This window comes from Coturnix japonica, chromosome 2, assembly GCF_001577835.2.
Source record: "Coturnix japonica isolate 7356 chromosome 2, Coturnix japonica 2.1, whole genome shotgun sequence".
Taxonomy (NCBI): Eukaryota; Metazoa; Chordata; class Aves; order Galliformes; family Phasianidae; genus Coturnix; species Coturnix japonica.
The window spans coordinates 105,921,024-106,065,202 of NC_029517.1; the positions used below are offsets into that span (position 1 = coordinate 105,921,024).

The 144,179-nt window shown below is 38.3% G+C and overlaps 1 protein-coding gene across 11 annotated transcripts; it reads right to left on the reverse strand.

Annotated features, from left to right (window-relative positions):
* Nucleotides 1–10,962: 10,962 nt before the first annotated feature.
* EYA1 (EYA transcriptional coactivator and phosphatase 1) lies at nucleotides 10,963–96,206 on the reverse strand. Of its 11 annotated transcripts, XM_015855755.2 has the most exons (19): nucleotides 96,094–96,204; nucleotides 90,772–90,821; nucleotides 89,250–89,377; nucleotides 87,393–87,455; nucleotides 76,679–76,762; nucleotides 74,698–74,767; nucleotides 74,170–74,315; nucleotides 69,863–70,000; nucleotides 63,388–63,470; nucleotides 62,765–62,951; nucleotides 53,402–53,544; nucleotides 52,092–52,175; nucleotides 45,767–45,856; nucleotides 24,056–24,114; nucleotides 23,701–23,861; nucleotides 23,412–23,526; nucleotides 22,994–23,115; nucleotides 21,013–21,113; nucleotides 10,963–12,939 (listed from the first exon to the last, which is right to left on the reverse strand). In XM_015855755.2, the coding sequence occupies exons 3-19, from the start codon at nucleotides 89,371–89,373 to the stop codon at nucleotides 12,859–12,861; spliced, it is 1,851 nt and encodes a 616-aa protein (XP_015711241.1). In that variant the 5' UTR covers nucleotides 89,374–89,377; nucleotides 90,772–90,821; nucleotides 96,094–96,204; the 3' UTR covers nucleotides 10,963–12,858. The 11 variants fall into 11 exon arrangements, with proteins under 11 accessions (XP_015711241.1, XP_015711251.1, XP_032298646.1 ...); XM_015855765.2 differs by lacking the exon at nucleotides 87,393–87,455 and having other exon boundaries at nucleotides 53,402–53,541; nucleotides 69,863–69,985; nucleotides 74,170–74,312; nucleotides 96,094–96,206; XM_032442755.1 differs by lacking the exon at nucleotides 87,393–87,455 and having other exon boundaries at nucleotides 53,402–53,541; nucleotides 69,863–69,985; nucleotides 96,094–96,205.
* Nucleotides 96,207–144,179: the final 47,973 nt, after the last annotated feature.

Sequence of the window (144,179 nt, forward strand, 5' to 3'; positions counted from 1 at the left end):
AGTATGTTGTGATATCAGTTTGGAGTTGTTCCAGCTTCCAAGAACCCCAGAAAATGGCCCAGGACTTGGTTATCTCAGGAATTAGACATGGAGGCGATGCAATCCCTGCCATGGAGATGGACTGGAAAGTCTTCCTGTAGTAGGGAAAGCTGTGTTAACTCTCCAGCTACTGAACTGGGACTGCTTAACTAAACAAGCAACAATGACATTTATTCCACACTTAGCTGTGGTTGGGCACAATGGACAAATACTGGGAGAAATTCACTATAGTACGTGGGACTATACAAGAATATTAATCTCCACTATCTCTGCTGCTAAAGAATGAGCCTACATCATTCAGGTGCATTTGAAAATGTTTGAATTTAAGAATTCTCTTTCACTAAACCTATTATCAATTTAGGATTATTTCAACATTAGTCAGTAACATTCTTTGAATAATGGACTAGTGTCCAGCTCCCTGGCAAAACTCACCTTGATCTGTGTTATCATTTAGACTCCATCTGAAAACACCATTAATTTAAATAAGCAATAGAGACTGAAATAAAATTCCATTCATGCTTAACTCTCCAGTGTGGTTTTGAAAAACCTTTCTTCTTTAGCCAGTCTTATGTTACATGCTGGATGGTCTTTGCTTTGACCACCTCATAAAAAAAGGCTCATAAATACTTTTCATGTGTTACTTAAACTAGCGGTACTCCCTGAGGCACCGTGCTTTTATTTTTAAAAAATCCTTTGTGTATTCCGAAAGCATTTCTCAACCAGTAGCAGAGGTAAATGTATCTTTTAACCCAGGAAAGCCATGTTCTGTCCGTATCAGGCCACAAATTTTCTTCTTCCACACTGATAAGAACGAAACATTTCCAGCAACTTCCACCTGATTTATGTGCTTTCCTTCTAAAAATCATCAATTTTTGAGCATACGTGAAAATAACTGGAATGGTTCTGCTTAACTCAATGCTTTCCAAAATGAAAGGTGCATTCTGAGTTCCATACCTGAGGCACAAGGAACAGGAGCCCCCCCCCACTGCAGCTGCCTGGCAGCTCTGGGGGAAGGAGTGAGAGCAGCACCTGGGCTGGCTGGGTGGGAGCCTGCCTGGAGGAGAGTGGTGCTGGTACAGGTGTGGTGGGCACTGAGCAGGAAGCAGGTGGGTAAGTGGGAATGCAAAGTCACACCTGGCATAAGGGATGTTTTGTTCTCCTCACCTGACAAGCATAGATATGAGTGGAATTAAGAACTATTGCAAGCAGAAGGGCCTGTTCATAATAAGTATGGGAAACAAAAAATACGCAGCAATACTGATGGGATATTACATTTAGCCAAACCAAAGGTGAAGGAGGATTCAAACCAGAATGGTTAGAAACCAGACAGCCCATGGCAGGGGGTTGGGCTAGATGACCCTAAAAGTCTCTTTCAACCACTCTGTGAATTGTTATTAAACAAATGGATAAACACAGATATCCCAGAAACTCAAGAGTGATTCTTCCACATTCTGGTTTCACTCACCATTGACTTCCTGGCAATGTAAAAAAACCCAGCCGCTCTTTCTGGATGAGTTTTCTCATCCCAAGAGTTTTCTTCTCAGCAGTTTACAACCTGTGAGTTTCTTTGTATTACGGTGAACTGGGGAAGAAATGACATCACTGAAGTGAGACAGGTGTTCTCATCCCAGCCTCCTTGAATGATGCAGGCTGTTGTGCTTTCAGAATAGGGCAGGTGATAAAACCAGAAGAGGCAGGACAGGACTTCTAAGCTAAATCTTATGCTCAGACACTGCTGCTGTCACAGCATCTCCTTCAAGACATGGAGATCAGCTGGCAGAAAGTAATACCTTCCTAGTGGCTCGTGGAGTTTATAACCTCTGTCCAGACCTGACAAGCCTCTAAATGTTCACATTTGTTTGATAGATAAATGCCTATGTAACAACTTTGTAACCTTCAGAAGAACCTGCAAGAGCGCTAATTCTTGCTGAGACAAATCACTAAGGTCCATTTACAGCTGACTTGGTAGATATTTTGGAATAAGTTTTAAGAAAACTGTTTACATATTAGTTTTAACACTTGCTCAGTCACTTGCTCTTATTGCCGAGGCTTCCTCTCCATTTCTCTTCGCAGTTTTGTAAAAACAAATACAGAGGGAAAGGAAATATCAACTCCCCACCTTCTTCCTCAGCAAATCAGATACTAAAAACTATGAGGAAGTTTATGATTATATTTGGTGAAAGAGAGAGAAAAATGGCTTCAGAGCTGGCCTAATAACACTGGAACTGGAAGAGCCCTTTCTGTGTAATGATTTCTTTGTTTCTCTCTCTCTCTCTCATATTCGGATTGTACCCTTCAGACAAAAGCAAACCTTTCCCAACACCAGAACCATTCTGCAGACACGGTAGCTCTAGGATTCATTTCCAGCTCAAATTTCATGAAGTGTGAAAGGCTGCTGGGCTGTAATCATCTGGCACACACCCTGAGGATAGCCAGTGAAGGAGCCATGGCCGAGGCAGAAGTGGAGGTACAAGCATTGCTTGTAGGAGAACTTCTCCAAAAATCCTACCAAACTGAGCAGGAGACAAGGTTCCTCTCTGATGAGCTGCCAACCTTAACCTTAGAGAAGCAGGAAAGTAGGAAGTATTATTGCCATATGCTTTTGCTGTGTGATCACCAAGCAAAGCTGTTTTCTCTGTTCTGTACAGCATTCTACATGGGACAAGGAGCAAGAGCTGGGAAATAATGACATTCTCAAGGGATACAGAAGTTCAGCAGCAGCAGAACTATCACAAAAAGAAGAAAAAATAAATAAAGGCATGTGGCTGACCTACGGAGATCTTGCAGAGTGCATGCTGTTCAGCTCTACACAGTGTTTGGTAGTCTAGCTCTAGCACTGAAGATGCCCAGGTGCCCCTGTAAGCATAGCAGAAGTGGAGCAAAGATCCGGTGTTCAGGAGTGGCTGTGCTGCAATCAGATCAGCCCAGCTGCTCTGGCCATGGAGTGCAGCTTGCACTCCTTCCAGCTCTGGAGACAGATGGGTTAAGCCCCAGACAAGCTATTACAAGATTTTTCAGCTAACATGGACGTTAAAATTAACCACAGGTGCTGGCATGGCACACAACATGCTCTCTAAGCCAAGTCTTTTCTCCTAGCCTGGCCAATCCTTTCTCCCAGGCTGCTGCCCACTGTTTAGTTTAAGGGAGATAAGTAATAATTGCTGTCTTTCCAGAAGCTGTGTTATTCATCAAAAAACATTTATTTTGCTGCTTTTTATTCTTTCCTATCCTTTTATTTTATTTTATTTTATTTTATTTTATTTTATTTTATTTTATTTTATTTTATTTTATTTTATTTTATTTTATTTTATTTTATTTTTAAAGATCCGAAATTGTTGCTCTCTTCCCAGCAACCTCAACAATGCTTACATGAAGGAATAGTAGAATGTTCACAGACTGAAGCAGTCAGCATCTGGCAAGCTGGAGTGTCATGGCAAAGTTGTGAAGACCACAAGCTAGGTCTGTGGGCAGAGACTTTTACCATTATCCTATTTGTTTTTCTGGGGTCTTTGGTCTTTTTCAGCAGCTATGCCAATTAGTGGTACTAAAACATGGTTCCTTAGAATTTACAGTCTGTGCTACAGAACTGAGCATTTGGGGAGCTCTGGCAGAACAAAATATCAGTGCTGATGAATAAATATGATGACAGTTGCATAGGTTCAACTTTAGGCCGAATTTCAAGTCACAGCAGTGCCTTTCAATTATTTGTTTACCTTCTTCTGTGCAGCTAAGAAAACTACAAACCACTGTAGGTTTACAGAAAAATATAAGATGTCAGAGTTGGATATAGTCTTACCAATAGGACTCTGTAGCTTATTTTTCATGGGCTATATCGCTAACAGCATGCATCGTAAATGTTTATAGAGAACCAGTGATTAATTTTATTCATAAAACTAATGCAACTGCTTCCTCCTGTCATTGTTTAGAGAGGCTTAAATTTTGCACGCAGCTGCTAATGAGTGTTGCCATGAGTTTAAAATATGGACTTTCTTCTGGCCGTAAACATAAACACATGTTATTTTGTTTATTTTATCTCAGGCCACCTTTGGTACACACTGTATATGTTTGAGCACCAGCTTGGATCTTCATCATCCTTCATTGTTCATTAATTTTCTTTCCAATAGTGATATATTCAGAAAAAATGCCTGTGTTTACTATCCCTGCAATAATCCATCTTCTGTGAATTGGAGAAATTTTCTAAAGCTTAGAGAGACACATTTGCCTGTTCTGGTTTGGATGCAATACAAATTGGTGGCAATTTCTATGTCAGGCTTGCTTTTTACACCAAGTGCTCATATCACAGCAGGTTGTTTGCTCACACTTTCCTGTGCAACCTACTCTATGGGACTTGCTTTAGCAAGAAGCTGGACAAGACGATCTCCAAAGGTTCCTTCCAACCCCTGTGATTTTATGGTTCTATGTAGTACTGTAAACAGAGAAGTTGTGGGTGCCCCAACCCTAGCATTGTTCCAGATCACATTGGACAGGGCTTTGGGCAACTTTTCCTACTGGGAAGTGTCCTGCCCATGGCAGGGGAGTTGGAACTAAGTGGTCTTTAATGATCTTTCCAACCTAAACCTTTCTAAGATCTGTGATTGTATGAATACTAACAGATCAGAACCAGTGGATCTGAGAAATGTACTCTGGAGGTATATTGAACAGGGCTGTACATGAAATAGCTTGAATTCAGCTGTTACAGAGCGCTCTGTTAATACTGCATTGAGGTAGTTAATGAGTAAGATGAGCATGGATCCACAGACTACTGCTTCCCAGTACATCATGCCACACACTGGATAGAACAGAAGATAACTGATGGCTAAAATACTGATTTCTGCATAAACATCGATTCACTTTATCAGAAAATGGGTGTGAAGGACACATGGTAACTCCAGCCCCTTTGGGAACTTATCCCCCCTCACAGTGATATTACCTGTACAACTGATGCTGGAAGTGAAATCTAAGTGACTGATTGGAGAACTAGGTTATGCTTGTTAAGTATGTGTAAGCATGTTTGTATACTAGCTCAGCCGTGAACTTACTTCATCAGGGTTAACTTATCTCACTTCGTTATCCTCTTGTAGCTTAAAAACAAAACCATTTGGTTATTTAGGGGGATTAGTAAAGCAAAGGGCCAAAATCCAAATCTCAGTCTTTCTACTGAAGAAAACTGTGGGAATAGTTGGGTTGAACATCAGACTGCAGCTGCCCCTCATTTTTGTTTCCACGTATGACTGAAGGGGGTCTACTTTCCATTTCCTGTTAGAAAAGAGTGGATTAAAGTACTTTTTCCATCTAGGAGAGACAAAATCTTCCTACATTTTCTGCTGCTAAATTAGAAACCCTGAATCTCACCTACAAGTCTAATAAAACCCAATCCATTGGTTTGGAATGCACTGCCCAGGGAGGTGGTGGAGTCGCCGACCATGGGAGTGTTCAGGAAACATTTGGATGGTGTGTTGATGAATATGGTTTAGCTGGGAAGTATTGGTAATGGTTGGACTAGATGATCTTCTAGGTCTTTTCCAACCTTGATAATTCTGTGATTCTGTGATTCTGGTTGATTTGAAAGCAGCATTCATAGTTCATCTTTAGACTTAAGATACATTATCAACCATTTACAGTAGTTTATCCCTCTTTTACAAAATAATTAGGCCATTTAAAATAAGATGTTTATTTCCATAAAATTATTGGCAATTTGTTTGTCATCTGGATAGTAAAATCATCTGTCCAGAACCATTCCTGCCAGGAAACTGAGGGTTTAGAAATCCCATGTACTTCCATGCTTTTCAGAGATACCACAAATATTCAGCAGAAGGCCACTGTCTAAGAATTAAACCGGTGTCCTGCGGAACAGACTCCTTTTGCCAGCATGTTTTCGAAATTACTAGAATGGTTTTAGAAACCTGACCAGAGACAACATAAGCATTCAAAATCCTGCCAGCGACCTACACAAGGTTTGAACATCAGTCTATATTTGGTACAGATGAAAGAGTAATTAGAAGCCTGTGGAAAATATTAGTATCTGAGCTGTAACTTTTTTTGCACATTTCAGGTACAGCACTCTCCATCTCAGAACAGAAGGAAATATATTATATACACTGTTATGGAAGTATTAAAGAGATTCTGTCTCAGATGTCAATGTTTAAAACATCGGGGTGTCATAGAATATGGAGAAGGATATTGTACCCAGCAGGGAGACATTAAAATGGCACAAACAGTATCAGAGAAGATCAGTTCTTCATAGGAAAAATGTAGGAGAAAAGATGGTTTAAAAAAAAAAAAAAAAAAAAGGCTGCATGAAGTCTGTATCTTCTCTCATCACCCGGTGGCCCAGCTCAGGACTTGGACTGCTCAACAGGAAGGAGGAAATAACATCAAACCACGTTCTCAAGAAAAACAAGGTTCAGGAACCAAATAAAAGTCTTCAGAAATATCTCAGGCTCAGGAATGCCACAGCAATGATCAGCCTTGTCTAGCTTCTATTTCTAGCGGTTAAAAAAGGCAATTATTAAGGAAAAATGCCAATCAGCTTGCACTGTCTGGGACAGTTAAAGATCTACCCAGATGCCCATAACTTTTATGGACAATAGTGGATGTCCTAATGTTTAGGTTGTGTAGTAAGCAATTTATATTTAAGTTTTGGTGAAAATTTAGTCCTTGGATTTAACGGAAGTAAATTTTAGCTACCATAAATGAATTCCAGCCCTGCACATCTGCAAGAAAGAAAATTATCAAAAAATATTTCAAGAAGTTTGATGACTGTCAAAACTTCTCAGTTGTCATTTAACAAGCAAATAATATGTTAGCCCATTTCCTACATTAAGCAAGGACAGCCAATGGCAGCAAGCTCCTTTCCTCCTAAGACGATGCTAATGTCTCTGTCGCCTGTTATTTGCATCCACCTCCTGTCTGGGGTCTACTGAAAGAGAAAACCCAAAGTTCCACAGCAAAACCCTCAGAGCCTCTGGTTCACACAGCAGCTGGTGCAATGGGGAAAAGCAAATATTTGAGAAGAGTCAGACCAAAGAATGAAAGAAGGTTGGGTTTCAGATGGATTGTAACAGCGCAAAGAACACTGCAAACATTCAGAAGAATGTAGAAGAAGCCTTGAGTACTTCTGTTTTCATTTTATTTTGCTGACTTTTCCTCATCTTCTGGACAACTAAGCATACCATTTAGCAGTTTTTTTGTTTTTTTTTTCTCTAACTGATGTTAAAATTTTTCCTGTTTTAAAATGAATGAGATCTATGAAGTTTATTGCTGGGGTTGAATCTGGGCAATTTTAATAGAATTGCAAATTCTCATTTCATAAGAATATAGCAGAAGCAGTCCTAGAGAACTTACCCACTGTGTAGCAGAGATATCTCTGCACTAATCCCTCACGACCCCAAATTAATGACCAGCACCAAATGGCATGGAAATAGATCTCCGATAACTATGACATAGATGTTCTACTGAATGATTAACGAGAAACATATAGATAATGAATACATAGATAGATTTAAGAACTGGAACACAAATTTAGAGCAAAGTTAGTAATCCCTTCTGGAATTATAGCATTTACTGAAGTAAAAGGAATTTGTTTCTGTTCAGTTGCTCATCTTTGTACATAGAACTACATTTGTTTATTCTGGAGAGGACAGAAATTATTGTTGCATCTGTTTTAGTTCATCCAATGAATTTTGCTGAGAGCAATGGGCACATCTGTAATTCAGCAGCATGAGTGCATGTTGCAGAGGCAGGAGCCCGGAATTTAATACCAGCTTCCAGGATCTTCTGAATTTTGCATTAAGCAGCTGTACAGAGAAAGAGCACTTGTGGTCTACAAACACTGCATTATTCCCTCTCCCCTTTCTTCTCTCACTTTGGGTTTACATGGCTTCCACATCTCTCCATGGAGAACACACATGCCCAGCTGAAAGTCAGGATGCTGCCATGTACAACACTTAGCTTTGCTGAGCATGAGGCTTTTTTGGGACAGAGCCCAAGTGATGGTTGGACTGGATGATCTTGAAGGTCTTTTCCAGCATTGGTGATTCTATAATTCTCTGATTCTATGTGCCTGGGTCATCCTGTGGCAGTTCTTAAACTGGACTCCATGCTGGGCAGCTCTTCATTCTTTCCTGTCCCTTGCTTTGAATTATTTTTCCACATATTCATTATGTAACATTTTAAAGACAAATCCATTCTCTTTCCATTGCTGCACACCTCTCCTGTACTGCATTGTCTGTCTCTGCATTCTCAGCCGCCCAGTCGAGCACCATTTGTAGCTTTCATTCATTTCCACATTAGATCTGACATGAGTTGGCAGTGAAGAAAATGAAGCAGTCAGGTTGATCCCTTTGGAAATGCTTCGATTCCTACTTTGGAAAAATAATGCTGGATCTATACAAAAGACTGGAAAAAGCACAGTGTCAAAGACCAGACCAGACCAGCCCCTCAGGGAGCAGCTGTCAGCAGCCCATGCAGGGATTTAAAAGAGCGGGTGAAAAATACAGACCAAGCTGTGAATAACATCTTCCCAGCAAACAACTGCCAGCAGTGGTGAAGTAAAGGAAAGGGCAGATAGCATATAACATACTCGTGCACTGGGCAGAATTCCACAAGGTGTTAGCTGGCAAAATCAGGTGGCTTCCGTGGGAGCTGGCAGCCACATATTTTCCCTTCGGATAAATCCCAATTTTTATTTTCCTTCTGCTATTATTTTAACACCATTAACAAGAACTAATAGCTGCCTAAAAAAAAAAAAAAACCACAAAAATGGCAATGTGGAATATTGGTACAAACTAAAAAGTGTATTTTTTTCTGCGTATGAGAATGCGAAAGCTTTTTTTTTTTTTTTTTTTTTTTCCACTAACGTGAAATGAAACAATGATACACAGTTATAAAGATGGATGATTTGGCTGGGCAAATGTAGGAGTTTTATTAATATCTCATGGCTTCATTGGAAAATGAGAGTAAGGGGCTTTTTCTTTTGCAAACCATTTGTTATGAAGTTGGTGGGACAGTAGGCTCAGTTACACACTATTCTAATTTCATAGGCATAACCCAGCTTGGAAACGTGTATTTGTTAGGGAGAGCTCCATACAATTTTATATACATCACAAAAGGTTCACACAGTAGATTGGCTTTGAAGGGGCTCTAGGACATAAATGCACATTTCCACATCCTGTTTGGGACCTCCTGGTGAGATTGCACAGGACCTGCATGGTGGTGATAGGGACATTGCAAGAGAGAAGTCAAGAGAGGAGCAGAAGTGGCAGCTGTGCAGCCTCCCCATCTACAAAGAACATGGGAAGACTGGTGCAGGACCACACCTGTCCCCTGTGCTATACAGAGCAACATTTCTCTTCACACCCATTCACTGCTCACACTGCAGGGCAGAATTCAAGACCCACATGACACAGAGAAGCAGGAATCTGAAGGAAAATGCAAAGGAGAATTTCTAGCAATAATTTATTGGCTTGCATTTTTGGGTCCTAAGCATGCTTTCCAGACATAAGACATCCATCACAATTGCTATTACTCACTGTTACATAGCTCTAATGATTTTGAAGTGTTTTATTCTTAGAACTAAAGCAATTGCAGCTGAACATTTTTATCAGTGAGCATCTAAGAAATGGAAACCTCAAGAGGTAATGACATTCCAAAAAGCAGACTCTGATCTTACACGTTAACTACATAAATGCAATGCTTTTAGAAGTCTGGAATGACATAGGCTTTCCTCCAGTCTTCAGGCACCTTTCCCATTCTCCACGACCTTTCAAAGATAACACCAGTTTCCCATGCACTTCTGCCATTTCTCTCAGCACTTGTGGATGCATCCTGTTAGGGCCTACAGATTACTGTGTCTTGAATTTGCCTGGACAATCTCTGACCACATCCTCATCTACCAGGAGTAAGTCTTCCTTTCCTCATATGCTCACTCTTAACTCCAGGGACTGGAATTCCTGAAGGTTAGTGTTAGTAGGAAGGAGTGAAGCAAAGGTGGCATTCAGTAACTCCACCTTTTCAGTGTCCTTCATGTCTAGGGTACCCACCTCATTCAGCAGTGGGCCCACATTTTTCCTAGTGTCCCAGATAACATGGTGGACATCAGTTAATTCTGCAGAACACTGGGAAATGGTGCAAGGCACTCTGGTCACTGCTGTTGTAAGCAGACAATCAGTTCAAAAAGGAAGTTTTGTAGACATAATCCCCCAAGAAAGTGGGCACCACTGTCCACCAGCTTCCTTTCAAATCTCAAATCTTGAATTTCCAGAGATGTTCAGGCCTGTTTCAGATTCTCAGAGAGTAGGAGGCTTGCTATAGTCCTGACTGCAATATCTGAATGATCAGGCTAATCCATTAGCCATATGTGTGCTTCGAATGACCTTCTCAGGTATCACAGCACCTAACATTTAGGTACTTGCTTTTAGCCAGTCACTTGGGCACATGTTTCCAGGACAGCATGCACCAAGTTTCCAGGACAGCATGCACCAAGTCAGAGTCCTACTACATGTTTCTGACCTCCTTTAGCTCCTCCTCCTGCTGCCCATCAAAATTAGCCTTTTGTAAACTAGAAGTAAATATTTTTTACCCTATTTAACATCTCAGGTGGGCATAAAGAGGCGAACAACTTGTGTCTTAGGACAGTGAAAAGATGAGAGCTATCTCCTCATTCCAGACCTAGAGAGGAGAAATGTCACAGACTTGCATACAAGAGAGTTGTTTAATATGTTCACAAATCAATTTTATTAATTTAAAACAAAATTAATGAAGAAAAATTCTGTACACAACTGTGGACACAACACACTTTTTGTACAATAAGGCCCAGATAAGCTGTTTTTTTTGTTTTTTCAGTCTGCAAGTGACTAAAGATAGAAAAGAGACCAAAAAAAAAAAAAAAAAAAAAGAAAGAAGGAAGGGAGAAGAAAGAAAGATTAACCAACCTTCCATTTTTGTCTACTTCATTTGAAGAAATATAAAGGGCTAATATATTTTTAGAAGCTATCCACAATGTGCTTCATGTATGTTTGTGAGTACTCTGTGAATTCCAGTTACTCATAAACTGGGTAAAGTAAAGCACATGGTAGGATAAAAACCTCTTTGTTGATAATAAAGCAATCCACAAACATTTAATTCTAGCAGCAACGTGATTCTCCAATAAAGAACAGCATTGCTTTGCAGCTACATTGGTGCTTCATAGCTTTGCAGGTAGTTGTTTCAAGGCTGGTGTTTTTACAAAAAAAAAAAAAAAAAGAAAAGAAAAGCTGGAGAATGAAACAACAAATCCAATCCAACGCTTCTTTTTAATGAAGAGATTTGAGACAAGCAATGGGAATTGGTACAATTCACGTCAAATAGTAAGACTAACAGTTTATCTGATCAAGTAGCTCATGGCCTTCAAGATTAGAAAAGTCACAAGTCACAGACAGACACGGTCTAGGTTTGTCCTGTAAATGGATATAGACAAAAGCACATTTAAACTCCTTGGCGATAAGTATTTCTGTATTTCCATTGCCGGCAATGGATGTTATATCTTAGGAAAATCTGACTCCTGGTGGAAGAGGATTAAAAAACTTAAATGTATATGAGTATCTCACTCAACTTCTCCAAAATATTACCATTTCTAATTTCTAAAAATAACAATCGCAATAATTTCCTTTATTTTTGGATGAGTCGGTACCTAGATTCCAGTTTATGTCATGTCTTAAAATATATCTGCGCTCTCTATTTCTTTATGGAATCTGCTAATTCATTTGTCAATACTCTAAAAAAAGAGTTAAGAGCGAACAGAAGACAGCAAAGTACTCCTCTTCAGTTGTGTTTTATCTATATTTCCTTAATAGGGGAAAGAAAACCTTTTCATAATCAGAATAGATGAGAGAAAAAAGGTAGAGAAATAGCTGAAAAGAACAAAACCCAATTCATATTGACACTTGACATCCATGCTTTTGGTCTTGACAAATTTATCTAAAAAAATCCATTATCTACATATTTATATCCAACGTGTTGACAAGGCACTGCACAACATTTTGTGCACACGTAGCCTCATTCTTCACCAACAAGGCATTACTATCTTTCAATAGCATTTACCTTAACGATATGTAAAAGAATCATTCATTATTACAAATTTACACAAAAATTCTTCCTGTACATGATTGTCTCAGTGATGTACCTATTAGTTTAAATTAGACATATTTTAAACTACTCTGTAATGTGCTAAAATCAAAAGTAGTTGCTGTATCGTAAGGCCAAGGCTTATAATAGCCTTTATTCCTATTACACATATCCTCAGTTATATGATGTTAAAACACAGTCTGTTCATAAATAAGTAAAGATGTACAGAGTACCCTGGGTATGAGAAACCAAAAAGTAAACCTTCTTTAGAAGAAAATTACTCCACTGGTATTTTGAAAAATTTCAGTCTTCATTGTGCAATCAAGTTTGCTGTGTTGAAGAAACGGCGTGTGTCACATTGAAGAGTTTAAAAACTACAAAGCACTTGCAGGTCCTTTTTATTTTCACAGGTATGAACCTTTGTTTCCTTTTTCTTCCTTCTCCATTTCTTTTTTTGGTAGCAAATATAGTAAAGATGATCTGTTAAAACATTTGCATGGCTTATTTTTGTTGGACTCGCAGTACCAGAGTCAACAGCTGTTCTGAAGAAAAAGACATGCTCCTCCGTTTACTGAAAGGGCAAGGGTTAAGACCAATTGCAGCTGTACGTCAACATGTTGAAATCACAAAGTTCTGTAGTCCAATGCTGACACAAGACACAGGCATACCGTCCATGGGCAGAAGGAGGCTCTGGGGTTTCAAAGTGCTGCTGAGCTGCTACAAGTACTCCAGTTCCAAGGCATGGTGAAGGGCCATAAGGTCAGAGTGGCTTGAGATCCTCCAAAATGGCATAGCATGCTGTGAACAGCACAGACAACATGTAAAAATAACCCCAAGCATTTTGGTATTTAGACCCACCCATTGTCATTTGCAAGAAGGTAACAGTGTGAGCAGGGAGCAATTCAGAGCTCTTAAAACCTCAATCCCTTCACATTTATTTCTGATTTCTCTGATGCTTGAGCACAAATTATCGATAATATCACCAACAGCAAACCCACCCACCAACAGGAAAGACAGCGGATCTTAAGGATCTTAAGAAAAACAATGCAACTGTTTGAGGAAGAAACTGCTTTTTTTCCTAGGAAAAGAAGAATTAAGAAAACTGTTCCATACATGAAGTAGGTGGGTAGTTTGAGGAAGAGAACTTACTTAAAAATATATTAAAAAAGACAAAATGGAGGTGATAGTAATATTTACCATCAAAACGTATTTATTATCTGGAAAACTTTCCCTGGCAGGTGAGTTACAAACACAGGAAAGACAATTCAGAATAGCTCATGTGTTGCTCACATCACTCTGAAAGGAATTTTATCCTGGTGGTTTGCGTAACATCGCTCATTGTTAGCACTGATCTTAAAACATATTTTCCATATGGGACAATTTTAAAATAAATACGTATTTTTTTCCTATTAACTGTAATAAGATCTCAGTCTGCAGCACAACTATGCATGCAAAAAACTTGAAGGAACCAAAACCACAAGTACCAGGAAAAAGTACTCATTAACCTCATCCATGAAGGGTAAAAATCTGATTAAGAATACTTGCTAGCTTTATACTGTAAAACAGGGATTATACTGTCAACAAGACCTTTCACATAAATACAAATAGATAACCATCAGCTTTCTTCAGGAAGATTTCTGTTAATTCCATGGGAAAATAGTTTCAATGCAACAATATTTTGAAGGCTAAACATGACCTTGTTCACCATCTCATAGGGCCAGCTTGTGTTTGACATCTTTAGGAGGCAAACCGCAAACTATTTACTATCGCCATAGCTTCTGGGGTCCCAAAGAATTTTATTAGCAGCTTCTCAGGAACTGTTTTATTAATTGTACCTCAGCATTTCCTGCACAAATTCCTAATTCTATTTAAATCAGCAGCAAAACTACATCTCTTCTGATAATCGTTGCTATGCTGAACTCCCTTTTTCATTCTCAAGGAATTAGAGAGCAATTCTGAAAGAAATGCAAAAGCACAATGAGAAACCCTCTGTTTCCAGGTACACATTTACTGTAAACTCTGCACAGCTGCTCTATACCTATTCCATCCACCCAACACCTTAGCACAAAGCTTGCAATAAATTCAGCAGAGATGAGGCTGGAATGGTATTAATCAGCTAGATTTTGCTAATAAGTGGTGCAGGACATGCAAAGTAGCACAGCCGGGAATCTGGAAAATGCACACCAAATAAAGGACAGGTGTTAGCAAGAAGAGCTGCACAGTAAGAGCGACTACAGAGCGATGGAGGTGTCTGTATTTCAGGGTTTTCATTTCAGAACAACTCTAGTCCACTGCTATGGAAAATACGCCTACTAGCAGTTGGAGAGCATTTGGTAAGCACTTCTGGTTTAGTTCTGTCCAAAAGAAATCAGTTTTTTGCCCTAAAACAAATGTTAGCCAAAGCAGAGTAAGGGAGACAGTCTCCTTCCGTATGACACTCCTGATCTGGATTAAAATGTAATATAGATGTGTCAACAGCTGCCCCCATGCTTTTAGAACCATGGAATTATTCAGGAAGCAAATAAAATGATTCACAAGGAAGCACCACTGGATTAGTTTTTGCTTTGCTTTGTTTTACTCTAGATTGTCACAAAGACTTCAGATACAGCTGACTAAGATAAGGTAAATAAGTGAGCCACGTCACTGCTGGGGAAAATATAATAATTCAGAGACAAGTGAAACATAGCTGGAATAAATGCTTATAGTATTTACAAATACATGCTTTACACAGTACTCCTCTCCTTAAGAAGGAAACATTAAACATGACTTCTACTATTTATACATATTCAGTACTGACTTCCGTGCCGCAGTAGCAGCAGAAACTAGATGCAATCAGCTCACTGAGCTTCTGCTCCATGTCCCAGCTCCTCCCGTTACACTATACAGACTGCCCTCTCTGCTCCATCAGGTCGTTTATTACTACCTTCCAGCTCAAACCTTTCCTAAAAAATTAATTTCTTGCATCACATTCAGTATGAACAATACCAAATAGAAATAAAATTTCCTAATCACGCTGTTTTCTGGGCTCTCCTATAGCTTCTGTGTTCCTGTCTCTTCTTTAGGCTGCGAGATCAGAACTTAACATCTGACAGGGATCTTACATCAAGGACAAACAGGCATGCTTTTCTGCTTGTAGCCAGTCCAATCTGTGCTTGCCAACTGAGTGTACAAAGTGGTGCTGTCTCCATTTTTGCAAGGCTGCAGCTTCCCACTCCTTGCCCAGTTGCAAGGCAGCACCTATCTGCTCTCTCTGTCAGTTTGGAATCAGCTCTGCCTGAACCACTAGCTCAGAGAGGTATAAATAACATACCTAAGTGTAGTGCAGGGTGTGGTGGACACCTGCCCTTGAGTAGTGTCCCTGCAGAAGCCAAGAGTCAATGACATGGAAGCCCTCCAAGGACATACAGCAAACTAATGAATAGGGAGAACTGTAGTAATAAATTCTTGGCTTCCAGCTCCCACCTCATGCAGCTCCAGCATTATACTGCTTCCCTAGTAACAACCTCAGCACTACAGAGTGTACACACACCAGGCGTCGGGGGTAGTTAAAGACCCTGATTGTTTTAACAGAAGGTTGAGCTTCTGCTAAATCAAATCACAGTGATTCTTGCTATGATGCCCATATGCAATATCAAGTTTTGGATTACTCTCAGCTGTTTATGGTCAGAGTTTAAAACCAAAACTTTAAGTGATCATTGTTTTGGCTGTATATTTGTGAATCTGAAATTCACATAAGTGTCCTCTGCTTTATTTATATCTGTTAAAGGAATATGCCTCCATTTACTCTATTCACTTATAGCAGCGAGACATGGAATGAGAGCCTGGAGAGTCCTGTGAAAACAAAGAGGTTGTGTAAATCTCAGGATTGTAATTATTTTAAGTTCTCGTGCGTATAGGTCAAAGGACCAGCCGTACACTCCCCAGAAATGAAACACGCCAGGAACGTAGTGGCTGCATGGTCACTGGAATCTGCATGGGCACTCTGTGCATGGGGCCCATGTGGCTGATTCCGATCTCTATCAGTCTGACCCTACGGCACAGACTTCATAGCTAAGAGGAGGGGAAACGAACCTGATACAGATCTATATATAGCTACATGCATGCATCTGTGTGTGTATATGCAGCCTCACACACATATGTGCCCATATATACTCATGTGTGTTTACTGGGCATATACAATAATTTTTACCTTATCTAATCTACTAAATGACTGTACAAAATGATCAAGTAAAACCTTATACATTATTTCTGTGTTAGCACACCCTGCTCATCCACAAGAACTGCCAACAGTGAGATGGAGGCTCATTTCTTCTTACAATATGATCAGACATACTTGTGTGGATATGTATTTACCAAAAATTACCTTTAGAAAGCTCTCATTGCTAACACTTATCACACACATCGTGCCTAATGTATTCAATTCTGAGCACACAAAAAAATGCTAATATATATGCCACATATACTGAAGCTCAAGAATGGGTGATCAACATGAACCACTAACGAACAGCAGCCTAGCTGGATGCATTATGAACTGAAGAAACTGTGAGAAAGCTTTTCTTATTGCTTTTAGGGGGGGACAAATGGCTAGGCTGGTAGTAAAGGAAGGGTTTTGTGCACTATTTCACTATCTTCCAGGTGAATATGAAACTTCTGTCTATTAAGAAGCATGAATCGTGTTGCAAATGTTTAATAATGTGACACTTGACAATAAGTAAAGCTGTGAACATTTCAGTTCTATTCTTAAATGAAATATGGTGGCACCAGGTTCACTTTGTGCTTGTTTGGCTTAAGTAAGAAAAGTTAAATTATTAATTTAGTAAAGCTAGCAATTATAAAATTATTCCATAACCTAAAATATTAAGGTATCTAAATTTTGAACTAGAGGCAGTATTATTTTCAGTGTGTATTCACTAAAAGAACAAAGCTCCAAGTATTCACCAAAATAAACAAAAGCACTTCAATATATGCACAAAACAAAAGCGTTTTCTGACTGAGTAACACTGGAAACTGCAGGCTATCCTTCTTCCCTTAAATGAATTCATATTTCTACAGAAATCTCACTCCTGAGATTTGTGACACATCTGAATTGAAAACTCATAAGTTTCTGTCATCTTTCACTGTATTTTTGTTGTGTTTCTGCCAGATTTCACTAAGTGGTCGCCTTTACTTCCTACCCAAACCTAAGGAGCACAGTGTGACTGCAAGCTTTAAAGCAGCTGCAGACTGGATAGCCTTTTATATTCTATTTATTGCTCTGTGAAGATTTATGATTTTTCCTCACAATTTTCCTCCAAAGCCAAGCGACCATTTTGAAGACAAAAGGAGAAACTGATTTGCCCAGGCTCTCCTGAATCACCTGATTTAAAATCCAGCTCTTCCATGAAGAGATGCTCCTCCTGTTGTCTCATCTTGCAAATCAGAAATGCTTTGCAAGATTCTCCCGAGTAGGAAACCTCAGGGTTTTATCTTTTTTTTTTTCTTTTTCTGCCTTATGAATATTTCCCAACGACAACAACAACAACAAAAAAAAACAACCTCAAGACAATGGAGTTTCTGGCAGAGCAACCCAGGAACTGATTCTGTGTATGTCACCGCAGTGGCATGCAGACACACAGGGAAGGAGGCAGCCCCATGCCTGGGCATGCTACAGGCACGTGCCCCCACAGCAGCCCTGAGCGCTCCTCACCTCTCCCCGCTTTTCTCTCTCCCCTCCTCTTTTCCAAAGGTAGCAACCTCCCCGTGAACCCTGCTGCTGCGGCTGCCCTACCTCCTGAACCCATCCAGAAGGGTACGATTTCTCCTCAGCCTGTAACGTGAACGGCCTAAGGATTTTAATTGTCTTATATTCTGCAGGAAGTGACAGCTAAGGCAAGGTGTTGATACCACGGCTTCTCCTGTGTGACACCAAACGTAAGAGTATGCCGTTTCCTCAGTGCGTTGTATTTATTTTCATCGATCAGGAGAGGCATTTCACAAAATACCAATCTCTCCTGAACACATTTCTGTAAAGAGCAATGACCTTTTAACCTCTACAGAAAAAAATGCATAATTGAATTTTTACTATAAAGGTTTTAAATGCATCTTTTTTCTTCTGTTGTATCGACTCAGGCTTTTCAAAAGATTAAGGACAACTGTGAAAAACCTTGTCTCATGATGAAGCAACTGGCTAAATTAATAGTAAGTTATTTTAATAACAAAACTTAACATTATGAACTCCTAGGCTTGGAGTTCAGCTCTTTTCACTGAGGGACTGGAAAAAAAATGAAATAGATTTGAATTTATGTGCTCATTTAAATATGCCTGTTACAAACTACACGTAAGCAGTGAAGAGCTATTTAAATTTTAAAGAAGGGTATACTGTCCATGCTCTAAGTAAAAAAAAATAAGGTACATAAGCTAAAGGCTTCTCCACAGGTCAACCTCCTTCAGCAAAGTGCAGTACAAAGGAATGACATAAACACTGTCCATGCTATGAGAATATCACAAAAATCAATATCAGAGCCACAGAAGTTGGAAAGATCACTAAGATAACCTAATCCAACTGTTAGGCTGTTACCACCATGCCAGTAAACCATGCCCCTCAGTGCCACATCTACACATTTCCTGAACACCTTCAGAGATGATGACTCCACCGCCACCCTAGCAGCCTGTTCCAATGCCTCACCACTCTTTCTGAGAAAAAAAATTTGCTAATATCCAACCTGAACCTCCCCTGGTGCAACCTGAGGTCATTACCTCTTGTCCTGTCACCAGTTACCTGGAAGGAGAGTTTGACCCTGACTGCATTTCAGCCTTCTTTCAGGCAGCTGTAGAGAGTGATAAGGTGTCCCTGAGCCTCTTCTTCTCCACACCTTAGCCACTGCCCTTAAGACCTGAATTGCAGACCCTTCACCAACTTTGTTGCCCTTCCTTGGGCACACTCCAGGGTCTCAATATCTTTCCTGTCGTGAGGGGCCCAAAACTGAATATGCTGATAGGAAGGAAGCTGGAATGTGAGAGGATAAGCAAGGTCAGTTTTGGCTGACGGGCTTCACATTTTCTGTGGGAGTAGTCCCAGTTTTGCTTGCAGACGCTCTACAGAAGGTACATTCTAATACAGCAGTACTAATCCTTCATTAAACAGGGCGTATGTCTTTGAACTGAAGCACAGCATACTCTATGGCACAATCCTGTGCCTACTCCTTCTTTTAACACTAAAAAATAACCTGAGGAGCAGTCAAAAAACAAGGCACCATCTGAGATGAGATTAGCTCCGAGTACTCTGTGATTCTTGCTCTGGCACTTTGGCAAGGGCCAAAATCAAGGATCAACTCCTGCTTTCACAACTTGCAACGGGGAGTTCATTTTAGGAGGAGCAAGAAACAGGACAAGAATCACAGAAACATTTCCTTTAATCAAATTAATAGTTTCTGCAGAAAGGCGAGGTTGCTGATGTACTTAACTGACTTGTCTGGCATTGTTTTAAAACATAATTTAATCCAGAACCTAATCTAACATGCTTTAAATCTACATTTCTTCAAATAAGGAAGAATATACAGAACCAATGGCACAAAGAAACTTTCTGTGCTGCTACACCTCTTAGTAACTGGAAGGGTTTTCTCCTATGCTTCTCTGAATTGTGTTTCCTGTTGAAAAAATGAAGTGAATTAGATAATATTACCAAAAGGACTACTCCTTCCATTATCATATATAGCACTATTTCACCAAGCAACAGAAAAGGAACAAAGAAGATTTTTTTGTTTCCCTCCCCCCGATCTTAAATGCGGCTTTTAAAACGTAATCATTTACAGCGGGAAAACATTTCTCTGCAAAGATGAAAGGCATTTCTGAAGGAAAAAGAAGCAAACTGTTCCCGTCCGCCCGCCAAAGGGATATATGAAACTGATGCTCTGCAAAGTGCTGGGACGAGCCGGGAACCTGCCTGAAGTGCTCCAGGGGCACAAACCCCTGATTTCAGAAGCAAAACCAGTCAGCAGTGCATCTGGTAAAATGTCATCTGAACTAATTAGTTTTACTCTGCCAATCTAGCAACAGTGGAAACAGATACAGAAGTACCACAGAGATATTTCTGTGCTAAAAGAGAACTTGTGTCAAAGCAATTTATCCTTAAAGGGAAGAAGTAAGTGAAATGCTCATTTTCCTTCTCTTATTGCTCAAATAGCCAAAACTGTGCCTTTTTCTTTAAAGTAAGGACTCCATATCTGCCTCTCTTTTGGTAGATGAGGAAGGCAATTATTTATCAGAGGGAAGTTTTGCTTTCTATGGAGCTTACTCCACACTGGGAAAAAAAATGTAATTTTCCCCCTCTCTCCCAGAGGAAGGGAAAAAAATAATAAATAGACATGCAAATTGCATCCTCGGCTCAATTTACTGAGGTTATGAATGCAGGACAAGACATGAGTATTTACCTGAATACAGAATCCAAATTATGGTCCCACAAGAAAACTATTAAACTACTCCAGACCTACATGCATATTCAAGGTGTGACATATATGTATTTCATCCGGTCAAATTTCACACTGCCTTTGATCAGTAAGAATCACCATTTTTTGCTTATATTCATAACATCCGATGTGGTATTTTGGGATGCCAATGAAAACAGAACTATTAGTTCTTGGCACAAAAACCAGGACCCATTTTCTGGCTCCTTTCTGAAATAAGCCAAATATACATAGCTAGCATAATGTGCCTTTTGGAGAACAGCGGGGCACATCATTATCTAGTTTTATGGAGCTTTCTACCAGATACGATCAAAACATTATAATTCATAAAGCAAAGATACTAAAATCAAATGCCAGTACATGCTGTTGCATACGATAGAAAGGACGATTTTGCTTTCAGAGTCCTGAAATCCTGAAAAAGGGCCATTACCTTTTTAGCGCCTTGTTCTTCTTCGACACCATCTCCTATAACCACATACACTACTTTTCTTCCAAATCTTTGAATTATTCGCTCAAAACAGCTTTCCTTTCCTGAAAGAAAATAAATAAATATAAATGTATATAAAACTACTATGGGTAAGTGGTAAGGAGATATCACCAAATATCTTGTTTTTATATTAGTCTGTAACACTTTAATACATAATTATTGCTAGATAACAGAGAAGAGCCTCTCGTGCAGGACGGTGTACCCAGGCTTATTGCAGCTTTGTTCCTGCCAGAACAGCTGACAGGCAACCTTCAAGTCTGCTCTGAAAGGTCATTTAATGCACACGACATGGTAGATGTAGCGTACCACAGGTCTGCAGTATCACTTTTCTCGTTTTGGAGGGGATTCCCCCACCAGGAGAACTCTGAGTAGAAATTCTAGCTTTTTCTCTGCAACCTGTGACAAGATTAATCACAGCTCCTGAAACAGTAGTATCCTGACTTAGGAGGTCACAAAAAAGATTTAGGTTTAAATGCCTGTAATCCAATACATGGTCAAGGTCCTTGATCCTGCACTGGGATCCATTAACTTAGCTCATTACTTCAGTGCACAGACCTAGGGAAATGATCCCAGTTCTGTACAGTGTTTCAGGTACTGATACTGGGAAGACAGAATGTAAGTAAATGCCTACAGTCAGGTCTTCTTCAATGCTGTCAATCTGAACGATCACACCAGCCTGGCCAAAATGCACGCTTACCTGTGTATCTGCTGCATGGCTAGACCACAAAATAGCAAAATTTGTGTTTTTCAAAATAATTATTTCAGCTACAGGACAATACCAACAAATAGACTGGAAATACAAAAAAGGTTTCTTGTCAGCAGAGAAACTACACTACTCAATGACACCCTTTAACATTAGCACCAGGCATAAGGATTCTGCAATACCAAGTAGGTTAAAACCATGCTGGAAAATCATGAATTGTGCCATATTACAAAAATCTCCAGATTTCCTGTGACAGTCAGTGACTGAAGACAGTACTCCACAAGTACTCTTTGCTCTGTGCACTTTAAGTCATCAGTGAATATTTATTACAGTGCTTCAATTAAAATTTATATTTGAAGTAGTAGAACCGAAAGCTCTAACTCACAAAGCTTCTGCAGTCAGGTAGAGTGACATTTCCACCCAGGAAATGGCTCTAAATCTTTTACAGTAATGCTTTCAAATTTCTATATAAAATGCTCAACTGAGGTATTTATTTAAAAACAAAACAAAACCAAACAAAAATGACCCACCGTTTTTTCTTGGCCATTTGAGCGTCCTATATTATAGACACTTAAGAACACATGAAAAATGTTTTCATGTTGCCAACATTTTTGAGGGAATCTGAGACAGAACAGATACGTCATAATCACATTAAAAATTACGAGCACCACTGCCATCTGGTACGATGTATTTTCTACATACTCAGAATAACATCTTTTATATTGAAACAGAAAACAGAAATAAACATTTGCCAGGCTGTAGCTTATTACAGTCAGTATGAATAAGCTTAACTAACTACATTCTGAAGCAAAACATTCTTGCTTCTGGTAAGCTGTTTACCACGATTTTCTCCAGAACACATGAAAGTGATTGCAGCCAGGGTCTACCTTTTACAGAATTGCCTGTGCTAACTTGAGGTAACTGCAAGGGTCTCTACTGACAGCCTACCACAAAACCACCTGCACTGCCAGATACCCTCATAGTTTTAAGAAAAATTATTATATTTCCTCCTAACAGAGGCTGCATCTGTGTTTACTGAGCTATATGAAGTTCTTTGTAAAACACTTTTAGGATGCCTTAGCATGAAATGTCTTTTCTGAGATACAACAATAATCTGCATGCTTCTAAATATATAGTAAAGAATATGAACTACAACTGCTTTTTATTTAGAATTACTTTTATTGTTTCAGATATAGCACAACATTATAAAAAATAGCTCACCTATTTTAGTTGCACTGTAAATATTCTCTATGGGGAATACAACCCCTAATCCATACAACAAGACTTTAGCCAGAGCCGGAATTAGTTGAGTAGTTGTTACAAGGATGTTCACACAATTTGTCCTGTGGAACAGCAAACACAAATATCCTTTTAACAAAGCAATGTAAAACAAAGCAAAGCAAAGCAAAGTAAAACAAAACAAGGAAAATCTTACCCTCCCATCAGAACCCTTCACTATTATTACTGACACTTATCAAAGTTACATTCTCTCTCTGCATTATAGGAGATCAAGGTCAGACCAGAACAGGGAATGAAAAGAAGGTCCTTCACTGCAGCATTATGTCCATGAGACCAGGCAGCCTCTTCTAAATCAATGGCAGACCTCTTAACATTTTGTAACTACCCCATCCATACTCACCTTGAATGAATAAGGGTGAGTGCTTTCAGTGCAAGTGTTAACCAAGAATCCGTCAAAGCTTCAATTTCTGCTCTTAGTTGTAGCCAAGCCTCTCTTTTTGCTGGACCAAGAAGACCTGCAGAGTAGATAAGGACATGTGTGCACTGAAATGATGTGATACTCTGTCATTTTCCTTTGCTTTCATTAGTTCACATACAACTTTCCATACAGTGCAGAAAACAACAACATAAAACCCCTTCCTTTTTCCTGCTTCTCATTTATATATGTTATATGCTTCATAGTCACTTGCCTCCAACATTGTTTTTGTAGGTATTGTATATTTCTTTTACTCGTCTGTAGCGGAATGCCAATTTTCTCATCCAATCCACTCCTCCACGCACCCCTGTCGCGAGGCACAAATTAGCGCTGGTGGCAGCTGCAGGAAAGCCATCCGTTCCAAAGTTATAGGTGCTATTTGGAGATAAGAAAACCCCCAAATTAACAAAAAACAACAGGCTACATTCAGCCACCAGCTACTCACCGCTAGGTTGGAAAGGCTAAAATAGCTAAGAAGACAATGGGCTACTGTAAGCACTACAGCAGTTATTGCTTTCCCAGGGAGAAGCATGCAAAGCAACATTTTATCTCTTTCGATTTTCTCATACCTTAAATCTTGACCATTGTCATCCGAAGACACGTCATCAATGTGAACCTGGTCGCATTCCTAAGGTGACAGAAAGACTTTAGGATTTTCTTGATCTTGCAAATCTTAAAAAATAAAGCTATAAAAAAAAAATGTGAACAATCTATTCATCAGGGATATTTTTAATTGTGGAAATCAGTAGATGGCAGTCTTGTTAAAACAACTATCTTACCTATTCTTTGCGCTCGTGTCTTAGTATGAAAGCACACCATCATTAGCTACTACTGTTAAATGGCTTTCCAAAAACACGTTTTTGTGTTTAGAAAGGAAAGTGGTTAAAAACAATTAGCATATGTGTTCCATAAACGTTCTTGTAGCCTTTCAGGTACCTTAAAACATCATGCTGCTCAAAGCTGATTCAGTCAGTGCATAAGTGTAACTGAAACCAGACATTTCGGTAAATGTAACATATTAGAAAAATTAAACCTGATGCTAACCGCCAATGAAATTATGACCTCTGATTGCTGTTGAGCCACACACCAACACAGCCTGAGGCCAGTTTTTCAGAGGAGTGCAGACGAAAAATCTGTTCCTAGTTTGCCATTCATTTGAGAGTTGTGAGTTTCCTTCTCTGTCTTTGGTCATAGTGCATGAAAGCAGCATGCAAAGATGAAGAAAATCTAAATAGAAATAGCCAGATCAAACCATCTTCCTGCAGTGACTTGTATGCAAACTAACATGGCACATTTATAATGAGCTTTGTCCATCACTAAATTAAAAATCATAGTGCATATTGTTTATCTAATAAAAACATTTCTATTAATGATTTCAACATTTGGCAGGAAAACAAACAGACCTCTGGCACTGTAGATCAATCTCAATTCAATGCTTGAAACAATAATGGATTTGAGTTACTTTAATAGTTTCCTCTTCTCTCACTTAATGTGAAATACTATAACAAACACGATCTATTTTAAATATGAAAATATTGCAATCCTTTATTTTTGTGTTACTGCTTTCCTCTGAACAAATTTCTCTCTCTCTATGGATTTGTGAGGAAGGGAGGGAAGATAGAAGTGGAAAGAAACTCAAACCAGCTGTTCCCTAACAGAATTAAAATCATGACCCTCAACCCTTTTTCTAAAACATCTATTTTCCAGCCAACCCTCTCCCAGCAAGCAGCAAGCTCCAAGGAGGAAAAGACTTTGACCCTGTAACCTTCTCCTCCTCTCCTGAGGTCAACAACCTCAGATAAGAAAAAAGCTGAAGAAATCTATTTAGCCTCACATGATGGCTGTGAATTCTAGATTTTTAAAAACGTGGGTTTAGGAAAAATACACCAGAAAATTTTCAAACGATTTAGAAGAGCCATGTGTGGTCTTTTGCACATTTACAACTTATTCTAATGTACACTCTTGGGTACTTTATGCATAAATAGCTCATGCCAGATAAAGAGATAAAGCAACCATCACAGGAAAGACAATAGCACGTTTGGTCATATTTAACCACCATACCGTGAATTTTCTCTAAAGCCAGACCAAATGCATTAGATGCACAGATACAGCTGAAATTACAAGTGTGAACATATGTTGTGAGGCTCTGAAAAGCAACTTGGCTACAGAAATTCAGAAGCTTCTTCAGCAAGCTCTCAAATTCACAGACATTCTTTCTTTTTAATTTTAAAACCAAAAGGAGTTTTCCATTCAAATGCCTGTGAAGTTAAGAATTCAAGTGAGAACTGAGTATAAGCAAATGAAGGCACACCTTCCTGAGTCTGTGAGTTTCCCATTTTAGTTTCTCTTCCACTTATTATTAAATTTTAGCTTCAATTGTCAACTTAGCAGTGAAAAATACGAAGTCAGTAGCCTCCTCTCTCAGAATGGAAATGATTAATGACAACTGGAAAAATGTTGCTGGAGAAGAGGATTCAAAACAGAAATTTTGAAAGAAGACAGTTTCTTTTATTAGCAACCACAAAACTAAAGGAGTCTAAGATGATCTTAAAGGCAAGACTAAAGAAGGAATCATTCTACAAACTTCTGAACTCAACTATCTCAGTTAAAAGACGGGAGCAGAAAGGATGAAACCATTATATCTTAAATTCCACTGTCAGAGGTGGACCGAGGACCTCAAACTTTACAATGTAAGGTCATGGGACCATCACAAACTCCTGGACAGCTTTCCCCTTTCATCTAAGAATCTACTCAGCAGGTAGAAAGCGAGAACTGAAATGATACATTAAAAAAGAAATCATCATGCTGAAAGAAAGAGGGATTTTGGAGAGACAAACCTAGAAAAGAAATCAAAACCAATGAACAGTGGTGTAAAAGCAAAGAAAACGTCAAGAAAGCAAGCAAAGGGAAGAAAAGATCCTAAATATCGTGAATTTCAGGTGAAACGCTGAATATAATGGAAAGGAATAGTGTCCTCTTGTCAGTAATAAAGGAAGAAAAAAAGTCAATCCATGCATGAAAATAAGAAAATGTAAAGAACAAGAGATAAGTATCATAATTTGGAAAGAACTGAAGACAAATCTGACCGACACCATGTTACAACTAAAGGATGGTCACAATTAGTGCACAACTGTTTTGCTCCTCTTGAGTGGCAGGACACAGCTTTCAGGCTAACTGTGAGATCCAAGCGTCGGGTATTTTTTCCACTCTGTCTAGCTGACTTGGACTTTGGGTTAATGAATGACGGGTGCATTTTTAAACCCCTGAGCACAGGAAGGAAAAAAACTATCATTTAATAACTCTTCTTTTAGCAGGGAAATTATTTAGCAGTAACTCTTCAAGTTAGCCCATTACTTATCCCTTGTTAATTGATCTGTCCCATCTTTCCTTTTCAATGCCTTGCATTTGCTTTCATCTGCTTTCTTTGTGTGGAGCATCTTGTTCTTGAGCAAAAACATCTACCTGAGATACCATCCAATTCTCTGGTTAGGTGCAAATGTTACTCCTGTATCCAATATTTAAAACAGTAGTTCACTCAATATGCATCATAACCAGAGGTACGCTAAAATGAAGTTTTACACTGACCAGCAGATAAAGTATACATTTCCAAAAAGTACATTTTTGCAAAAATCTATCATTCTACGTATCAGATAATAAAGATACAAAGACTGACAAAATTCTTGTTTACTACCTCCGAAACTTTCTATGATGGGAACCAGTTTAGGACTATACAAGGTCTACCATTTAAAACTTTAAAGATATATTTAATGCTTTTGTAAGATTGTCATGGGAAATATGTACTAGTATTCACCCTCCAATTTCTCTGGCAAAGTTATTTCTGAAATTAATGTTCAAAGTCCCTGTAGAAAAACTATAAATTCATATTATTCGTGCAGATATATTTTATTACGTATTTTATTACAATATAATCAGTTTAGCAGTCAGATTTAAAGCGGAACATAAAACTGCTGCAATCTCTTTAAAAAAATAGGCTGAATTGACACATGAGGAGCAAAATATCCTGTATCTTATGTATAAAGATTTTGCAGGAAGCTGTGTTTTGCTCCTAAAGGTGTTGACTTTTCAACTTCAATGCATCCAATCTGAAATTTTCATGAAGAACTACAAGTGATAACATTTTTACACTGTTTGCCCTTCTAGCCAGCAGACACAGATTTGTCCAAGGGTGACTCTGACAGTCCAAGTGGGACTCCTGTGCTCTCATGTCTCCCCACTGGAAGGAAGTTATTCCCTTACAACAATGATAACAGAAGACAGGGGAAAGTTTCATTAGAGAACACCATCCTAGAAAGCCAAGAAGGCTGATGCCATAATGTTTTCATGGTGTTGAAAACATGCTCTGTGAAGAGGAGCAGTGCTGCCCTTCATTGAGATACATGTAAGACAGTGCGCAGAGCCAAGCTGCACAGGCTAAGAACATCAAGCTAGGAACAGCAAGTTGCTGTCCCCCAGATGAGCTTGCTGGCTCTGCAGGGAAGGGATTGGAGTTGATGCTTGGGACAGCAGCCAGACTGCACAACAACCCAGGGCTGCCTCAAGTAAGCGCACCCTGGAAACTGGGGCACCTTGACCAAAAGGCTTCATGGAAGAATTGCACTATATTACTTTTGCGGATTTAAAAGCCTTGAGGGAGACCCAAAAAAATCTACTGTTATGGAACAGAAAGGAAACATTTTATACGTATATTTGAAGTACGGATGAGGGAGAACACTAGGTAAGTGGTATAGAAACATTAGAAACTTGCTTACAGCGTGTTCAAAGCATGCGACGCAGATGAACCTAGGGGAAAATGAGAGTGAAAATGAGGGTGTCCACACATACAACTTCCCAATATACCCACTGTAGTTCAGGAAGTTACTTTCTATGTTGCCCTTCTCTCTCACACAGATGGTTTGCACAGATCCATGTGCTTCTCTCTCTCAGAACTTTCAGTGCCACAGTGCGTAGCTTAGCTTGAAACACATCTGCAGCAGCTATGTTAAACTAACAGAAGTTGCACAGAATAACCAAGACTTGTTTCTACATTCCCTTTCATCAGCTCTGCTCTGGAGCTTGAACCAACAGCAGATGTGCTCGCAGGAGCTCCTTAAAAATGGCAGCAGTTGTTTGCTAAGTTAAAATACATCTCCAGTGAAATTCAGAAAGGCAAAGAAAAACAACAGTTTAAAATTAACAACCAGATGAGTCTAGTCTGTCTTGTACATGGAAGCTCTTGCCTTCTCCCTCCTGCCCTCCCAATGCATTTACTAATTCCCTCCTGCTCATTTTCTTCTCTTTTTTGTTATCATATGATGAGCCAAAGGCTTCCACAGATGCTCCAGTCATCATTTACAGCTCTCAAAATGCCTGAACCTACATAGCCCACTGTAACTGTTACTTTAAACTAACAGGATCTTTATAAAGATTCATATGCAAAGCATTAAGTTATGGCAGAAATGTTCTACAAATATTTATATTACTTCGCTCCTTCTCTACCACCCGTCAAGTTGTGCACTTCTGCCATAACTTTGTAAAGTATACCTTACTACTCAATTTACTGTAGGAAAATTAATAATAATAATAAAAAAGAGATTAAGGCTGTTACAGGAGTTCCTCTTATCTCTGCCAATATTGCATGCCATGTGCAGTGACATAATGGCTAGCATGCTGAGCCTTTACATTTTCGTGTTACAAAACTAATAAAATAAATCTAGCAATTTTGCTGTCTTTGAATAAACACTAGGTAGGATAACCCTGGACAAGTTTGCACATTATGAAAAGGAGTAATGTGAATAATATTATGAACATGACCTCAAAGTATTACCGTTCCAAATCTGCTGAATATACCTAATTTACCGTGAGAAAACCAACACCATACTGTCAAGTAATTGTTTCAATACTTCAGAGTGCAAAGTAAAATGATGGGGAAAAAAAAACAACAAAACAGCAAAAAAAGCCTCAAAACAAAACAAAACAAAAAAACACTCAAACATTCAGAACAAGCTATTTTCATTTTGCCTTTACATCAGCATGTCCACTGAGACAACCTGGAAGCTGGCCAACTCACAGGAAATGACTGCTGGATTCTCTGTTCCTCTCATATCTGTCATTACGCAATTATATCCACTGCTTCATTTTCCCTACTGAACGGTAGAGAAATTTGGTCATGTACATGTGAGAACAGATCTGGCGTAACAAGTTAAAGCTGCAATCCTTTATAAACGTGGAACATCTGAAAAACTCTCAATTAAAAAAAATAAATCCTCAAGTGTACGTTGCTGTGTGTTATGCAGATTTGTAAGACATCTCTGTGTATGTCTCTTCCTGAGATCAGAAATATGCCTTTAATGTTAGTATCGGCTCCACAAATACTCCACACTTCTACAAACCATCACAACGAGCTTCTCTGGAAGCAGACTTATAGACCATCAGGGTTTGTTGTTTTTTTTCCAAGCAACGATTGCTTATTCCAAGTTATTTTAGTGAATGACGTTTTTAATTACAAATTAATGGATTTCTACATCTTTTTACTTAAAACTGATTTTTCCAGCTAATCTCTATTCTACTTTCAGCATTCAAGGATCACAACATAATTTAACTGCAGCCATTAAACTCAACAACTAAATCTTTTTTTTTTTTTTTTTTTTTTTTTTACCTGACTAGAAGGACAACAATATCTCTAATACATGTGCAAGTCAGAAAATCAAAGTAGAGTAACACATCACACCTATATACCCACATATGCCTAGCCGGTGCCAAATACCCTTCTACTGTACTTGCTAAACATAAAAAGAACACTACACTTCCTTTCAAGCCGAGGTAATAAAGGCTTAAGTGCTGAACTTCCTAACCCATCATCCTGGAATGCCTGCTAACATACAGCATAAATCCATGTGAAAAAGCAGAGACTACGGTTCGCAGGTTCTCAATGCTGGCACTCAATTGGCATTACCTGTCATCTCTGTCTAGCCTGCACTTTGTGACCCTAACATTTTCTCTTCTTTCCCACCACAATTACTCTGCACTGAAGAAAAAAGGTGCAGATTACCTGTGGGCTGGGCACAGGATACGAAGAACAAAGAGTTCTTGAAATACACTTCATTCTGTCCAACAGTTTGTGGATGAACAGTCAAGGAATTAAATCAGGCTGTGAAAAATTTTAATACACTCCCATTTTAAACTTAGGAGTATAAAGAAAAGCTTACACCGTAAAAAAACACAACAACCAAACTCTCCCAAAATCACAAATCGCCTTTCACAGCTACAATACCATGTCAAAACAAAGAAATAAAGCTATTAGCTATTAAAAAAATAAACATAAAATTAATATTATAAACATAACACTGAAATTTTATTTCAGTTCAATTATAAACTGAACAAAATCATTGTAGGAGATGATTCAGGAGCTCTCTATTGCACTGGACACACAATCTTGAATACAACAGAGCCCATTCTTTTCTAATAAAAAAATGATTAAAATCCAATTTTGCTTGGTCACATGAACAAGTGCACAGGGATTAAATATGATACTCCTAAAGTAAACAGTGTTTGCTCCAAAATAAATACAGATCTTATTCTGCAACTTTATTGCAGTAGCTACGCTAAAATCAAGGTTTACATTTTCATTTCAACTGCACCTTGTAACTGGGAGAATCCAATTTAAAATAAAACATGATCTGAAGAAATACTTTTACAGCAATCACGATGTGCCAGCTACATTCCCACAGCTAAAGAAAACTGTGTTTTGCTAGTTTTCTTTAGCTCACAAATGTAAAGAAGTACTTCAAGAACCGACATCACTTTGTATACACCTAGAATACTTCTCAGTATACCCAATATTAAGTTCTCTCATTTTCTGTTGAAGATGTGTATCAAACTGCAAAACCATACCTCAGGACAATCACAGTAAGCGTTGTCCTCTAAACCCCTGTGACTTCTCACTTGCTCTATGATGCAGAGTGTCAGTCCCACCATAAATTCTTGCTAGAACTCTGACAGAAAAATCTATTTCCATATATTTTGCAGGGCAAGACAAGGCAAGAGAAACGTGTCAAAGCAATAATTTTACTGGCGGACACAAAAGGCTAAATATGACTCATGTTTATCTGTTTAAAGAGCCTGAGTCAGTCCCGGAAAGGACAGTGTTAAGTTCAAAATGCCAAATTTACCTTATCTTCAAAGTTCAACACCTGGCATTGTAAATCCCTTCATTCAGACATGATTCATGTTATCTACAGATATACACTTCTGAAAAAAGTAAAATAAAATAAAAAAGACCAACTACCTATGACTAATGAAAGCCACTGAAAATAAAATATGAACTTATTTAAAGAAGTAACAACAGTCATGAACCTGGTCAGCATGTCATAAATTATTTCCAAATGTACCAACTTGTAAATTTCAAACAACTACAAAATTTAATGACTTAAGTTTTCACAAAAGCCTGAAAGCAATGTCACTCCTCTTGGGAAAGGAGAGTGTTCTTGCTGTTCACGGGGAAGCTCTTCACAAGATGTGAGCTTACTCTCAGTTCTGGGTGACCATTTCAACATGTGGTGCCTTGGTGCTGTTGATCGTACTGATGTTTAAATGAAAGCTATAATATTTTCAGCTAGTGAGTCTCCCGACCTTGTAATTCTCTGCTAATGGGATCAAGACTAGGATTAAAGTTCTCTGCAACAACCTTCTGAGCACTGGCAGACAAATGTTTTGTTCTGATGGACAGTCTGAAGAGCTTTGCACAACGCTGCATTTTTCTCCCTCCTTTTCCTCCCCAGATGCTGCTGGGCAGATGTTGATCCCTATGCTATCACTCAGCACCAGAAGCAGGGAGTCAGCTGAAGCATCGCTGTCTTGCCCAGCTGAAGCAGGGGATGACATCTGTTTTGCCAAAGCTCTGGGGATGCTAACTGGCTGGGAAGGGTCTTTAGGGTTCCTGTACAGCATTTACAAAAAGGGAGAAGATACATGGAGGTAAATTAGGTGGGAACTAATGCTATGAACCTGGGAGGGTATCATGCATTTCAGCTGAGCTGCATGTGCATAAAGATCACTCCAGGTGACTCTCTTGAGAAACGAAATCATATGTGGCTAAACTTCAGTAGCACTAAGTGTGAAGGTGCTCATCTCTGATCCCATGAAAGGAAATAACTTATGTGGTTAATAACTGCTTAAGCCTGTAGGAATGATTTTCTCACAAAACCTATAGAGGTATTATTCTTCCTAATGCTCATACTCATGAACCACAGCAGTGCATTCCACAAAAGCCAGGCATCATGAATTTCAGATGGGTTTTGCACTTACCAGCAAAGCCGCAGTTCTGCCTACAAATACTTTGTTTCCTTTTTCTGTTCATTTACCTACAGCTACAGGAACAGTCTAATTTAGTTCTACATTCATGAAGCCAAATTTCATGAGCTTTCTGCAAGTCACCCATGGTTGCGGTATCATGTACTAGAAAAAATGTTTCCAGTCATTCCCTCACTTACACATCAGGAAAAATTCCTTACCTAGGTTTGTATTTCCTTTCTTTTCTTTACTTCCTTCCTGCAGTGAAACTGAGCTTTTCTTGGATTGCTACTGTGGAAAACCAAATGCAAATGGGCTTTGTGTCTCAGCTCAAATGCGCTAAGATAACTTTACTGCTGTGCCTGCTAGAAAGGAGTTCACAGTCATAAGTTCATTAGAACATGAAAGTTCCTACCCTTCACAGGACTGTAAGTACCTTAAAAATTAGATTTGTGTCTAAGAAGAAATACAGTGCTGTAAACAAACAAACAAACAAAAACCTCTTTACTGAAATTCTTGAAATTATCATGTTATGTTTTCCTAGAACTCTCTGTTGCTGAAGGCAAGCGATCGAAAGTTAAATCATGGGATCCTTGTGAAGCACATCTAGGCACAGTATGGTCAGGAAGTTCCTGTTACAGACACTGCAAACATCAAAATGAGGTGCACTCTTTATTTCAGTCAAAATGAGACAAAGCATTTTTGAACAGATTTTCCCCTGCAGGCTCCTGAGTGACTCAGGCTCCATTCTGGATGACCAGGAATTAGTTCAGTTGCCATCCTTAAAGCACTTGGGAGTAAGAGGGAGATAATTCAGCCAGTTCTATATGTAGTGTTCTCTGCAGCCATCCATTATATCTCACCAGCAATAAACTGTTTTCAACAGCCTGTTCTGTAGTCCAACTATTTTTGCAGTTTGATTGCCCAGAAATCTATTTTCAGCACGCTCTACATTCCTTCCTACCTAATTTTGTAATAGCTGGCTACAGTTGTTTTTTATTCAACATTTAGGTAACCATTTGGGAAGTGAAGTGTTCATCAAGACTTGCTAGGATCCATCTTCCAAGCCAGACTAACTTTGCCAGAATTAGACAGATGCCTCAACGAAACCAACTATTTGTTGTAAAAGAAGACTTAGTGATCTGAATATGAACTTCTGTCCTAGTCTTCATTATTAAATGAAGACCACACAGCAAAACCTATTACTTTATGACAAGCTGGACTGTTATATTCCCAACATTTGTATTAATAGCAATAAATACCAACATGAATGATTACATTCAGCCGTCATCAAGAACTGTTTCTGTTCTTCTCAGCTGCATTGCTATCATGCTCTCCTGAAGTCTACTTTCATACAAAAATATTTCTCTTATGGACTCGTTTCTAAATATTTCTGAGGAAGCCATTTACATTATGCAGAAATGAACCTGACACATTTCCAGCCTGAGAGAAAATGTAATGTAACTTTCTTAAGAAATATATTTTCTTTGGCATCATCTTAGTCAATATTTACTTCTTAGTCAGTAAATACACCTGTTTACTTCAAGAGGTGTTAATCTCCACCCATCAACAGCACTGTCTCTCTGTGCTAGATAAATATTTTTTTTTTTCTGACTTTGACACGGCCTGGTTGATTTTCTTCACTGGTACATCAAGTGGTGAACTCAGCACAACAAAGCAAATTCATCTCATAGTGTTACACTGAGGTCTTGTATTGTTCTGAGACTAGTTTGCAAATAAAATTGTTCAAATGGAACTGGGGCAATTGTGTGGGAGAGAAACAAAAGAGCAGGAAGCACTCTAAGATGCCACGTTTACATCTTAAACAGCTGCAAATAAAAAACATTGGAACCCAAACAGTAACATTCCCCTCCATCTTTCAACAAGTTTCTTTATGAATGACTGAACAATTTAAACCCATAAAGTTACCGCATGGCTTCTGCATTAATTTCTATGCAACTTCACTACTCATCTCAAATGGGTGATGATACCCGTTCTAAAGGAGATACTGCAGATGAAACCAATGATTTTATCATCGAGGCACTCTGAAAGACTATTGCAAACAGAATTTAAGTGCAGTTACTGTTAATGGCAATTAAGTTTGTTAATGTGTTAACTCATCCTCCATCTATTTTCCTTCTAATAATATTATTTCCAAAATTAAGTAGGTTAATAAGAAGACAAGGGATACTGGGAAATTATAATAACATTATGAATATAATTAACTAGGAATTATAATATTAAAGATCTAATCAAAGGAAAAAAAATTCTCCTTTCTCTTTAATTATTCTAATTCATACATACAAATATTTAATGTTATCACAAGGACAACAGTATAAATCTGCAATAAATTTTCTAATCTCAGAAGAATTATTTTACACCCCTGCAACTGAAAACCTTGAAGTCTCATTTGCTTTATGAGCAAGAGAAATGGGAGCTATTAAACAATATACACACACTATCAAAAGTAGTTTGCTTTGGAACAGCAGCACTTAAAGGAGCAAGGCTCTAATTTACTGTTGTTCTGATTTTTTCTTTTATAATGGGTTATCCCGTTTTGTAAACACAATTTGTCACCAACACCAACCAGAGTTCTCTGTAACTACTTTTTGCCTTTCTTTAAGATCTGTTATCCCTGCTGAGAGAATCTACTAAAGAAGAATTTTTCATACTGACACCAACTGTAGTCTTGCTGTGAATAACCACATTCCCATAAAAATCATTCCATTTATTGCAAAGTTGTTGGCAGACCATAGGAATAATAGTCAACTCAGGAAACCTTTTATCCTGAAATCACATCGCTTAACCCCTTACGTGGTCATATGAAATTCATATCTAAAAGCTGTATTACCAAAGTGCTTGTTTAATGCTCTAGTCAAAGCATTTTTGTTGCTGGCAAGCTTTTAAAATAATGTTTTCCCAGTATCTTAATAATAATAATAATAATAATAATAATAATAATAATAATGATAATATAATAATAACAACAACAATAATAATAATAATAATAATATAAAAAAGACTGATGCAGAATAAACCAAGCAGTATTCTTTTTTTTTTTTCTTAACATACAAGATTATATTTAAAATAATAGAGTCTCTCCACCCTTTTCCAACCCTTACTTGTAGATAATTAAAGCTGAATTTATACTTTATTCATTTTGACAAGTCCATAATGGGATTTTTGGATTTGCAAACCTGTTTTTAAGAAATACATACACCTTTTTTTCTCAATAAATGAGTTCTGGATTATTTTAAACTCTTCAGTTTGGGAAAATTCTTTGAAAATCTCTTAACTTGTAATTGTTGCTCCAGTTGGCTCTCCTCCATTCCCAGCAATGTTAGGGAACGAGTTACTCCCCTGTGTATCCAGACTTTACATTTGCAATGCGAATATGTAAAATATGTGAAAGAAAAAGAGAAAAGAGAGGATCCTTTAACTGATTGAAAATATTTTCTACAGTTCAGAAAGGATCATTTGCTTAGTTCTATCTGATCTTGTGGCAATAGTATTTCAGCTAAGCTTATCATTCATGTCAGCAGTCTGTATTCTCCTGTCAATGAACATTTAAGAGCTACAGCCTCACGGATGCACACTAGTTCAGAAACATAGCAGTGCCTCTGCTTGGACTTCCCAGGTCTGACTGAGCAAGGATCATGGAAAAAATAAAGCAAAAACTTTGTTACCTCAATAACTTACTGTTTCTTTTGTTAAGCTTTCCATTTATATTTCTGAAATCCTCTTTAAATACTCACACTTCAACACATTACAACTACGTTAGCTCATTTCAGAATTGCCCACTTTCTTGACTGTATCTAAAGATAAACTTTCAAAATAAAATTAACAGAAGTCAAACTTGACTTTAAAACACAGAAAAATAGAAGTGACACTGCAGTAAGTGAAGGGAGCAATCCCCTCCCCCCTTTCTTTAAAGTTTCATTAGACCATTGAACTGGATGAAATTCAGATAGAGGCCTTATTGTAACCACGCTGAAACAGTAGAAATCTCCTGAGACCATGAAACTCAAACATTTTGGGAACTGACTTCAAGCACTCCTTTCGTGCTTTTTAAAAGAAAATGAATGAAAGACGTTTCTTAATTTTTATCCCTGTAACAACATTTGAATATGATTTTAAGAAAAAATAAAGAAAAAGCACAAACAAATCTGTTTAAAACACACGCATATGCAGATCTTCTTACAATTTCAACTATAGTCATAGTTGTCATAAGTAAACAGCCCAGCACAAACTGCATGATATCTCTCAAGACACCAGAAGATTGCAGTGATTACATTGCAAATTCATGCTAAAACTACACTGAGGTTGATAGAAACAACCTTCCAAGCAAACTGCTGATATGGTTTCAAATATATGTACTTATGTGAAGATGGGCTTACATGCTCTCAGTCTGAAAAACAGCATGTAAGACCAGCATGTAAGACCAACATTGTTCAGAGACTAAACCACTTAAAACATCAACTCAAATAATGCAGACCTGAGGTTTGCTGTTTTAAATGGTACCCAAACTAACAAGGAGACAGTTTTTTGAAGGAAACAATTATATTCTTTCTTTTTGTGGTGCTCAGAGATATGATTAGCAGAGGGTTGTTAGTTAGGGTACTATGGTTAGGCTGCGGTTGGACTTGATGATCTTTGAGGTCTTTTCCAACCTGAGTAATTCTATGATTCTGTGCACTGGAAAAGTTCACTTATGGAAAAACAAACAAACAAACAAAAAGCAGAAAGGCTTTCTTGCAAGTGGTGAAATCAGCATAAATTAATTGCATTACATGATCAGAAAGTGTGGACTGGGAAAGATATTTGAGTGTAAATTAATACTGAACTTAGCTGGAATAATTTTCTCCACAGCATTTGCAGCTGCACCAGGGATGTGACTGGCAGTATGAGAGTTTACACGGCTGTCAGCTAAACCAGAAATCCAAACACAAAATCTATTGGTCAGGAATGTTCTTTGAATTTGTAAAATTTTATTTAGATTTTTCAGTTATTAAGCAATGATGGATTACTTCAGGAATTTATGAAAGTGTTATCAGTCAGTCATAACTAGAGAATGCAAAGCTATACTAGTAGACAGGCCTTTGTTCCAGTGATATGCGTAACGCTTAGAGAAAATTTGAAGAACATTTTATTCTCATCAGTTCCCTGAAATACTTGAAGCTGAAAAGTATCCACAAAAGAATATGTGGAAAGCAATACATTAATTAACAGCAACATTAACTGTTTTTACCATTAGTAGCAACTATGTACTCATTCATTTGGCATTAATTTCTATTATTTCAGACTTCTGGGATGAGTTAAATAATAAAAAAGAGTCTATTAAAATCTGAAATGATACTTCTAGCACTAAAAGGCCTTCTGGATGAATCCCCGAAGAACTATTACCTGGTTTTGGAACTAACATGCTGAACCATCATGCTTAGGGCATGGTCTGCATCGGCAGAAAAGTTCTGTAGCAAGTAGAAGGGATTCTGCAATCCTTCAAAAGGAAGAATTCACTAAGGAGTCGATATGGGTCAACAATGTAGCAAGTCAAGAGTTTTGAAATCTGATAATGGATTGTCTACAAAAGCAAATAAATTGACCGCAGTACCTCTTCATTTCCACTGAGCCTTAGACAGGCTTTTTTAGAACAATTTGTTTCATTATTTATTATAGGAGAATTTTTAAAGCACTGTCTGGCATTATTTGTTAGATGAGAAATTTTATGTTTTCCTTTAGAAGGTCACTAATGTTTCTAATGCTTCACTTGCAATGAAAGCTGCCAAATCCAGGGCTGGTCAGTAATTCCAGTGGCAGACCCTGCCTATATACTTCTTTAATGCTTATATTAGACAACTTCCAGGTACCTTACTGCTGCCCTTCAATACAGAATCTCCTGGACTGGCAAGAGCTTGCAACTGTTTCCTCAGAACCAAGTTATAATAAGCAGGCACTGTAACTACCAAAAAGCATGTCAAAATTAGGTATTTTATTTCCTGGAAGGGGCACAATAAATTTAATTCTTTTACCTGAAGGAAGACATCTGAATATGTAGTTTGGGCAAAACATTTTGTTATCTGGTAATATTTACTTACTACCAACAAGAATGAGTTTGTTGCCACTCGCACATCTAATCAGCATGTATGCCACCAAATTATTCTGCACTGGGCAATTTGCATACCAATGCATTTCATCTCTGTGTACGTCTAACTAATGTTTAGTACATTTGTATTGCATAGTATCTAGACATTACAATCAGAAGCCACACTACAAGATGGTAGACTACTTGGATTTCATTCTGATTACCAGTCCACAAACAGACAAGGAAAACACAGCAGTCATTGGTGAAGACAGCCTTCTGCTCTAAACACATTTTTGTCCCTCTTGCTTTAAGAAATGAGCTTTATTTGAAATGTATGATAGTTTGAATTTGAACAACTGCAATTTACCAAAAATTGCTAGGGCGCTTCTAGCAAAATACTAAAGAGAACAAGCTGAAGGACTGTTAGAAAGTGAGCAACAACTGATACAATATAACAACTGACACAAAGCAACAATACAATAAACAGCAAATACTACAACCACCAGACTCAGCTGTCCCATTTCCTGAGTCCTTTCCCTCTTGAATTCTTTCTGATGGAATCACCACCCTTTTATCTGTAGCTACCACCCTTATCATGCAAAGTAGTGACAACCACAAAAACAAACCTCATGCATACTACACAAGAATGTATGCAAAATATGAGCAACCAAAAGCTGCTTTTAAACAATGTCAGCAAAAGCCTTCCCTCTAAACATACAGAGTGTGAAGCATGGCCTCAGCCACAAAACAATTTTAATCTGATTTCATTCATGCAAAGGAGATGGGCAAGTTTTTCCCATGGTGACCATGCCTTCCCAATCCCCCTTCTCCACTTCCTCAGTCTGCCTGGTTCAGACCATACAGTCCTGCCAACTCCCATCACTGTGCACCTCTGCCCAGCTTCATCATGTTTCCACCTAAGCAATGTCAGATATGATACCTCTGTCCAAATCTGGCTCTGTGATGTGGCCATAAGGTATGAGACTCTGCTGGACTGTCCTGAAAAGAGTCCAGTGGAAGGCCACAAAGATGATTAAGGGCCTGGAACAGGCTGCCCAGGGAGGTTGTGCAGTCTCCGCTGGAGATATTCAAGACCCGGCTGGACACCTACCTGTGCAGCCTGCTGTTGAGGGACTGCTTTGCATGGGGGGTGGACTAAATGATCTCTAGAGGTCCCTTCCAGCCCCTGTAATCTTGTGACTTTCAACTGCTAATCATGGGCAACCTGTCTTCCCAGCTTTCTCTGGAGCTAATTCAAAGCCTGCACTTGAAGGCTGGCTTGCATCCAAGCAGTTCTCTTCTTTAGATTACTCGACTCTAGGAACAGATGTGCTAAAAATGCCTTGAGAAAAAACACAGTGGTTTACCCTGCAGTGGTCATGGTTCTTTCAGATGTGCAGTAACCTGCACACAATAAGTCTGATGAATGTTATTATTCAATAATGTGTATTATCATAATGCCTACAATCCAAAATTACGCTTCAGAGTGCTACTGCGGTAAGTTACCAGCCTGGATCTGTGGTATATTAATGTCTCAGGTCTAAGGGGAAGTAGTTTCCCTTTCTCTTTCAGATTAAAGAACCAGAACATATGGCATTATTGCTTCAAAGGCATTCCTGCAGGGCACTGTATGGTACGCTGGGGACATATCTGTATGCATGGTCACTGAAGGACCTGGGAGCAAAGTCACTTAGTCTCCCGTGGTGTTACTGAAAGACCTACAAAGGAGAAAATTCTCAGACTGAAGAAAAGAAGAATATACATCTCTGTCATGAAGAAAAGGTCTCCTTGATGCTCAGAAGTGATTTATATGGTGCATACGCTTCCAACAGCAGGGAGGCACCCTTGTTTCACCTGCAAGAATTGAAGGCAAGGGCCAAAGGGGAACTAATTTTGGAGAAGTTTTGTTCTGGGATCACGCTTCATGTTTGCAGTAAGAGATTTTACCTGTTTGCTTTCTTAGGCATGAGCTCTCTCTTGTAGCAATTCTTCACGTTTTAGTGTCATAACAAAATATACAGTTATTTTTTGCTTCAAGCTGTGAAAAGCATCTATGCAATCAAATGTCTCGGTGTTTCAGGAGAGCTGAGTATACTACCTTATATGTAAAGTGTAGGATTTGTAAAATGTCCCTGTATCAATTCAACTTTATTAAAGCCTAACAGGCACTGATGAGGCAGGAGAGCATGGAGGACTCCCTGAACCATGTGACTGCAGCAGAAAAGAGGACAGAGAGGAGTTTGGGGCTGCCTGGCACAGGCGTGGGAAGGCAGCACTGCAGATCCAACAGCCTTGGCTCTGCGCACATCATGGAAACTGCATGCAAAACCAATATGGGTAACTTTCCAGAGGGTCAGTGCACAGTAATAAGACTTAGTTTCCTTAATCTGCAGTAGTGAAAAGTTTGTAGTGTAACCATAAAAAGGCTACACTGCCCTTTTAGTCACACAGAACTGAGAAGTTAAAATAGATCCCCATTGCAGTGACAAGCTTTCACCTATGCCATGGTCCTTTTTCTTCTTTCTTTTTATTGTTATAGTGGCAAACGTAATTAAAAAAAAAAAAAAAAAAAAAAAAAAAAAAAAAAAAAAAAAAAAAAAGGAAACAAAAATTATCACTAAACCTGACAGCTTTCTCTTTTATTTTATTAGTAACTGAAATATGTCAACTAAAATAGCTTAGAATCTCATACCATACTGCCACTCATATCTCATACCATACTGCCACCCATACATCATCACTTTGCATACAGAGCCTTCACAAACAAAAGCGAATTGTGAGGCCATGAATGTGCATTATGTGTCCTTCGCTGATGGAAGAAAATGGATGCTAGCTATTATTACTGTGCCCTTATACATAAATTCACTTCTTAGGGCATCAAAATGTTTTTTAAATACTTTTATAACTTATAAAATCTTATTTTGTGTTCATCCACAACCTGAAATGAACAAACAGCAATAAAAAGCCTAATACATTAGAACAAATAATCCTGACAAAAATCTACATATACTTGGACTTTAATTACTTTAATAAAATACAACACTTCAAAAAAGTACCTTATTTATAAGAAGCATTAGATAAGGTTTTAAAAAGAAGGCTTCAAGTGCTTGGAGAATGAATAAATTGACATTTCCAGATTCAATAAAGAGAACTGTAGCTCTCTAAAGCTACAGATCTAACGAGATGGAATCATCTTAGAATAAAGTTTGCAAAACACTGAATTTGCTATTTAAAATAGAACATTCATCACCAGTCACAACTACCAATTCTTCCTTCAGCAAACCTGGATATAATGTGCACCTAATATGCCAGAGAAATGAAAAAACTAATCTTTTTAGAGGATCAGCATGCATACATAGATGTATACAGTCTTTAAAGATGCCATAAGGTACATGCCACATTTCAGTCCTATCATCATCTTCTTAATTTCCCTAAAACACTTGAGCATACATTCTAAAGTACCTAAATATGCGTAATTGCTCCATACATGCCATTAAAATATTATACCCTATTACCCCTATCACAACATAATTGGCATGTAAAAATCAGACATTCCTTCCTGATGAGATAATTTTGGTTCTCTTGAGATCTCTACATCAATGTATTTTTTCCCTCCTGTGCACAATTAAAATTCTGCTATAGAAAAGAATATTACATGATTAAATAATGATTTCCAATACTGAAAACTGAAACTTTTATTATGGAGCCTAAATGCAGCCTTCAAAATATAAATTTTGGAAATACTGCACTTATTTCCTAATGTTTGGACTTGTATAGTTCTATAATACCACTGCAAAATTACTATTAATTTAATAAACCATTGCTTTTGATGGTACTTAGATCAAATTATACATTAAAAACAACATTTTATTTCCAGTGTGTTAAAATACTTCTTGTGTATTTTTAATATTAGATTTTATAAATGCTCCTTCAAGATTTCAAATTATCTGTATCAATTTGGAATGAATTACAAAAAACATTTGCATATATCGAAACAAATGAGCCATCTGTTTTGCTGAAGAAATAATCTAAGAGCTAGTAGAAAGAGAGCAATCACTAATTGTAAATCCAAGTACAACTCACACATTATTAAGCAGAACATTGACTTTCGAGCAAGACACTGAAATCACAAAGAACTTTTTCATTGAATTTTTAAAAATACCAACAAAAAAGGGCATTGTTACTATTGTTGTTATTACCTAAAGACCAACATGTAGAAAACTAGGAGATTCACTTACCTCTCTGAATACAATGCTGATTTAGAGTGGGTACACTGAAGTTTTCAATGCCGCTAGTACACGTTGGCATTGATTCACTTTATACAAACTAAAAAGACTGCTGAGATTTAGAGCTCAACCTAATAAAATTACAGAAACCTCTAGGCTGAGATTTGAAAAGTCAGTAAAGTAACACAAATCAAGCGATCCTTTGGAAATCGCGACTGCAACTAAGTCCTTTGCATTTAAAAAGCAATTCATGCCTGTCACAGTTTTCAAGAACTGGACGACAAGAGACCTGTTCTGATTAGAGCTTTCTGGAAAGCACTGGATGAGCTTGTGGTATCTAGAAAAACATGCATCATAGGCCAAAGTCACGATAGATGATTGCCTGCCTGAAAACCCAGCCTTTCTGTATGTCAGGAAGGGCTCTCTCTGAGCCTGGGTGAGAAAAGAACGAGCTTTCAGGTTCCAGCTTTGAATTATGTCTAGACCCAAAGATGTTTCTGTGCTGTGGGTCAGGCATGTTCCAGATCCAGGTTTGCCTTTCTTCATACTATTTTCAGGCAAGACTGCTCATTTTTTGTGACTCACTGGTATCATTGCCTACAGACCTCCCAATCAGAGCCCAGACTCTCACATATGTGAACTAGAAGACTTTGCCCTGAGCAAGGTCACCAAGAGACATTCCAAACTCATTCCTTCAACAGCAAGAACAGATGCTTTAAGTCTGAGCACAGCCAAGCTAAAACTGCCCACAGTTTTGATGGAATACTGTCAAAGTACTGGGAGCCTGAACTTCCAGACTACCAAGCCTGAGGCCACAGACCTTGGGAAACACAGAGGTCCTGTTAATAATGGTGACACTCAATGACAAACTGAAGGTCCAGGAGGAAATGCCCCTGAATGGACAACCATATTCATGTTTGGAACTTTAAGAGAAACCGCTTTGCTACAGGGGAAGTCCAAAGAATAAAGTTCATCCTCTAAAGCTTCTTGCTTCTGTGAGTTATCTGAATCAATTGTTTGGTTTTTTTTTCCTTCCCATATTTCAAAGTTCATCAGTAAATAAAACATTGCATTGTACTGTCGTGAGTGTAACTTGCCAACTATTAAGATAATCCGCTATCCCTAATATTTAGTTGGTTAACTTCCATTAAAGTCACTGACACATACCGAGCTGAGTCTATTAAGCAACTGGCCATGTATAGCAAATGAAAACACACAGAACTTTATTAAATATGCTGCTAAGATACAGTAGGAGTTCATTTTTCTGATCTGCATAAATTGAAATATATTTAGGAATCAGAAACAGCTTTGGAAAATAACTAGCATTGTTATACCTTTCAACCAATCTGAAAAATTAATCCTATGCATGTAACTCACTAATTACATTTCTTGTATCCAAAACAGTATCATCTTTACATAAAGCTACCTCAGTGAAAGAAAACAATACTTGGAAATTTAAAGAAATCATCTATTTTATCACAAGTATAAAAATAAATACTCCACTAGGGAATGGAAGAAGAAATAAAGCACATTTAAATAATTTCATGACATTGAAAGATGCCAAATCATCTGTGAGTGGTTTCTTTTTAGATGAAAAGAAATCAAAATATAGGACAGATGTTGGACAAACCACATTTGAGGTCTATCACACACTGGCATTTTTCAAATGATTTTGGCTCATCTATTAAATAAGGTGTATTTTGCTTGATTTTGAAAAGGGAAACATCAGGAAATATTTAAAGGCCAATTGCTGCCAATTAACTTTGATCAGCAAATGTTGCATTTGAATCTTTTAGATTCTTTTGCTTGTCTGGAATAACACACTATTCTAAAATCTAGCAAAACAACAACTTGATGATTAATGTGTGTTGGCAGCCCCACCACAAGCTTGCTTAACAGTTGGATTTTAAATAAACAGCTGTCTTCATTATGATGGGAAAGAAATCTGACTGTTTTCATGTTTTCTTCTTATTAAAATATGATCAGAAATTGCTTTTTCCCTTTTAAGACGAAGAAGCCAGGCACTATGGTGACAGTCTCTTTCAGCAGTTTGGATAGTTTCAGAGCAGCTTCACAAGACCTGCCAAACCAGAGTCTACACAGTCTGAAAAAGCCCTTGGCATGCTGACACCAACTCCTCACAGCATACCACAAAGGAGTGGCATGAGCAGCAGAGAAACCCTAGCACATAACAAATGGACCTGCCACTGTGAAAGACTGAAAACTCAGAGTGATAGGCCACTGAGATGGACAATATATACAACATGAATGATTTCCCTTGGGTTTGAGGTAATCCTTTCCCACAGTAGGATATAAGTGAGAAATCTTTACCCAGTCGTTAACTGTTTATAGAAGCTGAAGTTTAATATTTAATGATCTATGTAGCCTATTGCATTCTAGTATTTATAGAAGCTTTCTGTGCATCCACTTGTCTACTGTGGTCATAAAAACAAAAACTTGTGAGGAAAGAAAAAGCACATAGTACTTCAACTACTGCAACTTTTGAATGTCAGCATGTTTAGTGTACATAGCTTCATTAATTTCAATGACTAATCTGTGCAGATTTCTCTAAATGTTTCCATACTAAAACTCTGAAGCCAAAAATAATTGCCCAGCCACCTAATAACAAGCAAAAACAGACAAATGTTAACAAACCTCTGTGTTTTAAAATAACGAACACTTACTTCTAAATCATTAAAGAATAGATGCGTGTCTGCCAAATTGAAAATCATCTCTTCCATTCGAAGTCCAAGAGACACTGAGGTGGGTGGATCCTTGAAGAAGAAATTAAGAGTGCATTGTCAATACCATGCATAACATGGTACATGCTACATCCTACAAAGAAGAATACAAATGACAAGAACTGTTTTTCAAGAAAGATTGTCCAATGCATGAATTGTAATATCCACATGTTTGCTTTCATTTAAGCTACTATTTAATCCCATAGCCAGGATTAAAGTAATCCTCAAAATATGTCTTTAACGTGACTGATGCCATGGTCCTGCAGTAAGAATTCTGATGCCACACTTGTGTCCACACACCCTTATGTCACCCTTGCACATCCACTCATGGACTCGTGCTGGATTCCACCAGTAGCAAATGCTACAGACTTTGCAACCACTTACAAGCTTTATAACTGAGGACACAATAATGCTATCGTTATTGAAAATAGACACTGGTCACAAATGAGAGGGTTTGGTTCTTGGAATACCTAACTTTAAAGCAGATCACCATTAAGATTTTATTTACAAATGGCAGTTTTATTTAAAACCACTCCTTGATTCTCCACAAAAGCATACCCTGATTATGCTCTCTGTTGGGCCCACCCACACTGAGTGAACAAATCTATTGTTTGTTATTAATACATAACACACTTTAACTTCTCTACTGAAATTACCATAACAACTTATTCCTTACTGAGCTAATAAACTCAAAAAGCATGTTCAGCACTGTGGTTATCAAATACATTACAGATGTTTGTCTTGTTTTGATTCTTTTTTTTGGTATGTTTTATGTATTTTCAATCTGAAAAAAAAAAAAAAAAAAAGTGGAGAAGAAAGTCTAATACATGTATTTGATATACAATTTCTCATTTATAATGCCAGGTATGACCAACCACACAAAAGCACAAGTTTGAAAGAACATATATTTTCTCACAGCGCCTTCTATTACCAATATTAGTTTGTTAGGAATTGTATTTTAAATAAAACTGCAGAAGTGACAGCACATACTTTACTTAAAATAAGTTAATGTTCTAAAACTGATGACAACCCAGAGTTAATACCAAAAGATGTGGTCCCTACTTTCTTTTTCCACCTCTCAATCAAATTAATAGATGTTTCAACACGATCTCTGAACTTTCAAACATTTTTCTGTAACTGCTGGTCAAAAGGTAAAATGTGTCAGTGGCAAACAGTTGGAAAAGAATGGCAATCTGGCAGCCTTCTTGCCTTCTGGATAAAACAAAACTCAACTAAAACTAACCCAGCAGAAAGAAAAAGAAATGAGTCTTTGGAAAGGAGCATTTAGAAACTAAGTTGTATGGAATACACAAAACTTTGCTTATTTTACTTCTGGAGGCAGGTTTGGAAAACAGGTGAAGTTCTCTCCTTAGACAGGCTTGAGCCTACTTTCACCTCTCATTCCCGCCTATCTTTAAGCCTAGCTACAACACTGCCTTCACAGCTCCTCAGCTCCTTTTTAAACCAAAGAAGTATTTCTGTTCTACCTGAGCACTACCAGAAGTCTCACCACAGAATGCTTTGCTGTAGTTAACAGAAGGACTTTTAGCAGATGCAGGACTAAGGGTCTAGCATGCAAATGAAGATTGCTAACTACATCTTGATTGTCAAGTGATAAGGGTTTACAATTAAACCCATTTGGAGCTTCCATTCAGAAAAAAGGGGCACAATTTTGAAAAGCAGGATGCATTGGCAGACACAGCATACAGTTAATTTAAAAATAAAAAAGGCTGTGAATAATGTCTTTTGGTTTTAATTTATGTGTGACTTAAACATTTATACTGGTTTTTCCTTACACATTTGAGTCTGAAAAGAATGACTTGGTAAAAATATAACTCAGAAGTGTTTCAAACTGGTGGGCAAAACAGAATATGGATTTCTTTAAAGTAATATTAAAAGAAAGTCATTTACTAGGTTAATTTAATTAGGAGAAAAACATAAGAAAATCATTGGCACGTACTGAAAATGTCAGATTACATACAGTAAAAACAAAGAGAAGAAACAAAACAGGTTTCTTTTCAAAGAAGCCCTAATTCCTTGATTAAACAAAATCTTGTTCTATAGAAAGTCCCACATAGCACAGAAACCGAGTTAAGCTGCAGCCCTATGTACCCACATATTTAACAGATGCAAAAGCCTTATCTACGTTAGGGTTTTAAATGTCTGCGTAGTTATAATCTTGCAGCCGTTCTAGCAAAAAGCACAAAAGCTCTGGTTTAAGGCTCCGCAGTAGATTAAATGCTGATGCCAGTCATTAAAGTGATGGCTGAAAACTTTTTAAAAAGACAAGGCCAGAATAAGGCTTTAAAAAAAAATCTCATACCAAGCCTTCTTTTGCAATCTTAAGCCACTAATTGCAAACTAATTATTCTGAGATGTCACACAATGAGCAGGAAGGCTAACAATCTGTTCTTATTTATCAGGATTTGCAGGTTCAGTCTGAGTGTCTTTTCAGGTATGGTCAAAATCAGGTACAAATCTCTGGGGGAGGTACAGTTTAGCTAAAGAAAAGAAATACCAACGTCAAGCTGCTTAAGCAGGCCTCTTGTTTTTGAATACTGGTATTGGAGCCAAAACATTGTCTGTATGTCATTTCTAAATTCTACCCACTTGATTTCTTTGTTTTGTGGAGAAACAAGAAGCTGAAAAACAGGAAAGTTCACTTTAGGTACAAGGCTTATTTTCCACTTAAGCCTACAGGTCACAAATGAAGGGTTAAGTGAAACCAGGCTTTGCTTTCCTCTACCTCTAAAACATAACAAACCATATTAAAATAACTTATAATTTAAAGGAAAAAAAAATATTTCTAAGCATCCGAGTATACAGGCTTTCATAGAAAATAGAAATGTAAAGACCACAGTAGACTGGTGCATGTACAAAGATGTATTTCCACCTGATTCAAGACACTAAAGAAGGGTTCCAAATTCTTTCCAATTTCAAAAATTCAGTTGTCATCTGACTCAAAAGTAAGTGTTTGCAGGTCAATGTCAGTCAAAGTAACTGATAACCTGACATTTGATCAACACGTCTTTTTCAAAAGCAAATGGAAATGTATATATATATTAATTTTTTTTCCTTTTCTCATTTTCCCCTCCTCTTTCTGGATATACAGTTCATTTCCTCTACTAGTTTCATACATTTTTAGTGAAATCCACAACATTCAAATCCTTAAGTAAAAAAGTAACAGTGTCTACCATACTTGCACAAGCTGCAAAACAAGAGTATTATATTGTTTCAGTGCTGCAGAACATGAGTAAGGAGAAAGTAGAGCACAACAGCAGCACAAAGAGAACAGGTAATAAAAAGAGATGAATAAGTGTGAATATACAGAAAAGGGTGGCATAAGCAAGAAGTTATGAGGAATGAGGAAGAGAATAAGGAAAAGAAAACCTATCCCTTCAGCAAAAGGACTGCTCATCATTCATAGTCATTCACCATGAAACTCACTCAAGCATTATGAGAAGAGCTGAATGCCAAGTTGCCAAATCGTCTATTTAATTAAGACATTTTTGTTCGTTTGAAGTTCCAGCTTTTGTATTTTAATGATTATGTGAGCAGCTTAGATTTAATTTTTAAAAGAACATTTCTAGTTCTAACCACAGTGAAGAAACACATTAGGGGTGAAGTTAAGTAGCTCAAAAAGCAGTTGTAAACAACAGAATATCCCCCAGCATTCTGATTTTAAAGCGCAGAAATCAATAGGAAACACTCTTTTAAAACTGTACACCTCTCACTGCTGTAAATAACTCTAAAATTCTTCCATGGCAGTTAATGGAAAAGGAAAGTTGTAACATGAATGAAACATTGTGAAAACAAAACAATAATAGCACACCTGCCCAACTGTCTCTAGAAGCCAAGGGTGTGCACGCTGCAACTATTTACCAAAACATTCTAATATTTATGCACAGTGCATAATGCATTAATTCTTAGCATAAACACTAATGCTACCATCCCTCTTAACGTCAAGTATTGTGCTTTGTTGTTTCTTTTTTTTTAATTAGAGATGATGCCCTGTGTCTCTTCGTTATGTGCTTGCATGTGCTACAGTATAGCAAAGTATAACAAAAAAACTCAGTCATCATTTAGTGATATCTATTTTGCTGCATTCCATGCAACCAGAGGCAGCCAAGCAAAAGCCAGATCTCAAGAAAACAATGTTAACAATGATGGAACCACCATCAGGAGACAGCCACCTCGTTGCAGCATGAGAATCTACATCTCTTAGGAGCTTGAATACCATCCACTTTCCTCAGCCTCAAGCAAACCACACACACATCACACACATACAAAAAAAAAAAAAAAACCAACAAAAAAAACCCCAAGGTGTTTATATTTGGGCCCCAATTATAAAAAACACTGTAGGAAACTAGAAACAGAAGAAATATACTCACAGAAGTACTTATCAGCAACAACTAATCAGTGTTTTTTTCCATCAGAAATCTGCTCTCCAAAAGTAAGTGGTGAGATTCTGCTGATATTGAACTTTTTTATTGTGAACACTAGGGTTTGTTGTCCTGACACATATTTGGTGATTTTGTAGTATGAAATTGTAATGCTTAAGAAATCAAGGCTGTTGAATATCTTTACTTTTTGTATACATAATGAAAACAACTATAGTCCTCAAGCACGTAGGTTGCTATTACACAAAACACTTCTGAAAATATACCACACCACATTGTCCTACTTTTGGCTAGGATAGAGTTAATGTTTTTCATGGTAGCTGGTATAATGCTGTGTTTTTGGATTTAGGAGAAAAACAGCGCTGGTAACACAGCAGTGTTTTAGTTGTTGAGCAACATGAAAGCAAAGACTTTCCAGCTTCTCACACAGCTCTGCCAGATAGGAGTCTGGGTGCACACAAGAAACCCGTAGGCAATGAAACCAGAAGAGCTGACCCAGACTGGCCAAAGGCATATCCATGATACATATTCCATGAGATACATTTCTCATGATCCATTGACAATATTGTGTCATGCTGAACAGTAAAACTCAAGGGGCTGGCTGAGGGAGCTGCCACTGCCTGAAAACTCTTTGCGTATCCATCAACAGGTAGTGAGCAACAGCACTGCGCTTCACTTGTTTTGTATGTGAGTGTGTGTGTGCATACATAGGTATGTTATTATTACTTATTATTGACATTCCTTCCTTTTCTGCCCTATTAGACCATCTTCATCTCAACCAAATCTTTCTACCATTTTCCAATTCTCTCCCTCATAACCACTGGGAGGGAGTAAGCCTACGGCTGTGTGGTGCTCAGCTGGGTTAAACCACAACACACTTCAACATGCCAGGTAAGTTATGCAGAAATGTTTCTTTAGATTTTTATGACACAAAGCCATTAGGAGGAATGCAGAACCTTAGCCAGGCACGATCTGAACTGAAGCAGAAGCTTCACCCTTCCCTCAACAGGCTGTATCATAAAACCTTTTAGTGATGAATATAAGCTTTATGAGAAGACAACGTGATTACATGAAGTCAGACAGAACTATCTGGATATTCAATATGTGAAATATTTTTGAAGATTAACAAAAAAACCCACACATTTTAGTTATATTTCACTTGAGGTGAGAATGAGAGGACATAAACACAGATTTTTGCACAAGCTGAGCCATTAACTTTCAAATACAATTCTGACAAAGTTTGATCTCACAAGGGCATTCCAATCGTAAATTGTTCTTATTCACCTAGGGCAGCATTTCTCTTCTGAGAATTACCTAGGAAAACCACAGTCTGCCTGCATAACCATAAGTTCAGTTATGATTTATAGCCTGTGCATAATAGAAAGATTTGACTCATAACCAGACTTTCAAAAACATCAATCAAATCCCAGATTAAAAAAATGTGAGGTAAAAAAGTTTAGATTATTACAGCCATATATATCCAGAACTGTACTTCCTCTTGCCTTCTCAGTACAGAAGTACTGCTGATTGCTGAAGAATAAAACATTATTTTAGTGCTCAGTCCTGGAAGTTCTTCACTGGCTGAGAAGAGCTAAATATTTGCAGATTTTGATGCTATCAACAGGTATCACACACCTTATATTAACAAAGAACATCAAGTGGTCAAAGTATCACTCCCAGTGCTGTTTAATTATTTAATGACTCATACACAAAGAATGGGCATCTGAAAGAGCTTTACTCCTCGAATGTTTATGACTTGAAACATGGTAGTGGTTAGTCTCTGGAAAATAATGTTTTTGTTTTTCTTATGTATCAAACATAAAACAATAAATATTACTGAAAATCCCCACCAGTTTCTTGACACTCACCCTTCCGTATCTGTTAGCATAGGACCCTGTAAGCAAGGAATGGAAAATGATGATTGTCTCATCCAAATCCCAAATGAATACTCTCTGTAAAAAGAGAATCAAATCAATGTGTTCCTCTGTGAAGACGATACTTGAAATGGAAAGTTTAAATTTGAATCGGTAAGTGCACAAACGACAAAACTGTATCAAAATGGTTATACATTAGAGCCATAGCTTCCTTGCAATTTCTTTTCAGAACTTTTTTTTCCCAGAAGACGGTAATACAATCTGTTAGCTTTTTACTACAATTGCTATTATAACAAATTATTCTATTAGAATAAAATGACAGTTATCGTCCAATATACAGAGAAAATGAGATTGTACAATATATTATTTTAAAGCCAGATGTAAGACAGAACCTGAAAGAAATTAAGAGAAGCCTCTCAGAATTAAATATTCTGCATTTTAAATCCATATTTCTGCAAGTCTTTATACATTTGCTCTTGACAATAATGTCTAAAACCAAACAAAACTAGTAAATTGTTGAAAAGCGGTTAAATCCTCTCAGCCTATTTTTAAAAGAATTGATTTGTCCAAAGGATTAAAACTGTTTCTTTAGATTTTGCCTGTGTAAGAAGGTATGGTGTCAGTAAATAATTATTTACCTTGCAGATAGAAAAAAAAAAAAAGTGTTTTGAATTTCTCCTCTGACCACTAATAAAATGACTGTAATGAAAAATAAAGTGTTCAAATATACATATTTTAAATCCTGGTAGGATTGTATTTCCCATGATAACTACTGGGCTAAACTTTCAGAAAGGAAAAGTAATGCAGCATGGAAACTCATAGCTGTGATGAGTCATTAGAGATGTGCTCTCAACAGAAAGCACAAACCACTGAGAAAAATACGGACATAGCAGGAGAGAATAAAAACTGTTATTGCGCCTGAAGTGTCTCCTGCCCAAAGGGAAACCATACTTCAGTTTGGGAAAAGCTTTTTTTCTTCCTGTTCTCTCTTTTTTTTTTTTTTCTTTTTCTTTTTCTTTCTTTTATTCTTTTTTTTTTTTTCTTTTTTTTCCTTAAGGAGAAAGAAAATGCTGTTATTTTCCTGAGAAATTAGGTGCTCTTCACAAAGAAAGTTCTTCAGTATAAAAGATCCAAGATCTTCAACAAAAAAGACGATCATTATAAAACAAAGAAAAAAACATACAAAAAAGAAAAAAAAAGGGGCTCAAATGCAGTTTTATTTTCCATTTGTAAATGATATTTCTCTCAGCGAAATAATTATAAAGAGAAGCTATGACATGTCAAAAACATCTAGCACAATATACCTCTAGGTCAGAATCAGGTGGTGGTGAAGGATTGTTGTTTCTTCTGCCACGTCCACGTGATTTCCCATCTGAACTACGACGCAATCTATCTGAATCTGAATCTTTTATGGGCGTTGATGGACTGTGAATTGTACTGTACTCTGCTGTAGTAAAGAAATAACATTTTTACTTTTCAGTTTAAATCCAAAACATCCAAATTTCTTTCTAGATACGACATTGAAAACAGGATCTTTTCTAAAGAGTTCTAACTAAAATAATTAAAACTACAATGACAAATGGTAATATGAATGCATAATTTAATTAATTCAATCGAGTATGGGTTACATACAATAACAGAGATGTAGGTATCTATTTTAGATAATAAAAAAAATCAAAACAATCTTCATTGCTTCAAATCATAGAGAAGATCATATGACTTCGTAGAAAAGATCACACTCTAAAAGAAAACTTGCATCTTTACATTGATTTTATCCTAATGTTTTAAGATAATCATCATGGTGACCAGTAGACATTTTACTTTTTGATGACTACATTTGTGCCTGATTAATGCAACTCCTTCTTACTGTAACACGTAACTTTATTATTTTCTTAGGTTAAGTTCTATAGTTGAAGATCTTTTAAATATGCATCAACTATGGAGATGAAATTTGAAGTATTTTTCAAAGGCGTACTCTCAATGGGTATCTTCAAGCAAAGTACTGTACACCAAATACTACATATCAGTAAAATATTCACTGCTCTATAGTAGGCAAAAATAGAGAAAAGAAAGATGATTTACTTATGTACGAAGAAAATATGCCAGTTGGAAGATGTTTTCCTACCTCCAACTTTAACAGTGCACTGCTTAAATACTGAGAGCAAATATTCACCTCAAATTGTGACACACCCTTATGAAGTTTTTACATCTCTTTTCAAGACTTCTTTCTGCAGCCTTAAGTTCACACAGAAAATCTATTATTTTTTTCCTATAGATAAAATAAAATCTTTTTCCTTAATGGCAGCCAGAATTTTCAACATAGGATATCTTTATCAGCTTTATTTCTCAGTTAGCATTGACTACTCTTCACAGAGTTCAAGAGATGTGTATATTTTTATCAATATTAATTTACTTTTTAATCAGCCTAGGTCATGGCATTCCAGTTCAAACAGACAGGTATAATTCTCACACAAGTGATCCTTTTTCCTAAAAAAAAAACATCCTGTTGAGGTCAAAGGTTAGATTAAGGAAGAAACTCTGGACATCTGTGTAACAGCACATACTCACAATTACTCAAAATAATTGTTGCTTGTGCTCAATTTAAAGAATAAAGTCTTGAAGTCCTCAAATTCAGCCTTTAAATCTACACATAACTAAAATTCATATATATTATGTATTTTATACTATACTCTTAGCTGAATATCTCAATCTATACTAAACAAAGCAGAATAGCAAGTTACTATGCAACATAAAACAAAGAGTCTTCAAAAGAAACAATCTACCCAAACCAGTGATTCTGTGTGTACCAAACAACAAGAAAAGGCAACATAGCTATATCAGACCAGATAATGAAAAGACAGAAAATGGAACTTGGAATATGATGCACATTCCAGTAATTTATTTCTGCCATGATAACGTGCTCTCCACAATTATTTAGATTAATACATTGAATACTGATTGCTCTTTCACAGGCTGTTCTAAAATATAAGAAATAAAAATAATTCAACTAATTTCAACCTTTTAAATATAAATGAGTCATCTCCTAGGCATTATTTTACTGGGTTATAGCTCACTTAAATGCTCTTGTGCATTGTTTTCTTTTGTTTTTATTTTTTCTTAAGATTTTTGATAACAAACAGACCAGAATTCATTCAGCAGGTAGACTGGCCAACTAAGCTCTAAATATCTGCTCTAAAATTCAACCTGGGGATCCCAAGGTTGGCTGGGCACCCAGTAGCCTGCCCTCCTTGAACCTCCTGTACCAGCATTGGTGTAAGCAGAGAAGTGCCTCTCTTGTTGTTCTCACAGATCTCTCCAGGCAACCTACTCTGCTGCTTTGACAGCCATAGCATTAGAAACAACTCATAAAACTTCAGCATTTCTTTACAGCATTTTAAGTTCAATCCGTGAAAAAGGAGGAAAAAACCATGTTCCTCAATGAATTTGTGTATTTGATATCTGTTCTCACTTCCTCTTAGTTCTAATGATTATCTCAGAGAAAAATAATCAGACCCTCTATCCAAGGTCCTACTATCTCTCCAGTATGGATGCAGTAATCCAGAGCAAAGTAGATAAAAGCTTCCCTTGCATGCTATCTTTCCATGGACACCACTCAGCAGGGGAAAGTTTACATTTGCAGCAGTATTTTCTTTTAATGTTAATTTCACCATCCCCAGATCATCTCTGGTGGAAGAAGTGGCACCTAGCTCACGTTACTCAAAGATCTGGCCAAACACTGCACATAAACTGCTAATATACCGTTAGCACTCCACTTTACTGCTAATAACCAGAGCTCCTGCTCCTGCTTAGGGGACAGCCACAGAGGCTATTCTGCTTCAGCAGCATGACAGATGGCAGCAATCAATGGGTGAAAACGTGACAGTGTGTGAGAGAAACTTGTCCATGTATGTAAAGGGAAACCACAGCATGTATTCTTTGGATTAAGGCTGCTCGACCACATGTGTGACTGGGTTACCAGCTCACTGGCCAATGGTCACTCTCAGGTTCCCATAAGGAAAGTCAATTAAAGAATCCAGTAACCAACTGAACTTTGAGCCTCTAAGAGCCCAAGCCCTGACAAATTCTAGAGCAAGAAAAACAACAGCGGCTGAGGGTACTCTGTGTACCACTAATATGTGGAGTACTGAGAGTGGTCTGCAGGGAAAGGTAGAGCCTGGAAGGAGCTGCCAACATTCCCCATCCCACATTTGTGCAGTTCATCATTCCTGCCTAAATGTATACCTCACACCTGCTCCTATTCAGATCACATCTCCATTTTTTGAGTTCTCACCCTGTCTCCAGAGAACTCACAGCCCCTCTCAGCATGGTGTCTTCTACATATTTAATAGGCAAACACATTCTGTTCCGTCATTTAAAAGATTAATGAAAATGCGGTCTGGTACTGGGCCCAAGACAGACACTGAGGAATGCTGCTGTAGCCATCATTCTATTTTAAAGCAAACTCTAACTGGCTTCTCTCCTGACATGGTTTCCTAAACAGCTTTATCTAATTCTGTTGTAATGTTGGCTAGATTGTTTTATTCCAGTTTGCTTATAAGATTGTTAAGTGAAAAGGTGTAATTGTTCAGGTAGTAAAAGCCTGGCTGAATTCAAGCTGTATAACCACATGTCACTGTTATGTCCATTATTCTATGTTCCCGGATATGAGTGTTTAATTTGTTCTGCCTTAGTTGAATTCATAGTAGCATACTGTAGAATTAGCTAAGGGAAATTACTATGTTCATAAAGCACTGAATTTAATTTTATCCTGTTCTTGAGCACCACAAACACAGGGAAGTGCTGGAAGAAAACCAGCCCCCTACAGAGCCATGAGAGGAAAAAGGAGAAATGATCAGCTCTTTCCTGCTTGTCCCACTACTCAGAGTACAAGATCACCAAAGGAAGCTGGCAGAAGCCAGGTTAAGCAAAAGAAAGGGGAGATCAGATCACAGGAAGGAGACCTGTAGCACCATTTCCCCAAAAATGCTTGGCTCCCAAAGGATTACAAGGGTTCAAGAGGAACCTGGAGATGTCCTTGGAAGAAAAATGCTGAGGGATGTGATGGCCATATCCTCATTATCAGGTACAACCACTGGGTTTGTGGGACCAAACAAATAGTGGCAACAACCCCAAGGACTCATAGTCTGTTTCTGAGAGGTCATTACAGGCCAGGTCCAGCCTGGCCTGGTATCCTGAGCACCCTTGTTAGAAGCTGGATGAATCAGATGATGGAGGACACCTTAGAGGTTACTTTTGGCTGATGGGGCTCTGGGACAGCTCTGCTGAGACAAATCGTTTCACTTCCAAACAGACTTCTGTAGTCAGTAAGAAAAACATTTAAAATCCAGATTCTACAAATGAATATCCCCTTTTTTAATTCATACAAAAGCTACACAAAACTGTGAAAAACATGCTTTCACTGTTCTACCTAAAATACGTGAACCATCCTATTATAGCAGACCTCCCCCTGGACCACGAGGCAACATATTATTGCAATGTGACATGAAATGTCATAAACATATACTTGTGTTACACATCACTGCATGTAGTTTTGATGGTTATATATCATACAGGAATATTTTCCATCACATCATTAATTAGATTACTTCTGAATAGACAACAGAGCAACATAGATGATATTTACAACACTATATTTTGTGCTTCCTATTTTTTATAGAAATCCTCCCTAGGTAATTGTTGTATTTTCTTACTATCAATTTAACCACATAGGAGTAATATCAAATGATAAATATAAGGAAAACTATCTGTCCCAGAAATAAAAAAAATAAAATATTTATCTAAGTAAATCTCACTGTAGTTTGTGTAGGTAGACTTGATGACAAAAGCATTGCAAATTTCAGTTTCCCTACTAAAGAGTATGTAAAAATGAGAAAATTCAAATCACCAAAGTAATCCTATCTTATATCACAATGCAAATTACACTGATGAGATGGACTTAGAATTGCTCATATAATCAAATGCCTCTGCAAGTACATGCAAGTATCTTCTGTTTTAACTGTGCCGAGATTTCCTCCAATTTTCATATTTAATTTTGAGTAAAAATCTTAAGTTCTCAGTCCAGTATTATTTCAGCTTCTGCACAACAACAAAACTTAAACATATTTATACTTTCGCAAAAATAAAGCTAAACACAAGATCTATAAGCACCACAAAACTTCTTCCTCTGCAGCTCTGAACATAAAATTGGAGCAGGATTAAACGCTGCAGTGGAATCACAAAGGTATTTAGAGATTCTTTTTCTGTATAGAAAAATATGACTACTACATGAGTTCTAAGTAAAAGTACTCAGTACTGCAAGACATACTGTAATGCCTGCTGACAGGATTATGGAAGGAATCTTTAGTGCCATTTTGACCAAAAGCCATTATCTTATCTACCTGGAAAATAAATCTGCAATCTGTCTATTGAGGACTATCAGCATGCAATTTTAAACTTGACAGAAGACCTAAATAACCTTTGGAAAAAAGCTGTTAGAAGTATAGGCAAAAAGGCCTATTTATTTTGACATTTGACTGACCTTTTCATTACTAATAATAATGACAAAAATATCTTAACAGCAGTATACAGCATATACAACATCACATAATATGTATAACAGTAGACATCATGTACGATTATGAATGACAACAACTTTCATAACACCACCTGAAGCATAGATGATTTTTTTTTCCCCTCCAAATTTCAGTACTGAAGGAAAAAATAAAAGTAGCAGTAGTCACATAATGGGCAGGCAGTACCTCTCTCCAGTACAGGCATTTCTTCCTCACTCATTATTTACGGTTTCAAACAACTTGAAGAAATTACTTTTAATCCTACTAAAAGTATCCTATTTATCTATTAAAATATACATATTGCAAGGTTCATCAGTTCTGAGTCTCAACAATGCAATATGGGAGTTAAAAATTGAACACTCTCAATGCAAGTAACAGGAGAATAACCAATATCAGAAAAGCAAAAGCAGTATTGTACCTTACTATTCATTAATGTATTCTGTCTTCAGACAAGTTTCATTGCTTCCTTCCTATATGGACTCTAGATTTACTCTTCCCTTTTATTTATGAAAAAGAGCAAATGTTTAAACACCAGTTACACACTGTTAGCTTAGCATTGGATATTCCTGCACTGGTATTGATGAAAAGTTGCCTATAAAGTCTCTTAGCTCAGTTTCATTTTACAATCTTTAATTTATTGTTATGAAACTTAGTAAGGGGAAACTCTAAAGGTAGCTTTCTCTTTTGCAATGCTAAATGTGATACCGTGTTCGAGGAAAAAGCAGCCTAGTTTTTAAGAGCAAAATGGTGACCCACGACTGAGAACAATTTTTGTTGGCCAGCATAGACCTTGTGGTTTTTTAATCTGTATTGTGAAGTACATGAGTAATTTGAAAAAAAGAAATCTTCCAGTAATATTTTAAACAGACTTACTGCAGAAAGTAAAAAAAACAAAACAACAAACTGAAAGAGATCAAATCTCAAGAAGAGCGCAACTCAGAGAAATATTATTTAACACATTACAAATACAGCTATTTGTGAAATAAAGGGCTGCATTAGCAAAACTTACACAAATCAATACATTTCTGTTACCAGCTACAATAATGAAGCTGAAATACTGCAAGAGAAAATAAGGAAGCTTTAGAAAAAGTAGCAATTATCTACATTAATTCCTAGAAATAAATGTTCTTATTGTTCTCCTAATTTGAGAACACTGGGTTGGGCATGATGGATTGAGGCAAAACGTCCTTTAAACCAGTAAAAATAGCAGGTGATAAAATAGAAGAAGGTCAGAAATGCATTCATCCACTGTCTCCAGAAATATTTTTTTACAGTGCACTTCTTGAAACCAAGCTGGTATCTGTACAGATTATACAACACGAAGAAATACCTCCTTTTGTTTGCTCTGAACCTGCTTTTATGAATGCAACTATTGGAAGGGACAGTGAGTAATTGCTCACTAATCTTTTATTAATTTCATCATAAAATGAATTAGCGTGTCTGATTCATGAAGACAGAGAATATCAAGGTTTGTGCTATTAAAAGGTCTTACGATTAGCACAGAAGAAATTTTTCAGATACACAAATGGAAGAGAAAGAAGTAACACTGAGCATGAGGAATCTCAGATTCTTTCGCAAGCACCCTCAATGTCCTTGACTGAATGTAAAAGACCTGCATATTTAACTCAAGATTGTGGGAAACCATAAAAGGATTATTTTATGTTTGGACAAGGAACTGAATATATTTTAAGTGAAATTATCTGAGCTTTTTGAGTCTGCAAAACTCTACTAAAAATGTCACAAGAACGCATAATTACTTTCTCTATTTTCACGTTTCTTACCAAACTGCCTTGTTTCACTTACTGGCCCAAATTCATAAAAATCATATACGTCTGTCAAATGATTCTGGTGCCTCTATGAAGTCTGAATGCTGTTCCATGCTTGTCCTGGCATAGTTCAGAACTGCAAAGATTATATATGTATTTTTTTAATGCATGAGATGTCTAGGGATATCAGCGTCCACAAAGAACAGCTGAATTCAGCAGCTGCTGCCCATCCTAATAAGGGGGTATAGCAATCTAACACAATGACTCCACTTTGCTCCCTATCACACATACAGCATGCCAATCATGGTGGAGACTCAGCAGTCTAACTTGTGCAGATGAGGTAAAATATTATACAATAATTTAATTAATTGTGATGTTTTTGCCCACTGTTAAAGTTCAGTTTGTTTGGTTTGTTTATTTATTTGATGATACGGATCTAATTGTGAACTTCCTCCTCTCTGACATACTTTCCACTAACCCCCTCTCAATCAGAATTCCTTTCCTCGATGATGTTCCCTCTTTACTTTGATCCCATTCTTGCTCTATCTCCCAAAAATGAGGTTGAGGAACATAAAAATTTGTACTGTCCAAGGAAAAATGCCAGACACAGAACGAACTGGATTCAGTGAGGGGTCCTTGCTTCTTCCTGGGTTCGATGTTTGTGAAGCAGTGAAATTATCCTACCTGATTTTAATATAGGAAGTGAACACTGGTAGTCAGCCAACTTAAACTGCTTTAACACCAATGGAGAGATTTTGGTACTTCTGGATGATAATCATGATAGTTAAACTGAATGCTAAATATAGCTCTGGAGCTGCTAATTTCTTTCCACTGACTAACTTAAATGCCTCAGTTAAAATGCATACAGACAGATGGAGAAGTCTGAGTCCAGCCCTACACCTTATGTCAACTGTGACATCGTGGTTAAGAGGAACATGTCTTCATTCCTGCCCTGCTCCAGCTAACAGAGAGTAGTCCACAGCAGGTGCCTTCCTAAATGCATCCCTAAATACAGGCAGCCAGTCCGAGAAAACCCATGGTTACTTCAAGACCATTGATGCAATGATTCTACATAAATATATCAATAAAAGTTATAGCCTAATCGCATTTGGTTTTGGGGGTAAGAGAAACGTATTGCTACCAACTTCAAAAGAAACACAAATAAAACCAGAAGTAAACAAATCCAAAAAATTAAGAACAATGTGAAAAGCAGAAGAATTATGCAGACTCCAACACACTTCCACACATTTGAAAACTGCAGACTGCAGTACAGACTCATACATTTAAAAAGATTTGTTTCTCAAATGCATTGATGCATGTACATGTATGTGATTCCAAGAAAATAAATGCACATATAAAATGCATTTTCTTTTCTACCTATTTACATTGAATGTGAGAAAAGGCACAACAATGCATATATTTTTTTGTCAGGGAGATTTACAGAAAAACAGCAGAGTGCTAGCAAATTACATCAAGCCATGCTGCACATGCAAAACTGGTCCTCTAAAGTACTTCAAGAAAACAATCTTCCCCACAAAAACTCCAAAACAAAACCTCAAAATAGCATTCCAAATCAGAGCTGCTTTTCACCACATGGCTGAGAAACACATCTGCAAACTTGGACTTCCTCTCTGACACATTTCAAACTTCTGCCATCTACTAACTACTGACATGCTCAAACTGTTAAAAAATGTATTTTTTTTTTTTAGTAATGGGAAAAGTATTTTTCACCCCTCATTTCCAAAAACAGCTGGAGCAGTTTGGCATAAACGTTCAAAAAATACCTCAACTAGTGAAGGACTGCCAAATTCCAAAAGAAAGGTAAAACGACTGGGAAAAAGGACAAGCCTCTGAAAATCTTTCCTTAAAATGGAAACACTTGTGCAATTTCAACTACCTAATACAAGCATTATTATGTCCTCTGAAAGTGAAAAATTCAAAAGCTCTCTTACAAGTGGACACTCAGGCTACAGTCTGAAGGCCTCTCAATTTCAGTCTTACTTGGGAAACTCAAAGGAGTTTATCTTAACAAAGGCAGAGCTTAAAAGCAGCAGGTTCTGCTTTAGCATAAAGACTTTCCCATATCCTGCAATCATTCACACAAGCATTTTACAAATAATATAGAAACCTGTATTTTGTACAAACCTTAAACTTTTACTGATCTCCATTTCTCTTTAGTTTCTGTTTTGTTAAGAGACGTGCCACAGGCTCGGGATTAAGAAATAACAACAACAAAAGACAGCGACTACACAGAAAAAGAATCCACTTCAACCCCCCTTTCAACTTACAAAAAAGTGCCTCATAGGGACCATAAAATCCATGTAATTACCTGCTGCAGGATCTGTAACTGCTTGACTGGTGATGCCAGATGGTGGTTCTTGAAGCTGGTATGTTGCGTTTGTGGAGGGTGTCGTCGGGCTGGTGTTGCTGTTTGTCATGTAATGCGAAGGATACGGTGAGCTATTATAATACTGTGCATATTGGCCTTGGCCAAAACTGGGATAAGAGGGATATTCCTAAAAGACAAAGAAGCAACTGAATTGTCTATCAAAGTTTCGCTACTTTTTAGTATAAATTCAAAAATGTAACTGCAAACACATGTCAGGCTTTCAGCACATATGCTTCCTGAACTGGATGCTGTAGGACCTAAAACAGTGAGGCAGTAAAACTAAATGTACATTACACATAATTTAGTTTGTCTTCTCATACAAATATTTTATTACATACACTACTGAAGGTGTGTGAATAACAACACTCTAAACCCAGACCAGTCGTTCTATTAATGGAAGATGACAATTTGAAGAAAAACATTCATAAACATTAATATAACTTGAAAGAATAGTCATTTCTTTCAAAGAGATATTTAAGAGTTACTTTTTTTTTTTTTTTTTTTTCAGTGGATGAGAATTTTAAGTTTGTTGATGTTTCCTCAATTCATATTTACAAAATTACCTGCTGTGAACTATTAAATCCGGTAGAATTTGTGAGTGAATTATTTCCTGCATATATTCCTGATGATGTTGTAAAACTGCTGCCTGAAATGAAATGAAAAATCATGTGAATTACTAAAAAACAGTATTGGAAAATAACTTCCATCTTGCGATTATATCATAAGGCTATGGCATATTTGTAATACTTCCCATATGCTGACCGATTTGGTTGTCATCAGCTCTGTAACATGTTAATAGAGAGAAAGTGATAACTCATTGTTCGTATACCCTACATTTTATTACTGAAATTAAAAAAAAAAAACAAAAAAAAAAACCTTCTTTGATGGAAACTTTAAATTCTGACAGGAACCCAGAGCCACCTCAGATTGATAACTTGTGAAAGTAATCAGGGTATCCGATATATTCCATATCACTTTTGTTGAACAGTAACTGCAAGCCCCCACTGAATCCCCTGGGCTCAGTTTTGCTTGCTGTCTTGAGTATGGAGTCTTCTCTTATCCCTAATCCTCAGTGCCTTAAAGGAATAAAAAAAAGCCCTAACACCCTTCTTGAAACAGCTCAGCCTGCCCGTCAAGCCATTAGAATTCACTAATCGATGATAGACAGCCTTGGGCTGCAAACCTACTTTTTTGATAGAGTCTATCAGGCACGACACAGGGGAAAAAAGTACCTCTCATAGAGGAGTGACTGAAGATTGAATTTAGCCCAGAGACTGAATTACTGCCTTCACCTTCCTCCTCCCCTCAGGTCCCCCTTCTGAGTCACCAAATATAGACAGATGGGTCTCTTGTTTAATACCTAACCTGAGAAGCAGTTCCACTAAAAGGGCAGCAACCCCCTTTCAGCTGTTTTGCTCTTGCTGGTTATAACCCGGCAGTGACATAGCCACCAGCTGAGACATATGGATGCACAGAGAAGCTCCATAAGCCACCAGAAAGTTCATAATGAGGCAACCTATTGAACTCGTACAGCAGGAGAGCACCAGTGTGCAAGGAACTCACATCAAAGTGCACAAGCTGTTTGCAGCCTCCCTCACCACTGAAACCTGCCTTAGAGTATACTGAGATCTTGGAAGGAAACAATGCAGGTGAGTAAAGGAGGCTAGCAGGGATGAAAAACAACAAGGACCCAGGTGTATAGATGCATTGCTGTGCCCAAGACAATTCAAAAACTACATCTTACACAACCAATTAGAAAAAGCAACAATTCCTGCAAATCCAAACAGTAAGAAATGCAGGCAGGGCTGCACGCTTAGCACAACCCCTAGAGACACAGACAGGTATCCTCGCTACGACAAGTCAGAAGGAAAAAGTATTTAAATGTTGCTGCTGCAAAAGGTAGTAAAACAGTACAATATTTAAGTCCTGGAAATGAGAAGTACGTCCAACAGCAGTGAGAGTAAAAAACAAAGTGTAAATCTAATGTGAGATAATGACTGTAAACATTTTCTGTTGTATCTGCTGCGCGCACTAAAGCTCTGAAGTTGTTGATAGATGCTACCAATCCTGTGAACTAAAATCAGATTACTTCAGCAGAAGAGTTGACATCCAAGTTTAGCAGATAGCACAGATAAACAGTACTAATGAGAAAAACATGTTGTTTTAAATTTAATTTAAAATTGGAAAACAGATGTTATTTTTTTTTATTATAACAAACCCCAGAGCCAAAATACAGCTGAAAAATATTTTAAATTGCAGAACTTTGAAAAGCTATTTTATTTCTAAGAGTGTTTTGGCTGGAAGAATGTAAGTTACCACATCTCTTTTATTCCTGCAGTTACTTCTGAGTGACGCAGTAATGCACTCAAACACCAGTTTTATAGTGTGCAGTTTGAACCACTCTTGAAAAGATATAAAAAGCCCTCTACAGTTGTAAGAAAAAAGAGGAAAATAAAAAAGAAGAACAAGAAGAAAAACTTTTGGAGGGATTAATATATACTCTTTCTGCAGAATATTTGGCAAATAATTTGCAAGAGCAAATGAGAAAAGTAATTTCATGGCAGTCAGCATCTCTGCCCTCAGACAAAGACGCACACATCCTAACACACAGATCTCTCCCTTTCATCTTATGGTCAGTGCTGGCTTCTATGGAGGAGGGGTGGGGGTCTCCTAGACCGTAACAAACACGAAGCAGGTTTCACAGAAACAGCTTCATGGGCCACCCAGAAATACCGGCCTTAAGCTGCTTCTAAAATAGCTCAATTTTGCTTTTTGTCTTCTAAATATCCAGCCACAGTATGGCATAGAGCTGTTACCTCTGCACTAGGTGGAAAAATGCAAAAATAAGAACCTCCACAAAACACGCAAGATTTACTGAGGTAAGCTGGTCAACTACACAGCTTTAAAACGTGATAAAAGCTGTCAGCTGCAGGTCAAAGGTCTATTTGGCCAAGGGCGAGGGCCTACATGAAAGCTGGGAAGTCCAGGCAGCGTCAGAAGGCTGCCGGCCCTGCTGGGCCCAGTGTGATGGCTGTGGGCAGGCACTACCCTGTGCTGCTGCAGGCAGGATGCACAACTCCCCTGGGTATTTCCTGCAAGGTCCATTTGCTTTCCTAGCTTGGTCTCTTTGCCATGGGCTACGTCGATCATCAGGGTACAATATATGCAGCAGAAGTTTAGCACAGGTCTCTTGGGAAAGCCAAGGACGGCCAGATGGGCTATTTAAGCTCAAGGTTTCTTCCGTTTGCTTACAGTGTTTAAAAATCTTTGGCAAACTCCCCCTTGTTGTCCTAGTAACTGCTTAGCCATCCAGCACAATATTTTTATACTGTATAATAATAACCAAATACCATAACTTTTACTTTTTATGGATGAACTCCCAAACCAATTGGTTAGTACAGTCTGAGAGACCACAGTTGTCATAAATAAAACAGTGCTGATGCTCATCACTGGTTCAGCACCCACCAGCAATAGGCTACTTCAGTTTATGATAAACCCTGGATTGTTATCACAGCAGAGGATACTCAATAAGACAACTCTCTTCCTTGGTCTTTCCTCCAACACCTTTCTGTTCCATTTATTTTCACTGAGCAACCCTCGAAACCGTGACAATATAGAAAGAGTGGCCCATTTCCGCAGCCATTAGTCATGTATAAGTGGTCTTTCAACATCTATGAAGCAAACTGTATGAAAAATAGCTTAAGGAACAAATTCATTAACATAGGGGTAGGGGCACAGACAGGCAGGCAGAACAGCATAGGCGCTCTCCTCACCCTCTCCCTTCTCATACCCACTACAAGGATGATAAACACCCAATGAACAAAAACCCAATTACCAGAATAACCTTAGTGAGGGAGTCGCACACAGCGAATTTCCTTGTCGGTTTTATAAGTTGGCAGTCTCTCCTCCTGCTATTGTTCAGTGACTAATCATGCTGTAATTTTAGCAGGGTCAGGCAAAGCACTGGGTTTAATTGGCCGCACACGTACTGCCATGCAGCACTGTGACGTTTCGGGGAGACATCTGCCCCAGGGAGACAAACTAGAATAACTCCAAAGCTTTCAAGTGTGAGGTATCCCCAACCAGGGAGCACAAACAGAGTAACTCCTAGGCTGCTAGGAAATCCCATTTACCGCAGGCAAGGATGCCAGCAGGGCCTCAAGCGCACTGTCATGTAACACTTGTTTATGAAGGAGGTTGTGGGATCCATTATCTTCATTTAGCAGCTCAGCAGCCACATACAGGAGATGAAGAACGGCTATGGCAGACTATGACAAGGCTGAGGATTGCAGCCTGCCCATAGACTGCTTGAGGGAAAAGCGAGAATAAACTCATTTCCCTCTCTGGAGGTTTCTGCATAAACAACCAAAACAGCAGTAGCAATACCCCAGTATTCTGTCAAGAGAATCAATCCTACTCTTACATAACAGTTGCAACTATGAATAAGTTCTCCATCCAAAACTAAATAAGGAAAGGGAAACAAATGTTCCTGTTTACTTTTAACATCTGGTCAATCAAAAGGAAGAATAAAATCAATTTAAAGTGATTTGAAATACAAAAGTCATCCTAATGAAAATATTTTAAAAGCATATATTCAAATGTATAGCAAAGATACATACTGCCAACATTTAGTAGCAAGAAAGATCTAGCTAGCAGTGAGATTTTTTTTCATCCTGAGCTTCTAATACTTCTATCAATATGCATTTCAAACCTACTCTTTATTTCCACTCTTATGGAAGGCTTCTGTAAGGTTTCTGCAGGGAACTAGTCTTTCTCTATCCAAGCACGGCAGAACAGACACGCACTCATTAACTCCCAGACTCTCCCACTCCAACCTGTGGCTCTTCTTCCCAGACCAAGCTCCCAGCCATCTGTTGCCTCCTACGCATGTGCAGCCCAAGCACAGCCTGGCTGGAGAAGGACCCAAACTCAGTCCATCTCCTCCCTCAGCCCTGTAAACAATACTGTCTTGTCCCTCCCCCCTTTAGAGCTTTACAATCAGGTCATCTTTAATACATTTCTGTGGCAAAATAGTTTTAGATCCCGGCCTTTCAATATATACAGCTGAAATGCTTTCCAAAATTTTAATGTTCTATCTCTTGACAACCACCACTCTTTTATGACCTTGACAATTTTGTTCTTACACAAATTTTGCATATTGCATAAAGCAAAGCAACACCCTTTGTGACATATTTCCATGTAGTTCACTGACTGAGTCCTAGTTTTGCTCTACTACTGCCAGAATTCACTGCTTACTGTTAAGATTTTCCAACAAGCAGTCCTTCATGTTAACCCACGCTGCTCCCCCCTTCCTCCAACAAATGAGCTTCCCACAGACATCTGTAAAACCACTTCATTGTCCTCCCTAAAATCCCATTTTATTGACATCCCTCTGCTCTGTATCCTACAAAATAATCCTTCAGAGTTGTCAGATAACCAACATGGGGTGATGACTATTTATTTTGCCTGAGTAGCGTCAGCTTTATTGCTATATTATGACCTGCTAGCCTGTATGTTTTACTTAAGTCTCCAACTTATATGGGAACTCTATTTTCATTTTTCTATATAAAGTTAGCACAACAGGAACCCAACACATGACTGTGGCAGGAAGTCAGTACTGCAATAGAAATTATAGGTAACAGAGACATGATTTTTCAATAACTGTATTTCCTAGTGACCATGAATTATCAGTTTCTTAAAAGCTGGAATGTCTATGCAGCAGTTCTTCATAGCTGCTGGCAAGCATTCTGAGCTCTCACAAAGAGGTGTTTTGTTTTGCTTAAAATAGTGAGGCTATCTGCAGGAAGCAAAAACAGTGACCTGGTTATGGATATACCTACTCATATGAGTAAAAGTTCACTCCTAATCAGTGTGTAGAGGAAAGTTAGCACGCTCATCTCATACCATCCTTCCAGAGAACACTATAAATAAGAAATGCTTCAGATTTAAGACGGTTGCTTCTGCCCCACTGAGCTACCAAACAAACAGTTCAAAAGAGGACCGAGAAAACACAAATAAACAAAAAACCCAACAACCCCTGTCTGATCAAAGGACTAGATCAATATAACCTTAAAGCCAGGGAACAAAAGCAAAACCTAAGTCATGTGGTCTCTGAATGCACGACTACCTGAAGATGTATATTTCAGGGAGTGTTTACATGACGGCATGAAGTTTGAAAGGTGCACAATACTGAAGAGAGTAGCTAAACTTAAAAAACGTGGTCCAGTTCTGTCAGTGATATGCAGAATACTTATTACAGCAAAGCCAAAACCTGCAATGGCAGCTGATTTCAACTGTCACATTCAGGAGTAAAAAGCCATGATGCAAATATCCCAAAAATAGTTACTTGTAAATAATAATAATTACCAAAAATAAAAAATATTCCTCAATGTGGTGAAGATCCAGAGTCAGGCACATCAAGAGGTTTCCCAATACGGTAACAGAAAAGTGAGTCGGGGTGGGGGAACAAACTGCAGAGATATTAAGTGAACTAAATGGGCAAGTAAGGCTACAAAATATAATTGATAATAATAGCCCACACGTACAAAGACTTACAGCTTTTAAATAGACTTCAAAGAAAAAGACTTCAATCATTACTTAGCTACCTCCACAGCTGCAGTAGGTATTTTTATCTTCTTTTCCCTCCCTGAACACACTCAGGTGTCGAATTATATCTGGCACTTCCTAAATTCATAATCCTGACACGTTTTCCAGCACTCACTTTGTCACATCCACTATTTCTTCAACTACTGCTATTCAGAGATAGCATTTTTACTGTAGTAACACTACAACACTTCGCCATTTAAAAATTAATGAAGTCACTAAGTGAAGGATCTTCCAAACTGCTGAGAGCTGGCTTGTTGCTGCTCTCAGCAAAGCCAATCATCACTCCAGCTCCAACTGCAAAAAGAACAGAGGTAAATGCTCAAGGAAACATTAATTTTTATCCAAAAAATGTAAAGAAACAAGGAACAAAACAAAACAAAACACTATAGCATTTGCTGCATCCAATTAATAGAAGTATCTATTTATACAAACCTTGCATCTGGTAGCTATAGGGAGCCTGTCCAGGTTGAGGTGTGCTAAAGCTGGCACCGTAGCTTAGAAATCCTGTCTGTCCGGGTGATTGAGACTGTGACAATCCACCTTCTGTCTTGATGCCTGCCCACAATGCACCTAAATCAGTTAGTGACAGCAAATCTATTTGTTCATATTCAAACAGGGATGGATAATACAACCACTTAACTGATAGCATTTTTAACACATTCCCACTGTTGCATGCATGAAAGAAAGAGCAGGGAGAGTATGCACAAATGAAAAGGGTAGGGGCAGTTTAAAAGAACACATAAAACTGAAGTTCACCAGGGAGATGTTAAATTTGAAACTGTGTTTCCAATAACTGCAAAAGAAATTTATACATGAACAGGAAGCTTCATTATTCCTTTTCTCCTTTCCTGCCAGAGGCTAGCTTTTCCATATATTCATGATATTTCACAGAGGCAGATTAGCAACTTTATATGATTTTAATGAACCATAGCATAGCCAAGCTCTCCTGTTATCCGCCCACTTATTGACATATCTGAGATTTGCACTAGAGAATATTCCTACATGAAAACTACATGGCTTCAAGTGCAATCTAAGGAATTAAGCACCCTTTAAACAGTGGATAAAGAAAGCAAGCAGCATAAAGTACAACGTGGATTTTCAAAGCTAATTAAACACTACAGAATGTGGTCGGTCTTTTAACAAATAAACACCTAACAGACAGGAAATATTCCTGAAGTAATCTCCCAAACTGGGAAAAAAACAACAGAGAGTCATTATCTGCTCTGACAGGGAAATCCACTACACACCTTCTCATTACCAAATTTAGTAATAAAAGAATCCAAAATTCAATTAAAGGAATAACTTGCCTCCCAACTTCAGCGATTCTTGCACAGATTTGTATGGTAACATGCAAGTAAATATCAGCAAATGAAATACCCAGGAAACGCACACAATTCAGCTCCTGTCTCTTAGTTTTAATTAGAAGGTTGTCCTGACATGAACTACCATTTAAAAATAATTATAGCCAAAGCAAAGGAAAAGTAATACAATACTCTTACATTTCGCTATGGCATTCAGTGATACTCCATTGCTCAAAAGCCACAGTTATTTCAACTGAATTAACTAAGTGAGAATTAGTAACACTCTTTTGAAAATGACTCTCAATCTAAGCCCATTTCCTGGTGCAAAACTTAAAAAAATAAAATAAAATAGTAACAATCAACAATGTTTGAAGGTGGAGAAGAACTGAGAAGCAGAGGTGTTTGCAAAACATCATCCCCCATATGTACAAATGGAAAGATATTTCCCTGTCATTTGAATCATTACTTCTCAGCTAGTGCCATTAATTATCCTTAATTCCTTCTGCGACACTCGTTAGCTGCCAGACTAACCCTGTTTGCTTGTTTTCCCCTGATGCTTGCTTCCTCTGTTTCACATTACAAATAAACAATCCCAATGACGAATCTGACACCTCTTTTCCAAGAGGAAACTCCTGCTACAGATGCCTTGGTATCAACGATCTGTGTGTTTAAGGACTTCTGAAACACTGATTAAATACTACATAGAGAAAGTTTAACTAAGCAAAGCATTATATTTCTAGACTTCTCTCTTTAGCAGCCTGATTCAACTCCCAGTCTCAGACAAAGCAGGAGGAGGTGATCAAAGGCAGTGGCTCGAGCACGCCACTTGAGTGAAGACAGCTTGGCGCTGCCATGCCCTTTTGCAAACCTCCATGCTATGAAGAGCCTTTCGTCTTCTGAGACCTTCTCTTCTCATCTTCTGTCACCCAGGCTTCCACTCACTAAACCCTGTTGCTCCCTTCTCCATAGTCTGAGTCCCGCAAGGGACAGTAAAAAAAGAAAAAAAAGGGAACTTCTGTTAAGTGGGGCCTTTGCTAAATGCTGGTACAAGGGCATGCGGGAGGAGGGAGCCTCAGGAAATTCTCCAACCTCCTCAGTGGCTTTGCAGATGAACCAGAGCCAGGAGTGGCGGGAGGCAGCTGTCACTGGCATTCCTCCACCCCCCTTCCTGCCTTCAGGGCTGCACCATGGTGGAGATGTGGGAGTGGAAAAATGCCCCAAGTAGAGGTGTATTCAAGGCAGCACCTTCCCAAATTCTGCTCTTAAGAGAAAAGCTTGGGGGGAAGGGCACTGGCATATGAATTTGTGAACACTTTTCCCCCCTGTAAGTCCCAGTGCTAAGAAATAAAAGCAGAGAATCCCCCCACTGCAACCCAAAGTTTTTCACATCTGTCAAAAGTCTCCTTTCTTTATACCTGCTGGAAATTCTCTAGCTGGAAGAAAGAAAGGCAGAGCATAGGATACATGATCCATGCTGCAGAGCCAAGAGGAGAATTTTGGCCTCAAATGAGGCTTCAGTTCTTGCCTGCTGCAAATCAGCATCCCAGGGTTCTTCATGTCATTTATTCTGGGAGCAAGGGTTATACAATGTGCCTCGAATATGCAAAGCTCTGGTCTTAGCTCCCAAAACTTTGCTAAAGTTATTTGCTGTTAAATATTTCTGCTAGTGGAGCAAGTATATCAAGCAAGAATCTTCACCCCAGTCAGGAGACACTGTCTGAAAAGAGCATCAAAGCTCACTTGGCTCAGGAGCTGGAGGTTTTAGTGGTAAAAGCAGCTCTTCAATGTAAAACATTAAGATAAAATTATCCAAAGCCCTAGGCACAGGGGATGCGCAATAAAAACCCAAAACAAAACAGAAGAGCAGGCAGGCATGTTAACCCCTAGGGAGCAGCTGCCAAGTAAAGCAACTCTCAATTATAGCTGCGACGACAGTAAGACAGCTCAACTCAAGTTGTGAAATGATGGTACTGCTGAAGTCAGGAGGAGTTTTACAGTTGGCTTCAGAGAGGTCAGGATTTCATCCAGAGGAATGATCCAAAACCAAAAAGGTCATTGTTTGGGCTGCCCAAGCCACCATGGATAACCAAGTACAAATACGAGGTGTGCAAAAGAGAAACACATCAAGGAAAACGCAGTGGGGAAAGGGGTCATCTGTTATCACACCACCTGATCCAGCTGCAAATAGCAGACAAACTCTCAGCAGGAACACAAGCTTTTCTTCTTAGCAGAAGGAAGACTACCCAGCTCCTTAGCCTTGAAAGTATGTGGAGTGGGGGAGGGGAGTGTTGTTTGATTTTGTTGTTTGTTTAATATCATCAGTATAAGTTTAAAATACATGGTGCTGAAACTGAAGCATCCAACTTACGTTTATGAACTGGGTTTGGCATTAAGTAATCAAGATTCGAACCACAGGAAAAAGTGCTTCTTTGGATCATAATCACTGATGATATACTAATGAAATACATTTTCAATACTTTTCAAGAATGAAAATAATCTTCTACTTGCACCTCTAGTCCACAACAGTCTCACACAGGATTTACTTAAGACCTGGTTGCAGATTTCAAGATGAAAGATTCACCAGCCTTCCACTGAAAAATTTTAATAATTTTATGGGGCACAGCTTGCCCTATAAGTTCTTTCCTCTTGGTATAAAACCTGTATTACCTGAATGTATTTTTACAAAATGCACCACTAAAAGCATGTGGATCATATATTTTCAATATATTCCCCAAGAGCAATGTAAGACCTATTTTCTAATAATGCATCTTTGCTGCTGAACTGCTATGTGGTCTGCCAGCAGACAGTCTGGCAACAAAATGGTCTCACCCGCAGCAGCTTGTTTTTAAATTAATTTTGGGGTGGGAGAGGTGAGGGGGGAGGAAATGTTTGCTACTTAGTTCTATCTTCTTCATCAGGCAGACAAAGTTCTGGTGGCAAATCACCTCAATTTTCACCTCCAACAGCGATAATGAAAGGGAGATTTCTGGTAGGGGTCTTTTTGAATCAGTGCTTCCCCTGACAGAAATCACTGACTCGTTTGGGTTCCAGTAATGTGCAACAGCCAAAACCCAGACCTTTATTTACCAGCTTCCCCTATTACATTTCTGGAGAGCACAACTCCTCAACAAGTTACCAGGAGCTGTGCCTGTGTAATGGAAGTCCCCACATCTCCCTGCTTCAGTGCTGTATTTTCATATCTCCACTAAAAACCTTATGAATCTCTCCTTCATCTCAAAATACAGATATACTCTTGAGTAACTTCTTAGCTCTTTAATACATAAATTAAGCTGCACTGATTCCAACAGGGAAATTACCACTCTTCGACAAGATGCACTCAAGAGCATGGCTGTCCCACTAAGCACTGATACAGTCATTTAATCCTGCTCAAAAAGCCTTTCACCTTGGGAATAAAAGCACAGCAATGTGGTTTCTTACCATATGAAGGGATTCCATAGGGCTGGCCGGGCTGTGGGTAGGTGGCGTAAGCTGTAGCTTGTTGCATCCCTGTTGTAAACTGCGTCTGCCCATATGCAGCCATCGTTTGCGAAGAAGGGGTGGGAAGAATATGTGGGTATGGTCTGCTATTGATTACAAATGACAGAAAATAGGACAGACTGCATTAGACTGACATACGTGTACTTATTTTTAGCCGTATTATAATCCTGCTACTCTTCATTACCACTTAATCATAGGCTGCGCTAGGCAAAAGAAACTCTAAGATAGAGACAAAACAACAATAATAAATCAGTAATAAAAGAATAAGTAAAACAAGAACTTTCCAAATATTTTTCAAATACATTCTTAGCTTTAAAGAAATATATATATTTTTTTTCCTAGAAGCTGCTGTGGTTTAAATTATGACTTAACAGATGGATCCAATTATTATTTTAAATGAGGTTAAAATCTGCCTTTTTCAGTTATTATTATTACTACTACTATTATTATTTTTAAAAGATATCATACTTGGAAGGGTAAATCTGTGGTGGGGAGAACTGGTGTGTTTGTCTTGGGCTGAAACCACTGCTTCCAATTGCTGCACCAAGGAGAAAAGAAAGCACACAGAAGTGTAAATATACACACCAAAGGTAAATATTATTTTTCCTAATAGAATTTCAGAGTATTAACAAGATTTTAATTAAATTCAAATATCATCGATATCTTTGGTAGAAAATAATATTTTATCAGCAACTATACAGGAATGCTTCACAGTAAAATCTTGATTACGATTTCAAGTACTAAATTGCTCCTTTGTAGAACTCCTGACCAATAGTTTATTCTTTGCTTGCACACAGACAACATTTTCAATGCAAACAATCTATTTCCTATTGGAAACATTTTCCTTCATATTTTCAAAGGATTACTGCTATCTCAAGTACAACATTTATTAACTTTCAGAATTTTTAAGACCTACATTTTATGAAGGAGCTTTATGCATGTCTCTATTAAAAACACATGGCCAGCTTCAGAGCACGTGCCTTTTAAAAATCATTCCATAACACATAAGGACGTACTACCATGCTACACCTCCTTCTCTTTTACCCTGTGTTACCTGCTTTTTAAAACACTCTCAGCACCTTCAAAACACTCAGTATTACACAAGGACATCATCAACATGCAAATGTTCTTAGGGAAATACTTAAGCTTAAGCAAGTTTCTACTCTCGCAGCTCAGCCCTGCAGGGTTCCCCCACACTGGTCACTGCTAACACAGAGCTTTTTGTCAATTCCCATGAAACTCCTGCAGTGTTTTGGGTGCTGTCGGGAGTGTGCCAGATGCGCCCATGCACTCTGCTCCCAGAGCTCTTTGCAGAAGTGCTGCACAGATAGCGCTTCCCTCTCTGGTTACCATTTGGGTGCCACTTCCTCTCCATATCCCAAAGTCGATTTTGAAGCTATTGCCAGGAAGAGGTCAGCTGCAGGTTATGAGACTACTGTAAAATCAGACAGCCAGAGAAACAACAGGCCCTACTGCTAAGTACTTGGAAATAAACAAGGCATGGATAATTACCCTTTGCCAGCTACCCCTTTCCTGGCCAACTACAGGGAAAATCCATCATCTTTACACTCTCAGAGCCCTTGTGAAGTGTGGAGCAAAGCAGCGAATCTCTTTCTGTTCCTTCCACACCTGATATTTTTTTTCTTTTCTGTGGTTACAGTCCCACCTGGAGCCAGATCTCCACAGATAAATGAGCTACTATTAGATGAGCTACCTTTCCTTTCATCAAAGATATAATATATTCTAAAAAAAAATTTTTTTTTTAATTTATTTTTTTACTTTAAAGATTGATATTTTCATATGCTGCAGCACGCATGGAAAATGGAAGCTGCTGCAAGATTAAGAAAGGGCTGGCTATTTAGGTCCTAACTGATGGCAAGCTGTTGGATTTTGCTACTCTGCCAGTGTAGCCCTATGATCATTTTTCATTTGATTTGCACCATAAAAATGATGTGCTAGAAATACCAGGGTTAATCCATAGGTATGCAAAACTGTGGAAACATTTTAGGATTTTCTAACAGTATTTATCTCCTGTGTAGTAGCAGCTAAGAAGGATTTGACTTCAAGGAAGACTAAGAGACTGACAAAAGAATGCCTTGATAATATAAATAAACAAACTAAAAAACAAACTAAATATTACCCATCCCTCAGTTACATCACAAATTACAGAAGCAGGTGTATTTACACATAGAAAACTAAAAAGAGTAATCCCTGCTTCTCAGCTCCCTAGTGAAGACACCAGTGGATATCAATAAAAGCAGTGCTGTATTGCTGCTTACTTAAGGAAAGCTCGTACTGCCTCATACTGCCTGAATAAAATGAACGGAAAACAGCGTAAGCTGCAAAGTGTACAAAAACTCTCCAGCAGCCATGCAGAGGTTTAGATTACACAGGGAAAGAACATAGCGAATGAAAAATTGCTGAGCTTAAACCTTTGTTTGTTCCTTACCTGATCCTGAGAAATTGTCTAAAGACCCGTCTGTGGTAGTAGTAGTAGTAGCAATCTCACTGCTGCTCATTGGTTCTGTTTTAACTATAGAAATATAAATAAAATATATTCTATATGTGCCTAATATTCTTGCACACGCATGCACACACGTTCACTACAGTCACAAATTCAGTGAAACAGAAATCTGCCCAAAAGGTTTAAATCATGGTTATCAATAATTTGCATGTTGTGCATTTGTGTATACAAACAATGCAAAGTACTGGTAGCTATGATTTGCACGTACATACAAAATGACCACAAGGGTTATTTCTCTTTGCAAGGAATAAGAACTACTGTAATAAACCAGAAGTCCCCATGCAACTCACTGCACCTGTCCTGACTCCTCTTAATCCTGCAGACCCAACAATACGGGTCTACGTTTAGATCAGGTCATATAGTCATTTACAGGCTTGAAAGACAGTAATTTGGATAAGACCATAAAAAAAAAAAAAAAAAGGAAATAATTTTTAAATTGGGTTCTCTGAGGGCTGTTCCAAACTTTCTCCATCCAAACAACTTTTCAGAGATAAAATAAGAATTTCTCATAAAGCAAAACACTTTCCTCATTGTGGATACCTCCTTGCAAAATGAAAACCACTTTAATAACTCAGAAACCCCAAACAAACAATGAGCACAAACATACTTTGTGGAATGTTTTACATTTTATTTCCTTTGCACTCAAAGCTCAACGTGGCTGTCAGAGAATAAGAAAGAATGAGGAGAGATTCTCTCTTTCCTCTTGCTACTCTATATTCAAGTATGGATTCATCGTTTTCATTAAAGCCTCAAGAAAATAAGCATATTTCCCTTGCTATTAATGCAGTGTTATCTCAGTACTGATGGCATTCCAACACATGGACCAACAGCAGGGCTGACCTGGTGTGGATGTAGACAGGCACCATACCCTCTCCCAGAATGTTATCACATCAACTCAGCAACCTCTCAAATCCATTCTACATTCCTAGCTTTTGGAATGGCAAGCACATCAAATTACCCGAGGTTTCACAAAACAATAGAGCTGACATTATTATTAGCATCTCACTGTTTTTGCTCCTGTTGACACACAATCACTGCTTCCCACACAACAGAGCTGGTGCCTATCATCTCACCTTCCAGGGAGGCAGTTCAGTACTACTGCAGAAAATAAATCCACAAAAAGCAAGATAAACTGCATGCTATTTGATTCATAAAGCCACTTGTGTGAACTTGTATGTCTATCTGTCTAGGAACTGCAACTGTCATTAGCAGATGCTCTTTGGGCGCCAGGTTTGGAAGGAAAGAGGGAGGCAGAACCTTCCCCTTCTGACGAAGGACCTTTTCTTTCCCTGCCAAACAAAATTCTTATTTCCTCATGGCCATTTCCTACACCTGATCTCTTCCAAAGGATTTATATGCAATCTCTCAAGCTTTTATTAATCACTCACTGTTTCCTTTTCTCCCTCACACAGGATGTTTTGTTTGCACATGCTAACTCAGAGATCACTAAAAGCAGAAGTCTGCTGCATCTACATTAACAGTCTCACAAAGCAAAAGGATTGGTGAAGAGGGTCCAGCATCACAATTTAGGCATTTAGGAGGGATTACTTCATGTAAGTTTAGGCTATTCCCAAGGAGCAAGTGCCCAGACACTGCTGAATCACACTAGCTGCACTCCACAGAACACCTCTTTAAAAGGGGTGGAGTCCAAGTACCCTCCAGGAGATTACCTAATCTGGGGTAAGAAGTGGTGGTCAAAAGGTTCTTTTCAAGAAGATGCACTCATCATCCAAACTGCAGTGCTAATATTGGAGTATCTCTCAGAAGTACAACACAGAATGAACCTGGCAACCATTTCACACTTAAATACTGAAAATCTAATAGACAGATACAACAAAATATTTGAAGTGTCTACCCCAAGGCATTTGTTGGAAACTACTAGATAATATGCAGCAAGTTCCATAAGGTTTGTCATCAAGAATTGCATCTACGTTACCTCTTGTTTTTTTCTAGAAGTTTATTGTAAAATTTTACAGTCTGGCTAACATATTCTTTATAGGTTAATCCAACTTTCTCAAAACCTTGCAAGTGTTCCTTATCTAATTTCCATAATCCAATTATACCTTTGGAGATAACAATAAAATATGCTTTTATCAATTGATGACAGCTGTGGAGGAGGAAAAGAAAGAATGATGAGACAGAACAGCCTAACTTGGGCTGAAAGGATGGAAAACTTCAGTATCTGATTTCTCCAAACTCCTCTATCAGAGTAAGAATTCTTCAACCTCTTACAAAATAAAACATAACTCTTTTCAGTAAGTTTGGCTAACTGCAAACTAACAGTCCAAGGGCAACACTGAGACACATATTTGGCACCATTTGTTCTAAATACGGTTTTCCAGGATAATTTCTTTCTAAGTGGATGCACCTGCCTCTCCTGTCACTGGTTTAAAAGCCTACTTCACATGCATTATTTGGCCACTTTTCTGGAATTCAGAACCTTGTAAAAATACAGTATTTTGAGAAAAACCTCCTGAAAATGGGATTTCCGTTTTTGACTCAGTGTGACAATGCTTATAACCGAACGTCATTTACTAATTATGCTACTTTTGAAAATATACAGAAGAAGAAAAGAAGTACGAAATCCACTGCAGTGCTTTCTTCATGGGGACCAATTCTAGTTGCTGACTGAGATGTTCTCAGATTCTACATCACAACTGTTCCATCTATCTCCCCTCCCAAGTATATGAAAAATGAGTGAAGAAAGGTTGTTCACATTGTTCCCGGATACCTATTTGTAGGGTCATAATAAATTAGCCCTATCAGGTCTTCTTTAAGAATAGCCACAACCTTACACAGGCCTTTGTTGCTGGAGCTGGTTGGGAATTGAATAAAGAGGGTAGGAACTGAAAAACCCTTAATTCCCCAAGCATTTTAATCAAAATGGCTGTAAATGTCAGTGCATTTCCTTCTGTCTGAGCTTAAAACCATTTCAAGAGGATTAAAGCTCGCTATACCAAAAGACTGAGATAAAACGACTGGGTTTACCAGCCAGAGATATTTTCCACATGGACTCCCACAGCAAAGGAAGGCCACAGCGTTGTTCAAGACAAAATCTGACTTGCAACAGAGCATATTTCCCCCCACAGCCAAGGGGAAGAGAGCTGTGAGAGGTTTCCCAAGGTCACAAATCTGCTACTCCATCCCAGCAGTGCTTCAGCAATCCACGTCTGTTCAGAGGATGCCCAGAGCTGTCTGAGATGCACAGATCCAGCACAGCATAGGTATGGCCATGCAGCACGCTCTGCACGTGTGCTCTGGATTTCAGCTGTCAGTGTTTTTCTCTGACCATATCATTTCTGCCACATGTCCTACGCTTTTGTGGGACAACACCTGTGTGGGAATATTGCCTCATTTAGACTGAACACATTGCAAATATTCCTTTCTGATAATATCCAACAGCATTCTCCATTGTGGCAGAAACTAGAGAGGGCAAAACACATATTCCTATTTCTGCTCCATTATTAAAACAGAACTTTCAAGAGTGCAGAATTATCAGGCTTGCACTACAGAGACAGGCTTTGATTTAGTAATTTCCACTAAGTTTCAACACCTGCAGAAACCACTCATAATAAATGACAGAATCATAGAATGGTTTGGATTGGAAGGGACCTTTATGTTCATCTACTTCCAACCCCCTGCTATAGGCAGGGACACCTCCCTTTAGACCAGGTTGCTCGCAGCCCCATCCATATCCAGGTTGCTCACAACCCCTAGCCTTGAATGCTTCCAAGGAGAGCGCATCCACAACCTCACTGGACAACCTGTTCCAGTGTCTCACCACCATCACAGTAAAGATTTTCTTCCTAATACCTAAGTCATCTACAAGAATTTCAAGGATAAATATATTCCTTATCTGCTGAAAATAAATAAATGAATAAACAAAAAACTTAACAGTTATTTAAAATTACTAATATGAATTTGGTTTTATACTGAGAACTTTAAAAATCTGTATCGATGGAGAGGCACTTTTTCCTCCTTATTTTCTAATGATTTATGGGATTCTAAAAATAAGATTTAAAAAGAATCTATCTAAGAAAACGACACACTAGAATAATAGGAAAACAAAACAGGACTAGCAGATAATCAATAACACACACACTAGCCCTGAGAAAAAAAGCATAAAATCTCTGAGATAGTAGAACTGCTGATCCAACATCCTATCAATTGTCAAGGTATTTCATCTTAGGTCATTCACAGACTGCAAGCGCAACATGCCCAGTTTGGTCAGCGCTATTACAGAGGTGGTTGATAATGACTACACAGCAGTTTCTGACCTACACTGAGAAACAGAAATTCAGACCAGTGCTCTCATGTTCACTTCTTTGCCATGTAATGGCTTTTTGAGCTGACAGCTTGTCACACAGTCGCTGGCATGTAAAACAGTAAAGACTGCTGCAAGGAACATGATGTTGGCTGTTTTAATGATGGATTTAGAGGCCTAATGTTCAGCCATTTGTAACACAAAATTCACATGGATATATTACAGTGACTGCACCTTTAAGCATGCAAAAATAAGGTTTTAAATTATTTTTGTTTAATATTTTGATTATTTAAAATACATACAAGGCTTGCTTAACTAAACCAGGCATGGTGTGTTAACTGCAATAATACAGATGTTAAACCAGAACAGAAATACTGTGAACATCGCTGAACTATTAAATCAGTGTTAACATTGCAGTTTTCAGACTGCATTAATATGTAGGTCACTCCAAAAGTGATGCCTCCTCTTTATTTCCATGGGAATTACAACAGATACTAAGAACATAGTAATAACACTATCTGAGAGAGCAAGTTCTCAGCAAGAAAATGCTATTTTTTCAACACAGTGACCACCATTTGCTGTGCATTTTCACTGGCAATGAGCAAGAGCACTCAAGATAATCATTAGCCACTAAAAACAGTGCAAAAATTTTACTTTGACTCTCTAACCTGATGGATCTTGCAATTTTAAAGAGGCTTAGCAATTACAGAAGGGTTACAGGCTACTTACAAAGAATCATATCAATTTCTATCCAGGACATTATTCTCTCTTTTTAGCATAGTAACAAATCACCAGCTTCTGACCATAAAGTCTAATAAATCCATATTGCTGCTGCTTCTCAAATCTGAAGACTCATCCTGAATCACATTTGTCTGGAAATTACCAGACGATAATTACTACAAGGTAATTTCCAGACTAAATTTATGTTCAGTTTGCAAAGAAAGTCCCTGCTCAAAGAAGCACATTCTAGTTCAAGCCCAGACTGTTTCCTGCTCTACCCTCTCCTGATATCAGAAATCTTGAAAACTTGTGCAGTATTCTGGCTGTGACTACCATACGGCTTTCACTGCATGCATGGCTCCTCAAGAGCCTTGTATTTCTCCTTCATTGTGCTTTACAACTGAAAGAACTTTAACTTCACTGTGCCCACTCATCTAGCAGTACAACCACTGGATTTACAAAGAAATGGCATCATCATTACAGTACAAATCAGACAGAAACTTAAAACCAAAACCAGCTGGTAGAGACAAGTTTTTATCAGAATATTGCAAAATATACTGAGTTGAAAAGGACCCATGAGCGTCATTGAGTCCAATTCCTGGATCCCCACAGAACCACCCAAAAATTAAACCCGATGACAGAGGGCATTGCTTAAATGCTCCTTGAGCTCCAGCAGCAAAGGGCAGTGCCCACTGCCTGGGCAGCCAGTTCTATTCCCACCACCCTCTGATGCAGACCCTTTCCCTGATCCTCACCTGCCCCTCCCCTGCCATGTCACAGGGCTGACTCGGATACAGCTTGACGTCATCAGAACCCCCAGACCTCTCTCTGCAGCTCTGTTCTCCAGCATCTTGTCCCCTAATCTGTACACATATCTGGGGTCAATTCATTGTAGGTGCAGAATCCAGTGCTTGCTCTTGTTTGATTTTGTATGGTTTGATATCATTTGTAGCATCTAATCAAGATTTAAGCTGATAATTCATCTGAGAAGCACAGCTGTGAGGTAAAACTGTTTGATTTACTACATTTAGGAGATTACACCATCTAAACCTAATGTTCTTATCCCTTAACATTCACACATCAATTTATGCCAAATGACCATACTTCCTGCCTTGTCCAGGTCAGATAGTGGAAGCAGCATATTATCTAGAAACAATCGTTTTAGAGATATTATGGACTACTTCATTTTTCTTTTTTTTCTTCTTAAATCCTCCACTGGGAATCTGGACATTGAAACTCCCCTACCCTTGCAGCAATTTGCACAGTGTTTGCAAAATATCTGAACTCTTTAATCAAAGACAGATGTAATGACCACATGATATTACAGTTATAGCCGTTAATGGCAAAGAAGAACATCTTCAACTATCTTTTCAACACGTGGAAGGCTTCAAGGGAAGACAGTGTCAAAAGAAGCCAAGGCTCTTTGGTCATTTAGGTGTACGAGCTGTTTAACTAAAATACAAAGACAGAAGCAAGAACAACAAAGCACGCAGGGCCTTTTATCGATGGGAAATAATATCCTCTACATTCAGCTGGGGCTGCGAGACTTAAAGCCAAATTTGCCCAAAGAGGGACAGCACCAGCTTGTGTTCCTCTCCTCTCAGCAGTAGCAAGAACCTTTCTAGCTTGTCTAATCAAACCAGGTGGCACGAGAACTTCTCTCCAAGTTTCTTCACTCACTGGCCATGGGCCAGATGATGGCTAACCCTGAAGTGTGACCAAGTTTCATGCTTCTTTATCTCCTATGATAAGCAAAACCCCCCCAGGACTACAAGATCCAAACAGAAATGTTAAATCATCTGCAGTGTCACAGGTCTTTTACGTTACTAATGCTTTTCAAACATTACCCTATTAAGGTGTGAGACTCAGCTTAGATGTCCTTCACCAGTTCACTGGAGCACATACCAACAAAATGGGGTGGATGGTCTTATCTTCTGTATTACTGACCATAAACGTGATATTTCTAACTAATGCTGTGTAATCACACAATTGTGGATGCATTCAGTTACAGTTTTTGGAGAAGCACTGAGTATCTTGACAAGCTTCTGACATCCTGCAACCTGTGCAAATCCACTGTGTTAGCAGGGCTCTGGCCTTCAAGCACATTCAGAGGCTGTTCTCACACCACCACGCTCTTTTTTGTAGTCCACAACAGCACAAGCTATGGATGTGTTTACAAGAAACTTGCATAAAGAAATTATGTTAGAATTAAAGTGTCCCTACTTTTATTGTTCGGATGGGGAGTAGGGAGAAGAGTATTTTATTTCCCTCAAATGGATCTGGAAATCAGTTTTGCTGAAGGCCTTTCATTCAAAAGAGGTTCCTTCTTTCAGGAGAACGTTATGAAGGAATAAAATGGTGAAGCCTCCAAAACAAAATGCACATAGATGCAGAAAACACAATAAATACACAAATATTTTTTTATGCTACTCTCCTTCTCACTCAAGATTTACACAAGAGTTATTGGCCAGAGCCAACAAGTGAGTAGAAAAATTGTTTTCCTGGCCAAAAAGCTAAGAAAGAGGAATAAAAGAGCATTATGCTTCAAGTGCTCAGAACAGACGGGAGGACTCCTGGTGAAGCAAGGGAACAAAAGCACAGATAAGACAAAGAGTCTGGAAGGAAGCCAGTGAGAAAAAAAGGTAAAGAGCAGGGAAGAAAAGGTAGTCCAAATCACTCCTTTGCCTCTACGTAAACAAGCAGTGTGATGCATATCTAGGTTTTATCCTCAAGAAGTGGCAGCAGGTTGAAGAATATTATTAGTCCCTAGAGCAATCCATGTACTTCTACCAGTCTGACAGGATGTACTCTTTTCCTCTGGACACACAGCCATCCTCCTGTGCTCTTCCAAGGCTGAGTAAAGAAGCTGGTATCAACAGTTCATGATACTAACATTCCACAGATGCAAATATTAGATTCACCTTTATAGGGCTATTATTTCATCACATCTGAATGTGGAGGTACCACTGCAACAAGTTTCATACCATCAAGTTTTTCATCACAAACATGTGCAAAAATTTCAGCATGTATAATTGGCAGTAACTCCAGAAATGAGGATATAGGGTATCAGAAATCAAGCATCTCCCACAGGAGGATCATTTTATTTCATGGCCATCCCCCACCAGAACTCTGCTCCTTACAGTATATAAAAACAATAAATAACTGATATTTTCTAAAAAAAAAATCTAAAAAAATAATAAAAATTCTGCCAAAGCTACATCAGTACGTGCCATTTCTACTACAGCTTCTATCTATTTTAACATTTTCCTACAACACAAATTAAGAAAATGGTGAAAAACATTTTTCTCCATTCAACTAGCCAGCAATCATACTACTCACTACTTCTGAAACCCCTAAGATAGATTTCCATTCACTTAGACCTAAGACAACCTTTATAATAGCCAGTCGTCTGACAGCCACATAGCAGGGAGCTTTGAATGTCTTTGTGTGGAGCCTCAATCTCATGTTGCAGCAGGAACTTTAAGAGCAAAACCCCTTTTTTTTCCAACCGAATTTTGATGTCCAACTCCCTTTGAAGGCTCCCTTCTTTATGTATCTTTGAAAATCTGATCTTCGGTTTGTTAGCCATTTTCCCTTCCCGTTTGATGCAAAAATGCCTTTTCTTCCTTCTGAACACTCAGAAATGAGAGTAAAAGCAGCTCCGTAGTCATAACGTGAATGATGTGTGCTTGCTTGGGAAACCAGGGCTCCTTCACCCAATTTTCACTTTTTTTTTTTTTTTCCCTGAATATATACATGCATATAAACAGAACTGAATATTCTATTTGGAAAGAAAACACAAATGCAAATGCACCTTCTTCCCAGCAACAATTGCCTTTTTTTTTTTTTTTTTTTACATTCAAGTTGCATAAAACAGCTTCATAATGAATCAGAGGCTTGTGTTTCTCTCTATATGTAATCCATCAGAACTGATTCACATTCTTAAGAGAAAAGTAAATATCACTGTAGGTAGAAACTGGATTCAGTTGTCCACTGCAGAAGAGTTTTGCAACTCCCTATAAATTTCTGCATTATTCTCAGCCTGTCCCCTTCATCCAAGTGGACACCATTATTTAAATAGTCACTATCCATCAGATCAAAATAACTAACAGCGGGGCTCTTTTGTTTCTCTTGCTGTTGTCACCTTGAGTCCTTCAGTATCAACCTTCTACAGCAATCGGTGATGAAGAAAGTCCAAAGATAAAGTCTGACTACAAACATTTTGAGCCCTACCTCAATTCTCTACTTTTGTTACAGATTTTCTCAGTCAAGTCACGTAAGGCCAAACTTTTAATAGTGTCAAGTGTCTGCTCTTCCCTATGACAGAGGGTGTTTTGTGGAAAAACACTTAGGGAGATCATGGAAAACCCAAATATTGCATTATTTATATCATCAAAATCCATGGTGACAGGCCAGGACTGCTTCTGCTGAGTGTCCTTAGCCAAACATTTCACTGTTACACTCCTGCATTTGTACTGAGAAATCTGTGACTGGTTAGGATCTATAATATCCTTCTTAGCTCACTGTCACCAGTTTGAAAACCATGCTGCCTGAACTGACCCAGAGAAAAGAAGGACATAAAAGCGGCACACAGAGAATAAATTCAGATTCAATCATAGACATAAATCCCCATTCAGTGCTTTGAAAATTTACCACTAAGTGTGAAGCTAAAAATATTAGCTCATAACAGTGAGCTATCTTCCAACCACATCCTCTTGTAGAACAACATCAATAAGAGACAAGCCTGAAAATGTGCCTTAGAGGAATTAATGAACGTTTGTTTGAAATGAGGCCATTTCACTTTGGGACATTTTTTGGTGTTTGTTTTTTGTTTTCCTAATCTATTGAACATATCCTGCACTTTGGGGTATGGAAACAAGCCTAAATCACACCCACAGTCAAATCCAATTTAACATATCTTTACAACACTTTTATTACATGCAAATAGCTGGAGGCCCTGCTGCTCACTCACAATCTTCCTTTGCACCAGAGAAGGAAAACTCTTTCATGCTAGCAAGAATGGGTTTGTAGTAGATCAGAAACTGGTTTCACACACTGTATTCAACATCTGAACCTTCAGCAACCTACATCTTCACTTCATGTTACATCAAAGAAGCAAACCACACAGCAGCACTGTAAAAAGGTGCTTGGCAAGCCCATAGGACTGCATCCCTACAGTCTGTCATTTCTATTCCAGGGTTCTGCTTGAAAAATTCAGAAAAATTCATTTTACCTCACCCTTCATTTAAACAAAAATAAAAAATAAAAACAAATAAACAATAAAGAAACCCTGGCTGCATTCATTCCATTTTTTCTTAAGCTTGTGTAGCAGCTCAAAGAACCCAAACCAAACATTTTCTTAAGATAAAACTGATTAACAGCAAAATTCCACTTTCAGATTCTTAGGCATCCACCTCGCTCACAAATTTTGTCTCATGGTACAGGCCTGATTCAGAAATAAATGACTTGATTACGTTTCTTTCCAAAACTTTTCACTATGTGTCACTTAAGAGCAATCAGAGACAGGAATTTTATATTTGGAACATTTTGACCCAAATCCCCACGCACAAGCTATTTCTCAGGACACTTTCTGGACAACATCTCACAACGCATGCTGACTGCACACTCCTGGTGCGGCCACCACAGCTCACAAACCTGCAGCGGTCTGTGTGCTAGCACTGAGCAACCAGTCTGCAGTGCTGAGGAGAGTCATGTCACCTGGAGGAAAAACGGCAAACAAAAGAAAAGCGGTTGGCTTTGTCTCAGAAGGTAAACACGTATCCCACGCTTTAGCTTTCCTGGTAGAACTCACCCCCAAATGAACAAGCCTGGGTGTTAAAATCCCAACATTGGGAAAATAAAGTTACTGGGCTCTAATTTACTTTACTCAGTTAACTCAAACACCCGCTGAAAAACTGGTATATAATTTTCAGAACTAGCTGCTACGTCAGGTCGATGTATGACCAGATAAAATACCTAACTAATTTCCTAACAAATCAATATTGGGCACCCAAGTTTTCAGAGTGTATTTCTGCACACAACAGCTATTTGGAACAAAAACCCCGCCACAGGGTAAGGTGCCTCTCTTTGCTTGTTTGCTTGCTACTGAAATCTCTACAAACTAAACAGAAGGTGCAAAAGCTGGTGAAGTTTACTGCTGAGGCTTTTGCAAGTAAGAGGGGTTTTAGTTTCAGAGGGTCAAGTAATTTTATCATGTACCAAAACTGGTACATACATGACAATATGTTATAAAAATACAAGAAGCAGCTTGTTATTAAAAACAAGGACAAATCATCTGTGGGCATGAAATGTTTTTCTGACTAAACTACATTAACACATTAAGTGCATTGTTTATTCTTTAAAAAAAAAAAAGCACACTACCTTTTTAGTTGTTGTTTTTAATGGCTTAAAATTTGATTGCAGCAATACTTTTACTGCAATTGTAAAAAGTAAATTATACACAACTCTGGCACAAAAGCCTGTTAATCTGATAACCCATAAACCTTCCCCACTACTGAGGACTCCAATTAGAATGAATAACAGAGATGTTTGGGGAATTGAGGGGGGACGACATCTGTTTGACTGACATGTGCCTTTCCTGGAAGAATGCAATTCATGTCTATAACTTTCAACCGTCTGACAGCACTTACATGATTCAGTTTGTAGGAAACAAATTTAAAACAGCATTTCTTTGCTACAACACCTTAAATTTGTATTGAAACTTTCATTTAAAGATGGCCATAATTTTCAGCAATGGATTGAAAACTCCGCCCACAAAGCTAGCCAAACCTCACGTATGATCCTTCTTACCATTGCCATAGAAATGCTACAGGAAGGAGTATTTTCACCGCTTATTACATAAATCCTTCTGTATTTCATTATGCGTCATTACTGGCAAAGCAGTTTGGTTGTTCTGCTGTTGGTCTTCTACCGAGAACAAACATAACTTATCAACTGCCTGACTGCTGCTTGAAAATTAGGTATCAGTTTACCCCATTGAATTACTACACCTGTTTGAATTTTGGCTACTTTGTCAGAGCAGCAAGCTAGCCCTAGGAAATTTCAACACTCCATTTTATTAGTCTATCTGACAAAATATTCATAGCCTTAGGAGCTTGCAAAAACAATGAACATAACGAAATACTGAAATGTGGAGGAGGACTTTAAGACTGCGTTTTGTGGCATGACAACAATAAACACTTCCTCTCTCCTCATTACCAAAGCTGCCTTTTGGTTTCTTTGGATGCTATCCTAAGCTATACAGGCACTACCTGCTCAGTCCATTCAAAACGCCTGAAAGGAACATAAAAGTGGAAGGAAAGCTGTTGCTGCAACTTGATAATAATAACTGCTGATAAAACACCGAACACAAGATTTATGTGCCGCAATATAGAAACATATAGCACTTCAAACAGTAAAACATTTTCCTCTATATATCTTACCAGCTGCAAGAGGACTGAAGTGACAAGGAGAAGAAACAAGCAACAAAATACTAAAACAATGGTAGCTCACCTTCTGTGCCATTGGGTGTCATGGAATTATTATTTATGTGAGAGTTATCAAGCTTTGGACCACTGGGGGATTCACTACTACCACTTAGTCGGCTGTGTGGGCTGGCTAGATCCTGCATTTCCATAGACCTGAAAGCAAGATGCAGCTAGTTTTAGTGACATGTTCAAAGATTACACAGGAATTACTGACGCAACGCTCAGCCCGCCACGAATCAACATCCTCAACATAATTAGCAAAAAATGAACAGCTTTTTCCAAGGGGATTTTCTCTAATTTCAAACTTCTGTCATGCTACACACAATGAGCGACTGCATTATTTCCATAGCTTAAAGAATAAAATTTAAATCCAAAATACCATACTTGAAACATGCACGTCCCCTTGTATTTTAAAGATATGTATAAAGACAGAATCCCCACTATATGAAGACTTATATTCTCTTAACGACCAATTAACACTGTGCTTTTTCAAGATTTACCACTTAGTGGCAATATAATGGGCCTCTAAACCAAATAAAATACTCGAAGCAATTGTTGAAACCCATCATCTACTGACAGGGAATGAGATATTCCTGATGTATGTGTTTACTCTGGCAAACTACTTAATTGTTCCTCTGTTTCCGCTGAAACAAATGCAGCATTAAAACAGTATTATGTCTGCTCACTTGTTTGCTTTGTGGATTACATAAAGCGTACCCAACTGGAAAGGGATATGACCAACATACAGTGAATCCATACATGTGTTAGTATGCCTAAGCACTCTGCAGTATCTCAGCAGCTGTCGTTTAGTCAAAATAATAAGAGAGCAATTCAGATTCAATGTAAAAGTTAAACAGTTACAGAGTACTCAAGCAGCTGAGCATGTCTGATTCATGTTGTTAACAGCCTCATATTAGAAAGACAAGAGCCATCACCGCCATGATATACACCTCGGTATACATTGGGGAAACCTGTAAATTCAGTGCCCCTTGTTTATTTCTTTATACCCCAAAATTTTGATGACTCTATTTGATGTACTTAGCACAGGTAATTGCTCTCAGTAGAAATGGCATCACTCTGAGGCAGTAACTTTTCTCCTTAAAAGAAATTCTTGGGCTCTTACAGAGAGCTTATTAAAATTATATAAAGCAATCCCTCCACAGTGACGGTATAAACACCCTAAAACATAATTGCCATTTCTGCCATGAAACTTTCACATTTTGACTGAGATTTTATCACAAGTTCTGTACACAAACCCTCCGTTTCGTATTTTATTGCTTAAAATCAGGTACACAAAAAAGAACGGACCCACAGCGAGGTAACCAAGCCAGTATTCAGTACAGAGTAAAATGATGTGGTAAAAAAGCGTATGTGCTCGCAGCTGACAGACTTTGGGGCACACAGAAAGAAGCAAAGCTCCCACGTTTATTGAAATGCTTCATGTGGAAACCAGGGATAATTATTTAGTTATCACCTGAGGAAGGAGGGGGAGGGAAAGGGAAGGAAAAAACTTGCAGAAAAATAGCAATTTTCAATCATATCCTTACCTGCAACTGGAGGAAACAGCAACATCTGAACTGGTTTGGGACTTCTGCACCTGTAAACCAGGGAGACAAACAGAAGCCTCTATTACTCCGCTTTCACGTGAGGCCTTAATTTAAACAAAGATCATCACCACAGATGACGATTCTGTCCTTTAAACCAAAACGGAGAGGAGGAGGGCACGGCGCCGGTGAAAGACATATTGTCTTTAAATTGAAGGCTCGCCTGTTGTTTCCTCTCAGGTCCCTCTCCCTCCTCCTCGCACGGGGACGGCGGCCAAGTGCCGGGACAGTGATTCATCAGGGGCCCGTGACAGCTGCAGAGGGGCTCCCTCCTCCCCAGCCTCGCCGCCGCACACCCCGCCAAGGGCAGGACCCCAGTAGCGGTGGGAGCGCTCCCCCTGAGCCCCCCCACCCCACTGCAACACTCACCCCTTCCCACTGCAGCTCCACGTCCCTCTCCCTCCCAGTCCTCCAATCTTGGCAGCATCTTGCCCTCCCCTGCCTTGGCCGTCCTCTCCCTCGATTCTCCGTCACCCAGAAGTCCTTCTGGGACCCCGCAAGCCTCCTCACCCCACACGCCAGGGGCAAGGCAAGGCCGGCGGCTGTTTTGTCCTTTCCAAGGAGGTCTGCCTGTTGCATAAATCTTCAGTATCTCAACACCAGCGTTACACGACCCTCCCCAAAACGAGCCCATCTCCAAACATGGCAAATTAAAATAAAGCACACGGCACTGCACAAGGTCTTACTCGTAAAAATTCCGCTTGCTAATGAGATTTCTGATAAAATGACTTAAAAGAGCACTTCTGGCTAAATAAATGGTAGGAAGCTGCAACGTTTACCTCTGAGCTCACTCATCAAAAGAAGAATTTGGTTCCACTGGGAAGCCAGCAATAATTTTCCAGTTTAATAAAATGACTCCTTGTATAACTAGGTGAGTAATAGATTTTCATATCCTATAAGGAGAATGCTGCTGCCCCACTAACAGGAGCTGCTCTGTGGCTGGCTTGGAGTGTCAGCAGGTGATAAGCTCAGGTGGGGGGACGCTGATGGCCGCTGTTAGCCCAAAGCACACAAAGGCTGAACTGGGAGAGGTACAGACCGCCCCAGTGTCTGCACTGAGACTTTTTCATGTGTGCCTCCATTCAACCTGAACTGACATCTCTTAACTGATCACAGAGCAGAGGCTCTGTGAGATGAGGCATTTTAAGTGCCATAAAAATCATCCAAGCAAATCCTACTTCTGTGTCTGTAGTTGTTTTTTTTTGTTGTTGTTTTTAATCATGGGCAGAATTACTACTAGCAAAACTAAACAACGGTCAGGGCTGCCGGGCAGCGCCAAACATTACAAATGATGGCAAGAAGCATGCAATAAAGCACACGGAAAACACCAATCTCTTTATAACTGGGTACTTATAGTTCTGCATAATGTGCTCCTCAGTACATCACAGCCTGCAAAACCAAACGAGACGAGCAGATACATTCAGAACCGACCACTTTGTCTGAAGGATTTATTTTTGCAATCTTTTATCCCAGAAAACGCAGCAGTGCCCCTTAGGATACATTTCTGCTGTTACTTCTAAACACCTGGAAAAAATTATAGGTGAGAACTAAGTTTGTTTACGGAGCTATCTTCACTCCCTCTTGCACAGGATCCTTTAAAATGTACCTTTTATGACAGGGAAAAAACTTCCTTTTTCAAATGGATGTTTTAATTAACTGACATTTTCCTAAGTGCCTTGCAGGATTATTCATACTTCACTGAACTCCAAAATGCACTTAATCCTTGCTGTTTCGCTGACCCAAATTAAAAAATATAACAAAACTTCTGTGCACGTCTCAATATGTACATCTGTGAGCACATGTGTTTAGGGTGAGAGAGATTTCATTTAAGGTTTCACGGGAGAGGGCAGGAAAAAAACCCAGCTCATTCAGAGCAAATCGAATATATACCTTAATATATACCTTCTATGTCCTCTTACACTCTATGATTAGTGAAAGTTCATATCCACAATCTTCATTTTCATTAGACATACTTTGGATATATTCCTTTGTGTCTGAAGGATTATTTAAACCATGTGTTGCACGTTACCGTATTTAAAAATGACTCTTTAATCAAAATAACTTTAAAACAACTAATCCTCACTTAGGCTGGTCAGCTGAATCCACAGAGTGGTCCAGGAAAAATAAATCTACTCTCAAGAATGCGAATGCAGACAACAATTAGACACAGATGTGAGTGAAATTAGTTACAGTTTACAAAATGCTACACTTCACATGCTTTCAGTTTTTTATGCGTAGGACAAAATTACAACGTAGTAAAGGAACCACACTTAGGACGATGAGTTCACAGAGAAAAACATTTCTGGGTGGCATTTGCCAGCTCAGCCATTCACCCGCTCCGGCCAGCAGATTTGAGGAGAAGCAGAGCGCTGAGACGTAACTCACATATCAAACAGAAAGTGTGCAAACCCCACAACGGCCTTCCCAGTTCAGCCAAGGAAAAAGGAGCTGTCAGTCAGCCTCCTGCCCTGCGCTCTGCCCAGCTCCAAGTGCCCCCCATGATAAACGACACGCACATTCTGCTTAATGCATGAAAAACAGCACTGCGGATAATTCGATTGCGGTAAGCAGCGTTCACGTCTCTCGAGCGCGGGCTGCGCTACGTGGGCACAGGGAGGGAGAGAAAGGACAAGGATAGCAGAGCCACTTAAAATTCATCCGTTTAAGAATCTTAAATCAGGAACATCGAATTCTGATTAGTTAATGAGGCCTTTTAAGTTTGCCTTTTTTTTCTAATTAAATGTATAATTCTTCACAGATGGAGGTTTTGTTGATGTTCAATTTGTCTCTCTCATTTTGTTAAACCTCACATAGTACTCCACCAATCCATTGAATAGCCACATTAAATCTGTTAATACCATGCTCTTCAACCCCAGAAATTATTTCCAGAAGGCAAACTTGCTTTGAGAGATCATCAAACAAGACTTAAGGTACACATTTTATCACAGTTTCCCTACCACAGAGCTCAGGATGCGGAGGAAAATTCATGACTTTTGCAATGTTTATTATACTTTGCTAAATTACAAATCAAAAGCATCTGACAAAAGATCGCGTATGAAGCCAAAAAGTTAATAATGTTCTGCGAAAAGTAAACTGTAAATGGGAAGGGATTCTAAATTTCAGCAGCACAGAGCAAATTTAATGTAGGTACTTGTCTAAATTACAGGTTTTCCACAGTATTTTTGCTCACTAGGAGCATGGGCTTTTTTTTTTTTTTTTTTTTTTTTTAATGGCTATAATTTAAAACACTTTTCTAGCTGAAAAGAAATTTTCTACGTGAAAATAAGACGTTACCCCACAGAACCATCACCAGCACCCAGACATTCACTTAAAGTGCATTCTACAAAGAAATTTCATAGACTGTGGCAATTTTCAAATCAGAGCATTCCTCTGTAAGCAGAAAGAAAATTGTTTTCAGCAGAGGGTGAATGGAGGGAGAAGGAAGAGGGTGAACGGGGGGAGAAGGAAGACTTATCCCCACACAGCCCTCTTTTCCTCCTATAAATGCTCTGTGTACACACCTACTGGTTTCAGCAGCCAAAAAGCTCCAAACCCCAAAGACAAACTGGCCACAAACAGGCACCTTGCTGACAACACACACAACTGGAGCAGCCCTCCCCTCCTGAAACAGTCCTATCGCTGGGCTGCGAGCAAGAGCTTGTTGTGCTGGATACTCCAAGACAAATCGCGCTTCTTAAAACAGTAGCAGATAATTACAGCCATTTAATTTTTAATTACTAGTTTAAATTCTGGAAGCGCCAGGCTGTGTGCTCAGCTCACAGACTTATGAATGAAGCACTGGGAAGCACAGCAAGCTCTCCCTGCTAACAGGGGAGTGCCGCAGTGTGACAACGCTCCCATTATGACCAGACATTTCAAAACGGCCTCTCCTCTCCTCCAAGACTTCTTTCTTTTTGGCTCCCTAGAAATATCTCATACTTATTGCCATTCACACGCAGTGATCACTCATTCTTCTCGCTGCTCTCCCTCTGAGGACACAGTGTGACTCTGGCTGTTTCACCCCATGGAGCTGCAGAAAGGGAGCTGCATCCTGAGCAGGCCCTGGGAGCGCTCTGGCAGCGAGCAGCGTGTCAAGTGGGCTGTGCATATGTGCTGATGTATGGCCAGAGTATGTCATGTGTGTTCCGTGTATACGGAGAGGCATGGGTTGACATGTCAGACCAGAAGCCTGTGTCCTGGCAGACGCTCTGCACCGTCGCAGTGTGGGATGGAAAATAAGATTCCCCCTATGCGGTATCCAGTGTTCAAAACTTTCAGCGATGCACCAAACGTTTCCACGGCTTTCCTGAATTTCTCTCTGCTTTAAGCAAACTATGGGAAACACACCATTTTTATCCTCTGAAAGCTGTTAACTCCTCCACCAGCAAGTTTCTAACCAAACACTCACCAAACAAACACAAAAACACCACCACACACCTCGAATCCCTCCAACCTTTCTGAGAAAGGCTGTAAAACGCAATGACACCTTTAACTTCTCCAGCACAACCCTTGCACTGCCAAAGGCTGTCGCGCTCTCACTACTGTAAGCCCCAAACGCCCACGGAAATACAGACCGGGCAGTGCCGTGTGGGTCTCATCACTCAAGAGCGCAATACAAGTTTTGCAGCACTTCTGCAGCTCTTTGCCTTCCTATTTCTGAGCTCGGAGCCCCCACAAAGCATTGGCACGCATCAGATATTGCGGCGGTGCAGCCGTTTATTCTGTCATCTCAAAAAAGTTCTCGTGGGGAGGGGGAGAGGGGGGCTCTGTGTTTTCCTCGGTGTTTGGAAAATTCAAACACATCAGGCAAAAGGATTTCCTGCTTCAGAAAGTGCTGTCAAAATCTCTGTCGTACTTTCTTCCTTCCCCTTTTTTTTTTTTTTTTTTTTTTTTTAAACTTTTTTTCTCACGCTCTCGTGTCACTTTTAGGAAGGTCTGCGGAGTCACTATATTGCCGTGGAACCATCCCGTACCGGTGTTGGGGAAATCCCACAGGAGGACCCCCGAACCTGGCCGGGCACAGCAAGCAGACCGACAAACTCCAGCCTGAACCCCGGCCAAAATTAACCGCTTTAGTCGGTGCTCTATCACTGAGCGCTGAGGCGGACAGCATCCCCGGCACTCCGCGCAAGCCGGAGCGCAGCATGCTCAACAACCGCTCGCTGCTTCGCAATTCGCCTTTTTCCATCTCTTCCTTTTTCTCGCTTTTTTCCTCCCCCTGTTCTATCCCCCGCCGCTGTCAACGCCCGCCCCGCCGCTACTCACGGTGCTCCGGGGCGCGCAGGGTGCGCGGCGCCCCGCGGTGCCTCCGCGCCGGGGACGCGCAGACAAAGCCGGGCGGAGGCGGGCGGCAGCCCCCGCCTGTTCGCTGCGCCGCGGAGGTCTGCCCAGCAGTGCCTGGGGGCACGCTGCCGCTCGCCGCCTCACTCCCCCCACCCTACCCCCCTCCCCGCTTTCTTTCCCCCCCCGCCCCCCCCTTCGGGTCGTGTTTTTGTTTTTGTAATGCAAACCGCAGCTCTTCTCTCTCNCCCCGCCCCCCCCTTCGGGTCGTGTTTTTGTTTTTGTAATGCAAACCGCAGCTCTTCTCTCTCTCGGTTTAAAAGCAGTGCCCGAAGCCGCCCGCCCCAGCCGCGCTCCTCTCCGCAGCGCGCACGCTGCGCGCCCCGCACCGCCCCGAGCGCCGAGCCCCCCCCCCTCTCTTTTTCCCCCGCTCTGAAATGCTTTAATTGCGTGTGGACGCGTCCCCTCCCGTAAGCTGGCTTTAAACAAAAGCCGTCCTAATAGAATAACTGGAATTAAACCAACATTATATCAATGAGAGGAGCTAAATCAGGATACTCACAGCGGCTCTCAAGCACAGCCCGCCTGCACGCCCGGACATGCCGTTTTGATTGGATATGTAACAGATTTGTTCTCAAATATCTGAGATTCTTGCAACCTTGTAAAGAAAGGGTCTGCTAAAACTATTGAAGCCAGCCTTCTCCCATTTAGAGGTATTTATTAAACGAAGTCTCTGGGACTTTAAGGATAGTCTGAACCGCGCAGACGTGTGAAGAAATCAAGAATAGTGATTGTAAATACGGTCAAATTTGTATTTTAAATTACTAGATTTTTAATATGTACAGCCAAGCAAAGGCCTTTTCCACTAACCTGAGCAGTATTTCCAAAGAGAAGCGGTGGTTGCACAGAGTTAAATGGGTGCGTTAAGTAACGGTAACTCTCTAAAGCTTAGCTTTTACCAATCAATAAGTAATTAAATAATTCAATTAGCAAGCCATTAAACTGTTATGGCTTTACGATACATTCTTATTACAGCACTTTTAGTTGCTCATAATTTAAAAATAATAATAATGGTTTAAAATACATATACGTTATGGTAAGAACCATTAAAGTGCACACAGTAACTACATTTGAGTGGGGCTCTCTGGAGCGCTCCCACTGTGCAGACAGCATCTTTCAGTTCGTGTCACTCTTATTTTTCCACAGCTTTTCAGTACTCTTAGCCCAGATATGACGAAGAAAACAGCCCGATGATTCGCAGAAAAAAAAAAAAAAAAGAAAGAAGAAAAAAAAAAAAAAGGATATTAATGCTATGCCAGGTCTAAAGCAATAAATAAAAGAAAAAAAGAAACCCACCCACACACATCACCTTGTATAAACAGATTCAGGAATATCGATACTTCTTTAAAAGAAATCCGTGGTTATTCACTGCTTATATCTCCTTACCTTCAGTTAACTACTCTGTGAATGAGAGCAATACTTCCAGAGGACGAAAGTCTTCTGGCTACTACATCCCAGTAAGCGATACATTGTTTTGTAGGAAGTACATTGGGAATACTTCAGGAAAGCAGATGGTTTTGCAAAGCTACAAGTCAACCTCTGGCTGCAATCGCACCTAGGATTTCATTTTGTTTAGCGGGGAAAAGGGATTTGGGGATAGACCCATACCATATATGGGAACCCATGTCAAAATAAGCCAGTTTCTATTGGGCCCGTCAGCACAGCCAGCACAAACAGAATCCGTTTACTCCTTTATATTCACAAAACAGATCCCTTGCCAAGAAAACTATTAATGATGTTCTATATTAAACTGTGAAAGAACGACAAGTTACTCATCACGGAGACGGGCAGCTTTGTCAGGTAAAATACACTCAGATAACCAAATGCAGAGAAAGGCACTCATTCCAAACTACGGCTCTGAATCCTCAGAAAATGCTAATGCTGAAGTGTTTGGAACTGTGCAGGAGATCGTTTTAAAATAGAAACTGACCCAGTCCCAAAAGAGTTAAAGACACACGCCTGGCCTCGCTGTCTCTAGAAGCTCTATCTACTTAGATGAAAAAGGTTGGGGACGTGCTTACAGGGAGCAGAAGCTCTGCTTTTTCTGGAAAATTCTCAAAAATAAATAATCATACTGCTGTTACGAGGCACTGTCTGACACTGGGAGATGCAGCTCAACACCCTCTCACCAAACTAGTGATATTTAAATGATGCTATGGAAATCCAGGAATGATTTTTGTAAGAAAAACTACAGCTGTGACTTCCACTGATGCGGGCAATTTTACGCATAAATACACTTCATCCTCTATTCAAAACTAAAACCAACCAATAGAGCAAATATACAAATAAATGTCACTGCTGAGAAGTAAAGCTTGCTGAAAAAAGGTTTGCTATTGGAGGCTGTGGTCCCTAATGGGAGTTTTGTTTAAGTAATAACTTCAGGAGCGTGCTCAGTCTCTGCGTTTAATTAAAACTAAGACAGACCCCCCCACACACATACAGAGCTTGATGATGTGGTGATAAAGTGGGGATAAGTTACTCTGGGGTTAAGATATTTTTAAGAAAAAAAATCTACTGATGATGCACTGTAAGAATGTATCAGCTTCAAATTTTTTAATGTCTCCTGTAGTAAGGCATGTAGAAAGTAAGGGAACAGAAACCTCACAAATGAGGCTTATATAAGAGGGATATAAGATGAAGAAGCGACCTCTATGTTTATCCAGCCATTACACAGCGCCTTAAAGTTCTTTATCTGATCTCTAAAGATTGGACTTTAGATTGGTGTCTATCATTACCTCATGGCGTGGTCTAACCCGTGAACTTACCATTGCCACAGACAAGATCTTCATTCGGATTAAGAGTGTGTAGATTTTACATATATATGTATATACATATATATATACATATATATATATATATATTTAAGTAACAACTTTAATTATGCCAGCTGAATACCTCACTGATTAGAAACCAGGAAAAATGTTTGTCCCGCATAAAGCAGAAGTCTGTATGCTTGGTTTTTGGTTTTATTTGTCCAACCAACCGCATGACAAATCAGTGCTGACTGGGTTGTTGGTCACTGACACCCAACATCAATTTTAAACCACAGTTACACGAACACTGGGTTTGGAACAGAGATTTCAGTTGGTTTTGTATCTGTTTACATCAAGCCTGAATTTGCTCTGATTCTGTATTCCTGTTGACTCAGCTCCAATCTCAAGAGTAATAGGGAAGACCAGGCCTGTTACCTAATATCAAGTGTTCAACAAGCTATTGGGAATATTGTTATCCCTATTTCTCGTGCAATATGGATTTATCTCCATAGGCAGCATCACACACTTGTTTTAAGACAAGTAAAATTGGTCCGTTCTGACTGCTGCTTAAATGCCAGAATTACAGGAGTCCAAATAGTTAAGAAAAAATAAAATGGATATGGAAAAGTGTTTGAACATTTGTTGCTAAGTATGAAATGCTGCTGAAATACTTAACACTGTAAATACACACAGAAAGACCACACTATAGCAAAAAGTGAGTCCTATCGCTCCTGGAAGGCTCCACACGGCTCTTCTCGTAACAACTGCAATGCAACGTCACAGCCCCCCAACACAGGCAATATCTGTCCTATGTCTCCATACAAGTTTTATCTTACACGTAGCAGCTGTTGCCTAGAGACGTCCCTGGCTGCAGCAGGAGTTTGCAGCATTTGACAGGAGCCCCTTATTGTCTCACGCTACTCATGTGATCAAAAGTAGGAAGAGCTCAGTAATTACAAAAAAAAAAAAAAAAAAAAAAAAGGAAAAAAAAAAAAAAAGTGACAGAAATGAACCACATCAGCTGTCCAGAAACCATCAGGGTGACCAAGAAGAACAATTTCATTAGATTCTTTAGTGAGACATGAAATAAAGTTAATAATGAATTAGGGTTTAAGTGCCATTTGTTACAAGAAAAGGTGCATGCTGCTAACCTTTGTCAACATGTGCATGCACTGCCAGCCTGAAGGACATCTCCACTAGTTTGCATGGGATTAAAAACACAGACTCGCTTTGTGTAATTTAAAAGAGGGAACTGTAGGTTTATTAACCTGAACAAGGTACCGCTTCAGCTTTTTTTAAATGAATTCATGACTTTCTATGATTCTGAAATCATCCGTGACAGCTGTGATATAAACAAATGCAGAAGTTTCCCTGGGAAGTGGTCAGACTCGAGGGCGATAGCAATTGCATTCGTCTTTTTCAATTCCTCACCTTTCAAAATCTTGATTTCTATTTTTTTTATTTTTTTTTTTCCCAAGAGGCTGATTATATCTTAAAGCCATTAAATAGCTGGGAAATATATATATATGTATATAAATATCAAAATTATATTTGTAGCTACAAACAGTGTAATTACACTCAAAACTGGAAAAAACAAAGACTATAAAATAAGTAGTTTGGCAGGAGAAGGAGAGGGTTTCCCATGTGAAGGTCAGTTTAAAAGTTTTAAACATTTCTAATGCTGTCATCTTTTGGTACTTAAGTGTACATCTCTCCCATCCCTTTTCTCTTCTAGAAGTCTCACCACAGCGATTACAATCACCATGCAAAGATACTGATAAATGTTAGCCTCCAGATCATCTGAAGCAGGAGGCATTGCTTTTCCCCAAAGACTGGGAAAACCAGACTGGACAAAGCTTTGAGATCTGCTCCTGATTTAAGAGTAATGTAACTTTTCCAGTTACACAGCAGTCTTAATTGATGCAATGCCTTATCTATTGAATGGATCTACTGAAAATTAGTTTCCGTTTTCCAGTAAAGTTCAATAGCTTTGCAGGGTTATTTTCAGTACTCTCTATGGTACCTAAGAATCAGTAAGCATGCACATCACTTTGCACAAAAACCTCAGTCTGAAAGATGCATAAACATGTTAGAAACTGTTTATAAAAGCAGTCCCACTGAAGACTAAGTAATGAACACTGTATGGAGAATCAGCCATTTGCAAGTGAGGGGATGAAAGGAGTAAATTACGACCTTTGAGCATCTCAGGGAAAGGGCTAATTTTTCTTATTTATGTTCAAGCTTTTGTGCCAGCTCAGCATGGAAGTGGAGCTGCCTGGAAATTAAAAATGATCATCCTTCACTATGATGTGTGAATAAAAATTTGATTACAAAAATGAACAAGTCGAATCAAATACACCAGAGATTGTGAGGAGCAGCTTGCTCTCACTCTAACGGGCAATAAAAACAGGACTCAGTAGCTCCTCAGAAGACTGAAACACATGAAGAATGCAGTACAAATGAGAGATTATCAGGGAGCTGACAAAACAATCAAGCACCATTCTTCTGTAAAGAATATAAAACACATCATTTCACACACATGCAGTTTTTCCATACTTCAAACTCCCACAACTATTTAAGCCTTCCTCATCTTTCAGTGAGTGCTTATAGAAAAAGTAAGAATTCACAAATCACTGCAAGGTTGTTGGTTTTTGGTTGTTTTTTCTTGTTTTTTTTTTTCACGGCAATAACGTACATTTTGCCAGTGACATAAATACAGCACACTGTATAACATGAGTCAGCTTAGTAATGCTAGACCGTCTCTTCTCCAACTAATTTCCATTAACATGAACAAAACCAGTGTTGTCAGCACCTCCTATAAGGTGAAAAGAGAGATGGAAAGTTCCTCTTTGCTTTTCAGGTCTGATTTAAAGTGGTACTCAGTATTCTTAATGCTGCAAGGAAAACATACATTTGCCCTCTAAAGACAGAAAAAATAGGTTTACTTGTCGCAAATTCTGTTTTGTTATTATTTCCTTAATGCATTCTGTGCTTTTTTTTTTTGTTTTTTTGTTTTTTTGTTTTTTTTTCCAGAAGCACTATGAATGTCACTGTTCAACAGTAGATGGAGCAGTGGATCATTACAGTCTTAGTTATCTGTGCCAATTACTGCATAATTTTTCAGCTGCTGACATGTAAGCAAATGCCAAAAAGATATAGAAAAGTAATTGTTAAAGAATTTAGAACTGTGAAGACAACTGACAGTGAAATAATCCAAGCAAGAATCTGGCAAACGGCAAAGAAAAGCCTGCATTTATGACTTAATAAACTCAGAAACAGATATTTGCAAAATCACAAACTTTGTGTTATTGAATATAGTAAATATGAGCATTCTTAACCTAGAAATGCTCAGTCACAAATATTTTTCTAACAGTCAGGAACAGTGAGGAGTCTTCTAAAAGCGAATTATTCATAAATATTCCACATTTTGGACCTTGTAATGAAAAGAAGTGGAAGTCTAAGTTAAAATAATAACTATGAGGACAATTTATTTTATACTTTCATCAGTTGCTTTTCCTTTAAACTGTTTGTATGAAATTTACTGCAATAAATTGCTTTGAACTTAACAGTAATTATATCATGACCCCTGTTTGTTCACCAAGGATTAGAACCCTCTCACCAAATGGGAGCCACATAAAACGATGCATTTAATTTAAAATGACCACCCCCAACCCTCATCTTCAGTGGAGAAAGAGAGACATCCACATGATGTGCAGGGAAGGCCCCAGTTTTGTGTCTTTCTTCTCCCAGTAGACACAGAAGATTGTCTGAAGCCAGATTTCAAGACTGGACTGCTACGCTTCCCTCAAGAATCCTGACTTTCTGTAATTTCCCTTAAAATTAGCTGGGTCTCAGTGGTAATTTATTCACAAAAATCTCAATTGCTGCATATTCAGTTTTGAAGCTTTGTATAATTACTCAGTCATACAGCCAATATTTGTCATTACAAATCAAGGCCAGAGGAAAACTTCTCCATTGGCTTCAAAGTACCAGTTCTCAATGGCAAACCCGCCGCCCTCCCCCGCTTCCTTCCAGCAGCATTAACTTTTTCACTGCAATCTCACAAATCGGAAAAAGAGTAACCTCTAAAGCTGTTTTAGACTGAAGGTCAGAATTCAAAGGATTGGTAACTCTATCCACAGAGCTCTGCAATGATATTGCTATTGGAAACATGCTCAGAAGCACCAGTATTCAAGATGTTTTTATTAAGCAACGTCAATAAGAACAAAATTTGAAGGGATTTTTTTCATATTGTGAGGTTTATCAAGACAAGCATTTGCTTTCTGCCACTGACTTTTAGTTTAATGTTCTATGAGGTAACAAAACTGGGCTCTATGTTACGTGCTAATGAAAACAGGAGCTTTGGTTTGTTTATCTAAATGCTTAAAGAGAGGCACCTCTTGCAGGCAAAATGTAAATAAAGCTTAAACTCCTTTTACTGCTTGGATACTTCTAGGCTGCTAATATGGATTTTTTTAATTAAGTGCATTTTTCAGATTTTCTGTACTTCCTGCTTGACAATCTACCTTCCCAAAGAAACATTTAATTCCTGAACCAATTATTCATAAATACCACTATATTTTACATCTATGAACATAAGATAACAGATCCCTTTCAGACTTAGGCTCAGAGGAAAAAGAAGACAAAGGGCAGTCAGTACTTTTGTTTCTGCAAATCTGACATTAATTTAGAGGGAAATAGGTTAAAATAAGGATGGTTTCGAAAGAGCTAAGAACAAGCAAAAGTTTGATTTGGTATCAAAAAAATCCCAACATATCATATACCTTGCCCTTCTGTCTTGTACCAACCACATCTGCACATGGAAGAAGCTGAAGCAGCCTTATCTACCATGGAGATTCACCTTACCAAGTTCTGAAATCCTGTCTTCAAGGATGTCTTTCCTTTTACAGTACAGGAATTTCTACACATAGCAAGTCTGCTAAATTACATTGCTAAATGACTATTTCAGAAAGATACAGAGAAAGGAAAACATACCTTATGCTGGATGCCAATTTCTATGATGAAAGATACAACACAGATACTGTACATCAAGCAGAGGCAGAATACTTTTCTAACAAGCAGTACCAGGAGGATACAATAATGTAATCAAGGAGAAAAGCACACAAAGATGCACACAACTGAACAAAAGTGCGTGAACTTGAAACAAAGCGGGATGATTAGGGATAAATGGTTTGTACCTGTTATAATTTGATTTTAAAAGAGAATTAGGAACTAGCATTCATGGAATACGCTGAGCACAACTCAAAAAATGCTTAATCTTCATTGTGACTGGTGATAGTTTCTTTATATGTATGAGTACGACACCTCTGCATACACAGGCTGATTTTTAGCAGCTCTTCTGGTAAGCAGCAAAACCTTAACTAGACACATCTAGGAAAATTCAGTAGATTTAGCAGCTTAAAATTCAGTAGCCTGAAGTGTTCTCCACCAATGTATTCCTTTTCACAGGGCTATTTTATTTTAATGTCATAATTCAACGGCTAGAGACTGAAAACTTCCAGTGTTCATTTCTGGCGCAAGGTAAGCAGTGCTCCATTGCCCCAGGTGAGGACCCCATTGGTGCTGCTCTTGTGCCAGGCCCTGGGGCTGGACCCACCAGGCAACGTACATACAGGAGAGCATACCTATCCTTAGCGGACACTGATAAATCACTCCCCTGCCCCTCACTGTGAGGAAAAACAAGTGTCCAGAAAGCTCCCTCTCCAGAACCTTACACACATGAGAAAGGGTTCTGAATGCAGGAAGAGCAACTATGTGCTGCCTAAGTTCAGAAGGAGGATATCAAAGGGACTCAGCCCCACAGCTGGGTACTATTCAGACACCATCATGCTCCTGTCCCTCTCTGAGAATTGTAGGAGCTGCTGCAAACAACCAATGATATCCCTACAACACATTTCCCTTCCTGCCTGTTTCCCCCCTCTCATAAATCCTCATTATTATTTACAGTTGTAACCTTTTATTAAATAAGAAAACAATATCAATATTTTCACCTCCAAAATACTATAAAATATCATTATAAATCTTAAAGTCTATATTAAAATAGGATTGATGTTATGATTTTCTTTTTATGGGACTGGCCTCAAACATATGTGGTATACCAAACACAGCAGGAGACTTATACAAATCTTCCTCTATTAGTTGATGAGTTCCAGGACTTGGCTTTTGTTTTTCTCGTCAGTTAGTAAATAAAATACAAGTTAAACAGCATGCATCATAAAGTAACAACTGGTAGATCGAATATTTTTTTGGTCTAATCTAAGATGGAGTTGCATAATTTTCTTTTTACTATCTCTGAATATGTGGGATGTAAGTTTTAGCAGACCCTACACTGGGAGGTTAGTATCAGACAGTGTCAGAGTCTTTAACAGGCTTTGAGCCTTGGCTACTCCAAGTTAGTTTGAAAATTTGGGCTCTGGTATCTATTAAAAGCCCTTTTGATATCAGAAGTGCTGTGTACTGATGTTTGGAGCCTACCCTCAATGCTCATATTGCAGATTACAAGCCTAGTTATCTCAATGTTTGGATGCACTGAAGACTCCATGTTCTCAAAATCTGAATGGGTACCATAAATGATTCGATGTGAACATCAATAAAAAAATAGCTGGAAGTTAATATGCAATAAAAATGTCACCCATTAATCTAGCACAATAATTGGACTTAAAGACCCTGAATAAGAGGTTTGAAGGCTGCTGTTTAAGTTTGATTTACAAATTCATGACTATGTATAAAAAAGAATAGATCACAGTGATTTAAGACCTTGTTTTAAGATACTGCTTTGCTAAATCTTTATGCCCACTTGAACTTAGCTGCAACTTTGTAAAACATAATTTTGTTTTAATGAAATCGTGCAACATTGTTTAAAAGCACTTCAGTTTTGTTTGAGCTCACACAAGTTTCCTGCTAGAAATGTCTGCATATAATATCAATAAACCTTCCATCAAACACCTGAGAACCAATTGTAATGGAAACTATTAGTAATTAGAAAGCAATGATATCATTTAACTGTCAACAAACATGAAGTACATGTGCAGACATCAATGGGAAAGTGATAACCTAATAAATAATAAAAATGGCAACATGCAGACTTTGTAAGATTTCTACAGCTCAACGTGACATAAGCACACAGCTGTCATTTGCTCGGGGAAGCTCATTTAATATCTCCTTCAGTGTACAAAAAAAAGCATTTCTTTCTTCCTAACCTAGAACAACCAAAAAGCTACAGCAACCTTCCCCAGCGCCAAATGTAACAATGTCCAAATTAACATCTCTGTATGATGAAGTCTACTCAAAGCACTAGTAAACCCTAAAACCTGGATTCAATCCATGATTTTGAAAACCCCAATAATGGGTTTAATCCTTATTCTGTTTATTTTCTGAGATATGACAATGGATTCACCAGGATTCAGAAGATACTGAAGCAGTATCCAGATTGTCAAGCAAATGCAATTTTTTTTTAGGGACAGGAGGGTTGAGAAGGCCCCTCAGTGGAATGCAGGGATAGCGCTGTAGTGAGTGTTCCCTTCTGTGCCTCAAGACCAAGCTGAAAGAGCAACCCCATCAGCCTTCAACCCTTCAGCTCTCACTATCTAACCCAACTGTCTCCCCTATCAGATGGAAATCTAATGACAGTTCTTTGGAGAAATAGCACACAGGCACCTACAGAAAGGTCTGGGGTTGAAGCCCACTTCACATAGCACAGTGACACATCATCAGTAGGGTAAAACTAAGCTGTCTCAGGACGGTCTAAACCCAGATCACGTTCCCTATTAGTCACATTTGCAGCTCTCATATTAGAAGGTGGCAAAGAAACCCACAACTGCAGGTTACCTCCATAGCACAGATGAACTTCTCGGCCTGGCAAGGGGTGTAGAACAAAGGCTCAACTAGAATTTCTCCTTTATTTTTTATTTATTTATTTTTTTACACTAGTAAAACCTACATGTAATCTAGCTTTTAAAAAACATGGCTTATCTGCTGCCACAGAAACAGCATTCCCTGAGAAAAGGCTCTCATCAAGTTAATGTTTGTCACATCTGCCATGTTCACACATTTCTGAAAGGCCTTATCAATATGAACATTATCAATGTGTTTACTAAAATAATCATCCTGTTTTTCAGGTTTATTGGAGTCACTGGGCAAGATGACAATGAAAATAAAGCAGTAGTTTTCTATGGGAAAAAAAAAATCAACACACAAAAGAGCTATTGCTAAAAACATTTTCAAGTCTCCTGGTTTTTTTGGTTTTTTTTCATCCACTTAGAACTGCAAACTTGATTTCACGCAAGTCTAAATAAAACAGATAATAGAAATAGTAATTTACTGCTTGAAATTTGTTTGTTTTCTTCACATGCCTGCAATCACAGCTCTGACTTCATTAGCTGAAACTTGCTAAATGCATCCTCATCATCATCTCATAACTGCATCCTGAAAGAGTGCCTAATTTCTCCAGTCTTGATCGCCTTATCTGATTACTTCTCCATTTACATAATTCCTTGTTAGCTCCGGAAATTACTTTTCAGAAAACGTTATCAGAAAGGTCAATGTGCTGTTGAACACGACGGTGCTTAGCCCCCTAACCACATTATAAATACTTACTCAGGAGTCAGTCCTCCCACACAAGAGTGACAGTCTTACTGCATGTCAGAAGCCTATTTTTCTCTCCCAAACTTTGAAGAAGTGAGAAAGGAACAAACATATTCACTAAATCTCTTTTGTGTTTGCTTTCTTAACAAACTTGATCAGAATTACCAAACTGCTGATCACAGATACCCGGACTTATATTTACAGTGGACACAACCCCTTGGCAATGTAGGACATCTGGCATTTTTCCACACTAGGTTCTACTATCCAGCTGTTCATGAGCCACTCAGAATGGCTAATGATACCCACATTTACCTAGCATGATTTTCCAGCTCTCATTTTATTCTTTGGTTAATCGATTTACATGATTTCTTTGCATAGACTGGTTCTCTGGAGAAGAGTTTAGCCAAACATATTTCCCAAGGCAATATATTAGATTTTCCAGAGAATAGAGAGAGAGCTTATATTTTGCTTGTGACATATAAGTGTTCACTCTACTACTTAGTACAATTTAATACTAAATATAGTAATGAATTTATTTTATATTAAAAATATTTATTTTATATTAAAAATATGCTTTACTGTTTACACGTCTCTTTATCCACTCCTACACTGAGCCTTGCTGGAGTTTAAGCAGCTTGGTCCTACTGAAGATACAACTGTTTCCTTTCCCAGTTTAGGGTCTTGTGGAGAAATTTCACTGCTTCTCAGCTTCAGGAAAGGAGGATGTTTGGGTTAAGGCAGCATTATCCAGAAAGAAAGCATAATATTTCTTTTCTCTTGATCTTTATTTGGTATCCAGCATTCAGTCCATAGGGCAGAGAAGTTAAGATAAACTGACAAAGCCTATGACAGAATAATTGGCGATGGAATTATTTAGCAGGAGATTGCTGCTCGGTTTGACAGGACTTCAAGATGTAGTTGGCAGACAGAGATGCACAGAGAAAGCTTTGAAAAAGATGGTTCTCCTCACTTTTTTTTTTTTTTTTTTTTAAAGGTTATTCTGATTCAGAAATATTCTTCTTTTGCAGGCATTAACATTATTTCACCCAGCTGCATCTATCTTGGGGAAAGAAAAGGTACAATCATACTTCAGGGGACATTTTTTGCAGGGAGTCATGAGTTTTGGCTGAAGTACAGACATCATTCCACTTTTTTTTTTTCCCCTCAGACATAATTACTTCATCTTTTCTTCCTTTTCTAAACCAATGATCAGGAATCTGGCACCTTCCTACTCACCTGGCTTTGGATTTGTGATGCAGAACAAGAGATCACTGTGGATTCAAAACAATTCATGACTCAACTAAGTATCAGCACACTATCTCTTTTGCTACACCAGTGATAACTGGTCAGAGAACAGTGTAGATAGGTGGATTCTTTGTCAAGTGAACACCCCTTCTCTTTCACCTCCGGCACCTTTCCAATACAGTCCTTCAGGGCCATCTTCAAAATACAAAGATCTAGTTTAACCCAACACTGAGATCCAGACACCACCATCTGAGCGACATGCATCTCTCCTCAAGTGATGCAATCATCTGACTTTTCTTATTTTATAACTTACTTTGTACAGTAACTTTTAAATACATCTGTTAAAATTGCAAGCAGGTTCAGTGACTTCTTTATAAACTATTCCGGAAAATTATTTCATGTTTTAATAATTGCTGAAATTATTTTCCTTTGTGTTTAAGCACTTTATTCAGCCACATGCATTTTTTATTACTGGACAGAAGTGAAGCTTATGTCAATAATTAAAAACATGTAAATTATGTGATCACTTTGTATTTACACTGGCTTTTGCTTCATTGTCTGCGTTTTATTTCTGATTGCATTAATATTCATAGAGAAACACCTAGGGAAATTTTCAAAGTGGTGCAGAGAGACCGAGCTATGCAGTTCCTATTAATTTTAATAAGAGTCACATGGTTTTGTTCTCATACACTAATTTGAAAATTTCCCTCCTGTTTTCCACCATCTAAAATAACAATATAATTCCAAGTATGCCCCAACTGCATCTCCCTCTCTGCAGTCTATACACAGGGGACATCCTGTATTTTCATATGGATACTTTGGGATGCCTTGGTGGCATTTTTTCTTTTTTATTTTTTTTACCAAGAAGAAACATCCCCAGCCTAATCAGAGTTACAAAACTCCCCCTGCTGCTCCTAATCCTCATCTTTACAGACATTTCCATTCATTCTTTTGCTGAAATGCCTCTTTAGATGCACTGAAAATTAGTATTGTGGGAACCACTTGTGTGATTAGAAGTATAATTACAAAATATATATATGTGATCAAAAGCATCACTAAAACCAGAATGAGACATAATCAACCTGGTAACCCATCAAACAGTCCCAGAAACTGTGCTTAGACATTCCTCCCCCAATAGCTAATGATGGCAAGCTACAAATGAAAGATTTTTGTCATTTGACTACATTTGAACTTTCCTCACAATGTGCCAGGAAGGTCAGCCAGGGTATTTTAGAGCAAGGCTTAGAGTTACTCAGTGTCTTGCCAGAGATTTTTTATATCTCCTGGAAACCAAAAGTGGGTGAAGAAAAGAAAGGGAGGTCTGCTTTGAGGATAGCGTAACTCCCAGGAGGGAACGGCTGGGGTCCAGGGGTGCAAGCTGCTTAGGAATGCTCTCTGTGGGCTGGGAAGTTCTGAGGGTGTACAGCTTATAGCTGACAGAGATCAATTCTGCCACGCACCTCTTACCAAGACCTTCATGCCCCCAGACTCTCCATAGTCAGTACGGGGCTCCCTTATTCTATGAATTTACAGATATCTACTGAAAGGTACATTGGCCTCTAGCTTTCACCAGCCAGGGACTTACATTTACAGTCTCCACAATCCAAATCTGTTGTCATAAAACTTAAAGGAGCACAGTACCTCAGGCTGGTAGCCCTCCATCAGGCCGAGTTGAGACTTTCCAACAAATTGAGAAGCTATTATTAAAAGATGTAAAGCTAGGCAGACACGTCCAAAGAATGTGATTGCAAAAGCCTTTTTTCTTTAGGAAAGCAAGCTGTAACAAGAAACTGCCTAACTTCCATTCACAATTCTGTTCAGTCAATTTAATAAACTTTTTCATCTTGCTGACATTCATTTTGCTTACAGAGCAACTTTGTTTTATGTAGAAAGACAGTTTCCCAGAGGGTGAGATCTGTCAGTTGTCAAAGGAAACCTTGTCAGTCCCTACTTATATAAGCAGAGTGGTACCTCAGGAAATCGGGTTCATTCTCTTGAGAAAAACAATGCTACAGACAAAATCATTCCTTGATTTGGTTGGTCTTCTGGGTAAGAGCCCAGCTGTAGCTACAGTCAAGAGGTCTCTTATTCCACATCACACTATTTGAGTTGTCCTCTTCTTTAGTGATAGGACTAGAGAGAATAGTTTCAAGCTGTGTCAGGGGAGATTCAGGCTGGACATTAGGAAATATTCCTTCTCCGAAAGGGTGGTGAGGCACAGGAATGGACTGCCCAGGGAGGTGGTGGAGTCACAGACCCTGGGGGTGTTCAAGGAGGAATTGGATGTTGCGTTGAGGGACATGGTTTAGTGGGAGCTATTGGTAATAGGTGAACGGTTGGACTGGATGATCTTTTAGGTCTTTTCCAACCTTGGTGATTCTATGATTCATCCAGTGTCTCAGGCTTAAAGCTATACACAGCTGGAGTGCCCTTCCTCAAATATACCCAACATTCTCTTCCTCACTGCTTAGCAACTGATCTTAAGTGTGACATCACCCATTGTTTCAGTCTACTATGTCAAGGACTAGAAAAAACTAACACTGAGGGTAGCATAAAAAATCCAAGACATCATCCCATGTAAAAGGAAAAGAGAAGTATAAAGGGACTTGCAAAACCACAGCCAACTTGCAAACACTTTATATGCAATACGTTGGGTACGCTTAGCAGACCTGTTCAGACACCTATCATTTATGCAGTTAGCTAAGCACAGGTATTTTGATGTCTTAAGTGACTGAGAATAGGTGGTGCCAACTTCTCAGCCCTGAAGAGAAAGTTGGACTGTTCCACAACTGAAGCACCAAGGCTTCAGAATGCAAAATAGAGCAATCACCATATTTTGTCTGTTGCCGACTTCAAAAATAGTAGAGAACAACTAAAATGTATCAACAGGTACCTTTGTTTTAAATTAACTACTAACAATACAAATACTCATACCATATCAACATTTCTTACTTAGGCTACAGAAGAAAGACTCACAGCCTTTACTGAATTATCACTTCTAACACTCTCTTGTTATGCTCTGGACACTTTAGAGAGTTAGTTCTTTTTCCTACTCTAGCCATAGGCCAGAAACAATTTAAAGGATGTTTATGACAACGTTTCCCTACATCTACTCCTCTTCTCTGAGCCAGTCAGTCTCTCATTCACAACTGCATGTGCATTCTCAGACTGGATTGTCCTGTACTATTAACTAAGACCACCAGAGGTAAATTTTGCTGCAACTTAATGAAAATATTATGAAAATACTGCTCTGAAGCTGAAAAGATGTCAAACATAACTCAACCTTTCACCTTCCAAATGTTTGTAGCTGGTAATCTCATTTACATGTAACTTTGGAATGGCTTTGGTTTAGTTCCTACTTTCTAGCTTCACGTAAAGGTCTGGATCTATGGAGAACGTGTCAGAGGCCAAAATTATTAGTTATGGCACTGCCACTCATTACATGTAAGATCTTGGGACCTTGAAAGAAGAAACATACTTGTGTGTGAGTACTTCTCAGCCTCCTTGTATGCACAAGATCTGGACTTACATGTAAGAATATCTATCCAAATGTAAGACAAGGTATATTTTGGCAGGTTAGAGCTAGATCCTCAGCAGACATGAGCAATAAAACCAAAAAGTAAACTTTGGTTACAAGTATCATCTGGAGACCCATCTAATTAATGCGATCACTTTCACTGGAATAGAACTACCCTACCAAGCACACTGGGATACACTGAGACTTAATTAACAGAATACAATTTTCAAAACAGAAAATGCCAAATAATAAAAAATTGTGATACTGATAAACATGCAAATACAAGAAATTATTGTTCTGTGATAAAAGAGCAGTATTTGTTTTAATTAACAAATGCATTGGGTCTTGTTCCTTCAAGATGAGGACTGTAATATTCTACAGTCATCTGTCAGACTTTGGGGCACATTTACTTAAATCTTTTAAAATATGCCATCTATTTGACCAGTGAATTTCAAAGTTAATGAAGCAAACATCCTCTTACATACACAAGAGAGGGGGGAAAAAAAAGGCATAATTCTTTCTGTTTGACCTTTATTCACATCTGAACATGAAACATGAGCACTTGCAAAGCAAGGTAGAATTTTGTAACGTATGAAAACATCTGCAAAAGGCTCCTGCTCCTAACTTTACCTCTGCACTACATGTCTCACCAAGCAGGAGTCTATAACTTTCATATATTTACTTCTCCAAAATGCGGGTTGGGGGGGGGGGGAGAGGGAAGAGAGAAAAAGTAGAAAAAACTAATGATGACTTGGCAGTTTGCAGAGGAAAGGCTCTTTGAAACCCTGCCTTGAGCCACACAGAACTCCAGTTGAATAATTAATTACATATTGACAAGGTCTTATAAAAGAAAAGCTCAAAGCTGTATTGACATTTACATCTTAACATTCATTGAAAAAACGTCATTCTGCTTGAAACAGTTATTGGTAGCTTTATTGTTTTTGACTTCTTATCCAAGTTCTTTGTAAGAATATACATGATGATATGTAGTAGAAATTTCCCTAAGAATTAACCCTAATGATTAACTAATTTTCATGAACAGAACCTTAATGTGCATATGTATATACAAGATGAATAAGCCACAGTCTGTTGAAAACATTTCTGAACTATCCTAATTAGGCATTACGTCTGAATTTTCATTTAATTGGAAACTATTAACACGCAAAAGAACACCAAAGAAATGAATTAAAAACCTGCCCATAAATTTTACACAGTTGGGTGTAAAAGCAGATGCATCAAATAACTACAAAGGGTACAACTCTGTCAGTGCCCTGTATTTCCAAAGGAGACGGAATACATTTTTCTATCTCAGTTTTTCTATTTCATTTGCAATTAATTGAAGTAGAATGGCATGCACATTTCTACCAGAGCTCCTCTGTTACAGTACTTCAGAAGCACTTAATAAATTGCACCTTCCATGAAAAGAAAAGGTGATGGATTGAAAAATGTTTAGCACAACCATGCATAATTGATAGGTTCCCTAGTGCAAATAAGTGTCTAATAAATAATTAAATTTAATCTCATTATAAGAGTTTTCATAATGGGATAATTTAATTAAATGAAAGCCAAAGGGTTTCTAGGGGTTGAAAGATGCTGCTGTTGCTATATTTGGCTAATGGTCTGGGGATAGTGTAGTGAAGAAGGGTAATTCGTATGGGTGCATGCATTATTTAATGAATCCCTCTGAGATGCAGGAAAGGACAGATCAATGATAACTTGTCATTTTATCATTGCTTACAATGCACATTTAAACAACCTGGGAAACGTTAAAAACAGAGGCAGAATCTTGTAACTCCTTGAAATGCATCAGGCCCCTCTCCACCAGACAAATTGTGAGCACTTTCTTTCGTAATATGCATTTCTATGTTCATCTAACATTTATCTTTTTCTTTCCTTCAGACCAAAAATAAGAGGAAAGCCTTACAAGCTACTGTATAGTTAGGGCAAGTCTGCCCCTAAGTGAAAGTTATAATGGATACAGCATGTATATCTGATACTAAAAAATTGATAGCTGTGTCATGTGGGACCCATTAACAAGCTTTTTGAGTGGGCTGAGTTTTGAGCTTTAAGTCTCCAGAAGCACTTAGCTAGGCTGGGATACTAAAACCATACAAGTCTAAGTAGCTAGCTCATTTGCAGGTAATCAGTTATGAATTAATATGAACAGTGAAGGTTATATCTTTTCAGATAAGACAAAAGTGTCATCTTGCACACAGCAAATGTGCAAGACCCAAAAGCCAAATGGAGTGCATTTGCAGTCAGAACATCCATTTTCTAATGACCTGCAAAGGCATAAGCATTTCCTCATTTAGGAACTTTTATCTTTATTGATGAACTCTGAACACAAGGCCTGAAGTCTTGTGGTTTGTCCACCCAGAGGGTCTCACCCAGCTGACTGTACCAGACACTTTTACCAGAGATGCAAATCAAAACAGTAGGATACAATTGCCCCTGGTTTTGTCTTCTGGAACATGAAAGTTCAGTAACACCACCACCACAAGAATCTTATTTTCCAATTGCTCATGTTATCTGAATTGTTCTTTTTAATATCCTTTTAAAACCTTCTTATTTTGTCTTGTATGGGTAACACAGACTTATTTCTAACAGAAATAAAACATCTGCCTGCATGAATGTAACCACTTTTATTCTTGACTGGTGCCCTGCTGAGCTGGATTGACAAGGAGCCATGCACAAGGATGCCTGAGTTCCTCCAGGAGCTCTGACTACTGTAGCTCACACAATTCATCCAAATAGTTTACAACCCTATCACCAGTTATAACTTGTCCCACAGGAGTTCCTCAGCCTTTCCTAATCTTCTCCACAAACTAAACCTGTCTTGAATTTACCTCCTCTCTGCTGACCGTATATATAATTGATTAATAAACATATTTAGCAAAATACCTTATAGATGCTGAAGGTTTTGTAGATGAATGCCAGTCTCCTATTTCTACTTGTTCTCTATTCCCTCTGCCACTTTTTCAGTCCCCACAGAAGTTTAGCATTAATATGCTTCTTGAATTACTTCCTGTGAGAATCCAAAGCATTTCTGCAAATCCTAATATACTGTACATGTCTGTTTTTTGTTCTCCCATGAAGAATGGGCTCTCTCTCATATGTTCTCCAAGGGATTTACACCTCTATAATCTATTTACCTAAAATATATAACATTGGTTTTTAGGAGGTCCTTATGATGAACAAACACAATGCAATTTGGCTTTCTTGCTGTTTGGTTCTTTGGGTTAGCAGCTCCTTCAGCATTGTAAAAGAAAACGTTTCTTCAACTTTGTAGAAAAGGTCGGAATTTAATTTTACACTAACATCAATGGATCACTCACAAATCATTATACGGAATATACAATGCCTCGTTCCTTCTTAACTACTACATTTAGTTTCCTAAAATGCAGCAGCCTTACTGAATATTACTGTGGTGTGGATGTAACAGATAATCAGATGTTTTTACTTTAGCATCAGTTAGCAAAAGATTACTCAAAAAAATATCACCGATTATTTTCTGTTATGTTTTAAGAAGTTCACCTCTTCAATCTGCTACTTTACATGTAAAAATTATTTATTAATGTCCTGGGGAAATATCAGGAGCTATATTTTCTGAATTGGGCATCCAGAACTCAGTAGATTGATTTCTATGGAAGTTCAATATTCTCAGTGCCTATGAAATGAGTTTCAGAAACAGTGAGTTGAAATTAAGATGTTCTTTCCTATAGCTTCCTCTCCCTAAATCTCTGGGAGGATTTGTGTACATTTTATTATAGCTTATTTAATTCAAACAGCTGGGAGGTGGAATCTATGCTGATGATTCAATAACGTGTCCCATCCTTCAAGAAGTAATGCAGTTCTCCACCTACTTCCTCTCTTCTGTAAAGAGACCATCAGTAAGCAGACTAAAAATATAAGCAGCATTATAAAATGAATTTTTTTTTTCCTTGCCTTGCATAAAGTAAATGCCACTTTATTGGTCCTGTATTTCTTCCTTTTACAGATTGTTTCCAAAATTGCCTCTTGGAGTATGACCTTAATACTGAACTACTCTGAACAGCAATCAAACTTTTACCAGTTAAGGGTGGAGGGATTTTGTTTGCTTAAGAGTGGCACTTCCTACTTATTTTTCCCATTAAGTATCAAACAATTTGACCCCCAGGAAGTAGTATTTTTATAGCAAAACTTCAGCAGACAGATATAGCCAGCGCTGCAATAGCTATTTTAGCATAGATTTAAATTATAATCTGTAATTTTCACTCCCTGTTGAAATGCTTCCCAAACAGTAAGACAAAAATCCCAACCACACATAAAAGGGAAAAATGAGAAATGAGCAAATAACATGGAGAAATTTCTTTGAGAAATCAAGCTGTATGTTTTACAGTAAGAGACCACAAAAAAAGGGACTCTGTGCAAGTTCCCTTTTCCATACTTTTTTCTCCTTACAAAAATTCTAATCAGTTACTTTAAATTCCAAATGCAGGCAGAGGTTTCATGCAATACTGCCTTATATTTGAGATTTAACATTGCTATGTGGCTAAACATCTATTCTGAAACAGCAAACACACTTTATCCTAACTGGTAAGTCTAGATGTTTCCTAGTAAAGAATCAGTACTGGCACTAATGATTATGCCAATAACTGCTTTCATAAAGCTCTGCTTTTTACATACATGTGTTAATAAGGCTCAGTGCACAGGTACTATGGGAAGAAACAGAAAGAAACAGAAGAAATGCATGAAGCATCTTTCATGTTAAATGCATTCCAAAACACTCTCTGAAAACCGCATTTGTACCAAAGTTACTGTGTATTTGGGATACATTTGGTTTATCTAATTTTTAATTTCTTTTTACAACTACCACTGTAAACACAGTTGCTGCACTTCTTTCACTTAATGTAGTAGTGAGTCTACTTTAAGATGACACTGAGATGTACTTTGGGTGACCTATTATGAACATATGCATTAAACTTGACATGAGCAAATATTTTATTATTTCCATAAGTTGCATTAATTCCACAATAGCTTTTATATTTTAGGACAAAAAAAAAAAAAACAAGCAACAGCACAGGAATTTACACTTCATTGCTGAAGTTGGAAATACAGGACATATCCTTAAATAATTTTCTTTTCCTTTTCATATCTCATAAATGTTCTCACCTAAGCATACTTTAGTAGACCTCAGCAACCAATGAAAGACCACAGTTTTGCTGCCATTTCTGCACTCCTTCCTGCTGCTGTGAAATCCTCCCCCTGCCGATTTCCATGACCTCAGTTCTCTATGAGGCATACTAGCTGGCATAATGAACAACAGAACTTCAGTTACACTGGAGACAAAGTTTACTTAAAATAGAAAGAAAACAAAACATTAATATTTTTTCCTACTTACAGCCCAGGAGGGATCCTCCAAATAGAAGTGGTCAGAACCTATAGAACTTGTACTGGGTGCTTCTTGCTAACTGAAACCTTCCCAATGGGCTACTGGGAAGCTATGAAACCAAACTCAGCCATCTGTTCAAAGAGCCAGCTCCCCATCTGCCTTTATGAACATACTGTTCTATCACCAATTTTACATAACCCAGATTTCTGGTGTTCAGAAGAGCCTCATGATCTGCTTTCTTCCCATCCTTTTCTGTCCATCTACCTAATACAATTCTCTGCTGATTCACAAGGCACTGAATCTCCTGTAAACTTTCTGAGGATGAATACAAAACACTAAACTACCACTCACTGTCATAAAGACAGAAAACAAAAATAATTTCAACTTCTAGCTAAAGGAAATTGTGTCTTTACAGCAGGAATAATAGATATTGTGGGGGGGGGGGGGAATACACTAAATACCAAACAAAACTGTCAGATAATCTCATGGAATTCCTCGTGTTTCTTGCCAACAGCTTATGTGCTAAATGATCTGCTGAATACACATCAGTATGGCTTTATGAAGGCTTCACCTTCACACAGCCCAGCTACAAATCCACAGTTCTCTTGCACGGATAAAAGCACCGATAGGGAAATATAAAGTGACAGTTGACAAAGGCTCTGAAACCATCTAAGAATCTGCTTTCTTCAACGTTCCACAGATGCTGGTGTGTTACAGCTTCTGCATGCAAACCTGTTGAGAAAGCTAAGCAAAGCAGCTGTGTATTTTCAAGCTGCCAGACACTACCTAGATTTTCACTTGTATCTCCAAGCATACACAAGAACTCTTCTTTCAAGTGGAAAACATAAACAATAATATTGATGCAAACAATGCTCTTTTATGCTTATTTCTTGCACTTTACTTCGCAACAAGTTGTAAGACATCCTTGAGTTCCTTTGGGAACACACAGTAACATTCCCATGTAACTCTTTCCAATTTGTCCTCAATCCAGCCAAGGGAGCAAAATAATTTTGAATGGAAACTAATGAAGACAACTAAGAGCAACTTTGGAATACATTCGCAGAAAGCCAAGATTCATTTGTTTGTATATTAACCCACATTCACAACAGATCAACATGAACATTTAAAGATGCCTTGCAATGAAAACTAAATGGCAATAAAGAAATGCCTGGCAAACCAGATAAGAACATAAGAAAAGAAGGGTGGATCTCCTAAGAGTTTTACTACTTAGGAAAAAATAGTTAAATCCGGTGAGGATGAGCTAAAGAGAAGTTCACTGTAGCTTGTGTGTTCTCACTACACCTCTTTGGATTTGGCTTTCAGTTTCTCACACTTAATCTCTAAATTTGAAGTTTAAAATCCACACAGAAGGGCAGCAAGCAAGAATAATTCAAAGAAGAGAGAATATTCTCCTCTACAGATAAAGTGGAAACAACACAAGAGAGAAGCAATCCACTGACCTTTGGAGGAACCTTGCATGACTAATGCAAATAGCAGATTACTCTTACTATGTGAAGAGCCACTCAAAACCAAAACCCCATCTGGCAGTGAACATAAAACACTAAGTGTCCACAACCAACCTCTGGGCACAATGCTCACAGCAACTCACTGATTTCAGACCAACACTCAAGCAGTGCAGTGGCGCTGCATTAACAAACAAAAATAGCAAAAAAATTTAAAAAAAAATAAAAATGGGAAGGATCTAAATGTGCAAAAAGTGAGCTGCTGGGAGCTGTTTAAGCAAAAGCATGGTCGTCAGTTCTCATAAAAACTGTGGCTCAGCCAACATGCTAAATCTTGCAAATCTGACCAAGTTCAGAAGGCTTAAAGTGTACTAATAATATATGTCTAATACTTATAAAGACAATCAAGAGAAGAACCGAAGAGCAGTGAGGCATGGAGGAGCAACAAATAACAACAAACACAAGCTAAAACAAAAGGGGTTTTCTTATGCTTTGAAGCTCTTTCATTTGAAGGTGAAAGCCTTGTAGATTTTCAAGACCTGGCTACATAAAGCCCTGAGCAACCTGGTTTCACCCTGCTTTGAGCAGGAAGTTGGACTAGGGACCTCCTGAGGCACCTTCTAAACTGAGTTTTCCTATAAACCAAACATCCTAAGTTGTTAACTGTCTAAACAGATGAATGGTTCAGTAACTGAATGCTAATTGGAGAAGAACTCTTGGCTCAGAGAACTTGCACCTGTAGCATATAATTTGGCATTAGCCACTGCATGCTGGTCTTTCAGATCCACTACACCACTTACTAGAGAGCAAGTGCCTTGCTAAGCCTTTAGGTAACACATATTAGAAACTCTGAAGAAAACTGCCACAATTTTTAATTATTCATAAATCAAATATTTTCCACATAGATTTTAGAATAACACATCACATTCCCTTCAGTGAGCCCTGACATGGCAAGTTGTGATGATTCATCTGAGACAGTGATTCATGAAGTAATACAACATACATAAACCCAAATCTGTGTTCAGGAATAGTGGATGGGGCAAGACACAAGCTTATCTTTCCCATTCTAGACCTCCATCTAAAGCAACCAGGAGCCCACATGTTCTACTGACACATCTCAACAATTGCTAAAGCATGGATATCTTCACCCAACACATGTTCCACTAGTTCCACCTCTCCCAGAAAAAGTGATAAAGGAAAATACTTGTATCATTCCTAGTCCAGAGTAGTGAATCCCTGCATTACCAAAGACTCAGCAGGGCTGCATACCAAGTGGTGCAGAGTCTTGACAGTCTGAAGAAATCAACATTAAACCAAAATGTTACAGCTCTTCAAAATAATTTCCGAACACTTAAGGGAGCTTACAAGCAGGAGTGGGACTGAGTTTTTATATGATCTGATAGTATCAGGAGAAAGAGAATGGCTTTAAACTAAAACAGGGATTCTTAGATTAGATGTTAGTGAGAAATATGTTCCTCAGAGAGTGGTGACGCACTGGAACAGGTTGCCCACAGAGGTCATGGATGCCCCATCTCTAGAGATTTTCAAGGTCAGGTTAGATGGGGCCCTCAGCAGTCTGAACTGGTGGGCAGCAGCCCTGCTCATGGCAGAAAGGTTGGAACTAGATGGTCTTCAAGATCCCCTCCAACCTTAGCCATCTGATGATTTATTCAAAGGCAACCGATAGTATGAATGAGTCACTTGTAAATATGTTAGGTTCTCCTAACTTGTTGAAAGAACATCAAGTCTTTGAAGACAACATCTGTGATAAAAGCTCTCCTTAAAGTCTGAAGAAACATTCACTGTTGTTGCACTCCAGCAGTGTCTGGAAAGTTGTACCTGCAGGGGGACTGCAGGGGTAACTGAAGCACGTAGTACTTGACTTTGCTGCTGTAGGTCTTCCACAAGCCAATATGTTTTTAATGTCTACAGTTCATACCCAAAGCTATATATCTCTGTATGTCTAGGCATATATTCATACAGGCACTCACATGCAAATAAATACCACTTCTAGTTCTTCCAGGAATTTTTAGTTTCCTGTCAGCAGTTGATTTGCCATATCTAGGCTGTCCCACTAGAACTTGGAGAATGGATAGCTTAAAAATGGTATTTACAATCCATTAAATCAAAAATATCCGGAAAAAAAAGTAAATCAAATGCTATTTAGTGTCTCACTTTATTTGCAGTATTCCTCCTGGTGCAGTGAAAGCTTAAGAAAAAGGTCTTTTTTAGTTTTTCAGTAGTTATTTTGCAGAAGTATTTTTTACTTACCATGCAAACTGTATTGCAAAGCTTTCTTAAATAAGGATTTGTACAGTTCAAAATTATGGTACCAAAAGGTTATTTCTATCAGTAATGCTGAATATAACAGAAAGTCTCAGAAATATACAAAACATACCTCCACAGTAATATATCTATTAAACATACATAAAAATATGTGCTGCTGTAAGAAAGTTACTCTTCTTTTGTCTTGATGAAGGTACAGCTTCCTCAATCTGAAGAGAAGACTTCCTACTGAAGTTAACACAGACCATCTGTTTTTCATTTGGGGTATATTCAAGTGTTCATTAAAGTGTCCTTACTAGTCATTTGCAGCATTTTTTCCCTGCTTCACAATGGTTTTCCTCCTAACATTGTGGCAATTTCTGCACATTACTAAAAATGGTCACTGTCATTGTACCATTTCCTCTGAAAAAAAAAGCAAGAGAAACAACAAAGAACCAAGCATGGGTCTCATCTAATTTCTGTGTAAAGTGTAAGAGTAACTTCTATAGATCAGCTTTTTCATCCTTCCTATGGGCATTTATTGTCTGCAATTATTCATCTGGGCTTCACTTGAATACTAATAAATTCAAAGAAATGAATCAAGTCTTCTTACTTTACTTTACTTTACTTACTTTACTGTTCGTTTTGTTGCTGTTGTTGTTGTTGTTGTTGTTGTTTGAATACATAGTTATCTACAAATGCATGCTCAAGCTGAAATGAAAAGGTTCATCATAATCTATATACACGTTCTTCAAATTTTTGCTGTGGCACTAAAAATTAATTATTAAATGCATTTTCATAGAATGCTTTAGGTAGCAAGATCACGTAGTTTCAAGCCCTGCTATAGGCATGGACACCTCCCTCTTGACCAGGTTGCTCAAAGCCACATCCAGCCTGGCCTTGAATACTTCCAGGAAGAGCACATCTACAACCTCTGTGGGCAACCTGTTCCAGTCCCTCACCACTCTCACAGTAAACAATTTCTTCCTAACATCTAGTCTAAGTCAACCCTCTTCCAGTTTAAATCCATTTCCCCTTGTCATGTCACTACATGCCCTCATACAAATTCTCTCCAGCTTTCCTGTAGGCCCCCTTCAGATACAGGAAACATGTCATTTTTTAAAATATATATATATATAAATATTAATTTTGTTGGCAGTTTATAACCAAATTTTAGGAAAACTACTTGTTATTACACAAAACTTTGTACATTATATATGTGAATATATATACATATATTTTTATATGCATATATTATGTATATTTATATATGTATATATTAGTCTTTACCTTTTTTTTATTATTGTTAAAATTTTTTATTCATCCATCATTCTCTGCATTGTATCCAGAAAGAGAGGTGGGAAGGCCCTATGAATGTACATGAGCTGAGCAGGAAAACAAAACATAACTAGGAGGACCCACTCAGGAAGAAACATTAGGATCAGCAGAGCCACAGTGCTCAGACCTAGGAAAACAAAGCACAGAAGATAGCCAGGAGAACAGCCTGGTTGTCCGCCACAGCCATCTCCAGTAGCAGATGGCTGATGCAACTCCCTTTCATGAGTTCCGGCCAGTCCGGTGACAGCAATACACACTACGGACAGACAGGGAGCAATTATTTGATAAGCTGATGCTACTAAAGCACAAAAATATGACCCAACAGCTAAGGAAAGAAAACAAACACATTGCAGACAGAAAGTGTTAGGAAATAACACAAACAATATACTGCACAAGTAAGTGTCCAAATGGGTCTTGCATACCTCCATAGGAAGGGACTCCATAACCTCCCTGAGCAACCAGTTCCAGTGCCCCTCACCATAAAAAAGTTACTCTGCATGTTAGTACTGAACTTCATATATTACTATACGGCTATTACTACTTGTCCTACTGCTATGCACCACAGAGAAGACCCTGGCCTCATCCACTTGCCTCCCACCTCCCATTAGACATTTATAATATTAATTAGATCTCCTCCTCAGTCTTTTTTTCCCTAGATTGTTATTAGTAATATTGCTAAACAGAGTGAGTAGTTTACTCTAAGCACTGTTGTTCACAGGAGCTTACAGTCACACCACCCACAGACTAGTTTTGCAGTCTACCACCACAGTCATGCTCACAATTAAACAAACATCTATAAATTCCATTGCTCACTTTCCCAAATGATATTTTTAAAATAAGCCAAATTACAAAATAATTTTCACTGAGATTTTAGTTCTTAGAAATGCCACACAATCCAAATGTTTCATGTCTATCCTATACGTGCTCAATATAATATGCCACAGCGCTGTCTGTGTAAACATTCCAATTTACTACAAACAGAAGAATAATTTGTTTAAGCTGTATAATCAGCAGAGAGGTGGAGCACAATAAAAGAAAGCATTCTAGCTTTAAAATGAATAAAAATTGATTGTGTCCCTATAAAAACTAAATTGGCAGAGTGTTAATTGCATTTCACATAAACATCTGTAGCAGTTGGTGACTCGTTACTGTCCTGTAATGCAATACAGGACACTTAGGAATAAATGCATCCTCTAGATGAGTTCATAGAGATTTTCTAAAAGCTCCTGATGAGATTGTAAAAATCTAATTAGACAGAACTGCTAATGACACTTAAAACAAAGGGAAATCTTTAAATACAATTATTTTGCCTCCCTTTTCTCTTGATAAATTATATTCAAATTACTGTTGATTGAAAAATGCCTGCCTTGAAGGGAAATTCATACTAATGAAGGAAAGGTCATCAGACTACAGAAGCATTTACTAAAGAAAACTGAAGTCACATGAAAATTTGAAAGAACCTACTTTTCTCTGTGTACAGCAGTATGACAGAATAACCAAATATAGCTGCCCTTACTATTGTTTACTGCTATCATAGTGCATTAGGCACTCCCCAGGGAGGAAAGCAGACTAAGTTACTTCCCTGAAGGCCTCAAAATTAAGACTCAGTACCCAAAAGGTGTAAACACATGTTTAAGTGTATACACTGCAAGCACTTCCTTCAAATTCAGCCACATTTGGTACTTGAAATCATACCTCTGCAGGAACACTGTATGGAAAAGCAATGCTTTGGGATATCATCAAAACCAATAGTTCATGTCAGGCACAAAAAGTACTAGTCAACTCACAGAATTTATTGGCAAAAACCAGTGTTTCCCCAAGACTTCAACTAAAAAAGTAACCAAAAAAAGAAAGAAAAGAAAAAAAAGAAAAAAAAAACGAAAAAAACAACAAAACTTGACAATGTTATAGCTACTGGACCAACAACCAAGAATATATAGGTATTTAAATAAATATATGCTGATTTAACCCTGCTGGGATATATATGTAAATTCAGTGCTTACTTCAAAACTGGCACTGGAGTAAGTTCTCTCTCATTTATGTCTGTATTAATGTTACAGTTTACAGCCAGCATATTTAGAATATTATGGTGATATGTAATGTATTAAAGAATGTTATTAGGAAATAATAAGTCCAATAAAAGTTTTAAAAGTCTGATTTTATTCTTGTTCATGTATTAGTGAAATTTAGATTCAAATGGGCCTCAAATACATGTATTTAAGAAACGTGAAAATGAAATTGCTTTCATTTCAGCTTAGGACTTTGCTTCCCTGATATTATTGCTGTGCTTTCTGTCCCCTTATAGCATTATGTGGAGCATACCTTTCTAAATGAACAAGACTTTGTGTTGTACCGCACTCAGTATATTCTTATCTCCAACAGTATAGTATGCTGTAAAGCAGCCTGGTCTCAAATGTGGCTGGTGCAGCACATCTCAGTAAATGAAGGAAGAGTGGACATATGGAACCGCTAGAGTCTGTTCTATTCATCTATTAATGGAGGGTCCTAAATCAAGAACTATACTTTGAGAATGTTGGTAGCTGCACTGATTATAATGAGAGCATTTACTCCAGAGGTTAATACTTAAACTGATTCAGATTCTTAAAGCAATCAGATATTGCTGGCAAAAAATGTGGTGGAAGACATAAGTGGATGTTCAGAGCAGTTCTAAAGGATTTCCATACATTGAAGCTAAACAGGAAGGCCAGTAGCAAGGTTTTTACTTGACCTGCCAGGTAATGTGTATTGCCAGCAATCTTCAGCCTGCAGAAGCTGATGTCTCTTAGTAAGCCCCAATGAACAGCTGTGAGTCTTCCACCACTCATTTGGAAATCACAATCACACTCCTTCCTTGACTTTCCAAACTATGGAATGAACACAGCCTTTTACTGACAAGGATTTTAGGATGGGAGTTCTATAATGAAGAAGTTCGGTTACCTTTGGTCTAAAATCTGAATCCCTGTGGAATGAAGCGAACCTGTAAAGTTCTTCCCCTGAGAGCTCAGCACAAAACCCTCCCTTTTAGTTAAATCACTGCTTAGAAAGCATGCCAGAAAATGTAACGTAGTCCTATCAATTAATATTAATTTTTATGCAATTTTCTTCTAAAAAAGTAAATATAGGGTATTGTTAATTTGATTATACTTTGTTTTGTAGCAGAAATTTTATATATCACCAGTTTACAATCACCAATTGCACGCATCTTGATGAGTTCACTCTTTCTGCACAAGTGGACAGTACCTTGAACTGATCAATTTGAGGTGCAAGAATGAAATATTCATGTTTTTAGAACCAATCCCATATATTCGTATGCTATGTTTATGTTTCTTTCTCTATCAGATTAAAAACTGCTTTTACAGCAACCACAGCAGAGAGATCACTAGAAGGCTGCTCTGGCAAGTAATCTTTCAGAAGAAGAAAAACAGTTGTTTCTCAGCACAATATCCACAGTACTTTTGGTCTGATATATGGCAAAGTATTTTTCAAATTCAGATCTTTAAGAAGTCAAAAAAGCACCCTGAAGAGAGGTCACAAATTTTTCTAGATTTACCGACAGCAGATAATCTGTTCTTTAAAATCTATCATACAGGCAACCTATAAAACACCCTTTTAAGACTGCAAGTTGTAGCAGTCTGGTATGACTATATACTAAAGTATTTTCAGTGCATCATAAAATTAAATTATGTGTTCCAGCCCACTGGCTGCTAATTAAGATAACACAGTAAGATCTGAATTCAAAATGCTGGTTAGTCTGTAAGGGGCCTCCTGTAAAGGTTTGTATATTAGACTATTAACTTAATTTTAGCTGGCCTGTAGTTATGTCATGTACTTGAACTGAAAATAAGATTGAACGCATTGAGAGAAAACTGGTCAACGAGTGCTTATATGAGTGTTTATGGGGAAAACTTTTAGACCCAATCTTAGTGCAGGCTACAATTTCTATTAGCATCCACAATGTCTTCGCTAAGAATAGCTCATACTTCCTTCCTTTTATAGACAAGCATTTAGATAAGAGGGACAGAATTAGTTCTGGGTTAAGCATCATTGAAAATAAGCATCAGATTTAAACTAAAAGATACAGTTAATTGCTTCTCCCTTGCACATAACTGAATCATCATCATCTCTTCTGGACAGAATAACTGAAAGTATCTCTTCCATGCCACCAATGTTCCATTTTCTCAAACCACTCACTCCTCTCTGTTACGCTTTAAATAAGTTCAGTGAGTGAAGAGTCTACCACAGAGAGTTCATTTTTGCAGTGTTAGTTCAGCTGCAACTTCTTTTGAATGATTTAATACATATAACTATTATGTAACTAAGATTGTCTTCCAATGTTTTAATTTATTCAGTCATTTCCTTTTCAAAACATGTGCTATAGGGTACAGCATACTTCCTGATTGTGATTTTGAAAGCCCTTATTTTATTAGTTACAATTCTAACACTAAAATATCTAGTTATAAAAATGTAAAGTCTTAGAAGGGTTGGAAACAATTGTTTTCATATTTTACCCCAGACTTGTGTTATAGGCTTTTGTCCCAAGGTGAATGTGGTAATGAAGTAGATGGGATTTGGATAAGCCCTAGATAAGGTATTTTGTTCCAGAAACACACAGAAATAAGTCTGTCAGGAGAAAAAGCTATGAGAATCATAGCAACCCACCAAGGATTAAAGGAAGGAAACTTGGAGCTACCTTTCTTCTGGTGTTCAAGTATGAGGTAGTCCAACTCATTAGTTATCTTACTCAACCTTGACATTCATTTATATGGAGGAAAAGGCTACAAACGACTTTAGCAGGCATACAGAGTCTCTTCCTGAGAGGAATATAGCTAGGAAGAAAACAGTATTTGTTTTACAGTAACTTGCAAAAGGAATGCAGTCAATATTAGGAGCTTATATCAAGACATGAATTATTTGTCTCCCCTAATAAGCATCCTTTTACACTGGCTACTATGTTTAAGCTCAAGATTGACACGGAGGCCTTGCATAGAAAAGATTTCAGCTACTGTCTCATGGTGCTGCAGATCAGATGCTGAAAAAACTTGCCTCATTCAGCACTGATTTAATATTTGTGTAGCAGCCAAGCAGACAAGTTTCCCATATAAGAAGAACATTTGAACTTAAGTCATCAACACTAGGAGAATTCTTGTTCCTTAATTAGGTTACTGATCCCTCTACATTTCCATGTCTTGACTAGTCCAACTTTTTCTGGTCCTCAAGACAGTCAGCCTGTCCCCTCTAGTTCATTTGAAATAGGATGGTTACAACTATCTTCCTGGTATGTTCCTCCAAATACCCTGTATTTTGCATTGTCATTTGCATACACGTTAACTGTTTTTAAGGGAACATAAAACCCTATCAAATAAAATCAATTATGTTTTATGCTCCTCATGTATGCGATGAAACATGAAATATGGCAAGAGAGAAGATGACCCACAAATCTCTAGATGAGGTGTGATTACTTTAAATTATCAGAGAGCTACTGATAGCTGCAGATGACTTTTAAAAGTTTGTTGGCCTACTAGCACTGTTTAAGATTGAAAAAAGGGGGGAAATAAATATTAAAAGATGTATTCAAATTTATCCCTCGTTTTTGCATCAGCTAGGAACTGTTGGTTGCTGTGATTTTGTGGGTTTCTTGGTTTGATTTTTTTTTTTAATTTATTCTAAGTCCTCTTGCTCTTAGTCTCTTTTCAGCCATTAAACACCAAGAAGTGTCATCTACTATTGAGACCATAAATAATTCACTTCTGAAGGATAATATGGTACATTTCACTGCTGTGAAGGCCATGTGTCTCATTCATTACTTGGTAGACAGAGGGCTGCTTCTAGGGCACTAAGGGAAAGAGATGTCCAGCTAGTAGGAGATCCTGATTAGCTTTTCACCATAGAAGGAGAGGCTACTTCACAACCTCAATCAGATTTTTAGATACCAGAAAATCCACACAGGAGACAGCTACTGAAATCTGAACTTCATAAGATTCACCATTCAAAAGTCTATCACAAACTACTAGACTAATCCATTCTAGACCAATTATCAGCTGGCAGAAACTGGCAAACCAGTGGGATTCTGGCAGTTCAGAAGAAGGCATTTGCATCATTAAATTATTTCAAGTAAGAAAAATGATAACTGCAAAAAATTGTGAGCATGGTCACTCTGAAATAAATGGAAATCCTCCTGCTGATTCAAACATTGTCACAGTTTCTCTCACGATCTTTGTATTAGGGTCAATCATTGCAAGTAATTACATATTTCTTCATTCACCTAGGAATACATTGTCTGCAATGCTAGACACTCCAGTGAAGTATTCCTACATTTCTAGTGTTAAAACAAACTAATAATAATTCATAAATGTAGAAACACAAAGACTGCAAAAGTACTATTTATGGGAGGGCTAACTATAGTATCACTGAAATGTTCCACTTGGTTCATAGGAAGATCTTTCCTGTAAACTTTAAAGCTCACAACCACAAATCAACCAACAATGGAAAATCAAACAGCGTGATGAACGACCTGCTTAATCGTTACCTTGGCTCTGTTTCAAAAGTGTCAGTCAGATACCCAGAAAAGTATAAAATTCCCTCTTACTACTACCCTTCAGGGAGATGCAATCTGCTAAATCAAGACTTCTGAGATTTTCTGTGATTGTAATACTTTGCTCCCGCAAAGATTAAAAGATAAATACAGAAGGAATGAAAGCAAAGGATTCATTATAAACATTTATAAAATTTAATTAGCATTTAGAAAAAAAAAATCCTTTAACAGATCAGTTTTCATGAATGTAAACTTGAGATCCATTCATGATAGATGACAGTTGTACTTTCAGTACTACTGTGAAGACTTCTAAATAACTTCTTGGTTCATTTAACACATATATAACTTATTTATATGAATACTTACACAGTGCATAGGACCACAGAATCAGTAAGGTTGGAAAAGACCACTGAGATCACCAAGTCCAAGCATCAGCCCATCCCCACCATGCCCACTAACATTGTGTTGTACAGAAAAAGACAAGCAGCTGTCATGAAAAGCTTAAAGCCAATGGTATCATCATGGCTAAGAAAGACTGCACTAACATTCAACTGTCCTTTACTTGTACCTTTCTGAATCCTTGTACAAATATCATTAATAAAACTCACAGCTTTAAGGGATGCAAAAGCACTATTAACTTAAAATTATTTAATTAAAAAACTCAGTAACACTCCTTTATATCTTAAGTAGTCTCTAAAAAACTGCCCTTTGTTAAGGTCTTTGAGTTGCTCAGCAGTTTCTACAACCTTGACTATTTCAGAAACTGCTGAGAAAGCCCACCTCCTACTGCTAAAGGATTATGCAGAGAAGAAACCTCAGGTCCTTTTTGAGCTATTTTACTATTTCATACACGTTTTAGAAAATAAGGAAAAGTTATTTTTATATTTAACACCGTGTGTCCTAGGTTCAACAAACATAGGACCTGAAGGGAAGCATCTGTGATGGTTTTGGTTTAGTCCCTAGGTAATGCAAACTATATTATAAAACTAAGATTTCATAATTTAGTCGTACAGAGGAGCATTTTGTGTTAATATTATCCCTAGGTTTGAGGTCATCAGGGCAGCAGTTTACTCAGGCAAGTAGGAAGGGATTACAGAATTTAGACTAGTTTTTGGTAATTGTTCTTGAAGTCTCCCTAGCAATTTGTAAATTAAGTCTTGCCTCCAGCATTCAGTAACATATAGTCAAGGTGCAAGAGGAAATGAACTGCTTACATTTTAACTCCCAAATTTATATAACTCAGTGTCTTCAACAGTTTAGCTTCTTCACATCTCAACCATGAATCCAGCATTGTATTCCTGATTATACCTTACCTCACATAAAAAGATTGCTCATCACTACCAAAGAGTTATTGCACTGTACACTTAACAGCAAATTTATTCATTCGGTGATTATTGTCTTTCTCTGAAGACAGCAAATGTCATAGTTATAAAAAAAAAAAAAAAGTCTTCAAAATAAAAATCACAGAACTGTAAGCATCCCAGGAAGAATGGGATTTTTTTGTTAAAATTGTAGATCTTGAATTTGTTTTCTGCACTGCATAATGGAAAATACTCAGGACCTGGAGCTTAGCTGCATTAAATAGTTTTTGTGGTTATCAAATTTTGTAACCCATCTTCAGCATTTAAAAGTTGCCACAAAAATGGTCTACTGTTTTGTACACTGTGTGGACATAAACAGTATCAATTAGAAAAAATGACATAGAAATTACAGCTCTTTGAAAAGCAGGAGCTTCCCCCAGGAATTGATAAAATTCTATCTGGCTCTCAGAAGTCAAAGGCTCTGCTTATGAAATAAACATTGTGCAGAAACAGTGATCATGAAGATGTAATAATTACTCTGCATTCTTCTGTAAAGAAATAAAAACACAATTTCCTCTTTCAAGCCACAGTTCATATCCACAATCTGCACTCATGTTTTACTGTTTGATTTCTTTATTCACCTAAATGAGCCTTCAGATAGCTTTAAATTTTGTCAACTTCTAGGGAAATGCCCACTTCTTTAAAGCAATTTCCTTTGAAGTTTATGGATAAAAATGAAAAAAAAAATAAAAATTGTTCCCTCATCTTGAAAGAAGAGTTTGCGTGGCAGGGATAAAACTGCCATAAGGAGCACTCCTTCAGTTCAAAAGCAGCCTTGGAAAAGCTAGCAACAGGTAGCTAGCTACTGTTGGTTGAGATGAGATGAAGGATACAGCAAAGCCACAGCACTACTCTGATGACTGTTTGGGATATCTGAGTCTCACAACTCTGCTTCTGGCTCCTCGGCCCCTCCAAATTGCAGTGACACCCACCTGCTCCCTTCCAATCTTGCCTTCCTGACAGAAAGGTGCAGAGTGCTCCCTAGAGGGGCTCCAGTTTGGTTTATTGCCCCAATAACTATTTTCAAATAAAATCTTGCAGCTGTAGATAAATCTGCATTTATCCTACTATCTAGAATGTTTGATTGCATATTATGAATACAATCTGTATGTTGCCTTTTTCTTCCTCAGCACGGATCTCAGTCTACTGACTCAAGAGCTGCTTAGCTATGCATTCAGGAATGCCATAAGCATCAAGCCTTACACATGCAGTACACCAGCAGATTAAAAAAATGAATATGGACATTTTCCATAATTTTCCTTTTGATTTAATAGTTCCACAGCAATAATTAAAACACAGACTTCACCGTTTTCTCCCTTCTCATCATCAGGCCTACTTGGTGATGTTTTCCTCGTCAGTTTACAGTATATCAGTATAAAATCAGTAATAAATCAGTAATAAATCAGTATAATCAGTATAAACTGATTTCCCTGAAAAATTGAGAGAAACAAATCAATAATGTTCTAAGGTCTAAGGAGGCCTCCTGTCTCAACCAGTAAAGTAAAAATTATGTAAGGTCCCATTTATTTGCAGAACTCAGAGCTTTCCACCCTATCTTGACTCTGTACAAAATATATATGCATTTGGATTCAGCTTCACATTTAATGAGGATAAATCATATATGTATCATTCCAGAAACACTGGGAGAGCAAGCTTAATAAGATCTATTCACTCTACTGGTTTTATTTTCAATAGGCTTGTAATGTCAGTGAATTACTGACATATCACAAATTAATTGATGTTGGGGTCCAACATGCTATTTGTGTATAAGGATATTACCACAGTGAAGAAGAGGCTGTGGGAGTTGGATTTGATCACTCTGGAGAAGGCTAATAGAAAACTGTATTACTGTTTACAACTAGTTAGAAGGAAGATAAGGAGATGAATTTTTACTTTCTTAGAGGTGTACAGCAACAGGACAAGAGGCAACAAACATCAGGTTCTTTGAGGGAAGTTTCCATCCCCATATGAGTAGCCAAACACTGGGATAGGTTTCCAAGACAGGTTGTAAGAACTCCATCCTTAGAGATGTTCTAACCTTACCAGATGCAGCTATGATCAAACTAACATAGCTGGACTTGCTCTTGGCAGAGTGGATTTGCTCCACAGATCCCTTCCAGCCTATATTACCTGAAAAAAAAGAGCATCTGGCTGGAAGAAAAAGTCCATGCAATGAGCATGCTTGCCTCTGCTTTGAAAGGTAATAATAATAAACCACTTTTTTTTTTTTTTTTTAATTTTTTCCCCTAACATGAGAGACTGCTCCAGTCACTCTCAGAAAACATGTGCATTCTCTTCCCTACTTCTTAAGAGCAAGAGCAGTGTCAGTTTTCTATATGCTAAATATATCACAGAATGAAGAAACTAACTCCATAAAATCTGATGTTCAAATTGTTCATGCCAGTAGTCATCTGTGTCTAGCTGATAACACTAGGCTAAGAAAAGGTGAAAGTTATTGAAACTGAGAGCATCAGTAAAAGGTATATCCACATGCTGTCACCCTGCTCTTTTGAGAAACCATACTCAGTCAATTGGTGATACGAAATAATGTTGCATGGCAAAAGAAGGCAATGACAGTGCCTTCTAATGGGATACAGGCACTATGGAGCAATAGCAGGTAACAAAGAAGGAAAATTAGCTCATCTCCTTCCATCTCCTTCCAGCACACGATAGCATAGGAGAAGTACAACCTCTACTCAGAGAAATACTCCTCCCTCTACTGTTAACCCTTAAATGAGGATGAGGAGATGCATTGCTTGCACCTGAGCTCCCTGGGGTAGCCACACCTTCTCACCTGGTGCTCAACCATTAGTTCAGGCCACTAGCTGGAAATTCCACTGCAAATGACAATATTGATTTTTTTTTCTTTTGTGGTACATGGGGAATTCTTTATTGTTCTGCACTAGAATTCGCTGTGGCTGAATGGAAACCGCTAGCAGGAGTACTTACAATATACATAACAAGACTGACATAGCAAATGTTGGTCTCATCCTGTAAACATTTTTATGTGCATGAAGATCACTGCCCCAACAAAACATCTCTTTCTTCTTAGCTTAATTACTGGACATAAATCATACAGTAAAAGAAATAACTTTCAATGGGAACATCAAACTATGACAACTGGCTACACAACCAGACGTTTCTATATAACACATGTGATGTAAGGAAGCTATTAATTTTCTAAATGCATGGCCAAACTTCTTCATAACACCTGACACAGCATTTTGCTAGGGTAATAAAAGAAAGCCTGACAGCTGCAATTTTCTAGAAATATGGATTAAGCCTTCCACTATGCTCTTGGGAAAGTTTTCTCTTCTATAAGCTCCTATAATTTGTTTTCAGAGGGCTTGCTTCTGATCATTCAGACCCAGAGTCCACCCGTATCCGCTCCAGCTACAACTTATTTTTTTGGTATGCATAAAGACTGCACATGTCAAAGCATTAGAAAAACAAATGTATATTCTAAAGATCCTCCCTGACATTGCTTTAAAAAATATTTTGTTTAAAACGTTTCTTTCAGGTACGCTCAACTACCAAGACTGTAAGAAAAATCACGCTGACGGTCCCAACTTATGCTTCCTTGGGAAAACAAAACAAAACAAAACAAATTATATTAATTGAAGGGGAACACTGCAGTGCAAGTAACTGGCACCCCCCTCTGAGAACGAGACGCACTGGTGCCTTGTGCTGTCTGGTGACAGGAACTAAATATATTATCTGCATTCTCCATGACATTCCACTTTGAACTTAACATGCCAGTAGCTATAGTACAAGTGAACAGACAGCTGCCATGAGGAAGGCATTTAATGTTTGAAACATAGATTAATAAAGGAACCACAGTTAAGTATAAGAAAAAATGTACAATAAATAGAACAAGTACACATGGCAACCAGTTTTATATTTATCATTTTAAGATATTTGTTCTAAAATTTATGTTTTTTAAAAAGCCATCAAGTTACAAGATAATAGACCCTTGCTACTATTAAAAATGCATCACGTAGGCCTCTGTTCATGCAGTATTATTTGCACATAGTAGCAACAGCAGATGACTAAAAGTAAAACAAAGCAGCCTGAGCCCTGTTTTAGAAAGAGCTAAAGAACAAATGTAAATTTTGCTTTATTTATCCTGGCATTCTCTCCATTCACCTCTCAGTACCATTTTGCACTAATTGAACAAACTGCTCAACAGTCTAGAAAACTACTGAACATATCCTAAAACGCTATCAGAAAATACACCCATATGTGATGCTGTCCAGATAAGAGCAAAGAAATGTGTAAGAACTGAACAGTTTCAATTAAATATATGCTCCATATTACAAATGTCAGTCTGCTAGACAAAATAAATGTTCTGAAAATTAAATAGTTTGCAAGCATACAGGCTTAATAGACTATATAGCAGACACTGTAAAATGTGTGTGTACTCATGAAGAGGTAGAAACTGAACAAAACAATATGTTTTAAGGGAAAATTAATGCATTATGCTATAGGACAAAAGTCTGGATCAAATTCACAGCTTTCACTGTGTTCACATAACTCCTACTCTTCCCCACAGGGACAGATTATACAGTATCCAAATTTAGACTTCAGATACTTATCACTGCACAGCATATGGGTGAGTCCTTTTGTGCTTTGTATTTGTCTACTGCAATACAGCCACTATGAGGAAAGATTTTCACAGGAAAAATATTTTGAGTTTCTTCATTTTTGTTACTGTAGGCAGAAGCTTAGAGCAGTTCAGTGCTCCCATTTGGCACTCCCTCACTCAGCTTTCAGGGGGAAATATGATTTCAATACTTAGGGCTGTTAAGAAAGTGCTTAGTGTAATTTGTTTACATAGTGAAGTTCATTACAATTATATCAAATGAGTTAGACTAATCTGACAGGAGGGAAAGCATTACTACCCCTTTTATTTTGTACCCCATTTTTTTCAGACAAAGAACAGGCAGAGCCAGACAACATGACATCACTATGGTCCCCTAAGTTAGCAGGGCAGTCTTGGAAAGGATTAATATAACCCAAATCTCAAGTTAGTGTCTTAATTACAATTGCACCTAAGCACTACCTTCAATTGGACAAGTAAATCTCAAAGCAGAGAAAGCTAGATTCTTTCTCAACAAAGTCTCGGATCTTTGAAAAGCATCATCAGACCACTATGACATCTCCAGTGAAAGCTTGGGCGTGTCAGGATAACACAAAGATTTTGTTTGAAAGACATCAGAGCTTACAGCCAGTTAACCCAGTCCTTCAGTTCTGACACATACAAGGCTGTTAAAAATAATAAAGTTTTAAAAGTCCTTTGTGAACATTAAACAAAGTCTGCCCTGAAAGAAGATAATCCCTGGTTCAGAATTCCAGTGCCTGCACTCTGCATGGTCAGCCTGTTCACAAGCCTGGCAGTACTGTCCCATGTGCCTCTTGGAGCCTCTGCAGCTCTACCAGCACCACCACTGGCACACACATCATCACAGACATGTTTATGTTGGCAGACCCGCACAAGTCCTGTGCAACAATTTTTAGCACTTATTTCACTCAAATCTTACTGTTATATGAACAAATGACTAGCAGAAAACAAATGTGAAATTACAAAATACACATTATTCAGCACTATTGGCCCTCTCATGTCATGGGCCAGCTTAATGAAATAGGAGGCACTGCTTTCTGAGAAGCCTTAGTAGAGGATCTTCAAGGTCCCTTCCAACCCAAGACGTCCTATGATTCTGTTTGACTTACAAGGGCAACTAACAATTCCTCACTAGTGCATAAGGTTTATAGACAGAATAACAGAAACCTTTGAACTCACATCTCACAAGGAGTTGGGGTTAAAAGTGTTTAAATATGGAACATTTGCCAAATAACCCTATATTAAGAAATAATACTAAGGCACAAGTTCTGAGATAGCAAATCCCATTTTAACAGAAAGTATGGCAAGAGTTTATAATCCTTTCCAGCAGTAACAACTGTGTAAATTCTTGCATTTAGGAGTCAGTTTGACACGAACTATCAACAACTGCTCAGCAAAACCATGAAGGACACAACTTCTATTTTTAGCAGTTGACTTTAAAGCCAAGTGCCCCTGCGTGGTTTGGAGGAAATAATGTTTATCTACTTACCCACTGACAATGAGAAACTAGAATGGCAGAAAACATCAGTGGATGAATATGATGAGTTCAGGAAAAGAAAATCTCAAGAGGAGCATTGGCCTCTGGTCAAAACCAGCTGAGATTCACAGATTATTATTAGCACAAGCTGACTGTGAATGGGAGGAAAGCCAAAACTATACCACTACTGAAGGAAAGGATTCAAGATGACCTAAAAAGTGCCAGTGTAAAGTTGGAATGAGTGCGAAGTAAGCAAATAGTCACAATCACAAAGATAATCTGAAGAAGACAGGTACGTAACAAGTATATTTCAAAGTCATTCTGGGAAAATGTCTAACACGCATTTTTTCATTGTATTTTCATTTTCACATAAGACCTGAGAGCTCAGAGGCATAAATCATTCTTCAGGCATGACTCTGTACAATCCTTTGATCCTTGGTCATCTCAACTAACTGTGCAGGCAGATATGAAAACAAAGGGAAGGCAAAGGCTAGGAAGGGCAGGGCAGGTGAGTGGAGGAATACTTTCATCTGGAGGTTAAAGGGAGCAAAGGTCTTATCATTTTTTTCTGAATCTGTTTGCTACACTTATAGTCAAGAATCATCTTCCACAGCACTTCACCGCCCATTAGTGTATTGCACACACAGTGCAGTTGCCACCTTCCTCCACTTGCTCACCACAGCTTTCCACTCCACTGAACTTGGAGACAACAGCTGTAAAACCCAGAAGAATGGATGTGCTCTGTGCAGAAAGTTTCTTGAAAACATGTCATATATTTAAAATGCTGACAATCTAAGAAACCCATGGAGCCAAAGGCACTAGTAGGATCCTTCTTGCTTACACTGTGACAAGCAGTCAATACAGCTCAGCACAGTAAGTACAGAGAAGCCACCACAACACCAAACCCCATGAAAACAGTCCCACACAGACTGTTTAAATATTTAAATAATAATAATAATAAAAAACAACAGCTACTGCTTTCAGTATATTATTATATATATATTATTTTACACATATAAAGTATATGTATTGAGGCATTATATACCTCTATTCTTTAGGTAACACTTCTTATTCTCTTCTCACTTACATGCTGAAATATTTAATACAGGAAGTCCCAAGTGGGATAAAATCTTTTTGTGCTGTCACTACAATCCACCTATCACTGAATTAACTCTTTCCCAGTAGAGGACTAGCAGAAAGCAAAAGAAAAAGGATTTGGAGCTGCTGTACTGCTGGTATCCTATTTTCTGTTCTTGAAGATAAAAACAAAGCAAATACAGAAGAGAGGCAAGTATAATTAAGATAAAAACAAAGCTTCTGTGTCTCCTGCACACTTTTAATTGTAGTTTGTTGGCCAAGGAATGTAATCTTACCAACCATTCTCATATCAACCAAACTATGCTGGCACCAGACGACGTAATGCTCATTTTTTAGCAGTTTTGCCACTCGAGGACTCACAACTAAATACCTAAACAAACCATGTTGGCTACTTCAGACAAGTTGTTCTTGAAGAGAAGTTAAGAGACGTGAAAAAGTCAAGAGAGGGAAAATATGAGCAAAAACCTGTATCTGGTACTCCAAGTGACTAGCTTGGAATGCACCCAAAGCAGATAGGGGTGATGGAGGCTCTCTTTTTGGCCTTAGAAAGACCAGCTCAAGTTCTAGAATTTAGCCAGTGACACTGCAGCAGGCATCATCTCCAAAGACACAGGACACTCTGAAGCCAGGGTGGCTAGACTATCCGAGGGTCAATAGATGTCATTGACTAGCAATGCATAACAACAGGAATAATGACCTGTATTCAAGCCAATCTCCAGTTCATGCATCAGTTAAGCTAAAAGAAAAGACAAAATAGTCAATGGCTTACTTCTTAATATTGATTTTTTCATTAAAATCATTAATAGAATATTTTTTCAAAAGGTTAAGTAATTCAAGTCTCAGAAAGTGCTTTTATAACAGATGGGCTGACAACTGTAATATTTACTTTTTCATTGTATCTTGCTGTAAACTAAATCTTCAAGGACAGCTTGCTTTCCGCTCTCTCCTTAGTACCTACTGGAATGGATCTCTGGTCCTCCCGTAGATATAAACATAAAAACATATATAAATTGCAGAGCTACTAATTGAATTTAAAATAGTATTATGTGAATAATTGAATGTATCCAGTCATGGTGTTTTCTTGATCAGTGAGATACAGATTCCAAAAAGAATGAGAAACACCCAACTGCACACTGAGAATTTTGCTTGAAGACTTTGTCCTCACTCTCCCAAAATCTATCCAGACATTTTGAATCAGACCAAAAATCAGATTTTTCCAGAAATTTCACTAGCATGGGGGAAAAAAGGTTTCGGGGAAAGAGTTTTTAACAAAAACATGACATCATGGAAGAACAGGAAGGACAGGGAATTAGAGCTGGTGTTTCCTACTCCCCCGAATATCCAGCAGTCCAAAGAATGCAAAATGGAGTTTAATCTCCAATTCTGATTGACTAGATATGGAATTTAAACTTCTCCACCAGGAAATTGTCTTTCCTCTTGTTCTTCTGGATCAAGTTGCTCTCAAATCTCTCCTTCTGAATACTCGTGCTCAGAGGAGTAGGACACCCCTAGAAAGCATGAGGTGTTCATTCCTCTCCCTGCTCTACCCAAACATTCAGTCATGACTACATGTCCCACAACACCATCATCAGGGAACAGAGAAGGGTTAGGGCAATGACATCTTTCCAACTTGCTACTGATGCCAGTGTCTCATGTTTCTGGCATTTTGGTCAAAACCATTAATCCCAATTCAACACAAATTCACAAAGAGTTTAAAAGCTGATTTTTAAACTGAATAACATTCAGTGATAAAGGTTCTGAATGTTCTGGAATCTCAAATCAATTTTATTTCTTTTCCCAACTATTCCATCACTTTGATCTTACAAAATTACATGACTTTTTCCTGCAGATCTTGCTTCATTTACCTCTTCAGTTCATCACTGCTGTAACAATGCTGGTACTCACTGTTATGAGCTCTATTATTCTTCTACTCATGAATCAGATTTGGTGCATACTGTGTGAAAGTCATAAACCTCAGTTCTCAGTTGCAGAAGAGACCAACCGTTTGGGGGGAGACAGTCTATTCAGCTAAGCTGTTCAAACAGCTCTTTCTAACAGAAGGCTTTACGCAGATCTGACACCAGTGCTCCACTGTCACATCTGTGAGGATTATAAAAACTCCCACTGTAGAAGTTACTATGGGATAATAAGTTCTGTTCTAAGTCATTGGCACATAATACAAAAGCTTTACACATCGTTACAGGGTGCTCTTGTCTCATGCAGAATACTTTTGAGAAACAAAAAGAAAAACAAACTGGAAAATCTCACACAGTTACAGGAGATTCATAAAGAGAACTGGTTGCCTCATATAATAAATGTATGCTTTGCTTGTTTTGCAGATTCATTTCAGAGGTCATTTAGGCTGTAAGGAAATGGTCTCAAAAATGCTGGGTTTTTTTGAGAGCTCACCTTCAACAACAACAAAAAAGAGGCAGGAAGATGAAATGCAAAAATTGGGATTTTAAAATTCTTCAGCGATATTAAAATATTTCATTGATTTGCTTGGAGAGAAGTGTGTGACCCAGTTTTTTGTTTTGAGTTTAGAAGAGCCTTCCAGCCCTAAGAACACCTTGGCAGAACACCTGACTGGACACGAGTATCTGCCACCCTCTCTACTTAGGACAAGGGTGAGGCTGCAGCCCACCTACCAAAACACACAGATCTTTCAAATTAGACCAACTAAAGAGGTTTGAGACCTCTACTTAAAATTCTGGCTAGGACTGTATGGGAGATGACTTTCTGAAACACAACTAAACAAAAAAGAATTAGACCAACAGTTCCAAAAGGAGGTCATGGAACACCTGGACTCCCATAGCATATAAACCAGGAGAAGTTAATAACCAGCTATTACATTTCATTACCACAAATATTTCTTTCATTTTCCAAGAAATATGATGAGGCTCCAAAGGTGAAAACATGCATTTAGTTATGTCAGCAGACAAAGTTCACATCACCATCAATTGACATGGTAGTAATGCTTCATATACAGCTTTTTGGAAAATGGCCTGTAATTCATAACTGCACCTCCTGGAAATTGGGATGCAATTAATTTCCTCCATTTTCCTGTTTTGTATTTTTATATACAATCCATGACGATCTTGCTAAATCAAGGGTTTATAGAATCATAGAATTTTTCAGGTTGGAAAAGACTCTCAAGATCATCAAGTCCCACCACAATCTAACAGTACAACCCTAACTCTAACAACACCCTGCTAAATCATGTACCTAAGCACCACATCCAAAAGGTTTTTAAATACTTCCAGGGATGGTGACTCAAGCACCTCCCTGGGGAGCCTATTCCAGTGTTTAACTACCCTTTCTGTAAAGAAGATTTTCCTGATATCCAACCTAAGCTTCCCCTGGTGCAACTTGAGGCCAGGCTTTCCCCTCATCCTGTCACCTGTCGCCAGAGAGAATAGATTTTATATATACAAAATAGTGAACAACACTGGTAAGAGGTGAATGGCCTGTAACAGTACATTCACTCTGTAATCTCCAAAGGGAACAAGACAACATGAGTGAATAATGGGATAAAAGACTAATAAGATAAAAAGACTGGGAACAAACTCAGTGTTGAAACAAGGCCATTTAGTATTATTTTAGATATCCCAGACACCTGCACAAGGTTAGATGACCTGCACAAAGAAGACTCAAGCTTTCCCAGGGAAGATACTGAAGACTGTATGTATGTGCCACATACATTATGGCTAAATATCTGAAACTAAAAAAGGATGTGAACTTTGTAGATTTAAATGCAAACCCAGGATAAGAATGGTAGGGAGAAAAAAAAAAATGGAAAACAAAACAAAACAAAAAACTGAGTCAAGACACATTGCAGTAAAGCTAAATGAATTATCTTCGTGGTACTATGTAAGAAGAGAAGACCTTGACAGCTCTAAACCAAGGTATTAACAGAGGAAGCTTTGAGGCAGACTGACAAAATGAAGAGGCACAAAACACCCAGACTCAAGAGTTCACCCAAGAGGTCTAAAACAATGGAAGCATGATCAAATCAGCTGCTATAATAAACAAGAGAATTGGTTGGCACATGGGAGCATGATGTAATGTGGAAGAGAAAGCGTTGCTATATAAAGGGAAGTAATAGCTTCAAGATTACTAACATTTCTGTAAGGAGTTAATGATTATTTGGATAAGGATGATTTGGTTAATGTAGTATATTTAGATTTCTGAAAATTTCCCATAAGCCAAAAGCTCTTAAACAATTTGTCACAAGGTAAAATAAAACGACTGTCACGAATTACTATTTAAAGGATGGAACAGAAAAAGTGAGAAGTTTTCACAAAATTACCAGTCAGATTCCCAAATGACCTGCTCTGTTAAACATATCCATACATGCGCTGGAAAAAAAATGGCAAACAGCAAGATTATAAACTTACTAAACTACCTGGGCCAGATAAAGAAAAGCTGCCCACAAAGAACTGTCAGGATGGTGACTACATACCACAACCAGAGGTGAAATTCCATGTTGATAAATGCAAAGTAAAACATTCAAACTGAGAATAAGCATGGATAAGTTCTATATTAAACATTGTTCCCAAGAATGAAATCTTGAAGTTGCCAATAATTTACTGAAAACTACAGTTCAGTGGCCAACAGCAGTCAAAGGAGTTAAAATATATCGTGTTGGATATCTGTATGTAAAATATATTGTGTTAGAAATGATCGGGAAGGAAACACAGAGTAAAACAGAAAACGTCATAGAGTCAGAGTGCTCACATCTTGTCTCATCACCAGCCCTGTGAAAAAGCCAGGCTGTTCAACTTGCAAGAGACAGCTCGGCGCCGTGAGTACAAGAGCAGTCTGCAGAATCAGGGATGATTCTGCAGGAAAGGAACAGAAAGTGACATCTCATTGTTTATCACCTCAGGAACACTTAACACCCCCATGTCTTTTTAAGCAGTTATTAGGCAGCAAGCTTAAAACAACAATAACAAACTGTATAATTAACCTGTAGAACTCATTGCTGCAGAGGCCGAAGGTATAAGCATCTTCAGACAAAAGCAACTTCATGAGGGGGCAGCATTAAGTGTAACAGTTAGAATATAACTGCCATACAGCAAGTCCCCTAAAAGCCCATTTCCAGAAATAAGTGATATCAAAAATAGGATTTTCTCTATTTTCCTAATCTCTTTAAACTCTGCCGCTGGTCCCTGTTAGATGCAGAACAGCAATCTGATTTATCACATCTAACCTAGCGCCATGCCACTTACGTACCTCTCTGTCTTCTCCGTTGATCCAAATATGAGCGCTCTTCAAGCTGCAATAAAAGACTCCTCTTTTCCTTTCCAGCCCCCAAAGAGTTTGCTTCTGAGCAGGTTCTGAGTCAATAGCTTCTGAGGAGCTCTTTAACCATCCTTAGTCAGACCAAAATACTGTCAAATTAATCAGAGACAATGATCTTATTTAAAATTGCAGATGGAGAAGAGATGGAGAAGATGGAGAGCCCAGTGATCACCAAGGGCAAGATACATTTTACTCCTCATGATGAAAAGTGGATGCAACACTGGCAAATAGAAGGCAATCTTTGAGCAACAACAAACAGGACAAGCTAAGAACAGAGTGAGCTGCTATCCAGAGCTGCAAGATTTGGCAGTGTGCTTGTCTTCTGTTTATAGAAAGCATAATGGCGGTACACAGCCATTCCAGGGACTGTGCGGAGGATTTATGCAGTGTGTGCACTATATAAACCTGCCTGATGTGCCACTCAGCTTTTACAGCACCTTGCTAAAAAGAGAGGAAATTAAAACATAGATCTCGCACTTTCTCCTTTTCCAAAATATTGTTGCAAATCATACAAATCTGATGTACCTATCAACACGCCACTAAATACACCTTGTTCTAAACAAAAAAAAAATATGCTTCAGACCATAGCAGAAAAATAGAAAAGAGACGGGCAGGCTATCCTTAAATTTAGATTTTTTTTTCATGTACAAATAACTGAAGGTGAAAGCAAGGCATAGAAGCCTTTAACTAGTTGATTCTGAATACAGAGATACTTTTAGATCTTTTAAATTATTTACAGGCTTAAAAGGGTGGTCAAACATGAAAAATATGTCCAGTTATTAAGAATAAAAATAAAATAAATATAGATCATGCTTACTTTCCTAAAAATATCTAAAGTACTAAACCCACATCTCAGTAAGAGCAAACGTTTGAATCTACAAGCACACACAGGTAGTGCTTAGCTGAAAGGTCTCTTTCTTTCTCCCTATTTGTTTTGCCCAAATGTAAGAGACTGTACAAGGGCTGCTTCAAAAGTGAGGCTTCCTACTTTATGATGTCAGCATCAGAAGCGAATGTTGGTGGTACAGCAGTAGAGGTTGAACCTGCCCCAGTATTCCATTA

Coding starts and splice junctions, on each gene's coding strand:
- EYA1 (XM_015855755.2), bottom strand. CDS start 89,373: ATGGAAATGCAGGATCTAGCCAGCCCACACAGCCGACTAAGTGGTAGT. Junction 87,456..89,249: donor GACACCCAATGGCACAGAAG/GTGAGCTACCAT, acceptor TTTTTCCTCCAG/GTGACATGACTCTCCTCAGC. Junction 23,862..24,055: donor GACAATGGTCAAGATTTAAG/GTATGAGAAAAT, acceptor ATCTCCAAATAG/CACCTATAACTTTGGAACGG.